Consider the following 121896-nt stretch of genomic DNA (forward strand, 5'->3'; position numbering starts at 1 on the left):
AAATTTAAAAGATGGAAGGGGTGGAAGGATAATGAATTGGGGGGGGGGCATATTGAGTTGGAGCTGCCTAGAAGATATCCCATTGGTGATGCAAGACTTTAACTCAGGAGGGAAACCAATGCTAGGAACCATTTGTTTAGATGATAATCTGAATTCATTGGAGCTGATGAGATCACCAAATGAAATAGTATAGATAGAGCAGAGAAGACAGTCCAGGACTGAATCCTATGGTTTCCTACCATTAAAGGATGTCATCTGGACGAGGATCTAGCAAAAGAGATTGAGGACGAGGAATAAGATAGATAGAAGGATAGCCAGGAGAGAGTGGAACTCTGAAACCTTAAAGAAAAGAATATCAAGGAGAAGAGGATAATCAGCAGTACCAGAGGCTCTAGAAAGGTCAAGAAGGGCCAGTATTGAGAACAAGTCATTGGATTTAGCAATTAAGAGATAACTGGTGACTTTGGACAAAGCAGTTTCATTTGAATGATGAAGTTGGAATCCAGACTGGGAAAAGTTTAGGATTGAGTAAAGAGGAGAGAAAGCAGAAGAAATCAGTATAGACAGTTTTCTCAAGGAGTTAAGCCAAGAAGGAGAGAAGATATGTAGAATGACAGCTAGCAGGGATGATAAGATCAAGGGAACAATTTTTTAAGGATGGGGAGACTTTGGCATATTTCTAGGCAGCCAGGCATGAACCAATAGATATTGAGGGATTGAGGACTAGAAAAAGAATGAGGATGCTAGAGGAAGCAACCTTTTGGAGAAGACAGGAAGAGGTGGAATGAAGGATACATGTGGACTGAGGGATTTGTCTTGGAAAGGAAAAAGGGTCTTGAGAGATGGGGGTAAAGGAGGAAATAATGAAGAAAGACAGCTAAGTATGTGAGCTCAAGAGGAAGTAAGAAGAGGAGAGATGTTATTGAATGGCCTTAATTTTTTCAGTGAAGCATGAAGTAAAGTCCTCATCTGAAAGTGTTGGGAGAGTCTTGAGTAAGGGAGCCAAGGAATAAGCACTTCATTTATTTACTTGTTTGTGTGTGTGTGTGTGTGTGAATTTATTTATTCATTCATTCATTCATTTTTGGAACAAGCATCTCTATGGCACTTATTCTGTGTCAGACACTTTCTCATTTGATTCTCATAAACACCCTGGAAGGGAAGTACTTGTATTATCCTCATTTTACACTTGAGAAAACTGAGGCAAATAGCAATTAAGTAACTTGCCCAGGGTCACACCATTAGTAAGTGTCTACTAAGGCCATATTTGAACTCAGGCCTTCCCTACCTGAGGTTTAGTACCCTATTCACCATGTCATGAGCTGCAAAGACTTGTAATAATGACTTTTGGAATTAGAATCTATTAGGAAACTAGAAAATCCTTTGGTCTTATTTGTATTGTTGCCCTCAATGTGTAAATTATCTTTCCGGTTCTGCTTAGTTCCCACTCTTACTTCCCACAGTCATGGCATCCAACTTCAAGCAGTAGTAGTACACAGGAGTTTAAAAACCTAGGCTATTTACCCAGATGGCAAAGAAACAAAACAGAAGCATTATACTGATTGCAAAATAGCCTGACACAATATACGACAATGAATGGAATGGAATATCATTGTGCCCTAGGAAGCGACAAACAAGAGGAATACAGAGAATCATGGATTCTCATGTGAAGCAATACAAAGTTTTTTGGATGTGTTTATTGGGTTTTGCTTAATTTCCTTTTCCTTCTTCCTCTTTTTTGTTTTTTAAAAAAAATCTTAACTTATGAAGGACAGATCCCTGGGACATGGAGGGGAATACAAGAAGAAAAGATGGGTGAAACCAAAACAAAAAGTATCAATAAAAATCCATTTGAAAAAATAGTCAGATGCAAGCAGAAGGAAGTTCAGGAATAGCACAACAAGCAGAGGGTTTATGGAGTCACAGTTGTATTTTAGTACACACCTTCTAAAGTTCATTTTTGTTGATATTTGTCAAGTATAGAAGTTTATGTTTTTTAAAAATGAATTTACAAGAAAACCCTATGCTTTTGAGATTCAAAATTTAGCTAGGGAATACGGATTTATGGGGGCTGGGCCTGGAATCAGGAAGACCTGAGTCCAAATCCAGTCTCAGACACTTACTAGCTGTGTGACCCTGGGCAAGTCATTTAACCTCTGCTTTAATTCACTGGGCAGACCGTTTCAGTATCTTTGGCAAGAAAAACCACATTGACAGTATTGCTCTGCTATAGTCCATGGCATCACCAGAAGTCAGGTATGACTGAACGACAACAAGAAAAATGAAATAATACTCAAAATATCCCAAACCAAGAAGTCATTACTCAAGATCAAGGGTTCTTAAACTTGTTTGTGTCATGGACTACTCTACCAATGTGGTAAAGCCTATCAATAGACTTCTGCTCAGAATCATCTTTTTTAAATGCATAAACAAGATTATGAAGAAAATCATAATTAAAAAGTTCCAAGATCGAATGGCTTAGCAAACTGTGGTATATGTATGTGATGGAACACTATTGTTCTATTAGAACCCAGGAGGGATGGGAATTCAGGGAAGCCTGGAGGGATTTGCATGAACTGATGCTGAGCAAGATGAGCAGAAGCAGAAGAACACTGTACACCCTAACAGCAACATGGGGGTGATGGTCAACCTTACTGGACTTGCTCATACCAACAGGACAACAATCACACAATTTTGGAATATCTGCGATGGAGATTGCCATCTGTATACTAAGAAAGAAATGTGGAATTTGAACAAAGACCAAAGACTGTTACCTTTAATTTTTTTTAAAAAATATTATCTTATTATGAAATTCTGCTATATCTCATACTTTATGTTTCTTCCTTAAGGATATGATTTCCATCTCATCACATTCAACTTAGATCAATGTATACCATGGAAACAATGTAAAGACTAACAGTGGAGTGTGAGGGGAGGGAAGCAAGATTAGGGGAAAAATCGTAAAATTCAAAATAAATAAAATCTTTCCAAAAAATTAAAAATAAAAAGTTCCAAGATCCAGACTCGCAAAAATCTATTCCCCAGGTTAAGAACCTGTATTCTAATGAGAGATTCCATTTCCTGGGGGCCCTGCCCTCTGTCTGATTACAGCAGCAGCTTGTCCCCTTTGACTTTGAGGCAACTGAGTAGTTCAGAATCTCAAAGGCTATGGAGAAGAAACCATGGCAACTCATTATGAACACCAGCATCAAGATCTCATCGCCTCTGTCCTATCATGCAGCTGCTCACCCACTGTGAGCTCTCATTTGTTGAGTTTCCCAGGCTCTTTCTCTCCAGATCATCATAAAACCATAAGACACAGATACAGTTTACCTTGAGCTGACCTTATCTTTTCCCTCAAATCCTCTTTCTTTCCAAACTTATCTGTTATTCTTTGTTGACTGGAAACTAGAAACAAGTGAAGATACAAAGGTAGGAAATGCTAGGATATTGTTCCAGCATACTTTGCATCAATTGTCATTCCTTCCTTCCTTCCTTCCTTCCTTCCTTCCTTCCTTCCTTCCTTCCTTCCTTCCTTTCTCTTTCTTTCCTTCTTCCTTCCTCCCCTCCTTCCTTCCTTCCTTCACTTCATTCCTTCTTTTTCTTTCTTTCTCTTTCTTTCTTTCCTTCTTCCTTACTTTCTTCCTTCCCTTATTTCTTTTTCTTTCTATTTTCTTTCTCTGTGACTTTCTAAGTGACTTGCCCAGGGTCACACAGGTCCTCCTGACACCACTCTATCCACTGCACCACTTAGCTGCCCCCCAATTGCCATTTCTGTATCTGTGTCTTATGGTTTTATGATGATCTGAAAAGAAAGAGCCTGGGAAACTCAACAAGTGAGAGCTCACAGTGAGTGAGCAGCCGCATGATAGGACAGATGTGGTGAGCTCTTTATGTGTAAAGAGATTCTAGTTCTACACAAAAGAGTACTAAGGCAATGTATGGGGGATACAGGATAGAGGTGTTTTCATGAGAAAGCTGACAACAGTTTTGCTTTTTTTCAAAGGCTGAAACCTTGGTAATTAGCTGTGATCAGAATTAGAGGAAGAAATTAGCAGACAGGATGGTATATTAAAAACTGTACTCCATTTTCAACAATTCCAATTTATTTCCTATCACAAAACTTAACATTGAAAAAGTTTTATTTTATACTGACATCACTGGCATTTGTAAAAACCACCACTACCCTGGAATGTTCTCTCTCTTATGGGAGAGAGAATAGTCACAAGCAAAAGAAACTTTGTGATCCTAAAAGAGAGTTTAAAAGGAGGTAAGAAGTGAAAAGAACTAGAACAAGGGGAGGGGGTCTTTAATGATCCCTAGAACAACTAGGTAATGGCTGAACAAAGTGTGGCATGTGAATGTGATAGAATATTTTTGTGCCATAACAAAATTATGAAAGAGTCAAGAATTTCAGAAAATCCTGGATTGTATGAACTTGTACAGAGTGAAGTGAGAAGAACCAGGAGAATGTTTTATACGAGATAAGCAATGTTAGGACTTTGAAAGACTTGAGAATTCTGATCCAGGCAATGCCAACCATGATTTCAGAAGATAAATGAGGAAGTATGTGGCCAATCTCCTGATAGAGAGATGATGGATATAAGATAAAGAAAGAAATATACAACCCTATAACAAGATAAGCTCAAAATGGGTACAGGATTTAGACATAAAATAGAATATTATAAGCAAACTAGGAGATCAAGGAGTAGTTTACCTGCCAGATCAATGGAAAGGGAAGCAGTTTATGACCAGGGAAGAGATGAAGAACATCATTAAAAACAAATTATATAATTTTGATTACATTAAATTAAAAAGTTTTTTCACTGATAAAACCACTGTAAAAGATGAAAAGAAATGTAGTAAATTGGGAAACAATTTTTACAACTAGTATTTCTGACTAAGGACTCATTTCTAAAATATACAGAGAACTGAGTCAAATTGTTAAAAAAAAAAAAGTCACTCCTCAATTGACAAATGGTCAAAGGATATGCAAAGGCAATTTACAGATGAGATCAAAGAGATCCATAGTCATATGAAAAAATTGGTCTGAATCATTACTTATTAGAGAAATTCAAATTAAAACATCTCTGAGGTACCACTTCACACCTCTCAGACTGGCCAATGTGACCAGAAAGGACAATGATCAATGTTGGAAGGGAAACATCTGCTTCACCAGGACTGGGAGTTGGAAAAAAAGCTGCAGCACAGCCCAGCACAGCCCAGAGATCACCGGCAACAGCTTGAAGGGGTGGTGAGAGAACTCTGTTGCAGCTGGGTAAGTATGGAGTAAGGAGCATGGCCACAGAATCTGCACCCCCAGAGACGGTAAGGGAAGTCTGCAGAGATTTCTCTGCTCTCCCTGGGGTAGTACTCTGCTGTATGCCTACACTCAGATATTGCAGTTTGGGCCTCTATACTAAGATAGTAGGATCCTCCTTATAGCCCCAGCACAGAGGGAAGTACTGGGCCATCTACATATCAAAGCATAGGCTAGAGAGCATAAGACCTTGGAGGAATAAAAGTCCCCCCAAAAAAAACAACCCCAAAGCCTTGGAAGTGCTAAAAATTAGTTGTGGGCTGAGGAAATGAGTAAACAACAGAAAAAGAAGACTCTGACCATAGAGAATTACTTTAGTCCCATGGTAGATCAAAACACATACTCAAATGATGACAAAAATCGAAGCTTCCATATCCAAAACCTCCAAGATAAATAGAAAATGGGCTCAGACTATGGATGAGCTCAAAAAAGACTTTGAAAAGCAATTAAAGGAGATGGAGGAAAAATTGGGAGGAGAAATGAGAGCAATGCAGAAAAATCATGAAAACCAAAACAAAAGCTTGGTGAAAGATATACAAAAAATACTGAAGAAAATAATATGTTAAAATCCAGTGTAGGCCTAATGGAACAAGCAAAACAAAAGGCAAATGAGGAGAAGAATGCCTTAAAAAGCAGAATTGGCCATCTGGAAAAGGAGATAAAAAAGCTCTCTGAAGAAAATAACTCCTTCAAATGCAGAATGAAACTACAGGAAGCTAATGACTTTGCAAGAAATCAGGAAGAAATAAAACTCTCCCAAAAAAGCCAAAAATTAGAAGAAAATGTGAAATATCTCATTGAAAAAACAACCGACCTCAAAAACAAATCCAGAAGAAATAATTTTAAAATTTTTGGACTATCTGAAAGCCATGGCCAGGAGAAGAGCTTAGACTTCACTTTTCAAGAAGTAATATGGGGCAGCTAGGTGGTGCAGTGAATAAAGCACTGGCCCTGGAGTCAGGAGTACCTGGGTTCAAATCCAGTCTCAGACACTTAATAATTACCTAGCTATGTGGACTTGGGCAAGCCACTTAACCCCATTTGCATTGCAAAAAAACCTAAAAAAAAAAGGAAATAATACAGCAAAATTGCCCTGAGATCCTAGAAGCTGAGAGTAAAATAGAAATCAACAGAATTCACCAGTCACCCTCTGAAAGGGATCCCAAAAGAAAAACTTCAAGGAATATTATACCCAAATTCCCAAATTCCCAAATCAAAGAGAAAATTCTAAAAGCTTCCAGAAACAGACAATTCAACTACCGAGGCTCCATAGTCAGGATTACACAGGATCTGGCAGCATCTCTATTAAGGGCTCGTGGGGATTGGAATATGATATTCCAGAAGGCAAAAGATCTTGGTTTACAACTGAGAATCAACTACCCAGCAAAAATGAGCATCCTCTTTCAGGGGAAAAAGGTGGACTTTCAATGAAACAGGAGACTTTCAAACTTTCCTACTGAAAGAACCAGAGCTGAACAGAAAGTTTGATCTCCAAGTACAGGACTCTGATGAACCACAGAGTGGGTGGAAGAGAGGGACTAGCTATGAGGAACTTGATGATGTTGAACTGTTTGTACAGGAAGAAGATATTGATAACTCATGAACTTTCTCATTTATACGAGCTGTTAGAAGGAGCATATATAGACAGGACATAGGAAGGAGCAGAATATAATGCTATGATGTGGTAAAGGGATGGACTCAATGGACAATGGGGGAAAGTACTGGGAGGAAGGAAAAGGAGATGAAGAAGCTGAGAGATTTCCAATGAGAGTCAAGAAAATCTTTTTCAATGGAGGGGAGGGGGAAGACAAGGGGGAATGAGTGAGCCTTCATTCTCATCAGAAATGCCTCAGGGAGGAAATGACATACACTCTTAATAGGGGGAGTAAATCTGTCTTGCCCTGGAGAAGGATGGGAGAAAAGGGATGGGATGAAGGGGAATGGGGGGAGGGAAGGGGGGGGGAATAGGTGATAGAAGAGAGGGAAGATTGAGGGAGAGGGTACTCAAAAGCAACCCACTTTTGGACAGGGCCAGGATGAAAGGAGAGAGATAATAGAATAAATGAGAGTGGAGAGAAATAGAGTTGAGGGACAGCTAGTAATAGCAACTGAGGGGAAAATATTGAAGCAACTTCTCTGGAGGACTTATGATAGGGAAAGCAACTCACCCCAGAGACAGAGCCATTGGAACCTGAACACAGACTGAAGTACAATTTTTTCTCTCTCTCTCTCTGTTCTTTAGGTTTCTCATCTTCTTGTGGGAGGGGGGAGGGGGGTTATGTTTACTCTTATAACACATTCAATTTACATCAGTTTATGGCATGGAAACAAAGTAGAGACTGTCAGACAGCCTTCGGCAGAGAGAGAAGGGGGGAAATATTATAGAATTCAGAGCCTTGGAAAAAATGATGGGTACATATTACTATTGTATATAATTGTAAAACAAATAAATTGTTAAAATGCTTAAAAAATAAATGTTTATAAATTGATTGAATATATATAAAGTATATTTTAAAATAAAAAAGGTATCTTACTATGTAATTTTGCTATCTCTTATATTTCATTTTTTTTCCTTAAGGATATGATTTCTCTCTCAAACCATTCAATTTTGATCAATGTATAGCACAGAAACAATGCTATCAGACTATCAGACTGCCTTCAGTGGGGGTGGAGGAAGGGAAATGAAATTGGGGGAAAAATTGTAAAATTCAAAAAGCAATAAAAAAAGAAGATACATACATTTTTGGGACATGATTACTATGTAGATTTATTTTTCTTGACTGTGCTTATTTTTTACAAGATTTATCTCCTTTTCTCTGATTTTTAATGGGGAGGTTGGGCAGCAATAGTGGTCTCCAAAGAAAGGTCACTTTAACACTTTTAAAAATGCATATAAGAAAATAAAAGGTCAGAAAGAAGTAAAGACAACTGGAACAATTTTGAAAGTAATTAGCAGAATTTATTAAATACTTTTTAAGCCAGTGGTGTGAAATGAAATACACAGTTTCATGTAGAATCCTCTTTTTGAGTTCTTCCATGTGTATGGAAATACCTTGTTCTTTCTTTTTTGGTGATTAAGTTGTGAATAAATTTATGAAATATTAGAAATGCAAAGGAAGGTGGCCTAACTGCACCAGACCTAAAACTACATTATAAAGTCGTAGTCATCAAAACTGTCTGATACTAGCTAAGGAATAGAGAAATGGATTGGTGCAATACATTAGATACAAAAGAAACAGTAGTAAATGACCATAGTAATCCACTGTTTGTAACCCCAAAGACTCCAGCTTCTGGGATAAGAAATCACTGACAAAAAAATGATGAGAAAACTGGAGTAGTATGGCAGAAATGAGGCACAAACTCACATCTCACATCATAAACCAAAATAAGATAGAAATGAGTATGGGATTTAGGCATAAAAGATGATACCATAGACCAATTACAAGAACAAGAAATACTCTATCTGTCAGATCTATGGAGAGAAGAGAAGTTTATGATCAAATAAGAGAAAGAACATTATGAACTGCAAAATGAATGTCTTGACTACATTAAATTAAATAGGGTTTGCACAAATAAAAATCAATGCAGTCAAAATTAGAAAGAATACAGAAATCTTGGAAACAATTTTTACAGCTAGTGTTTCTGATAAAGATTCATTTCTGAAATATATAGAGAACTGAGTCAAATTTATAAGAATATGTCATTTTCCAATTGATAAATGGTAAAAATAGCTTACAGATAAAGAAATTAATATTATCAATAGTCATATGAAAAAATGCTCCAAATCATTGTTGATAAAAGAAATACAGATTAAAACAACTGAGGTATGTCACACCTATCAGATTGGCTAAGATGACAAAAAAGGAAAGTGATCAATGTTGGAGGGGATGTAGGGAAACTGGGACACTAGCACATTGATCCAACCTTTCTGGAGATCAATTTGGAAGGAACTATGCTCAAAAGGCAATAAAACTGCGTATATACTTTGATCCAGCAATACCAGTACTAGGTATATATCCCAAAGAAATCATAAAAAGAGGGAAAAGACCCACCTGTACAAAAGTATTTATAGCAGCTCTTTTTGTAGTGCCAAAGAACTGGAAATTAAGGGAATGTCCATCAATTGGGTCATGGTCAAACAAGTTACAGTATGTGAATGTTATGGAGTACAATTGTTCTGTAAGAAATCTTAACTGGGGGCGGCTAGGTGGCGCAGTGGATAGAGTACTGGCCTTTGAGTCAGGAGTACCTGAGTTCAAATCCGGCCTCAGACACTTAATAATTACCTAGCCGTGTGGCCTTGGGCAAGCCACTTAACCCCATTGCCATAGAAAATAAAAAAAAAAAAAAGAAAGAAAGAAAAGAAATCATAAGTGGCTGGATTTTTCAGGCTGAAAAAGCCTGGAAAGACTTGCATGAACCAATGCTAAATAAAGTGAACAAAACCAAGAGGAAATTGTACATATTAACAGCAATGTTGTGAGTTGGATCAACTATATTGGATGCAGTTCCTCTCAACAATTCAGTGATCAAAGACATCCCTGAGGGATATGTTATGTAAAATGATATCCACATCCATAAAAAAATAAACACAAACAACTACAGTTTGAATGCATAACAAAGCATACTATGTTCATTTTAGAAAATTTCTTTTTCATGGTTTTTTTCCCCTTAGTTCTAATTCCTCTTTCACAACATGTCTAATATGTAAATATGTTAAACATGATTGTACATGTACAACTTTTGCCAGATTCTTTGTTGTCATAGAGAGAGGGAAGGGGAGGGAGGGTAGTAGAAAAATATGGAACTCATAAACTTGCAAATGGATGAATGTTGAAATCTACCTTTGCATGTAATGGAAAATAAAATAAAATAGAAAAACTTTTTAAGGGGCAGCTAGGTGGAGCAGTGGATAGAGCACCGGCCCTGGAGTCAGGAGTACCTGGGGTCAAATCCAGTCTCAGACACTTAATAATTACCTGGCTGTGTGGCCTTGGGCAAGCCACTTAACCCCATTTACCTTGCAAAAACCTAAAAAAAAAAAAACCTTTTAAAAATTATAACAAAGAAAATAGTAAGTAATGAGAAGGAAAAGATAGGGCTTCATTATTTTTATGAGACCATTAATTTTTTTTCCTTTTTTTTAAGGTTTTTGCAAGGCAAATGGGGTTAAGTGGCTTGCCCAAAGCCACACAGCCAGGTAATTATTAAGTGTCTGAAGCCAGATTTGAACCCAGGTACTCCTGACTCCAGGGCCGGTGCTCTATCCACTGCGCCACCTAGCCGCCCCAAGAGACCATTAATTTTAAATAAATTTTTATTTATACCTTTTTTGTATCACCAGTATTTCCTTTGTATTGCTCTCCTCATTTCTCTGAGAAAGCTATCCTTTTTAAGTGGGGATGGTAAACTACTGCCAGTAGCCCACTTCCTATTTTTGTTCAGCCTAGAGGAACTGAGAATTGTTGCTACATTTCAAAATGCAAGATAACTTTATTTTAAAATAACAAAAAAATTCTTAGCTTGCCAACAGAAAAATTGAAATTTTCATAAAAGTAACTAAAAGATATCAAAAAAGTTGATATCATATGCAATCTCTCATATTCATATTTCTCCAGATAAGCAAAAGAGTGTGTATATGGATGGGGGATGTATTTTCATATCACTTCTTTGGGGTCAAACTGTCATCATAATTTCACAGCATACAGTTTCAATTGTTTTTTCTTTCTTTCCATTTACATTGTATAGTCAATGTATATATTGTTTTCTTGGCACTATTTATTTCCCTTTACATCAGTTCATATAACTCTTCCCATACATCTCTGCATTAATCATGTTCATTATTTATATAGCACAGTACTATTCAGTTGAATTCATGTACCACAATTTGTTTAGTCATTCTTCAATCAAGGGACATTTAATTCCTTTCTAGTTATCACAAAAAGTTGTGTGTATGGAACTTTTCCATTTCATCAATAACCTCCTTGGAGTATAGCAATGGAATCTCTGAATCAAAGAATATGAACTTTTTAACCAATTTGTTTGCATAATTTCTTATTGTTTTCCAGAATAATTTTACTAATTCACAGTTTCACTGGCAATGCATTAGTGTGCTTCTCTTTCTATAAAGTCTCTAACAATGACTGCCTGTCCTAAGCCATTTTTACCAATTTGTTGAATTTGAGTTGAGACCTCAGGGTTGTTTTGATTTGCATTTCTCTTTTCATTAGTGATTTGGAACATTCTTTCTTGTGATTATTAATAGTTTTGTGGACTCTTTTGAAAACTATTCGACTACTAGGGGGTGGAGCTAAGATGGCAACAGGAGAAGAGCCTCTCCTAGGTGTTCTCTCCAAAATATTTCAAAAATCTTAAAATTAGGACTCTAACTAATTTTTCCAGAAATAGAGCCCACAGAAAGATCCAGTGAGGCAATTCTCCAGCCCAAAGTAACCTAGGAAAGTAGAAAAACTGCACTCCATAGGGTTAGGGGGTTGGCCCTCCAGAGTGAAGGAACTTCAGACTCCCAGAAACAACCCCAGGACGCCTGGGAGCTCTGGCTCTAGCAGCAGCAGCAGCAGTTTCCTGACCTGCACCCAGCAGAGCACTGGGCACAACTTGGAGGATCAGCAGGGAGACCTCTGCCAGAGCCAGCCTGAAGCCCAGGCCCTCAGGGCAGTTGCTGAGACTCCAAGGCAGGAGCCACTGCAGCCCCGATCCAGGAAACAGAAGCAGGCACCTCCAGGTAGATGCTCCTTGAATGCCCAACCCACCAAAGGTAAGGGAGTAGAGGGAGACTGCCAAGGTCTGTCCTCTGTCTCTGGAACAGGACTCTGGGGCTCTGACCACACTCACATACTAATAGCAGTCTAGGCCTCCGACAGATCAGGAACACCCCCCTCTTCAGCCCCATGGCAGAGGGGTGCGCTAGTGGTCATTCACAGACCAGGAGAGCAGTCAGAGCCTCACACACTGAGGTCTTTGTGGGGGTGTCCCAATTAAAACTCAAAAGCTCAGGAAGTACCCCAAAACCAGGCACAGGCTGGGGAAATGAGTAAACAGAGAAAAAAGAGGAAGACCATTGACAAATACTTTGCCTATGATCCCAAGAAGGATCAAAACACTCAATATAAAGATGAGGAAGTACAAGCTTCTGAATCTAAAGACTACAAGAAAAACAGAAGTTGGGCTCAGGCTATAACAGAGTTCAAAAAAGATTTTCAAAATCAAGTGAAGGAGAAAGAAGAAAAACTGGGGAAAAAAATGAAAAAAAATAGAGAGATACAGGAGAAACATGAAAAAGAAGTCAGCAGCTTAGTCAAGGAGATCCAAAAAAAATGCTGAAGAAAAATAACATGTTAAAAACCAGCATAAGTCAAATGGATAAAACAGTTCAAAAAGTTGAGGAGAAGAATGCTTTAAAAAGCAAAATTGGCCAGATGGAAAAGGAGATAAGAAAGCTCTCTGAAGAAAACACACCCTTCAGATGAAGAATGGAGCTAAAGGAAGCTGATGACTTTATGAGAAGTCAAGATACAATACTTTAACACCAAAAGAATGAAAAATTAGAAGAAAATGTGAAACATGTCATTGAAAAAAACAACTGATCTGGAAAACATATTCAGGAAAGATAATTTAAAAATTATTGGGATAACTGAAAGTCATGATCAGGAAAAGAGCCTTAACCTCATTTTTAAAGAATCCCTACAGGAAAATTGCCCTGATATCCTGGAAGCAGAGGGCAAAATAGAAACTGAAAGAATCCACCAATCTCCCCAGAAAGAGATCCACAAAAACCAACCCCCAGGAATATTATAGCCAAGTTTCAGAACTCCCAAGTCAAAGAGAAAATATTACAAGCAGTCAGAAAAACACAATTCAAATATCGTGGAGCTGCAGTCAGGATCACATAGGACTTAGCAGCAACTACATTAAAGGCTCATAGGGCTTGGAATATAATATTCCAGAAGGCAAAAGAGCTTGGAATGCAACTGGAAATCAACTACCCAGAAAAATTGAACATCCTTTTCCAGGGGAAAAGATGGACTTCCAACAAACCAGGAGAATTTCAAATGTTCTTGGTAAAATGACCAGAGCCAGGGGCAGCTAGGTGGTGTTGGGGCAGCTAGATGGCACAGTGGATAGAGCACTGGTCCTGGAGTCAGGAGTACCTGGGTTCGAATCTGGCCTCAGACACTTAATAATTACCTAGCTGTGTGGCCTTGGGCAAGCCACTTAACCCCATTGCCTTGCAAAAACCTAAGAAAAATAAAATTAAAAAAATAAAATGACCAGAGCTGAATAGAAAGTTTGACCTTCAAATACAGGACTCAGGTGAAGCATATAGTATAGAGAAGGATAAAATATGAGGGACTTAATGATGATGAACTGCATGTATTCCTGCACAGAAAAATGATACTGATAATACTCATATGAACCCTCTCATTTAATAGAGCAGGTAGAAGGAGCTTTTGTAGATGAAACACAGGAGAGAGCTGAATTTGAAGATATAACATATTGTAAAAATGGAGTCAATGGCTAAAAGGGAAATGTACTGAGAGAAAGAGAAAGGAGAGGTGGAATAGGCTAAGATATTTCATATAAAAGATTTTTTTTTGCAATGAGCTTTTGCAAGGATATGGAAGGGGGGAATGAGGGAGCCTTCACTCTCATCAGAAATGGCTCAGAGAGGAAACAGAATACACACTCAATAGGGTATAGACAACTACAGTAAAAAGGAGAGAAGAGGGAAAGGGGGAAGGGGTGATGTGGGTGATAGAGGAGAGGGTAGATCATCGAAGAGAATAGTCAGATATAATACATTTTCTTTTTTACTTCTTGTAAGGGGCTTGGATTGGGTGGCCTGTCCGGAACCACAGGGTCAGGTGGTTGCTGGGTCTCAGAGGTGGTATGTGGCCTCAGGGCCTCTTGGCCCCAGGGCTGGAGCTCCGTCAGCTATGCCACTCAGCTACCCTACAGCACATTTGGGAAGAGGGACAGAGTGAAAGGAGAGAGAAAATATATGATACTGGGGAGGAATGGATGGAGGGAATTACAATCAGCAACACCAACTGTGGATAAATATGGAAGTAACTTCTGTGATGGATTTAGTATAAAGAATGTGATCCACCTGAGATAGAGCTGATGGTATCAGAACACAGACTGAAACCCATTTTTTTCTCTCTCTTACTTTATTTCTCATGAGGGTCTATATTTTGGGGGGAGGGAGTATTATGCTTACTCTTAAAGAAGAATATTTTAATCATGTATATTTAAAAAAATATCACTTGTACAAAAATATTCATAGCAGCTCTGTGTTGGCAAAAAAGGAAAAAAGAAAACTGTTTGTTCTCAGGCCACTAGGTGGAGCAGTGGATAGAGAGTTGGACCTGGGAATCAGAAGACTGCTTTCAAATCCCACTTCAGTTGCTCACTGACTGTATGACCTTAAACAAGTCACCTAACTTCTGTCTGCCTCACTTTTCTCATTTAGAGACAGTAACAGCCCCTACATCTCAGGATTAGTGTGAGAATAAAATGAAATTATATAAAATATATATGTACCTATCAAATCTAAGGCCCTATATAAATATTAGCTTTGACAATCTTTTATTTAGGAATGAATATATGTTAGGTTCTAAAACTATTTACACTTCTCTTTTTATGCCATTAAAAATGCTCAACGTCGGGGAGGCTAGGTGGCACAGTTGGATAGAGCACAGGCCCCTGAGTCAGGAGGACCTGAGTTCAAATTTGGCCTCAGACACTTAATAATTACCTAGCTATGTGGCCTAGGGTAAATCACTTAACCCCATTGTATTCCAAAAAACTTAAAAAATGCTCAGAGTTGAGAAATAGAATGTTTTAGGTGAGGAGCAGCAAAGTAGTCAGTGTCACCCAACCCAGTATTGGGTGAGAATATAGGAAGTATAAAGTATAAAGTGAAAGAAGGCTGGAAGGAGAGAGGGCAATTTTGAAGGGCTTGTAATGTCAAACATTTGATCTTGTAGGTGATAATGAGCCACTGGAGTTCATCTAGTAAGGAAGTGACATGATCATATCTATCCTTTAGGGAAGATCACTTTGGTAACTGAAAAGAGGATGAATTGGAGTAAGGAAGAGACAGATCAACAACAGGTTAGGGCAATAATCCGAGCAAGAAATGAGGAGGGTTTGAAACCTGGGTAATGGACATGTGAGAGCAAAGAAGGAAACATATCAGAAAAGTCATGAAGGTAAAATCAATAAGCCTTGGCAATAGATTGGATATGGGGGAGAGAAAGTGAGGAGTCCAGGATGTCTTGGGAGCCAATGAGGTTGTGAGCCTGGAAGACTGGGAGAACAATACTAATCTTAACAGTGATAGGGAAATTAGGAAAAGGAAAGGGTTCTGTGGAAAAAAATAACAAATTCCATTATGGATATATTGAGTTTAAAATGTCTACAAGACAGGGGCAGCTAGATGGCTCAGCACTGGCCCTGGAGTCAGGAGTACCTGAGTTCAAATCCAGCCTCAGACACTTAAATAATTACCTAGCTGCACCCATTCCTACTAATAAACACTAGAGAGTGTAAGAATAAATGGGCTGCTGTTCATTAGAATAATTAGCAGTATCTATCTGAAACCATCAACAAGCATTATATTCAATGGGAGAGGCTAGAGGCATTCCCAATAAGATCAGGGGTGAAACAAAGATGCCCATTATCACCACTACTATTCAATATCATATCAGAAATGTTAGCTTCAACAATTAGAGAAGAAAAAGAAATTGAAGGAATTAGAATTGGGAAGGAAGAGACAAAATTCTCACTCTGTTTTTTTTTCTAAATTAAAGGGAATAGTCCTTGCACCTTGTTGAAACTCCACAGCTCCTTATTTGGATACAGATGGTACTCTCCTTTGCAGACAGCCCAAAATTGTTCCTGATTGTTGCACTGATGGAATAAGCAAGTCCATCAAGGATGAACATCCCTCTCATGTTGCTGTGAGGGTATACAGTGTTTTTCTGGTTCTGCTCATCTCACTCAGCATCAGTTCATGCAAATTCCTCCAGGTTTCCCTGATATCCTGTCCCTCCTGGTTTCTAATAGAACAATAGTGTTCCATGACATACATATACCACAGTGTGCTAAGCCATTCCCCAATTGAAGGACATTTACTGGATTTCCAGTTCTTTGCCACCACAAACAGGGCTGCTATAAATATTTTTGTACAAGTAATGTTTTTACACTTTTTCATCATCTCTTCAGGGTATAGACCCAGTAGTGGTATTGCTGGGTCAAAGGGTATGCACATTTTTGTTGCCCTTTGGGCATAGTTCCAAATAGCTCTCCAGAAGTGTTGGATGAGTTCACAGCTCCACCAACAGTGTAATAGTGTCCCAGATTTCCCACATCCCTTACAACAATGATCATTATCCTTCCTGGTCATACTGGCCAATCTGAGAGGTGTGAGGTGGTACCTCAGAGAAGCTTTAATTTGCATTTCTCTAATAATTAATGATTTAGAGCATTTTTTCATATGGCTATGGATTACTTTGATCTCCTCATCTGTAAATTGCCTTTGCATATCCTTTGACCATTTGTCAATTGGAGAATGGCTTTTTGATTTAAAAATATGACTCAGTTCTCTGTATATTTTAGAAATGATGGACATGTTGATTTTGAGAATGTAGGAGAAGGAGTAGGAGATGTGTGTGTAGAGCTCAGGAGAGAAAAACAGAACTGAATATCAACATAGATATAGGTCTGGTAATCATTTACATAGTGATAATCATTGATTCCCTCAGAGCCAATGAGATGAACAAGAAAGATAGCATGGAGGGGTGAAGCCAAGTTGGCAGTGTAAAGGCAGCATCTCCCAGGAACTCCTTCCTCCCAAAACTCCAAAGGCCAACAAATGATGACTCTAGCCAAGATTTAGAGGGTCAGAACCCACAGCAAGACTGAGTGATACATTTTTCCCAGTCCAAATAAACTTAGAAGTTCCACAGGAAAGGTTTGTTTCACCAGAACCCAGAATTGAAAAAAGCCCCAGTTACAGTGCAGCCCTGGAACAGCTTGAAGGGGTTGGGAGAGAATTCTGCTACACCAGAATGAGTGTGGAGTGAGGAAGCACAAGCTGCAGAACCTGCAGCGAGAATCTGGAGGAACCAGCCTGCACACCCAGAGCACAGCCCACAGACAGTAAGGGGGTCAGGGAAGACTGTAGAGATTTCTCTGCTCTCCCTGGGGCAGGTCTCTACTGTTTGCCCACACTCAGTTCCAGGTTGCTGTTTGGGCTTCCATACTAAGATAGCCAAACAGGAACCCTCCTTATAGCTCCAGGGCAGAGGTATATACCACGGCCATCTACATATCAAAGCACAGGCAAGAGAGCATAAGACCTTGGAGGAATAAAGGTTCCAGTGGTGTGTCCCCCCCCCAAAAAAAATCCAAAGCCTTGAAAGTGCTGTGGATTTGTCTTGGGCTGAGGAAATGAATAAACAACAGAAAAAGAAGAATCTGACCTTAGAGAATTACTTTAGTCCCATGGAAGATCAAAACACATACTCAGATGATAACAAAATTGAAGGTTCCATATCCAAAACCTCCAAGAGAAACAGAAAATTGGCACAGACTATGGATGAGCTCAAAAAAAAAAAGTCTTTGAAAAGCAATTAAGGGAGGTGGAGGAAAAATTGGGAGAAGAAATGAGAGCAATGCAGAAAAATCATGAAAACCAGATCAGCAACTTGATGAAAGACATACAAAAAATACTGAAGAAAATAATATGTTTGTCTAGCAAGAAACAGCAGGAAGAGCTAGAAAGAGAAATCCCATTCAAAGTAATCTCAGACAATGTAAAACACCTGGGAGACTATTTGCTAAGTAAGACTCAGAAATTTTTTGAATACAATTAAAAAACACTTCTCACACAAATTAAATCAGATTTAAATAACTGGGCAAATATCAACAGCTCATGGATATGTAGAGCTAATATAATAAAAATGACAATTCTACCAAAACTAAACTACTTGTTTAGTGCCCTATCAATCAAAATTCCAAAAAATTACTTTAATGAGTTAGAAAAAGTTGTAAGTAAATTCATATGGAGGAATAAAAATTCAAAGATCTCCAGGAATTTAGTGAAAAAAAGTACAAAAGAAGGGGGCTTAGCCCTACCTGATCTAAAATTATATTATCAAGCATCAGTCATCAAAACTCTTTGGTATTGGCTAAGAAATAGAGTGGTGGACCAGTGGAATAGACTAGGTGCAATAGCAGGAAACGATTATAGTAATCTGCTGTTTGATAAACCCAAAGAGTCCAGTTATTGGGATAAAAACTCTCTGATAAAAACTCCTGGGAAAATTGGAAGTTAGTATGGAAGAAACTTAGATTAGACCAACACTTCACACCCTATACCAAGATAAGGATTTACACAAGAAACAATACTATAAGAAAATTAGAAGACCAAGGACTAGTTTACCTGTCAGATCTATGGACAGGGGAGCAGTTTATGACTAAGAAAGAGATTGAGAACACCACCAAAAACAAATTACATGATTTTGATTACATTAAATTAAAAAGCTTTTGCACAGATAAAACCACAGTAACCAAGATCAAAAGAAATGTAGTAAACTGGGAAACAATCTTTACAACTAATGATTCTGACAAAGAACTCATTTCTAAACTATACAGGGAACTGAGTCATATTTTAAAAAAAAGTCATTCCCCAATTGACAAATGGTCAAACGATATGCAAAGCAATCCATAGCCATATAAAAAATTGCTCTAAATCATTAATTATAAGAGAAATACAAAGTAAAGCTTCTCTGAGGTACCACTTCACACCTCTGAGACTGGCCAATATGACCAGAAAGGATAAAGAGCATTGTTGGAAGGGTTGTGGGAAATCTGGGACACTATGACCCTGGTGATGGAGCTGTGAACTCATCCAACCTTTCCGGAGAGAAATTTGGAACTACGCCCAAAGGGAAACAAAAATGTGCATACCCTTTGATCCAGAAAAACCACTACTAGGCATATACACTGAAGAGATGATGAAAAAGGGTAAAAACATCACTTGTACAAAAATATTCATAGCAGCCCGGTTTGTGGCGGCAAAGATTTAAGAATCAAGTAAATGTCCTTCAACTGGGGAATGGCTTAGCAAACTGTGTTATATATGTATGTCATGGAACACTACTGCTCTATTAGAAACCAGGAGGGACAGGAATTCAGGGAAGCCTGGAGGGATTTCCATGAAGTGATGCTGAGTGAGATGAGCAGAACCAAAAAAACACTGTACACCCTAACAGCAACATGGGGGTGATTTTCAATCTTGATGGACTTGCTTGTTCCATCAGTGCAACAAGGAAGGACAATTTGGGGCTGTTGACAATGGAGAGTACCCTCTATATCCCGATAAAAAGCCATGGAGTTTGAACAAAGTTCAAGGACTATTCCCCTTAATTTAGAAAAAAAACCAGATATCTTCTTGTCTGATCTTGTTATCTCTTATATATTTTTGTTTCTTCCTTAAGGATGTGATTCCCTCTCATCACACTCAATTTGGATCAATGTAAATCATGGAAACAAAATAAAGACTGACAGATTGCTTTCTGGGGGGGGGGGTAGGGGGAGGGAAGTAAGATTTGGAGAAAAATTGTAAAACTCAAATAAAATATTTAATGAAATAAAAGTGACAAAAAGAAAAAAGAACAGTTTAAGCCTAATGGAAAAAGCAAAAAAAAAAAAAAAAAAGGCAAATGAGCAAAAGAATGCCTTAAAAAGCAAAATTAGCCAGCTGGAAAAGGACATTAAAAAGCTCTCTGAAGAAAATAACTCCTTCAAATGCAGAATGAACCACAGGAAGCTGATGACTTTGCCAGAATCAGGAAGAAATACCACTCTTCCAAAAAAGCCAAAAATTAGAAGAAAATGTGAAATATCTCATTGGAAAAACAACTGACCTCGCAAACAGATCCAGAAGAAATAATTTAAAAATTATTGGGTTATCTGAAAGCCATGACCAGGAGAAGAGCCTAGACTTCAGTTTTCAAGAAATAATACAGCAAAATTGCCCTGAGATCCTAGAAGCTGAGGGTAAAATAGAAATTGAGGGAATTCACCAGTCACCTCCTGAAAGAGATCCCAAAAGAAAAACTTCCAGGACTATTATAGCCAAATTCTGAAACTCCCAAATGAAAGAGAAAATTGTAAAAGCTGCCAGAAACAGACAATTCAACTACCGAGGCTCCATAATCAGAATTACACAGGATCTGGAAGCATCTACATTAAGGGCTCGTAGGGATTGGAATATGGTATTCTGAAAGGCCAAACATGTTGGGTTGGCTTGCAACTGAGAATCAACTACCCAGCAAAACTGAATATCCTCTTTCAGGGGAAAAGATGGATTTTCAATGAAACAGGGAACTTTCAAACTTTCCTGTTGGAGTCAGCACCTGGGTTCAAATCTGGTCTCAGACACTTAATAATTGCCTAGTTGTGTGGCCCTTGGGCAAACCACTTAACCCCATTTGCCTTGCAAAAAAAAAAAAAAAAAACCTAAAAAAAAAAAAACTTTCTTATTGAAACAACCAGAGCTGCAGTGAAAGTGTGATCTCCAAGTACAGGAGTCAGATGAACCATAGAGGAAGTGGACAGAAAGGACTAAGTATGAGGAAATTAATGATGTTGAACTGTTTGTATTCCTGCACAGGAAGAAGATATTGATACCTCATATGAACTTTCTCATTTATAAGAGCTGTTAGAAGGAGCATACATAGAGAGGGCACAGGAAGGAGAGGAATATAATGGTAATATAATACAGTAAAAAGATGCAATCAATGGGTGATAAAGGAAAGTACTGGGAGGAATGCAAAGGAGATGAAGGTAAGAAATTTCTCATAAGAGTGAAGAAAAAGTTTTTTCAATGGAGTGAAAGGGGAGAAGGCAAGGGGGGGTGAGTGAGCCTTCATTCTCATTGGAAATGGCTCAGAGAGGAAATAACATACACACTTAATAGGGTATAGAAATCATTCTTATCCTTGAGAAAAATGAGAAGAAAGTGATGGGATGAGGGGGAATGGGGGGAGGGAAGGGGGAAATAGGTGATAGAAGAGAGGGAAGATTGAGGGAGAGGGTACTCAGATTCAACACACTTTTGAACAGGGCCAGGATAAAAGGAGAGAGAACAGAATAATCGAGAGTGGGGAGGAATAGAGTGGAGGTAAAACTAGTAATAGCAACTGTGGGAAAATTATTGAAGCAACTTCACTGGTGGACACATGAAAAAAAAAAGCAACTTACCCCAGAGACAGAGTCACTGAAATCTGAACACAGATTTTTCTCTCTCTCATTCACTTTTCTTGAGGTTTCTTATTTTCTGTGGGAGGAATGGGGTTTATGTTTACTTTTATAACAAAATTATTATAATAGTAACAATAAATTAAAATTCATTTGTAAAAATACCAGGAGGGATGGGAATTCAGGGAAGCCTGGAGGGATTTCCATGAAGTGATGCTGAGTGAGATGAGCAGAACCAAAAAAACACTGTACACCCTAACAGCAACATGGGGGTGATTTTCAACCTTGATGGACTTGCTTGTTCCATCAGTGCAACAAGGAAGGACAATTTGGGGCTGTTGACAATGGAGAGTACCCTCTGTATCCCGATAAAAAGCCATGGAGTTTGAACAAAGTTCAAGGACTATTCCCCTTAATTTAGGAAAAAAACCAGATATCTTCTTGTCTGATCTTGTTATCTCTTATATATTTTTGTTTCTTCCTTAAGGATGTGATTCCCTCTCATCACACTCAATTTGGATCAATGTAAATCATGGAAACAAAATAAAGACTGACAGATTGCTTTCTGGGGGGGGGGGGTAGGGGGAGGGAAGTAAGATTTGGAGAAAAATTGTAAAACTCAAAATAAAATATTTAATGAAATAAAAGTGACAAAAAGAAAAAAGAACAGTTTTAAGCCTAATGGAAAAAGCAAAAAAAAAAAAAAAAAAGGCAAATGAGCAAAAGAATGCCTTAAAAAGCAAAATTAGCCAGCTGGAAAAGGAAATTAAAAAGCTCTCTGAAGAAAATAACTCCTTCAAATGCAGAATGAAACCACAGGAAGCTGATGACTTTGCCAGAATCAGGAAGAAATACCACTCTTCCAAAAAAGCCAAAAATTAGAAGAAAAATGTGAAATATCTCATTGGAAAAACAACTGACCTCGCAAACAGATCCAGAAGAAATAATTTAAAAATTATTGGGTTATCTGAAAGCCATGACCAGGAGAAGAGCCTAGACTTCAGTTTTCAAGAAATAATACAGCAAAATTGCCCTGAGATCCTAGAAGCTGAGGGTAAAATAGAAATTGAGGGAATTCACCAGTCACCTCCTGAAAGAGATCCCAAAAGAAAAACTTCCAGGACTATTATAGCCAAATTCTGAAACTCCCAAATGAAAGAGAAAATTGTAAAAGCTGCCAGAAACAGACAATTCAACTACCGAGGCTCCATAATCAGAATTACACAGGATCTGGAAGCATCTACATTAAGGGCTCGTAGGGATTGGAATATGGTATTCTGAAAGGCCAAACATGTTGGGTTGGCTTGCAACTGAGAATCAACTACCCAGCAAAACTGAATATCCTCTTTCAGGGGAAAAGATGGATTTTCAATGAAACAGGGAACTTTCAAACTTTCCTGTTGGAGGTCAGCACCTGGGTTCAAATCTGGTCTCAGACACTTAATAATTGCCTAGTTGTGTGGCCTTGGGCAAACCACTTAACCCCATTTAAAAAAAAAAAAAAAAAACCTAAAAAAAAAAAAAAACTTTCTTATTCAAACAACCAGAGCTGCAGTGAAAGTGTGATCTCCAAGTACAGGAGTCAGATGAACCATAGAGGAAGTGGACAGAAAGGACTAAGTATGAGGAAATTAATGATGTTGAACTGTTTGTATTCCTGCACAGGAAGAAGATATTGATACCTCATATGAACTTTCTCATTTATAAGTGCTGTTAGAAGGAGCATATATAGAGAGGGCACAGGAAGGAGAGGAATATAATGGTAATATAATACAGTAAAAAGATGCAATCAATGGGTGATAAAGGAAAGTACTGGGAAGAATGTAAAGGAGATGAAGGTAAGAAATTTCTCATAAGAGTGAAGAAAAAGTTTTTTCAATGGAGTGAAAGGGGAGAAGGCAAGGGGGGGTGTGAGTGAGCCTTCATTCTCATTGGAAATGGCTCAGAGAGGAAATAACATACACACTTAATAGGGTATAGAAATCATTCTTATCCTTGAGAAAAATGAGAAGAAAGTGATGGGATGAGGGGGAATGGGGGGAGGGAAGGGGGAAATAGGTGATAGAAGAGAGGGAAGATTGAGGGAGAGGGTACTCAGATTCAACACACTTTTGAACAGGGCCAGGATAAAAGGAGAGAGAACAGAATAATCGAGAGTGGGGAGGAATAGAGTGGAGGTAAACTAGTAATAGCAACTGTGGGAAAATTATTGAAGCAACTTCTCTGGTGGACATATGAAAAAAAAAAAGCAACTTACCCCAGAGACAGAGTCACTGAAATCTGAACACAGATTTTTCTCTCTCTCATTCAATTTTCTTGAGGTTTCTTATTTTCTGTGGGAGGAATGGGGTTTATGTTTACTTTTATAACAAAATTATTATAATAGTAACAATAAATTAAAATTCACTTGCAAAAAAACCAGGAGGGATGGGAATTCAGGGAAGCCTGGAGGGATTTCCATGAAGTGATGCTGAGTGAGATGAGCAGAACCAAAAAAACACTGTACACCCTAACAGCAACATGGGGGTGATTTTCAACCTTGATGGACTTGCTTGTTCCATCAGTGCAACAAGGAAGGACAATTTGGGGCTGTTGACAATGGAGAGTACCCTCTGTATCCCGATAAAAAGCCATGGAGTTTGAACAAAGTTCAAGGACTATTCCCCTTAATTTAGAAAAAAAACCAGATATCTTCTTGTCTGATCTTGTTATCTCTTATATATTTTTGTTTCTTCCTTAAGGATGTGATTCCCTCTCATCACACTCAATTTGGATCAATGTAAATCATGGAAACAAAATAAAGACTGACAGATTGCTTTCTGGGGGGGGGGGGGTAGGGGGAGGGAAGTAAGATTTGGAGAAAAATTGTAAAACTCAAATAAAATATTTAATGAAATAAAAGTGACAAAAAGAAAAAAGAACAGTTTAAGCCTAATGGAAAAAGCAAAAAAAAAAAAAAAAAAGGCAAATGAGCAAAAGAATGCCTTAAAAAGCAAAATTAGCCAGCTGGAAAAGGAAATTAAAAAGCTCTCTGAAGAAAATAACTCCTTCAAATGCAGAATGAAACCACAGGAAGCTGATGACTTTGCCAGAATCAGGAAGAAATACCACTCTTCCAAAAAAGCCAAAAATTAGAAGAAAATGTGAAATATCTCATTGGAAAAACAACTGACCTCGCAAACAGATCCAGAAGAAATAATTTAAAAATTATTGGGTTATCTGAAAGCCATGACCAGGAGAAGAGCCTAGACTTCAGTTTTCAAGAAATAATACAGCAAAATTGCCCTGAGATCCTAGAAGCTGAGGGTAAAATAGAAATTGAGGGAATTCACCAGTCACCTCCTGAAAGAGATCCCAAAAGAAAAACTTCCAGGACTATTATAGCCAAATTCTGAAACTCCCAAATGAAAGAGAAAATTGTAAAAGCTGCCAGAAACAGACAATTCAACTACCGAGGCTCCATAATCAGAATTACACAGGATCTGGAAGCATCTACATTAAGGGCTCGTAGGGATTGGAATATGGTATTCTGAAAGGCCAAACATGTTGGGTTGGCTTGCAACTGAGAATCAACTACCCAGCAAAACTGAATATCCTCTTTCAGGGGAAAAGATGGATTTTCAATGAAACAGGGAACTTTCAAACTTTCCTGTTGGAGTCAGCACCTGGGTTCAAATCTGGTCTCAGACACTTAATAATTGCCTAGTTGTGTGGCCTTGGGCAAACCACTTAACCCCATTTGCCTTGCAAAAAAAAAAAAAAACCTAAAAAAAAAAAACTTTCTTATTGAAACAACCAGAGCTGCAGTGAAAGTGTGATCTCCAAGTACAGGAGTCAGATGAACCATAGAGGAAGTGGACAGAAAGGACTAAGTATGAGGAAATTAATGATGTTGAACTGTTTGTATTCCTGCACAGGAAGAAGATATTGATACCTCATATGAACTTTCTCATTTATAAGAGCTGTTAGAAGGAGCATACATAGAGAGGGCACAGGAAGGAGAGGAATATAATGGTAATATAATACAGTAAAAAGATGCAATCAATGGGTGATAAAGGAAAGTACTGGGAGGAATGCAAAGGAGATGAAGGTAAGAAATTTCTCATAAGAGTGAAGAAAAAGTTTTTTCAATGGAGTGAAAGGGGAGAAGGCAAGGGGGGGGTGAGTGAGCCTTCATTCTCATTGGAAATGGCTCAGAGAGGAAATAACATACACACTTAATAGGGTATAGAAATCATTCTTATCCTTGAGAAAAATGAGAAGAAAGTGATGGGATGAGGGGGAATGGGGGGAGGGAAGGGGGAAATAGGTGATAGAAGAGAGGGAAGATTGAGGGAGAGGGTACTCAGATTCAACACACTTTTGAACAGGGCCAGGATAAAAGGAGAGAGAACAGAATAATCGAGAGTGGGGAGGAATAGAGTGGAGGTAAAACTAGTAATAGCAACTGTGGGAAAATTATTGAAGCAACTTCACTGGTGGACACATGAAAAAAAAAAGCAACTTACCCCAGAGACAGAGTCACTGAAATCTGAACACAGATTTTTCTCTCTCTCATTCACTTTTCTTGAGGTTTCTTATTTTCTGTGGGAGGAATGGGGTTTATGTTTACTTTTATAACAAAATTATTATAATAGTAACAATAAATTAAAATTCATTTGTAAAAATACCAGGAGGGATGGGAATTCAGGGAAGCCTGGAGGGATTTCCCTGAACTGATGCTGAGTGAGATGAGCAGAACCAGAAAAACCCTAACAGTAACATGCGAGCAATGATCAACCTTGATGGACTTGCTCATTTCAGCAGTACAACAATGACGGACAATTTTGAGGTATCTGAGATGGAGAATATCATCTCTATCCAGAGAAAGAATTGTGGAGTTTGAAAAAAGGCCAAAGACCTTTGGGGTGGCCAGGTCGGACAGTGGATAGAGCACCGACCCTGGAGTCAGAAGTACCTGAGTTCAAATCCCACCTCAGACACTTAATAATTACCTGGCTGTGTGGTCTTGGGCAAGACACTTAACCCCATTGCCTTGGAAAAAACCTAAAAAAAAACAAACAAAAAAAAACAAATCAAAGACTATTACCTTTATTTTAGGGAGGAAAAAACCGCATTACCTTACTATATAATTCTGCTATCTCTTATAGTTTTTCTTCCTTAAGGATATGATTTCTCTCTTATCACATTCCAAGGGAAGGGAAAGGGAGGGGAGGGGGTGGGGAGGGAGGGGGAGGGGAGGGTAGGAGGGGAAGGGAGGTGAGTGGAGGGGGAAGGGGAGGGGGAGGGGAGGGGATGGAAGGGGAGGGTAGGGGAGGGAGGGGGAGGGGAGGGTAGGAGGGGAAGGGGAAGGGGAAGGGAGGGGGAGGGGAGGGGAGCGGAGGGGGAGGGGAGGAGGGGGAGGGGAAGGGAGGGGGAGGGGGAGGGGAAGGGAGGTGAGTGGAGGGGAAAGGGGAGGGGGAGTGGTGGGGGAGGGGTGAGTAGGGGAGGGGAGGGGGAGACAAAGGGAGGTGAGAGGAGGGGGAAGGGAAGGCGAGGGGAGGGGAGGGGGGGGGAAGGGGGAGGGGAGGGGTCGGGAGGGGGAGGGGAGGGGTCGGAAGGGGGAGGGGAGGGGAGGGAATGGAAGGGGAGTGGAGGGAATGGAAGGGGGATGGGAGGGGAGGGGGAGGGGCGGGGAGGGGAGGGGAGGGGAGGAAGCAGAGAGTAAAAAAGAAGGGGGTCCAGGATAGAGTCCAGGCGAGTACTCACCAATGGCGGGGTACACTAACAGTATTGATCAGGATTCCCACTTCCCTTTCAGGAAGGGGAATACAGTCCGTGCTCCCTGCAGGGAGTCGGATGTACTGGCACTCGTGCTCCCTGCAGGAAGTAGGGTATACTTCCGCATATGCCCCCTGCAGGAAGCCGGATGTACTAACACCCCCGCTCCCTGCAGGAAGGAGGATGTACTGACCCGCACACCCCCTGCAGGAAGGCGGATGTAATGACCGGCTCTCTTCTGTGTCTTCTTACCCTGATATCCTCCCTGATATTAGAAATTAATTTCTTGAAAAAAAAATTACAGCTGACCCAAAAAGTAGAAATATGTAGGATGGGTATGATATGTAAATTGAAACATATACAGTGTTCCAAAGTCTTAATCATTTTGAGGTCCGTCTGTATTAGCAATAATAACAGGAATTAATGTAAAATAGTTTCATATACCCAGGTGGTAGATGATCAGAAAAGGAGTTGGATCACTCATGTGTGGGATAAAAATTCACTTAAAAAAATACAGAGAATCCTCTGAGCAAAAAGAAGTTTTTTTTTGGCTTTTCTTGAGAAAAGGGAACACCCCAACTCTCACAAAGGTGTGAAGATCAATGAGATGCCCCAAATTGACAGTCAAGCAAGTTTATATGGCCTAACACGATCCCCTCCTCCCTATGTCTCTGTCAATTTACTGGTTACTCTTCAGAGTTACATTCTACTCACGAAAATCTAGCCCAGCAACAAAGAAAAGAGTGAAAGGTTTTCATAAAATATGACCTCACCATCCAGATGGTGAAAATAACCTGCCGGATTATAACTATCTCATTGAAGTCATGTAACTTGTTTTGGAACACAAGGTCTAGGGACAGTCTACTATCTTCCCAGTTCCTTATTGAGAAAACAAGTAGTATTACAAGTCTCATTTGGAATGCAAGGTCTTTCTTCTAAAAATAATCTTATGCATAATGGAATGGTTTAGGGGGCAACTAGGTGCATACAGTGGATAGACCATCTGCCCTGGAGTCAGGAGGACCTGAGTTCAAATGTGACCTCAAAAAAAAGTGACCTTGAGCAAGGCACTTAACCCCATTGCCTTGCAAAAAAACTAAAAAAAAAATTAAAATTAAATAAAAAATAATAGTTTGAGTTTAATATTTCTTAACCCTGAAAGGACTTCAGTAGGAATATTAATCTTAAGAAGGTTTTATTGGGTAATATTCCACTCACTCACTAAGTGAAAAACAAGAAATGCCAAACCAATTCTTAGACTAGGGTCACATTAATATTTTTTAAAATGAGAGACTACTGAGTCATATTTTAAAACAAAAAGCCATTCCCCAATTGACAAATGGTCAAAGGATATGCAAAGGCAATTTACAGATGAGGAGATCAAAGTAATCCATAGCCATATGAAAAAATGCTCTAAATCATTAATAGTTAGAGGAAATGCAAGTTGAAGCTTCTCTGAGGTACCACCTCACACCTCTCAGATTGGCCAGTATGACCAGGAAGGATAATGATCATTGTTGTAAGGGATGTGGGAAATCTGGGACACTATTACACTGTTGGTGGAGCTGTGAACTCATCCAACCCTTCTGGAGAGCTATTTGGAACTATGCCCAAAGGGCAACAAAAATGTGCATACCCTTTGACCCAGCAATACCACTACTGGGTCTATACCCTGAAGAGATGAGGAAAAAGTATAAAAACATTACTTGTACAAAAATATTTATAGCAGTCCTGGTTGTGGTGGCAAAGAATTGGAAATCCAGTAAATGTCCTTCAATTGGGGAATGGCTTAGCACACTGTGGTATATGTATGTCATGGAACACTATTGTTCTATTATAAACCAGGAGGGACAGGATTTCAGGGAAGCCTGGGGGGATTTGCATGAACTGATGCTGAGTGAGATAGGCAGAACCAGAAAAACACTGTACACCCTCACAGCAACATGAGAGGGATGTTCAACCTTGATGGACTTGCTTATTCCATCAGTGCAACAATCAGGAACAATTTTGGGCTGTCTGCAAAGGAGAGTACCATGTGTATCCAGATAAGGAGCTGTGGAGTTTGAACAAAGTGCAAGGACTATTCCCTTTAATTTAGAAAAAAAAAAACCAGATATCTTATTGTCTGAAGTTGTTACCCTCTTAGACTTATCTTCTCTTCTTTAAGGATATAATTTCTCTCTCATCACACCCAATTTGGATCAAGGTACAACATGGAAACAAATTAAAGACTGACAGAGTGCTTTCTGTTGGGGCGTGGGGGTAGGGAAGCAAGATTGGGGGAAAATTATAAAACTCAAATAATATCTTTAATAAAAATAAGTTGAAAAAAATGAAAATGAGAGACTATCAAAAGAAGAAACCCTTAAACACTTTGGGCACATCCTCACTGGGTAATTTGTAGAATGACATTTCCCAGGCTAAGGAGGCAGGGGGTAGGTTTCAGTCTTCATGAATGGAGGAAATAGACCCATCACTGAAATTACAAATATCCTGAAGGGTTGAAGTTCAAATACATCATATGGCTCTAAGACTTTTTGAGTGTTGGATGCTGGTGCTTAAAATTACACTGTTCTATGGTTGACAGCCCACATTTCAAGTAGATTAAAGAAGTCTGTTGGCTCTGAAAACAATGATGACATTCCTATGCTCCTATGCATGAAAATGGATCTATAATTAATTTTAGTTTTTCCAGGAAACTATCATCAGTTACATTGTTTCAATAAGATAGTTTAGCCTTCCCTCTGAAGGCTTAAAAAACAAAACAAAGAAAAAATACTAACTCTAAAAGACAAAAGATTGAAACAAAATTCCTAAATAAAACTGAAACAAGAGTTCAGCAATTTTAGAGTGGAAAGGGGCCTCAGAGGAGGAAAATGAGACCCAATGTGGGAAAGTGATTTGTACAAGGTCATATATAAGTTCTAGCGATGGAAGAGAGCCTTCAGAGCCTCTATTGTCTCATTTTACAGATGAAGAGCGAACAAACCTGCCATGCTTTCACAGTATGACTAATAAAAAGGATAGCCAATAGTCTCATTACAGAACTTTGCCTGACCTCAGACTTCACAAACAACATATTAGATTTGACAAGTCTAACAGATGGACCTCTCACAGGTGGACCTGAGCACTTGTTCCCTTTCCTTCTCCATAATCTCCATCCTCAATTTAGAAACATTTTCATCTGACCAAAAAATGGTGAAATTATATTCTAGATTTGGGAGCCCACTACTGATATACTGACAGTAACAATACTTTTCAGAATTTTGGTAATAGTCCTTATTTCAAAACACTGATTGTTGCTCCTATAGACCTTCAAAATAAATGTCTTTAAAATGGCCATAATTTGGTCAATGGAAATTGAATGAAAAAAAGCCAGTAAACCCTCCAATTTGTGTTAGGTATAGGTGAATCATTGTATATACCCACCTGGAATTATATATACTTAGAAATATAGCATAAAATTAAGATTAGACAGTATGGCCAAGAAAATATGGTTACCACAGGTACAGGAGCTTACAAATACCTTTAAGATCTTAAATCTCTAATTTATACTCTCTTATCTCTCCTTCTTCCTTTTAAGCACAATACAGTGCTCTACAGAAAGTAGGGCTTAATAAATGTGATGAATCAGTCCATCAATCAGTGAGAATGTTTTTTTATATATTTGGTTCATATTTATAACCACTTTACTTGCAAAATTGTCACATATACATACACATACATACATGTATGCATATACATATATACATGTATATATTTATTAATAACAAAATTCAATTTCATTATATCTAATCAATATATAAAATTGGGCATAATTAATATAGTTTTTGTTATATGTCCTAGCCAATTCTTTAAGACTACACATTTCAGAGCAGATGTCAATCTGCCTTGTTAAAAGAAATTTCTTCCTGGGGAAGTTTCCTCTACCAATAAAATCCTAGATGCCATTTTAAAAATGGCCTTCATTCTAAGAGTTGTAATTGAGTCATTTGACTTTGTGACTCTTTTGGGGTTTTCTTGGCAAATATTCTGCAGCAGTTGGTCATTTCATTTTCTAGATCATTCAACAGATGAGGAAACTGAGGCAAATAGGTTGAAGTGACTTGCTCAGTGGTACAGTCAGGAAGTTTTTGAGGTTGAATTTGAACTCAGGTCCTCCTGACTTCAGACCCAGCCCTCTGTCCACTGCACCATCTATTCTATCCACGGATTAAGGACAAAACTAAAAGGACAAAAGATAAAAAATGGGAACAAATTGTAAAGCCTTTACAACAAACTCTTTCACCAAAGTTCAGCAAAGTCACCTTTTCTTTTTTTTTCTTTGGTCTCCCAGTCCTGCAAATGCTGTGTTCGAAGGAGTAGAACTGGTAGGCACTGAGGAAAAGGAAGATGAGAATAGCAACTGGACTAGATCTAGTATATATAGAGGAGATTCATGTTGGAAGCAACACAATTTTGAGGACACCGAGAAATTGATTCTCAAGATAAGTAAGGGAAATGTAGAAAACACCAGAGAATGGGAGGGGACTCCAATTTTATTATTACCTAGTGTCTTTCTATGTGTTTTGAAATATATAAGCTGTCTCCCTCATTAGCTCCTTGAAGGCAAGAACTGTTTGGACTTTGTTGTATACCTAGCACCCATTGCTAGTTGATTGTCCCAAGAAAGGCAACTAAAAAATATCAGTAATAACTAGGCTATCTATAAAAAAGTTTGTATAAGAATGGCCTACTGCACAGACATGGAGGGCACCCTTAATGAGATATTAGAAGGAAACAGACTTTCACAAGAGTTAACAGACCGTGAAAGGTTTTATAAATAGATTCAAGGTCTGGGAACCAGCAAGACCTGAATTCAAGGCCTTCCTCTGATACTTCCTGCCTCTGAGCAAACCCCATAACCTCTCAGAACAGCTGTAGGCAACTCCCAGACTATAAATGACTGACAAGATGTCCACCTGCTTTGATAGAGGGAGTTTCCTTATAACAGTGAAATCATAAATTCAGTGACTGTCAGTAGATCAAAAGTTTATAATCATACAATTGAAAGGTGTAAAGAGTGCAAAATTCTCAGTCTTTAATCAACAAGTTTTTATTAATCATCTTACCATGCCAAGACCCAGGCTACCATGAAAAAGCTTAGCCATTTCCAAACAACCCTATAATCCTTCCCAAACCACCCCTTTTCAACTCAAGTTCCCCTGTTTCTATTGTCTTTCTGTGTCAAAACTAAACCAAAGGGATCCTGGGTAGGCACTTAGAACAGGCTGGACCTACAGTAAGCTCTGAAATGTTTTTTCATTCATTCCTCCATTCAGTGCCTACAATTTGCCAAACATTGTACTAAATCTGGAGGCTGCAATATGAAGGGAAAAAAGGTATTTTCTACCCAGATGTCAAAACCATCCAAGATTCCCTGAAAGTTGTAACAACAGCTGTAACCTGCTGCAGATGGCCCTTTGACTATTAGCAGAGTTCCCAACATTAAATACAGACAAGCACTTTCTAATTCAAGAGCAAGTCAACTCTTTTCAATGATTTAGCCCTCTCCCTTCCCGGGGCCCCTACTCTTAATCTCCATTTGTTAAGAAAACATCACCAAACAATAAAGCATCCTGGCAGTCAGCCCCTGGGATATGTAAGTCAATCTAAAAGAGTTTGCTGGAAATCCCAGGCCAGAACCTTTAACCTACTTAGTTCTGTTACTTAGGAGAGCAAATTGAATTCTCTGGGAACTGGAAGCACTTAGAGACCATCTGGATTTATTTTATCCAGAAGAAGTTAAGGTGAAAAGAAGGGAAGAGTGAGTCTGTGAGGCTTGCTCTGGGCCCCAAGGTCAGGTGATGGTGGTGGATTCCAAGTTTCCTGATTCCCTTTTAGCAGTTTGCCCCGAGTGATTTAGTTTCCTCAGATCTCCTAAACACTGGATTATTGATGAGAGTTCTCTTCCAAACATTCCAGAATGAATGGATTTTACCCACAAGCAATCAAATATTTCTTCCCTCCCCTCCTACTCATCAAATAGTTTTCTTTCTATGTGGTTCATTTAATATCACTGACTGGCCTCCACCAAAATGCTGGCAGAACTCTGACCCACCTCCTCCCCATGCAAGAATATTGAAAGTGATCACTAAAGATCCACTCTGCAGCAGAGGAGTCAAGGTGCCTGAGTAACCACTCACTGACCTCCAGGTTCTTTTGGCAGCCCTGTCCTGAGCCTTCCTAGGAGTCTTTGCCAGTCCCTTTAGTATTTCTTTGTTCCTTTTTCCCTAGTGGTCACTGAGTTTGTCCAAAATAAAGCTGCATGGTGCAGTGTGGAAGGAATAAGGGTTTTGAAGGCAGAAGTCTTGGGTTTGAATCCTGCCTTTAAGAGTGGGCTCACTGGGAAAAAAAAAAGTAGGCCCACTGGAGGGATTTGCATGATTTGATGCTAAGCGAGATGAGCAGAACCAGAACATTGTACACCCTAACAGCAACATGGGGGTGATGATCATCAAATTTGATGGGCTTGCTCATTCCATCAGTGCAACAATCAGGGACAATTTTGGGGCATCTGTGATTGACAATGCCATCTGTATCCAGAGAAAGAATTGTGGAGTTCGAAGAAAGACCAAAGACTATTACCATTAATTTAGAAAAAAACCAACCCATTATCTTATTATGTGATTTTGCTCTTTCTTATACTTTATTTTTTCCTTAAGGATATGATTTCTCTCTCATGACATTCAACTTAGATCAATGTATACTGAGGAAACAATGTAAAGAGTGGCACATTGCCTTTTGTGGGGGGGATGGGGAGAGGAAAGTGAGATTAAGGGGAAAATTGTAAAATTCAAAATAAATAAATAATTAAAAAAAAACAAACAGTAGGCCTACCTTTCAAGTCTTCTACACTTAATTTTGACACATTCTACAATCCAGCTATAGTAGCTTAACTGAAACACCTAGTCAATCAACCTTGTCCAAGTCTTTGTACTGGCCTTTCCCCAGCCTGGAATACTTGCCACTTCACCCCGCCCCCCCTTCATTATTTCAATTTCCCAGACTTCTTTTAAGATTCCCTTTGGATTGCTCCTTTCTCTGTGGGAGGCTTCTTTCTCAGATTACAGCCCTGCTGCTAATCCTTTTGTGTTTTGGATTACCAGTAAAGACAGATCATCAATTGACACTTGATATAGCCTTGGTACTTGACACTGCCTGCCCCCAAATCGGTTCCTAATAAATGTTTGATTGATCAGTTAATTAAGTGTTGCCTTTGAATTATCTATATATGTTGCCTTAGATGAGTCTCTTCTCATTTCTGGGCCTAAATTTTCTCATCTGTAAAATGTATATGTAGAGGGACCAGGTCATTGGACTAGAGACCTTTGGAGCTCTCTTGTAATAATCTCTTGCACGACTTTGGATAAGTCATTTCACCTCTCTGGATCTCAGTTTTTGTCTCTGTAAAATAAGTGTTGGACTGAGGTTCCTCCCAGTCAGAGATCTGGGATTCTAGGCAAAAGGTATCTCAGAAGAGGGAACAAAGATAAGAATTATTACAGCTTTAAACTTAATGTAGTTTTTGGGGGGTTAAAATATTTTTAATTCTTTATTTTTAATATTGTTTCTCTTTTTTTAAAATTTTGAGTTCCATATTCTCTGTTTCTCTCTAGGTCCTCCCCCACCCAGTGAGAGGGTAAGCAATATGCTATCCGTTATACATGTGAATTCGTACAAAACCTGTTTTTATAAAACAAAATATGCTTCAACAACCAAATTATAGATAATACATTTACAATGTTGTATATAATCCACCTATTTTGTTCTTCGCATATTGATGGGTTAATCCTTAAACTCATACGGAAAACAATGAAAAAAGACTCTGAGGGATGTTTCTCTTGCTTGCCTGAGAGATAAGATAGTTTCCGAAGGGGCCTGGGTTGGGTTGTTTACTGCTGTTGGATTGTATTTGTCTCCAAGGACAGTGTTGGAGGGGGTGGGTGGGGGTGGGTGGGGGTGGGTGGGGGGGTCCTGGAGCTGAGTGTTCCCAAGGAAGGTCTTGGAGGGGATGGGGGGGGGGGGGGGGGGAGTTGGTCTCTGAGCTTAGGGGAAAGTGACAGCGGAGAAAGAAAAGGGAAAGACGAGATGGTCTCTAAAGTTCTCAAGCCACGGAAGAAAAGACCAGGTTCCCGGGGGGCTCCACGGGGCCGTTTGGGCGCGGCCCCTTTACGTGGGGCTGGCCTTGGTTTGGGAAAGGGCAGAAGGCGCCCTGGGCGGCTATCTGCATCCGGGAATGTTGGGCTGCTGAGCCTCAAGGTCCAAGGAAAGAGCCTTGTGTTAAATGGGCGAAGAGTGCGGGAGGCGCGGGGGCGCCCTGGGGCTGGCCTTTGGCGGGGCCCTCGGCAGGGCGCGGGGCTCCCAGGAGGGCAGTGAAGGCCTCGCGGGGGTGGAGGGGGCGGAATGGGAGCCCAGGCCCCGCCCCGGGCCTCCGCCCCGGCCTTCCGGCCCGCCCGCCGGCTCGGGAGCCTCTGGGCGGCCTCGGCCTGGGTCCCCCGGAGCCGGGCGCCCGGCATGGCCACCTGGCGACGAGACCGGCGCCTGACGGGCGGCCAGCGCCTGCTGTGCGCCGGCCTGGCCGGGGCGCTCAGCCTCAGCCTCACCGCCCCGCTGGAGCTGGCCACGGTCCGGGCCCAGGTGGGCCTGGGCCCCGGGCAGCCGCAGGGCCCGTGGGCCGCCAGCCGCAGCCTGTGGCGAGCCGAGGGGCCCCGGGCCCTGTGGAAGGGCAACGGCGTGTCGTGCCTGCGCCTCTTCCCCTACAGCGTCCTGCAGCTGGCCGCCTACCGCAAGTAAGGGAGGACGGGGCTGGGCCCGGCGGGGAGGCCTGGGAAACCCGGGGGGCCCGGAGGCAGAGCTGGGAGGGACCTGGGGCCCGCCTCACACCTCACCGCTGGGGAAACTGAGGCCCCGCCCGAGGCGCTGGGAGGGGCCGCTTCACAACCTCAGCAATTAGGGATGACTGCGCCAGGCCCCCGCGGAACGCCAGCCCTGGGGCTGCAGAACTGCACACTTTGGCCACTGCAACATCGTCCTCGACAAGTGGGGACACTGAGGCGCAGTGCTGAAGTCACTTGGCCACTGAGCATCAGACATCCTCATGACGCTGGCCAACATCTACAGTGAGGTGATTGCAGGTTTCTAAAACGTGAGGGGGAGCTGTTTCCTCCATCCCTGTGGCTCAGCTGTGTGTACAATTACAAGGAGTTTTTCTAAGTTTCATATTTTCTCTCTTCTTGACAAAGGCACAACTCACCCAAGCACTGACCAAACACATAAAGGGTTTCATTGTAAAGAATTAAACCCCATGGGGATCTGTTTGCATTTTGCTCTTTGGCTAAAAACATATCTAAAACCCACAAGTCTTTTTTTTTTTTTTTTAGGTTTTTGCAAGGTAATGGGGTTAAGTGGTTTGTCGAAGACCACTCGGCTAAGTAATTATTAAGTGTCTCAGACCGGGTTTGAACCCAAGTACTCCTGACTCCAGGGCCGGTGCTCTATCCACTGAGCCACCCAGGCACCCCCACAAGTCTTTTTAAGCACTCTGTATTGGCCCTAGGGCAGCTTCGGTGACTCAGTGGATCTAGCATCATATGTGTATATATCCAAAGATACACAGATTAAATAAAAAATACATACAAGAGAAGGCACTAAAAAATTTTAAGACACCCTAAATCTTTTTTCAAATTTATTTTTATTAAAGATATTATTTCAGTTTTACAATTTCCCCCCAATCTTGCTTCCCTCCTCCCACCCCCCACCCCCCACCCCCATGGAAACTACTCTGTCACTCTTTACTTTGTTTCTATGTTGTACCTTCATACAAATTGGGTGTCATGCAGGGTGGCTAGGTGGTGTAGTGGATAAAGCACCGGCCTTGGAGTCACGAAGACCTGGGTTCAAATCCAGTCTCAGACACTTAATAATGACCTAGCTGTGTGGCCTTGGGCAAACCACTTAACCCCATTTGCCTCGCAAAAAAAAAAAATCTAAAAAACAAAAAAACAAATTGGGTGTGATGAGAGAGAAGGCATATCCTTAAAGAAGAGAATTCTAAGAGGTGATGAGATCAGACAATAAGATACCTGTTTCTTTTTCTAAATTAAAAGGAATAGTCTTTGCACTTTGTTCAAACTCCACAGCTCCTTATCTGGATACAGATGGTACTCTCCTTGGCAGACAGCCCAAAATTGTTCCTGATTGTTGCACTGATGGGAATGAGCGAGTCCTTCAAGGTTGAACATAACTCCCATGTTGCTGTGAGGGTGTGCAGAGTTTTTCTGGTTCTGCTCATCTCACTCAGCATCAGTTCATGCAAATCCCTCTAGGCTTCCCTGAATTCCTGTCCCTCCTGGTTTCTAATAGAACAGCAGTGTTCCATGACATACATATTATAACTCAGTTTGCTAAGCCATTCCCCAATTGAAGGACATTTACTTCATTTTCAATTCTTTGCCACCACAAACAGGCCTGCTATAAATATTTTTGTACAAATAATGTTTTTACCCTTTTTCATCATCTCTTCAGGGTATAGACCCAGTAGTGGTATTGCTGGGTCAAAGGGTATGCACATTTTTGTTGCCCTTTAGAGCATAGTTCCAAATAGCTCTCCAGAAGGGTTGAATGAGTTCACAGCTCCACCAACAGTATAGTAGTGACCCAGATTTCCCACAGCCCTTCCAACAATGATCATTATCCTTCCTGGTCATATTGGCCAACCTGAGAGGTGTGAGGTGGTACCTCAGAGAAGCTTTAATTTGTATTTCTCTAATAATTAATGATTTAGAGCATTTTTTTCATATGGCTATGGATTGCTTTGATCTCATCTGTAAATTGCCTTTGCATATCCTTTGATCATTTGTCAATTGGGGAATGGCTTTTTGTTTTAAAAATATGACTCAGTTCTCTGTATATTTTAGAAATGAGGGGAGTCTAGGTGGCACAGTGGATAAAGCACTGGCCCTGGAGTGAGGAGTACCTGGGTTCAAATCAGGTCTCAGACACTTAATAATTACCTAGCTGTGTGGCCTTGGGCAAGCCACTTAACCCCATTGCCTTGCAAAAAAAAACCCTAAAAAAAAATGAGTCCTTTGTCAGAATCATTAGTTGTAAAGATTATTTCCCAATTTACTACATTTTTTTTTATCTTGGTTACATTGCTTTTATCTGTGCAAAAGCTTTTTAATTTAATGTAATCAAAATCATCTAATTGGTTTTTGGTGATGTTCTCCAACTCTTCCTTAGTCGTAAACTGTTTCCCTTTCCACAGATCTAACAGGTAGACTAGTCCTTGATCTTCTAATTTGCTTATAGTGTAGTTTTTTATGTCTATGTCCTGTAACCATTTGGATCTTATCTTGGCAAAGGGTGTGAGGTATTGGTCTAATCTAAGTTTCTTCCATACTAACTTCCAATTATCCCAGCAATTTTTATCAAAGAGGGAGTTTTTATCCCAATGGCCTGACTCTTTGGGTTTGTCAACCAGCAGATTACTATAAAGATCTCCTGCTTTTACAGCTAGTCTATTCCACTGGTCCACCACTCTATTTCTTAGCCAATACCAAACAGTTTTGATGACTGATACTTTATAATATAATTTTAGATGAGGTAGGGCTAAGCCACCTTCTTTTGCACTTTTTTTCATTAAGCTACTGGCAATTCTTGACATTTTATTTCTCCATATGAATTTACTTACAATTTTTTCTAACTCGTTAAAGTAATTTTTTGAAATTTTGATTGGTAGGGCACTAAACAGATAGTTTAGTTTTGGTAGAATTGTCATTTTTATTATATTAGCTCTACCTATCCATGAGCAGTTGACATTTGCCCAGTTATTTAAATCTGATTTAATTTGTGTGAGAAGTGTTTTATCATTGTTTTCAAAAAGATTCTGAGTCAGTCTTGGCAAATAGACTCCCAAGTATTTTGTATTGTCTGAGTTTACTTTGAATGGGATTTCTCTTTCTAGCTCTTCCTGCTGTTTCTTGCTAGACATATATAGAAAAGTTGAGGATTTATGAGGGTTTATTTTATAACCTGCAACTTTGCTAAAATTACTAATTGTTTCCAGTAGTTTTTTGGATGATTTCTTGGGATTCTCTAGGTAGACCATCATATCATCTACAAAGAGTGAGAGTTTTGTCTCTTCCTTCCCAATTCTAATTCCTTTTCTTTTTCTTCTCTAATTTCTGATGCTAACATTTCTAATACAATATTGAATAGTAGTGGTGATAATGGGCACCCTTGTTTCACCCCTGATCTTATTGGGAATGCCTCTAGCCTCTCCCCATTGAATATAATGCTTGTTGATGGTTTCAAATAGATACTGCTAATTATTTTAAGGAATAGTCCATTTATTCCTACACTCTCTAGTGTTTTTAATAGGAATGGATGCTGTATTTTGTCAAAAGCTTTTTCAACATCTATTGATATGATCATATGGTTTCTGATAGGTTTGTTGTTTGATATAATTGAGTATGCTAACAGTTTTCCTAATATTGAACCAACCCTGCATTCCTGGAATAAATCCTACTTGATCATAATGTATTATCCTAGTGATGACTTGTAATCATTTTGCTACGATTTTATTATGATTTTTGCATCTATATTCATCAGGGAAATAGGTCTATAATTTTCTTTCTCTGTTTTAACTCTTCCTGGTTTAGGTAACAGTACCATATTGGTTTCATAGAAAGAGTTAGGCAGAGTTCCATCTTTCCCTATTTTTTCAAAGAGTTTATATAGAATTGGAAACAATTGTTCCTTAAATGTTTGGTAGAATTCACTTGTGAATCCATCAGGCCCTGGAGATTTTTTTTTAGGGAGTTCAATAATGACTTGTTAATTTCTTTTGTCTGAGATAGGGTTGTTTTGGTATTTAATCTCTTCTTCATTTAACCTGGGCAACTTATATTTTTATAAATATTCACCCATTTCACTTAGATTACCAAATTTATTGGCATAGAGTTGGGCAAAATAATTTCAAATTATTACTTTAATTTCCTCCTTATTGGTGGTGAGTTCACCTTTTTCACTTATGATACTAGCAATTTGGTTTTCTTCTTTCTTTTTTTTAATCAAATTGACCAGAGGTTTATCAATTTTATTGTTTTTTTCATAATACCAACTTTTGGTTTTATTTATTAATTCAATAGTTTTTTTGCTTTCAATTTTATTAATTTCTCCTTTAATTTTTAGAATTTCTAATTTGGTACTTAATTAGGGATTTTTGATTTGTTCTTTCTCTAATTTTTTTAGTTGCATGTTTAGTTCATTGATTTCCTCTTTCTCCAATTTATTCATGTAAGCATTTAGAGCTATAATATATCCCCTGAGAGTCGCTTTGAATGAATCCCATAGGTTTTGGTATGTTGATTCATTATTATCATTATCTAGGATAAAATGGTTAATTCTTTCTATAATTTGTTTTTTGGTCCAGTCATTTTTTAAAATGAGGTTATTCAGTTTCCAATTTATTCTGGGTCTGTATCTCCTTGGCCCAGTATTGCATATGACTTTTATTGCATTGTGATCTGAGAAAAATGTATTCACTATTTCTGCCTTTCTGCAGTTGATCATTAGGTTTTTATGTCTTAGTACATGGTCAGTTTTTGTATAAATTCCATGTACTACAGAGAAAAAAGGTATATTCCTTTCTGTCCCCATTCAGTTTCCTCCATGTCTACCATATCTAATTTTTCTAACAATCTATTTACCTCCTTAACTTCTTTCTTGTTTATTTTATGAATCAATTTATCTAGATCTGATAGCTCGAGGTTGAGGTCTCCCACTAGTAGAGTTTTGCTGTCTATGTCTTCCTGTAGTTCTTTCAGCTTGTCCTCTAAGAATTTGGGTGCTGTCCCACTGGGTGCATATATATTCAGTATTGAAATGACTTTATTATCTATGGTACCTTTTAGGAGGATAAAGTTTCCTTCATTATCTCTTTTAATGCTATCTATTTTTGCTGCTGCTTTGTCTGAGATAAGGATCGCTACCCCTGCTTTTTTTTACTTCAGCTGAAGCAAAATATATTTTGCTCCAACCTTTTACATTTACTCTATATGCATCTCTCTGCTTCAAATGAGTTTCTTGTAAGCAGCATATTGTAGGATTCTGGTTTTTAATCTACTCTGCTATTTGCTTACTTTTTAAGGGAGAGTTCATCCCATTCACATTCAAGGTTATGATTACTAATTCTTTATTGCCCTCTGTGCTATCTTCCCTCTGTTTGTATTTTCCCCCTTTCCCCCTCCTTTATCTATATTCCCCAGTATTTTGTTTCTGAATACCACCCCCTTCAGTGTGTTTGCCCTCCTATATCACACCCTCCCCTTTCTTTCCCCTTTCCCTTCCCTTCCTTTTGTTATTTCCCCTTCCCCCCCCACTCTCCTTCCCTTTCTCTGTCCCCCCCTCCCCTTTTCCCCTTTTAATATTTAAAAGGTTAGATGTTTTATAAGTTAACTGAGTATGTGTAGGTTGACTTTTAGCCAAGTCTGATGAGAAGAAGATTCAGGTGTTTCTCCTCTGCTCCCTTCTTCCCCTCTATTACCATAGGTTTTTTGGTACCTCTTAGTGTAATGAGATTTACCCCATTCAATCCCCTCCCTCCTCCAGTCTCTTTCCTGTCCCCTTTTTAAGGAGGTAGTGTTTTTTAGATCGTTCTAAGTCATAGAAAATTCTGAGTGTCTGTCCCTTCTAGTTCAGTATATTCTATCGAATAGAGTCAAAATTCCTGAGAGTTATTAGAGTCTTTCTCCCAAGTGGGGTTAAAGCCAGTTACATCCCATTAGATAGCAGTCTCATGGATAGGTCATGAATGTCCATCATTTCTGGCTAGGTGTATTCTCTCTGTTAGAGTTACAGTTCTCAAAATTTATGAGAATCTTCCCCCCCCCCCATGCTGGGATATAGCCAGTTTCAACTTCTTGGATTGCGTTTTTTTTCCTTTTACTGCCCCCCCCCTTTTTTTTTTACCTTTTCATGTGTCTCTTGAACCTCCTGTTTGATGTCTAAATTTTCTGTTTAGCTCTGGTCTTTTCATCAGAAAATTTTGGAATTCTTCCAGTTCATTAAATGTCCATCATTTTCCCTGGAAGAGAAGGCTCAAGTTTGCAGGAAAGTAGATTCTTGGCTGCATTCCAAGCTCCCTTGCTCTTCAAAATATCTCATTCCAGGTCCTTCGAAATATCTCGTTCCAGGCCCTTCGATCCCTTAATGTTGATGCAGCCAGGTCCTGAGTGATCTTTACTGTGGCTCCTTGATATTTAAATTGTTTCTTTCTGGCCGCTTGCAGGATTTTCTCTTTTATCTGATAGTTCTGGAGTTTGGCCACAACATTCCTTGGTGTTTTCATTTTATGATCTTTTTCTGGTGGGGATCTATGTACTCTTTCAATAACTACTTTGCCCTCTGATTCCATGATATCAGGGCAGTTTTCCATCACTAGATCCTGTAATATTAAGTCCAGGTTTTTTTTTCTCTTCAATGTTTTCAGGAAGTCCTATAATTTTCAGGTTGCCCCTCCTCAATCTATTCTCTAGGTCAGTGGTTTTGTTGATGAAGTATTTTACATTTTCTTCTATTTTTTTCTATTTTTTGATTTTGTTTAACTGACTCTTGCTGTCTCGTGGAGTCATTAGTTTCTGTAGACTCCATTCTTTTTTGGAGGGGAGGAGTTTTCTTCATTAACCTTTTGCAACTCATTTTCCAATTGGTCACTTTTACTTTTGAAAGAGCTTTCCATTTGACCAATTGAGGTTTTGAGAGAATTAATTTCTTTTTGCATTTGCCTATTTGAGGATCTGAGAGATTTATTCTCATTTTGTATTGGTCCAATTGATTCTGTGAGAGATTTATTCTCATTTTGTAATTGTCCAATTGATGATCTGGGAGATTTATTCTCCTTTTGTATTTGTCCAATTGTACTTTCTAAGGTTTTGTTTTCTTGTTGCAAGGTATTAATTGTCTCTCCCAAATTTTTAAGCTCCTTCCTTATTTCTTCAAGGAAGTCTTTCTGTGTTGGAGACCAGATTGTATTTTCCTCAGAGGTTCCAGGTCTCTCTGAGTTGGGGTCTTTCCCTTCTAGGAATTTTTCTATGGATCCACCAATACACCCTGAATCTTGAAGGAAGTTCTCCCAGCTAGAGGGGAGCAGAGAGTCCACAGATATAGCATTGCCTAGTGAGGAAGGACCAGCCAGAAGGGCAACTTGGCTGGACTAATATATAATAAGCCTGAATCTAAGTACTCAATAGTTTATATTTCATGCTAGTTACAGTAGGAAGGAAGGGGACTTTTTTTTTCAAGTGAAACCAGGGTTAAGTGGCTTGCCCGAGGCCACACAGCTAGGTAATTATTAAGTGTCTGAGACCAGATTTGAACCCAGGTACTCCTGACTCCAGGTCCAGTGCTTTATCCACTGCACCACCTAGCCACCCCCAGGGGACTTTCTTAAGTAGGAGAGTGAAAAGGTCAGATCTATGCTTCAAGAAAAGTCTTTTGGATGGAGTAGGAGCACAGAGAGACTTGAGGCAAGGAAACCATTTAGGAGGTTGTTCAATAGTTCACATGTGAGATGATTATGGTCTGAAGTAGGTTGCTTGCTGGTTCTGTGGGTAGAGAATGTCAAAAGCAGAAGCAGCAATATTTGGCAACTAACTGATGGGATATTCTACTTGTGAATAGGACACTATTTCTCAGAATATAAGCTCCTTGTAGGCAAGCATTCCTTGAGTTTTTTAAGAGGCAGGTACAAGGCCAAATGGAAGAACCTGGACCTGAAGTCAAGGAAAACCTGAGTTCAAATATGGCCTCAGGCACTAGCTGTGTGACTCTGGATAAGTCACTTATCCTATCAGGCTCAGTTTTAATGATCTATAAAATGGGAATGATAAGAGCACCACCCAGGATTACAGGGAGATCAAATAAGATCAAATTTGTAAGGTGATTTGTAAACCTAAAAGCATTTATAAAAGCTGGCTGTTATAATATCCCCTGACTAGGGTCCATGGTGGAAACTTAATGATGATTTATTGAATTGAATTATTCATTGAGCACTTTTATGAAAGGAGAGGCAGGGGGCACTAAACAGTCAGCCCCAGGGATGGAGTTTCACCTCTGACCACTTGACAGAATTTCTTAAATCTTGAAATAACAGACCACGTGCCAGGAACCCTTGATACAGGGAATTCATTATATCTAGGAAATTACAGATCCAAGCTAACTCCCCTCTCCCCCAGTTATTCACAAGGCACTCCACCAACAGAGGTAATGTAAAAGTAAGAAAGATCTAGATAAGATGAAGTGGTATTGGTAGTGATAGTGATGATAGTAATAGTACTAGTAATAGTGGTAGTGGTGTTATTAGTTATATAAGTAGTAGTAGTAGGGGTAGTGGTAGTAGTGGTAATTAACTACTACTAATAATAATTATAATAATATGTACTGCCTTCATATTTGCAAAATACTTTTGAAACATTCTAATAATCTAGGAGGCTTAGGATACACTTAGCTAACTAGAAGATTATCAGAAAAGGGACTCAAAAAAGTCCAACTGGGATTTCAGAGCATTGAAGAATTTACCTCTGATATCTTTCCAAATGGCTTGTTTCCCTGAAGAAGTTACATATGAGCTCGGCCCTGTTTGGATCCAATTTTAAATGTGGAGCTAGCTCCAGGGGAAGGTATTCAGGGTCTGAAAGTATTATGGGAGAATAAGACAAAAAATCAAGGTTGGGAGCCTCTCATCATGGCAGGCTTTGAAAGTCAGGCTAAGGAGAATAGGGGAAGGGAATAAACATTTTTGTATTGCTTACTGTGTCAGCTAGGTAGCCCAATGTATAGAGCTCCAGCATTCCAATCTGACCTCAGACACTTGATACTTACTAGCTTTGTGACCTTGGACGAATCGTTTGTCCCTGGTGTCATAGTCTTCTTCAAAGACAAACGACAACAACTACGTTAGACACCCTGCTTTACAAATATTATCTCATTTAATACAACTTTAGGAGATAGGTGCTTTATACTTATTGTAGACCATTAAAGAAACTAGGGAAAATAGATGAAAAGTGACTTTTCCAGGTGACACACAGCTAGGCAATATCGAAATCTAGGTTGAATTCAGGTCTTCCTGACTGTGGTTCCCCCCCCCCCCCAACTCCCCTACAGCCTTGTAAAATTAAAAAAAAAACTTCATTGAATTGGTAATCTGACCAGGCAGTCCAGTAAACTAGATTATTAGAATAGAGTGTAATGAAGGTCTAAACTAGGGTAATGACATAGGAAAATTTGACTATAGTCCATTCTTTGCTTGCAGAGCTAACATTTTTCAAGAAATTTGTCAGGGCAGAGGGAATGGAGAAGCAGTGTTAGAGTACCCCAGGAAAAACTGGTAGGTAATCTCTCACTCAGCTCCTCTGACACAGCTTCTTAAGGCTCCAGATACTAAAGGCAAAGAGAAATAGCCCCTGCCACAAGGGCCACCCAAGACACTATAGGATAATGACAATTGAGAGCATAGGGGAAGTAGTTTTGGCTTTTCACTCCAAGCTCTGGGGTTTGATCCTTGCTGAGTCAACATTGAATAAACCAGTTCTTTCTTTGGGACTTCCATTTCCTTGGCAAAAACAGAAGATTAGACTTAGATCAGAGATTCTTAACCTCCAGATCATGGACTTGTTTGCTTCTACTTTCAAAATTGTGTTGATTGTATTTCAGTATAACTTATATCCTTGGTAATCCTGTGAATTTTATTTTATTTAGCACCTTATCTGTTGAATTCCTCAGACTACCCAATGTGGATTTAGGAGGCAAAAAAGTATAAGGACCCTAGACCAGATGATTTCTCAGGTCCATTTGAGCTCTGAATTTATAATCCCATGATCCCACTGACCCAGAAGCAATAGGACATTTGATTTGCCATAGCTCTGTCTCTGCCCAAGTTGCAAGGGTACAGTGAAATGGGTGAAAGGAGGAAAGGAATAAGGCAGAGACTGTTCTAAGAACTTTATGATTATCTCATTTGATCTTCACAACAACTCTTTGAATCTCCAAGCTTCTGTCATTATGCCCATTTTACAGTTGAGGAAATTGAGGCAAACTTTAGATGACTTGTTCTAGGATCATATACAAGTAAGTGTCTGAGGTCTAATTTGAATTCAAGTCTTCCTGACTCCAAGCCTTGGACTGAAATTCCATACCCTCAATTCTCCTTTTTCCAGAAGGGTCATAGAATTGTGATGTTTGGGTTAATTGAGAGCAAACATGAGTATCACGTGTGTATCATCAATATTTAAAGGATTAAATTACAAACAGTTTAACAGCATTAATGTTATAGATCCTTGAAGCAATGGCTCTGTAGGCAGATGCTCAGGGTTCAAATTCCACTTCTGCCTTTTATTATATTTCCTGTCTGATGCCAAGCAAGTTAGTTGCTTTTCTCAGTTTCCTCAAATCAACAAGCACTTAGTTTGTGCCCACTCCTGGGGATTCTAAGAAAGACAAAGCTAGTCCAGCCTTCAAGGAGTGGCCAATCCAGTGGGGAAGACAATCTGAAAATAAACATGTACAGATGAGATATTAGTATAAATTGGAAGTGATCACAGACAAAATGCACTAGCATACAAGAGATCAGGAGTGACTTCTTGTAGAAGGTAGAATTTTTCTTTTTAGGTTTTTTGCAAGGCAAACGGGGTTAAGTGGCTTGCCAAAGGCCACACAGCTAGGTAATTATTAAGTGTCTGAGACGGTATTTGAACCCAGGTACTCCTGACTCCAGGGCCGGTGCTTTATCCACTGCGCCACCTAGCCGCCCCAGAAGGTAGAATTTTAACTGAGACTTGAAGGAAGCCGAAAGATGGAGATGAGAAGGGAGAGTTCCAGGCATGGGAGATGGCCAATGAAAATGCCTCTAGTCAGAAGATGGAGTGTCTTGTTCACTGGACCTCAGAGGACATAGATGAGAGGTAAGCTGTAAGAAACCTAGAAAGGTAGGAGGGGGCCAGGCTATGAAGACCTTTAAAAGAGAAAAGGAATTTTTTTTTTATTTGAACCTGAAAATAATAGGGAGCCACTGGAGTTTGTTGAATTGGTGAGGGGAAAGGGGTCTGTGTGGCAGTCAGACTTACACTTTAGGTGGACTGAAGTAAGGAGAAACTTAAAGTTGGGAAGCAAACCAATAGCCTGTTGCAGTGGTCCAAAAATAAAGTGATAAAGGCCTGCACCAAGGTGATGGTAGTATCAGAAGAAAAGAGGAAATATATAGGAAAGATGGTACAAAGGTTAAATCAACAGGCCTTGACAACAGATTGGATATATGGAGATTAAGAATGATGGGTCAAGGATGACACCTAGATTATGAACCTGGGTGACTGGGAGGATAGTAATGTCCTTGACCATACTAGAGAAGCTTGGAAGAATAAAAGCTTAGGGGGAAAAGATTATGAGTTCAGTTTGGACTTGCTGAGTTTCAGATATGTATGAGATGTCCAGCTCAACATGTCCCATAGGCACATTAATGAGACTAGAGGTCAGCAGAGGAGTTAGGGTTGGATAAGTAGATCTAAAAGTCATCTTCAGAAGGATACTTGAATCCATGGGAACTGATAAAATAATCACATGAAATAGTATAGAGCAGAGGTATCTTGAAAGCAAGTGCCTGAACCAGATGAAAATGTCATTGGAAAATATTTAATAAAATAAATAAAAATACAATAGAATGTAGATCATTTTAATATGTGGTTTTCTAAGTTAATATTCAAACTACAGGGATCCTTATGTACATATGGTTTAGTGGCCCCATTTCTATCTGTAGAGATACTCGCTTTAAAATGAGAGTATTGGACTGAATGGTCTCAGAGGCTCTCTTCCAGCTCTATATCTAGGATGTATGACCTTGGTCAAGTTACTTCCTTTCTCTTGGCCTTAGTTTCTTCCTCTGTAAAGTAACAGGATGGGGCTAGATATCTTCTGAAGCCCCTTCCTATGCTATATCTGGCATTCTAAGGCAGTGTTGGACCTGGAATTCAGAAGCTATGAGTTCAAATCTGGTCTCAGACACTTAGTGGTTGTGTGATTCTGGGCAGTCATTTCACTCTACCTCAGTTTCCTCATCTTTAAATAAGCTGGAGAAGAAAATGGCAAACCACTCCTGTATCTTTGGCAAGAAAATCCCACATGGGGTTGCAAAGAGTCAAACACAACTAAATAACAACAAAATGATATAGTGAACACCAATAGTTACATGGGTATTTTTTTCTCTCTCCAATCCAAATGTATGGCACACATCTGTTTTGAATTTTATATATGAATTAGAAATAGAAAAAAATTAAGATGTAGTCAAAGTAAATGTATCATCATGTAAAATGAGAAGGGTCTAGATGACTTCTAAGGTCCATTCCAGCTTTCGATCAGTGGATCTAAATATTAAAGTTAACTTGAATGTCACTCCACTGGATGTAATTTAATTTTCGCCAATTGAGTCAAGGTCTCAGGATCCTCACTGCCAATACTTATTTGAGGTTCCTGATGGCTTGGATTTTTATTGAGCACCTATTATGGAAAAGATCTCAAGACTGCCAGTAGAGGATGAAAAATCAAATGGAACTTGGACCCTGCTCCCCAAGAGTTGATAAGCTAGGGAGAAGGCTAAGGCAATAATACAGTGGAGTAAATTAATCTTAGAACAGTGTCCAGGGAGAGACACAAACAAACTTCAATCTGAGGTCCAAAGAGTGAGATATTTCCAGCTGGAGTGATCAGAGAGGCTTCATGAGCAACTGGGGATTTATTCTTTTGAGAACCAGGGATGATTTTGTTTTGATTTGTTTGATTTTTGCTTTTGCTTTGTGGGAATTAGAAAAGACAGGAGGGTGAATGTGTTTCCAAATACTAAAACTTTCTTTGCCTTCCTCTTCCCCACATCCCTCCCTGTGCTTGGGCATCTCTTACCCTGCCTGGATAAACTGCAGTTTAACAGTGCGCAAAATTTGGAGATGTTTCTTGACCTCTCTGCCTCCGTTTCCTGAGCCCTTGAGGATTTGGAGATGTTTCTTGACCTCTCTGCCTCTGTTTCCTGAGCCCTTCAGGAACCTTGGGTGTTTTTGCTGGGCTCATTACTTTGCTCATTGAGATGGTGGAATTGAAATGTCTGGAGATTTTACGCAAGGGTACCAAGGACCACTCAGTGTACCCAGATCTGTGTGCATGGAAAAAGGAGTCCATCCTTGACCTCTTGTCCTGAAATTGTTCACCACCTCCTATAGGAAACCTCTCAGTCTGAAACACATGTCATTTTGCCTTTCTTTTGTTTCTCTTTATTTATTTATTTATTTATTTTTGTGAGGTAGTGGGGTTAAGTGACTTGCTGAAGGTCACATAACTAGTAAGTATCAAGTGTCTGAGGTAGGATTTGAATTCAGGTTCTTCTGATTCCAAGGGTAGTACTCCAACCATTGTGCCACCCAGCTTCCCCTTGTTTCTTTCTCCATACCCATAGTGCCTGGACTGTAGATACTTTATAAGATGCTTGTCAATTGGTTGACTGATACCCTTAGTCTAGTGCTTTCTCTAAGGTCCTTTAGCATTGGCCTTCATATTCCACTCACCAGAAGTGATTCCAAGTCTTATAACTGGGGGGGGGGGGGGTAATTGATTACCCACATTACACTTTTAACAAAATAAATATAAGAAAAAATGAATTTTTAGGCATTGGAGCAGAGCAGATAGATTTCTGACCTTGGATTCAGGAAGATGTGGGTTCCAGATCCACTTCTGACATTTAACTGTGTGACCAAGGGCAAGGCAAGTCACATCACTTAACCTCTTTGTGACTTAGGCAACAAATTCTAGGTTGTTCTCTGCAGGGTTGGAAGTAAAAGAAGTTCCCACCTGGTTGAAATCTTAAGGCCTTGATTGTGAGGATCTACTCTAAGCCTCACCCAGCAGCTTTCCCTGAGCTGTGCCCCAGACTCCAACCCCGCCCCCACTTCTCCTAAAACCCAAATCAGAATTACCATGCCTTTCAGCCCAAGCCCTCATTCATTCTCTGCCCTTGGGTCCCCAGTGAATTCTGTTGAAAGCAATCTGATTAAATTTTAAGGTGTGAATGAGGGAAAGGGTGGTTACCTTTTAAAAGAGCCAATTCTATAATTGGTGAAATTTGATGCCAACAAAAGTAACCCATTTCCAGCCTTGTGAGAATTATTTTAAAGGCATTAGGAAGTTATTTGGGAGGTAAAGCCTCCTTAAGCCACATTGCCCAGACTTGATATCTATCTATTGTAAGGTGGTCCTGGTAAACATAGAAACCAAGGGAAGAGAAGAATATATCAATTAGCAGAAAGGTAAAGAGGCTTAAGAGCCAAAGAAAACCTTTATTTGAAAGGGGTCAGTCATCTCTGGTTTCAAAATAATTTACTTTGCTCCTGTCTTTTCCCCCTTTTCTTTCTTGAAAATTAAATTAAATATATTTCCAGTAAAGTAATTGCCTATTTTTTTTAGGTTTTTGCAAGGCAAATGGGGTTAAGTGGCTTGCCCAAGGCCACACAGCTAGGTAATTATTAAGTGTCTGAGACCTGATTTGAACCCAGGTACTCCTGACTCCAGGGCCGGTACTTTATCCATTGTGCCACCTAGCTGCCCCCTATTTTTCTAATAGTAGAAAATACTCTGGTGTCTTTTACTCCCCTAGACCCCTTTGGTATGTTTTTTTTAACCTTGTTTACACAAGAGGTATGACTCCCTCCCAGGTTCCTTGGCTAGGGAATGCCTTCCATGGAAGTTTTTGATAAATATTCCTACTTTTCTCCTGGAAGATCCTTATGATGGAGTTTATACAAGGGGAAATTCTTTAAAGCAAAAAATAAATACAGGTCAGAAGTTAATGGGGGTACCTAGATTATATTTCAAGTCAGTTCACTAGTTGGAGGTAGGGATTGAAGATAAGGGATCTTTTCATCAGTGGATAAGAAGAATTCCTATTTACAGTATTAGGATTTGAGCTCTGGATCTAGTCCACCCTAATGATGGAAGAGACCTCAGAGTCATCTAGTTCAACTCCTTCATTTTACAGAGGAGGAAACTAAGACTCCAGGAAGGGAAGTGACTTGCCCAAAGTCACACATAGTTCTAGGGATAGACTTTATTGAACATATGAGGAAGCTGAGAGCCACAAAAATTAAATGACTTTCTAAAGGGTATACAGCATGTAAAAATCTCATAAATGAAGTTTCACACCCAGGTCTTTGCAAATAGAGTGCTATCTTTACTTGCCTCACTCCTCTTAAGTGTCTTCATACTGGACATCATCTAAGACTGAGGTAGTATTATCCTTCTCATTTTGCAGATGAGGCAGCTAAGACTCAGAAAGTGACTTTCTGAAGGTCATAAACATATAGTTGGGATTTGATCCACTCCACCAGTCCCATTCTGAGGTTGCTAGTAGGTGAGAAAGGACCAATAGGCAAGCCAAAAGAGCTTTCCGACTTAAATGAAAAGTAGGAAAGGTTTCACTAGCTAGAATTAAGTGGAACTCATAGTAGATTAGAGAGTCAGCCTGGGAGTCAGGAAAACCTGGGTTCAAATTCTGCCTTTGGTACCAGCAATGTATCCTTGAGCAAGTCCCTTCCCTTGTCTGGGTCTCAGTTTCCCCTGCTGTTAAATGAGAGTGTCAGACTAGATCTAGGCCTTCGAAGGCCCTTCCAGCTCTAGATACAGGATCCAAGTGACCTTGGACAAGTCTTTTCCCCCGCTCAATTCTCAGTTTTCCTTTCTGTAAAATGGAGGAGTTAGACTAGATTTAGGTCTCTTAGGACCCTACCAGCTCCAGATCTGGTAGCCTAGGACCTAAGCCTATGATTCTGTGTTATCAAATGCAGGTTGATACAACTCTTCCTTCAGTGCTCTGAGTGTCTGTAATGTGGTCACTGTGGTCCTTTGGTGCTCCTTGTATCTTGAGAGCTTATATCCCTTTTACATGAAAAGGTTTGCTGGGAGGAGGAATCTGTCACCTTGCAAGCCACCTGTCAGTGAATGTAGGCCAGCATGAACTAAGGTGGACCAAGAGAGACTGATAAAATTTGTCCCCTGCTTTTGAAAATTTCCTGAATCCAGAGTCACCTCTATGCTTACCATATGGCATTGAAAGTAGGTTATTATTGTTGTTGTAGTAATCTTTGTGCCTTTGAGCAAGTCCCTTCGCCTGCCTGGGTCTTAGTTTTCTCATCCTATGTAAAATTTGAGGGGGTGGAACTCAGTGGCCTCCAAAGTCCCTCCCAGGTCTAGATCTAGGATCCTAGGTATGACAAGTTCCTTCCCCCTCCTGAGCCTTAGTTTTCCCCTTTGCAAATGACAAGGTTGAACTCAGTGGCCTTTGAGGGCCCTTCTAGCCCTAGATCTGTGATTTATCAGTAATTCCTAATCCTGGCATCTGTTTATCTTGCCCTCTTATCTGTTCAAAGTTCTTTCCATTGAGGTTCCCAAAGTAGAGAGTGTTTGAACATTGCTTGTCTTGCCATTGTAGGTTCATACTGCTGTTCATGGATGATCTGGGTTATGTTTCCCAGTGGAGTGCAATCATGGCTGGAAGCCTTGCTGGCATGGTGGCCACCACTGTCACCTACCCAACTGATGTCATCAAAACCCGGTTGATTATGCAGAACCTGCTGAAACCATCCTACACAGGAATTTTCCATGCCTTCTGTACTATTTATCACCAGGAAGGCTTTCTGGCCCTTTACCGAGGATTTTCCCTCACTGTTATAGGTAAGCTGGAAGAGAAAATTTTAGACTCATGTTATTATGCAGAAGGCCCATCAGGAAATAGTATTTTATAGAGGAAAGAACACCAGAGCATTGTGTTTTGTTGGGGTTTTTTTTGTTTTTTTAGGTTTTTACAAGGCAAATGGGATTAAGTGGCTTGCCCAAGGCTACACAGCTAGGTGTCTGAGACCGGATTTGAACCCATGTACTCCTGACTCCAGGGCCGGTGCTTTATCCACTGTTCCACCTAGCCACCCCAAGAGCATTGTTTTTTAATCCTAGCTCTACCACTAATTAGTTATGTGACCTTGGGCAGAGAAGGATCTCTAGGTCTCAGTTTCCCATAAACTATAAAAATGATTAAATGATCTGTAAGGTACCTTCTGTCATTCCATAGCATTGTGGAGGTAGCAGGGTGCAGTGGGGGGGGGGGTTAAGACCACTGTCTCTGGAGTCAGGGGGCCTGTGTTCAAATTCTCTTATTACTTGTGTGACCTTAGACAAGTCACATAACCTCCCAAGGCCTCAGTTACCTCATTTGTAAAATGGCCTCTGAGATTCCTTCTCAGTCTAGGATCCTGTGTGGTCCGTTGGTGAAACAGTAGATGGATCACTGGGCTTAGAGTTGGGGACACCACAATTCAAATCCAGTCTCATACAGACTAGCTCTGAGTCAAATCTCTCAACCCGTGTCCCTGTGTGCAAAATGGAATCAATTAATAATACTTCTCCCAAAGGATTGTTGTAAGAGCCAAATAAATATATGTGTAGCACTTGGCAAATCTTAAAGCCCCATATAAAATAGAAATATGAGCTAATACTAATTGACTTCACCTCTGGGGCCTTAGTTTCCCTCTCTGTAAAATGAATGGCTTAGCTTGGATAGCCCCTGAGGTCCCTTCTAGCCCTAGATCCATCATCTGGTGAATTCACTTTCTAATATCAAGATTTAGGCCTCTCTGGGCCATTGTGGAAGCATGTATCCACATCCTCATTTTAAGAGGCTGTAAACTTCAGATGAGACTGATTGTCTGAAGTATGGACAATCCTTAGCTAAAGTAGATTGGTTATTTTTCTCTGTAGTTTTTCAGGGGTCTAATATGAATCCTATTCCACCTTCCTCCCCCAGAGCATTGCTCCTTTACCTTTTTTTTATCTTTAAATCTTTTTTTGTTTGTCCATCAGCTCATCTGCCTCTCTCCCTGACCTTACCATCTAGGTGCTCTGCCATTCTCTGCTGGCTCTTTCCTAGTTTATGTGAACCTGAATAACATCTGGAATGGGCCCCGAGATCGGTTTTCCCCACTCCAGAACTTTGCCAACAGCTGCCTTGCTGCCGGGGTTACTCAAACAGTTTCCTATCCTTTTGATACAGTGAAGAGGAAGATGCAGGTAAAGGGGTTGGGGGTGGGGAGTCTCTTTGGGCAATATTAGGCCCCCTGAAGATGCTGGCTTCTGAGTTCCTCTAAGATCTAGTGTTAATCCTAATGATTTCAAAGCAACTTGGGTCCAAATGGGCTCCTTTCTTTGTGAGGACCTCCTTACATTATTTTTGCAAGGCAATGGGGTTAAGTGGCTTGTCCAAGGCCACACAGCTATGTAATTATTAAGTGTCTGAGGTCGGATTTGAACTCAGGTACTCCTGACTCCAGGGCCGGTGCTGTATCCACTGTGCCACCTAGCCGCCCCTGACCTCCTTACATTTTTAATACATTCTCTGTGCCAAAGTGTTTCTTACTCTGTCATTCTTGAATAGATTTTGAGGGTCTCTGAACTTAGATGGGAAAATATGACATCTTTATTTTCATTAACCTCAAACTGAAATTTAGTGTCCCTTCAAATGTGAACGTAATTATTGGACCCATTGCTAGATTGAGCATGATTGCAATATTCCCAACTGTAGTCTGTACTTTAATTGTGTAAGCCTACATATTTTATGCCTTCAAAAACATTATTCTGAGAAGGATTCTATAGGCATTGCCAGATGGATTCAAGTCTCAAAAAAAGGTGAAGAGCTTCAGGTCTACAAGGGACAGGCTGGCAGAAAGGGTTCTCGATTGAGTCATTGGCCTAAAGTAAAAGAGGTCAGGACAGATCAAAAACATCTTGCCTAAATCACATATAACCATCAGTCTCCCTCCTTCTTGGCCTACTTCACAATCTGAGGTGGGGCCATCAGGAGGCAGGAGGAATAGGCTTCCAGACATCATGAGGTTCATGAGCTGGTGAAGGGGGAGAAGCCAATGGAGATACAGGACTGTTGCTACCACCTAGGGAAGAAGTGCCCTCCAGAATGCAATGGCAGTCCTCAAACTTGTTACCCCATTAACCTCATTGATTGAACTACCTAATGTCATCGTGGCCCCCCAAATTCATCATCCTGTTGTCAACTTTCTGGTGGTGAGGCCTTCCCCACATAGCTAGACTGGGCCTTAGACAACAGACATAGGGTCCTTGTCAGCCTATACCCAAGGATGCAACATATAAAGGAGAAGATTTGAAATCAGATCCTGAGTTTTAATCCTAATTTGGCAGCTTGCTACCTGAGAGACCTTAAACAAATTCCTTCCACTTCCTGAACCTGTTTCAGCTTCTGTAAAATGACAAGGAAAGACTCAGTAACCTCAGAGGGCCCTTCCAGCTCTAGATCAAGTTGCTATTCCCTTCCTTTCCTTGTGTCTCAGTTTCCTCCTCTGTAAAATAGGGAGTATCTTTCAGGTTTAAGTCTAGAACATTATGTATGTGACCTTGGACAAGTCACCTTAATTAATGGAATCGATAGAGTGTTGGACCTGGAGTCAGGAAGTCCTGAGTTTAGATCCTACCTCAGACACTTAGTAGCCATATAAATTTCAGCACATTTCTTAACTTCTCTCAGTTTTCTCATCTATAAGATAGATATAATCATAGATCCTACCTCATGGGGTTATTATCATCACCATAATTATTGTTAAAATTATTTTTCTTCTCTGTAAAATGAGGGGGTTGTGATCACTGACCTCTGAGGGACCTTCCAGCTCTAGGATCCTGTCTATAACCTTGGGTTCCCATGCCCCCCCCCCCCACCCTTCTCATCCAGGTTAGAGTAAGCCACCCTTTCAGCTCTCAAATCTCTGATCCTTCCCAGTTTGGCAAGGCCTAGCATATGTGGCACTCTCTTGATCTAGCCTTGGAGAAGGCCAGTGGACAGCAGAGGATAACTCCAGTAGAGGTCTCCAAAAAGTGTAAACCAAATTAGGAATATGAATCTTCATTTCCTAATGTACTTGCTTTGAAAGTTTGAGTTTCCATAGTGGTCAGAAACAGACTATTGCATTTGCAGATTGGTAAAGTTATTAAGTACTAGCTGAGAGAAATTTAGAACTGGGGTCATGGGAAAGTCCTACCATAGCTACAGATATTTTGCCTCAGTTTCCCGTTGTTGATGTTTACTTTGGGGTCCTGAGGTTGAGCTAAATTAGCTAAATGGGAACTGTTATTATTTGGGAAGGGGAACTGCTGAGCAACGAAACTTCCTTTACAATTCGGGCAATACCAATTTGCAACTTAGGGTCTTAAAGAGTTTTACCAGGACACTGGGAGAGAAGGGGGGTGGGGGAAGTGGGGAGATAGAATACAACCAGTATGTGGCAGACAGGACTCAAATCCAGGCCTTCCTAAAAATGGTTCTCTATCTACTAGCCTTTCTCTCTTACTTTCCTCAAAATCTTTTCTTCGATATGGTCCAACTTCTTATCTCATCATTGAATCAACACTTCCCTCTTTGAAGTTACCTCATCCTTCTTGATTCCTCTACCTATGATCTTGGACACTGTTGATTACCCTCTTATACATGATCCTGTCTTCTCTCTGCGTTTTTGTGGCTTTATTATGCCTTGGTTCTCTTCTTATTTACCTGACCGGTCTCCTCAGTCTCCTTTGCTGAATCTCCATCTAATTCACACCCCAAAACAGTGGGTGTTCCCCAGAGCTCTGTCCTGGGCCCTCTTTTCTTCTCCTTTTATACTGTTTCTCATGGTGATGACATCAGTTTCCTTGGATTCAATTATCATCTCTATGTAGATAGTTTTCAAATCTAATTTTTCATCCTTCTCTGCTGAGTCTGGAATCTCCAGCCACCTGGTTGGATATCTCAGATCTGATGACCCATAAACATCTTAAATTCATCATGTCCAAAAACCAAACACATTGTCTCATCCCTTCCACCAATCTCTCCTACTTCAAACTTCCTATTATTGTCAAGAGTACTGCCATATTCCTGGGCTTTTAACCAAGGTATCACTCCTGATTCCTCACTCTCTCTCACCCCTATATCCAATCTGTTACTAAATCCCATCAATTCTACCTTCACAATATTTTTCTCTTTTCTCCATAGGGCAGGCCTCCCACCTGGACTGTCATCCTCCCCAGCCTGCTCCCATTCCCCACCTTCTCAGTCTCCTATATATTATATTACTCCCCCATTAGAACTCTGCCATTCAGTGACACTGGCCTCCGGACCATTCCTCACACTGGACAGTCCATCTCTTGACTGGGCCTTTCCCCTGACTATTCCCTGGGCTTATAATGTGCTCCCTATTCTTTGGCTTCTGGATTCCCTCAAGTCCCTGCTAAATCCTTCTTTCTGTGGGAAGACTTCCTCAATCTCTCTTAGTTCTATTGCTTTCCTTCTATTGATTATCTTCAATTTGTCATATAGATATCTGTATATTATACAACTATATATGTATAAAATACATATGTATGTATTATATATCTATATCTAGATAGATATAAGGTATCTAATTTATATGTAGTTTGCATGTTTAGAGTGAGTTCCTCTAGAACAGGAACTGTCTTGTGCCTTTCTTTGCATCCCTAGTACGTAGTAGGTTGACTGATAACTAAATGTTGACTAATAACCTCGATACTTCTCTTGATACTTAAAGAAACAAAAATCCACATGGCAAAGTTCTCAGTAATACCATTATTTATTCATTTGTTTTGTGAGTTCTACTTTGTTTGATTGCTTGTTTTTAAAGGCTACAATAGTCCAGGTCTCCATGGATGGCCTCTAAGTCTCTTTAGAGTGGGAAAGGACACACCTGGAACACATTTTCTGAAATCACAACTGAGGTCAGATTATCCTCCACCCAGTAGAAAAGCTAATAGCAAAAGAGAGGAGGCAGTGGGAAGCCAGCAGGTGTCCTCTCTTCTTCCAGATATCCTGGAGGGTCATCTGGATTGGGAATCCCTTTCCATAAGATTATTTCTATCCTTTCCCTTCTTACCCCCCCCCCCCACTTCCACCTGCTCTGTTTCTTCAGCTGTGAGGCCACTTGACTCAGAGAATACCCAGCAGCCTTTGGGGAGTCATTGTCTATGGAAGATAACATCTGCTGGAGTAGACTGTCAACTGATGTGACAAGGTCCAGCTGCTAACTTCCTGGAAGGTGCTTATCTTAGCCCACAGCAGCAAATGGCAGCCTGGAGACCAACCTGCTCCTTTTTCTTTTCTTTTTCTTTTCCTTTTTTAAGAACAAAAGGAAAGTGAGGTATTATATTATTACAGTTTTTGTTCAATCCTGTCAATTCTGTTCCAAATAGTTTTACTATTTGTCTAGTGTGGGCGTTAACTCTCAGGAAATGTTTGTTAAGTGGGGAGAAAATTGCATTTATCCATATAGTCTTTCTGAGGGATTTAACCATTTTGTCATCATCTTCATTCCTAATTAAATTCCCTTCTTTTATTGGAAGCCTTCCCCAACCCCTCTTAATTCTAATTTCTTCCCTCTGCTAATCATTTCCTAGTTATCTTGTCTATAACTTTGTTTAGATTTGTTTGCACATGGTCTTCCCCATTAGATTGTTAACATCTCAAGAGCAAAGATTGTCTTTTGCTTCCTTTTGTATCCCCAGGACTGACCCAGCAGTAGGGGCTTTAGCCAATGTTTATTGATTGACTGAACTCCTTCAGACTGATTGATCCAGGTTGTTATCATTCCCCTTTCCCCTCCCCAGTTTCCTGCATTTGGGGGACAGCAGAATAACACTAAATGAGATGGCTTTCGTTTTCAGATCCATGCAGCCTCACATCAGAAGGGTGAGAGGGCAAAAGAGATCTGAAGCTTTCTAGGGAGCAACAGGGAGATTTCAAGGAGTTATCATCTAATTTCATGGGGGTAATCCTCTTCCCTCTCACGGATAACTATGTCTTATAACAAAAGATAAAAAAGAGAGGGGAAAAAATTGAGTAAAATTAATCAACACATCAAAGATATCTAAACTGTTTCTTACCCATAGCCCTCCACTTCTGCAAAGAAGGGAGAGAAGGGTATTCCCATAAGATTTACAGAACCCAATTTGGTCAATACTATTTCCTAGCATTCAGTTTCACTTGTTTGGTCCTTGTCCTTTCCATTGACATTCTTGTAGTTATTGTGTATATTTCTTTGCTGGTCCTGCTGACTTCACTCTGCATCAGTTTATATAAATCTCTCAATGCTTCTCAATTTTTTATAGTCATTATTTTTTAGAGCTCAATAATAGTTCATTACATTATGGATTATAATTTGTTTAGCCATTCCTCCAAAAGAGTAAGTCTTAACATCCTCTAGGTTACTACCTTATTTATATACACTGTCTTATTGTTGAAATAAAGAAGTACTAGTTTCTAGAGGGTACATTGGATAGAATGCAGAACTTGGAATAAGGAAGACTTGAGTTCAGATCCTGCCTCACACAATTAGCTGTGTTGACCTTGAGCAAGTCACTTAGTCTTTGTTTGCCTGAGTTTCCTCATTTGTAAAATGTAGATAATAAGAGCACTTCCTCCCAGAATAATGTAAGGATACAATGAAATAATATTTATAAAATACTTTGCAAACCTTAAGCTCCTATTTTTCCATTGATTGATTGGGGGAGGGGGGATTTTATTTATTTATATTTCCAGTTTTAAGTAATGATACTTTTCAACAATCATTTTTTTTTAAATATTTTATTTATTTTGAATTTTACAATTTCCCCCTTAATCTTGCTTCCCTCCCCCACCCCCCACAAAAGGCAGTCTGTTAGTTTTTACATTATTTCCATGGCATACATTGATCTAAGTTGACTGTGATGAGAGAGAAATCATATCCTTAAGGAAGAAACATAAAGTATAAGAGATAGCAAAATTACATAATAAGATAACTTTTTTTAAATTAAAGGTAATAGTCTTTGGTCTTTGTTCAAACTCCACAGTTCTTTATCTGGATACAGATGGCATTCTCCATCTCAGATACCCCAAAATTGTGCCTGATTGTTGCACTGATGGAATGAGCAAGTTCATCAAGGTTGATCATCACCCCCATGTTGGTGTTAGGGTGTACAATGTTTTTCTGGTTCTGCTCATCTTGCTCAGCATCAGTTCATGCAAATTCCTCCAGGCTTCCCTGAATTTCTATCCCTCCTGGTTTCTAATTAAACAATAGTGTTCCATGACATACATATACCACAATTTGTTCAGCCATTCCACAACTCATGGACATTCACTCAATTTCCAATTCTTTGCCACCACAGACAGGGCTGCTATGAATATTTTTGTACGTGATGTTTTTACCCTTTTTCATCATCTCTATTGCTGAATCAAAGGGTATACACATTTTTGTTGCCCTTTGGGTGTAATTCCAAGTTGCTGTACAGAAAGGTTGGATGAATTCACAGCTCCACCAACAATGCATTAGTGTCCCAGATTTCCCATACCCCTTCCAAAATTGATCATTGTTCTTTCTGGTCATATTGGCCAATCTGAGAGGTATGAAGTGCTACCTCAAAGATGCTTTAATTTGCATTTCTCTAATATTTAGTGATTTAGACCAATTTTTCATATGACTATGGATTGCTTTGATTTCCTCATCTGTAAATTGCCTCTGCATATCCCTTGACCATTTGTCAATTGGGGAATGGCTTGTCTTTTTAAAAGTTTGACTCAGTTCTCTTTATATTTTAGAAATGAGTCCTTTGTCAGAAACATTAGTTGTAAAGATTGTTTTCCCAATTTACTACATTTCTTTTGATCTTGGTTGCAGTGGTTTTGACTGTGCAAAAGCTTTTTAATTTAATGTAGTCAAAATTATCTAGTTTATTTTTAATGATGTTCTCCATCTCTTCCTTGATCATAAACTGCTTCCCTTTCCATAGATCTGACAGGTAAACTACTCCTTGATCTCCCAGTTTGCTTATAATATTGTTTTTTATGTCTAAATCCTGTATCCATTTTGATCTTACCTTGGTATAGAGTGTGAGGTGTTGGTCTAATCCAAGTTTCTTCCATACTAACTTCCAGTTTTCCCAACAGTTTTTATTGAAGAGAGAGTTTTTATCCCAGTAGCTGGACTCTTTGGGTAACAATCATTTTTTGAGGTTTTGAGTTTTACATTTTTCCCCTTCTTCCCTTCTCCCCCCCTTTCCCCTGACAGAAAGCAATCTAATATAGGTTGTACATGTATAACCATGCTAAACATAGATCCATATCAATCATGTTGTAAAAGAAGAATCAAATCAAAACAGAAAAAATATTAGAGAGAAAAAATAACATAATACCTTAGACAAATTTTAAAAATTGGATATTGTAAACTTTGATCTTCATTCAAACTCCACAGTTCCTTCTTTGGATATGGATGGTATTTTCTGTTATAAATCTTTTAGAATTGTCTTATTATTGTACTACCGAAATGAACAAGTGCATCAAAGCTGATCATCACCTAAAGTTGTTAGTAATATGGATGATGACCTTTTGGCTCTGTTAAGCTCCTATTTTACTGCTAGCATTATTATTATTATTATTTCTTCACTCCTGGGAAGGGGGTTATTTATAAAGAATGTAAAAAAAAGTAAAGATATATTCAAATAAATGCTAAAGTATGATAGTGCTTTAAATCTCTCCATTACAACTTATTTATACCCAAGGAAGAATTCCACTGTACCCACAGAATATGATATCATCAAATATGAATAGGAACAATATATTTTGTTATTTTTAGGGGGTTTTTTGCAAGACAAATGGGGTTAAGTGGCTTGCCCAAGGCCACACAGCTAGGTAATTATTAACTGTCTGAGACCGGATTTGAACCCAGGGCCAGTGCTTTATCCACTACGCCACCTAGCCACCCCTAAATAGGAACAATATAGACCTTGACTCTTATTGAGTCTTGCTAGACTGTTAATCTTGGTATAGTAAATTAGGAGCTGGCCTAGGAATTGGGAGACCTGGATTCAAGTCCCAATTCTTATTCATATTGACCATATGATATTGTGCAAATCATCTTTTTTTAAAATTTATTTAAGGCAATGGAGTTAAGTAACCTGCTAGGCAGTTGTTAAGTGTCTGAAGCAACCTCAGGTCTTCCTGACTCCAGGGCCAGTGCTCTATCCACTGCGCCACCTAGCTGACCACCTAACTTCTTAGTGTCCTAGGTCAATGATGTCCAACTCAGATCGAAATAGGGGCCACTAAACTCAATCTAAGGATTCCTGTGGGCTGCTTCTTGACTTAGAAGACCATGAAAGAATGTTATCTGTGTTTTTTTGTATTTTTATTTATTTGGTTAAATATTGCCCAGTTACATTTTAATCTGGTACTGGATGAACTTGGGAGTGTTCTGATGCCATGAGCTTAACACCTCTGCTCTAGGCAACTAAGACCAGAAGTTGCAGAGAAGATGCCAACCTATCTTGGTAGAAGGAATTCCCTGTCCAGAAAATTGTTTTTGACATAATGAATAGAAATGTCTCCTGTACAGACAAGAGATTTTTAGGACATTAGTCAAGACCTTATTCTAGATGGTTGATGAATCTAATACATTTACATAATAATAGCTTCAAGTTTGGAGGCAAATCTCTGTGACCCCATCACTATCTGTGTGACCTTAGAAAGTATTTTTTTCCTTTTCTTTGTTTTCTTTTTTTTGGGGGGGGAATGGTGTTAAGTGACTTGCCCAAGGTCACACAGATAGTAGGTATCAAGTGTTTGAGTTCAGATTTGAACTCAGGTCCTCTGGACTCCAGAGACAGTCCTCTATCCACTATGCCACCTAGCTACCTCTCAAAAGTATTTTTTTTTCAATTCAGAGCTTTTACTTAAAAATCTTTTAACACATCAATACTAATTCACCAAGTATATATAATAGGTATTCGAGTAAGTATATATAGAAGCATTTCAGAGCAATGCAAAATATTTTTTGGAGGGGGAAAAAAAGCTATAGACATGGGGAATCAGGAAAGATCCTGTGCAGAGGGAAGTCCCCAAGACTGAGGTGAGGAGGAATGTTTTAATCCATGGCAGGAGAATCATAAAGGGTTTAGAGATAGACTATTGTATAGGGGAAACCTAAGAAGCCAGCTTAAGGGAAAGTAATTTAACTTTCCTGGGTCTTACTTTCCTTTACTGACCAGTTTAGGGTTTTGATTAGATAACACCAAAGATCCCTTCTGATTTCAAATCTATGAGTTATGAAGAACCATCCATAAGCTAGAAAGTGCTTTTAAATTTGGGTGAAGCATTGCTCTTTTTGGTCGCTAGATGGCGCTGATGTAAATGCATAAGAAGTAAGGATCAAAATGTGATTTTCTAGAAAGATCTCAACTTGTGATGGGATGGGCCCTTTATAACTAGTTTTCAATAACCCAACAAGCATTTATTACACATACATTATGTGCCATATATCACATAACTTGTTTGAGCTTTCTGTTGAGGAGAGGCTGAGGTGGATAGAGTGCTAGCATCAGATTTAGGAAGAAGAAACCTGGTTCTTCCTCTTGACATCTGTATGACCTTGGCTTTTCTAGGCTATGATTTCCTTATCTGCAAAAGTTGGGCCAGGTTGTTTCTCAAGTCTCTCCCAGCTAGGTGAAAAGCTCTAAAAGAATAAAGGTTGTATGAGGTCTGTGTGAATCTTTTGGCTCTAAAAAGAGCTTTAAAAAAAGAGCAGTATAGTTCAGTGGAATGAGCAATACATTGGGAATCAGAGGCCCTGAGGCCAGCACCTTGACTTACTATGTTTGTGACCTTGAGCAAGTCACTTCCCCTCTATGGGCCTCAGTTTCTCCCTTTATAAAATGCAGGGGTTGGAATAGAGGACTTTTTAGGACCTTTCCCGTCTAGATCTAGGATTCTTTTTTTTTTTTGCTATATCTTTTATTTTGAGTTTTACAAATTTTCCCCTAATCTTACTTCTCTCCCCCCACCCCCCATAGAAGCGATTTGCCATTCTTTACTTTGTTTCCATGGTATACGTTGTAGATCTGGAATTCTAAGTGTGACTCTGCACAAATGACTTCTCCTCCCTGGGCTTTGATTTCCCCCTCTGTAAAATGAGAGTTTGGACTTCAGTATGGTAGTGTTCTGAACTAGGGGCAGTAGTTTTAGGTAGCCTATTTGAGGTGTGCAGTTTTCAGGATCCATCATCCAGGAGCCCCTTAGCTTCTAGCAGCTGACTTTGAAGAGATAGTCACTCTCAATTCTGAAGCTAGAAGTGGCCAGTGTATCTTGGGTAACATGTGAATACTTTCCATCTTCCCCATGCTGTTGTTTCTGTTTCCTAACCACAGTCAGGGAGGAAAGTGGACCCAGGGCCTATCCAGCCCAGCTGGAGATGGTCCAAGCAATCATTACAATAGTCATAGGCCTTGCTTTTGGGATCCCAAGCTTCTTTGTCTTCCTCTTGGCCCCTCCCCAGCCACCTCTGCTGTGGAGGGAAGAGCCTGAGGCTTGAAGTGCGCATGCTCCTGTGCCTGCCTTTGGCAGCCTCTCCGGAAGCTAGGGGAAGAAAACAGTTCAGGGTGGGCCCTGGAGAGAGGAGGAGGAGAATACAGTACCTGCTTGGTAGTTAGTGTCAGAGGCTTCCAAAGGATCGTCCCATCCATACCAACCAACCCCTCCTGGGCCTCTCACCAGTGCCTGGACTTCCTAGGTCCTTTGGTGGATACCTGCTTTTCAAATCAGAACATCTGACCCCTGAGAACCAAGCAACCTCTAGTGGAATTCAGTCTCTAAAGAGGTAGCATTGACATAGTGGAATGTGGAAGGCCTGGGTCCAAAGGATTTCGAGTTGGAAGGGGCCTAGTGTGACCCCTTCATTTGCTAGATAAGGATACTGAGGTCCTGGGAATATAAGTGACTTGCCCAAGGACACACACACATTGGATCCTAGATCTAAAACTGTAAGGGACATCAGAAGCCATTTAACCCAACCCCCACATTTCCAGTTGTCTCTCCCAGAGTCACATAGCTGTAAGTGTCCAAGTAGGAATTTGAAGCCAGGTCTTCATGACTCCAGGTTCAGTGTCCTATCCATGATGCTGTTCTGCTTCTAATCCTAGTTGCGTGGCCTAGGGCAAAAACCTTGGTTTCCTGTCAAATAAAAAGATTGGAATAAAGTAGCCTCTGCCCTCCTTTCCAGGTTTAAATCTTAGAAGTGAGGTCAGTTTGGGGCTGGGGATATTTTTTGGTGGGGAAAGGGTAGCACAAAGGGGGTTAATAGAGTAGAACACCACCCTGGCCCCCATAGAACGCCAAAGGAGATATTCCTGGCAGTTAGCACTAAGTCACTAAGTGTCTGAGCACTGGGAATGCTGGGAGGCAGCAAGAGGTGATGAAAACAGTGGTTGCAGTATGCCAGGACCAGACTTGGCCTGCTCCTAAGGTTTGTCTAAAATCAGCTGTGGTCACCCATATTGGGTCACAGAGTTTCATATGATAAAAGTGAAAGGTGCATCATCTCATTGCTTTACTGACTTAGAGGATATGAAAACTGGGCTAAAAGAGAGTCAAGAGGTCAGTGAGTCTAAGCCCACATTTTACAGAGTGAGAAAATGAGACAGATAGTGTTTTGTTTTTTTAAGTAGCTTGCACAAGGTCACATTGCTAAGAAGTGTCTGAGGTTGAATTTGAACCCAGGCCTTCCTGACTCCAAGTCCAGGGCTCTATCTATTATAACATTAAGATTCACAAGCTAAATGCAGTCAAACTCAATGTTTGAACTGAGGACAAAACATGAAGGCCTGAAGGCACTGTTCCAAGTGGTGCCACTGACTGAATACAAAGCAAATTCTTTGTGAATCAGAAAGGAACAAAGGGCCTAGTGTGTTATGAATGGGGATGCCCAGCCTGGCCCAGTGTAGACTGGATGCAGCTCCTGGCTCAGCTTGCTGAATGAATAATCCCTCTCTTTGGGGTATAGTGTCTTGCCATCTATAAATTGCTTCAAATACACTATCTCATTTTTAACCTTGCCAAAATCCCATGAGGTGGATGGGGAGGAACTCTTCTCCCCAGTTTACAGATGAGTAGGCTGCTACCTAGGACCACTTAACCACTCCTGGTGAATGGCTAATGGAGTTGGGGCTAGAATACAGGCTGCCTCTTTCCCAGCCTGCCCTTCTTTCCTCTCAGTCCTACATTAGCCTCAATGCTTCTGCTCTCAGAGGGACTTAGCCAGCCAGTCATTCCCCTGGAAATGCTTCTTGCAAAGGCAAGGTCTTCCTTGGCCTTCTTTGCCAGCCTCAGAGCTTCTCTCCACTCTGTCTGACTGGCCCTCAGACATCACTCAGGTGACCTACCGTGCTCACACTTCAACTCCTTCCTCCTCTTGATCTTAAGACCAAAGATTTTTGCTTTACCTTTGAAGCCCCAGTACTTGCCACAGTGATTGGCACATAGTAGGCATTTAATAAATGATCCCTGATTGATTGACACCTCATTTCTGTTGATAGCATCACCACAGTCCCAGGTACTCATGGGTAAAACTGTCTCTTTTACCTGCCACCTCTTAGGCTCTGCTGGGTGGCACCTATTTTTCTTTTTTAGTTTTTTGCAAGGCAAATGGGGTTAAGTGGCTTGCCCAAGGCCACACAGCTAGGTAATTATTAAATGTCTGAGACCGGATTTGAATCCAGGTATTCCTGACTCCAAGGCCGGTGCTTTATCCACTACGCCACCTAGCCGCCCCCAGCACCTGACTATCTGAAGCCAGTTTCCCCACCTTTCATCACTTTGTATTTCTGCTGCATAATTGACCAAGTTCAGAAGATCAGAGGATCCTAGATCTCAAGCTGAGAGAAATCTCATAGAACTAAATTGTGTCCAACACCTGCATTTTACAGATTAGGAAACCGAGGCCCAGGGCAGGAAAGTGACTTACCCAAGGTCACACGCATTGGATCCTAGATCTAGAACTGGAAGTTATCTTAGAAGCCAGATGGTCCAGAGAAGGAAACTGAGGCTTGGGGGTGGGAAAGTAACTCACCCAGTGTTACACATAGGCTCCTAGATCTAAAGCTGGAAGGGACCTCAGAGACTGTCAAGTCTAACCCACTCATTTTACAGAGGGGGAAGCCTAGGCCCAGGTAGGGAAAGAGTCCTGCCCAAGGGCACACAGCTGGGGTCCCAAAGCAGGATTTGAAGCCAGTGCCTTCTTTGTTCAGTCCCACAAAGATTACAATCCATGCAGTGACTTTATTAGGCCATTAAAAGGTATTCATTCGTGTTCATTTCTTCATCCATTTCATGAGCATTGGTTATTTTTTAAAAACGCCATCTTTTCAACAACTAGAGTTAAAACATTTACATCTTTTTTTGTCCACTACGCTAAAGCTAGATTTTTTCTTGGGTTTTGGGGGAATAAACCTATGAATTCATTTGTGTGTGGCAACTCTCAGGAAAGTCCATCCCCCAATTCAAATTGGCATTTGCTTGGCCACTTTTCTTAGACCATGTCTCTACAGTTTACAAAGTACCGCATTTGATTTTCCCAGAAACCTTGTCACAGCATCTTCCCCCTATACCCTCTTCCTACCTTCCTCCTGACTTCGGAGGGCACTCCGAAGCAGCCTTTCAGTGACCAAGGCTGCAAACCTAAGTGTCAGCCTTGACTCCTCTCATAGCCAATCAATTGTCAATTCCTGCCTTTTTGAACTCCCTAACCTTTTTCTAATATGCCCCCTTCTCTCCTCTGACTCTACCTCCCTCCTTGTGTAGAACCTCTTCAGGTCTTGCCTAGTCTAATATAATAGCTTGTTGGGGATTGAAGGAAGAGGGGAGTCTTGTCTGCCTCAAATCTCTCCCCACTCTACCCTCCACTCAGCTGTCAAATTAACCTTATAATTCTCAAGTCTAACCAGGTCATCCTCTCTACCTTTAATAAACTTCAGTAGCTCACTATCATTTTAGAAATAAATTTTAAAATCTTATATATAACTTGTAAAGTCCCCCACAACCTAGCCCCCCCCGACATTCCTGCTTTTCCACCTTCTTTCCCTCCATTTATTCAGAGATCCAGAGTCCCTTGTTCCAGCACAACATTCTCCATTTCCTGACTCCAGCCATTTGTCCTGGCCATTGCCCATGCTTGGAACTCTGTTTCCTCATCTTCACTTCTTGGCTTCCTTCAAGCTAGAATCCCAGCTTCTTCAGGAAGCCTTTCCCAGGACTTTCCACCTAGACTACCTCCAGTTTCTTCTGTCTAGAGTTTGTTTTTACATGTGTTTTCCCTATGAAACTGTGAGCTCCTTCAGAGCTGAGACTGTCTTTTGCCTTTTTTGGTTTCTCCAGGAGTTAGCACAATGCCTGATAAATTACTTGGTACTTAATCAGTGCCTATTGACATCAGCATGGCAAGTATTATTTTCTCCATTTGACAGATGAGCAGACTGAGTCTCAGAGAAGTCAACTTGTAGGTCCCTTGATGGTAAAGGTGTGCATTGGAAGTCCTGTGGTGGCTATCTTTTGTCATTCTAATGTTCTACTTTCTAGACTGATACCCTCTTGCCCCCAAATGCCCCATATTTGACCACCTTAGTGCCTTCATTCAATCTGGTTAATGCTTTAACCTGTTGAAATCCTACCAATAGTAGCCTAGATGCCTCTTCCCCCCAGGAAGGTTTCCCTGAATCTCCCATCCCTTCTTTGAATTCCCATCAGAGGGGTTTTTCTTGAACCACTTAGCACATTCTACCTCATGGTAGGCTTGTTTGTATACATTTTTTATTTAGTGCCATTTCTAGACCAATAGTGGTAGTAGAAGACAGGCTCTGATTGTCTGGTGGTGCTCCATTTATCTTGTAAAACTGTTATGACTGGCAAACTACTACCATGTCTGTCATCTCCTGCTCCCAGAGCCCAAAGGAGCCAGCAGGATGTTTCCAGCTGAGCTAACCACAGAAATAGAAAGTGCATTGGGTGGGTGGGGGGAACAATGACCTGAAAGTTCAGAGAATCCTCCTTCTGGAGTTGACTCCAGTTGAGTCCAATCCCCTCCTGTTACAGAGGGAAAAACTAAGGCCTGGAGAGCTAAAGAGCTGGTGTGAGATCACCCATAGGTATGCCTAAGCCTAGAGTTGACAGGGCCCCTCAGAGGCAATGGAGTTCAATCCTTTCCTGTTACGGTGAGAGAAACTGAGACCCCATGGAGGGGAAAGGGACCAAGGTCATGCAAGGATATAGAACAAAGGAAAAAAACCAAGGCCAGGGTGGTAAGGCAGCTTGCTCAGGGGCAGATAAGTGAGTATCACAGGTGGGAATTGAGGGCAGATTGTCTTGATTCTAGAAGCAGGGATATTATGTGGCCTTCCAGAGTGCATGGGTGGGAACTGGCAACTGAGTGCTGGAGGACTTTCCAAATTGAATTCCTCTGCCAGCAGGGGCCTGCTTTTGGCCAGGAGCTAGTTACCAAGACTGTCTAAGTCGAGTTAGAACAGAGCACCATTCTGGGAAGCCCTTGCTGTGTTGGCAGCCACACAGTAGAAGGCTGTGTTGGCAGCTTCAGGATGGGGCCCCCCGGATGGGAGGAGGAGCACAGACCCCCCCCAACCACTGCTTCAGCACCCCAAAGCCTGTGACCAGCAGAGGCCCAGAGTGGAGCCGAGAGGGAGTGACCTCAGCTCAATGAGCCAGAGCAAGTTCCAATTTGGAAGGGCCTTGGCCAGGGGAGGGTAAACAGAGCCCCTAGTTTTCAGCCCCACTGAAACTCTTAGGGCCGCCAAAGACTATTTTTCTTTCTTTAAAAGGAAATAGCTCTATCCATTTTCTTTTCACACAAATCCCAAGTCAAGCCCTAAGCTTGGAGCAAATGGAATGGCTTTTTTTTCTGCCCAATCCTTCTCCTTCTCTTCGGCCACGAAAGCAGCAGTGAAAGCTAGTGATCACATTGATAGATGACCAAGGCGAACACTTCGCAGATGGCAATTCATCCTTTCGTGTTGGACACTTGACTCGAGATAGCCCATCGAATGAGCTTGGCCCAGGAAAGTCCCAGCTGTACAAATTCTCTGAGTTTAGGAATGGGATTTATCATCTGTGGCGTCTTCATTTCTTGCTGGTATTTTCATCTCAGTTCATGTTTGGGCTCCTGGTACGCGACACAATTGTTGAATGAGACATCAGCAACAAGCTCCATAGAAACAACGCCAACGTGGTCCTTCTTCACGTCAGTGTGCTTTTTTAATCCCTAGTCCAACTTCTGTGCAAACTTCCCAGAATTCCAAGGGGGGTAATCTTGTTTCCTTGTCCAGACTCCCTCTTCTTGCTCTGATTTGACATCAAGGAGCTTCTATTCTTATTTAGAACCATGGTTTCAAATTGTGTAGTTGATACTATCTTGCCTCCTTGGAGTCTAGAGAACAGCTTTCAATTTGGTTATGCAGCCCTGTGCTCTCATGAGGGAGAGAGAGAGAGAGACAGAGACGAGACAGAGACAGAGAACAGAAAAATAGAGATATAGAAAGGAGGCAGAGACACTGAAAGAATAGAGACAGCAATAAACAGGAGAGACAAAGAAACATAAACAGGAGAGAGTAGCACTGAGGCACACAGAGACAGAGAGCCATAAGACATAGAGATATAGAACAGATACAGAATCAGAGAGCTACAGTCAGAGAGAGAGAGCGAGAGAGAGAGAGAGAGAGCGAGCAGCTCTGAGACCGGCAGGGTAATGGAGAAACAGGGCAACCTTGAACCCAAAACTGAGTTTCTAAAAGGAAGCCCACACTTCCTTTTCTCTACATAGAAGCTTTGTCATTGGGAAAGAAAGGAAAGGTGCTTTCAGGCAAGCTGTTCCTGAGGGATGGGGGACTGACCTCTTGGCTCAGTAGATCAAGGACAATTGGAACCACAATAGAATACTCCTGTTCATCAGCAAAGCAAATACGCCTTTGTAAAAAAGGAAAAAAATAAACAAGCCTCCAGGCTGGGTCTCCATCATGGCAGAACCACTTCTTCCTTCCTGTAGCCTGAGGATCACAGAATTACTGTAGGAAAGCACGCTCTCATTTTTTGTCCTTGTTTTTCTAGAATTCCTGGGATATAGTAAAGTATGGAGATAGGAGATGGAGGATCATGTGTAAGAAATGGAGAAGGTCAGCATGACTGGATCATAGAGTATATTTTGGAGGTCAGTGATGATGATGATGTCTGTCTTTCCTTCTGGAAGAAGACCATGACATCATGGAGAGGTGATGCTGTGACAAGCACATGAATTGTATTTCAGTGAGGGGGTGCTGTGCTAAGTCCCCAGCCTCACTTTCTCCTCCAGTCATCTGGGTCCAGTGGCCAGATAGGAATCAGGACACTGGAGATGCCCCTGGATGGGAGGCAGTCTGAGTGAAATGACTTGCCAAAGGTCACACAGCTTGTTAGTGTCAAATGTCTGAGGCTGGATTCAGTCTCCCATCCTTTTGACTCCAAGGCCAATGCTCTGTCCACTGTGCCACCTAGATGCCCCCTGGGGGTCAATAAGGCTACAAAGGTAGATTGGGATCAGATTGTGAAGGGTTTTAAAAGCTAAACAGAGGCGATGATGTTTGGTCCTCAAGGAAATAGAAAGTTACTGGAGTTATTAAGTAGGGAGATAAAATGCTGAGATCATTGGCAGCAGAGTGGAGGCAGGGAGACCCATGAGAAATCCAAGAGTAGTCTTGGTAAGAGGTGATGTGGGCCTCTGAAGGGGCACTGACTGGAGGCAGGGGACCTGATTTGAAATCCTAGTTCAGTCATTACTGCTTATGTGACTTTGAGCAAATTACTTCTCTCCAGTCCTCAGTTTTCTCTTATAAAATGAACTAGATGACTTTTTTGAGGTCCTTTCTGGTCATGGATGCTCTGTGACCTTGGGCAATTCCCTTCCCCTTCCTGGGCCTTGGTTTCCACCTCTGTAAAACGAGGGGGCTGGACTAGTGGTCTCCAAGATCTGTTCTGTGAGCCTATGAAGAAGGCATGGTTGCAGTGGGGACACATATGATATCCCCAAAGGAGAAGAAGCAGCATCACATCAAACATGACATTAGTCAGGACCCCTAAAGATCTCTTCTCATAACAACACAAACTTGTCTGCAACAATCTTCCAATCCATGTTGTTTTGGCTTCTCACAGCTTCAGCTGGCCCTCATCAGTAAGCACTGCCAGCAAGGCAACAAGCTGCATCATTTGAAATTTCCCCTAGATGGATGCCATCCTTCCTGTAGGTCTACAGTCACCCCCATTTCTCAGCCCAGGGAAAGGAAGCAACAGGCCAAGATTGAGGGAGATCCCAAGGGTCAAAGTGTTCCCTCAGTTGATTTTTCTCTACGATATTGTATAATGCTAGCTAGCTGAAAAGTTAAAGGGCACCTACTCCAAATGCTGGGGGTGTCAGGATCTCTCTTTACTATTTATCTCTCCCATTCTCTACCTTTTGGGGAGCATGGGACCAGACCTCTGATTTCACAGATCTAAAGAATTCTTGATGAGGAAATGCCACCCACCAATATAGAAAACACCCAGGTTGCTCTGCAACCTACAAGTCTTTGAGAGCATCTAAGGCTCTCTGAAAAGGTTGTTGACTTGCCCAGGGTAACACAGTCAGTCTCTGTCAAAGGCAGGATTTGAACCAAACTTTAAGGACAGATTACTGTCCACTGTGCTTCTGTACTTTCTGTCTACTTGCCACTAAATTATTTTTGCTGGCCAGATTCCTAGAGGATTTAGGATTGGCAGTCATGCCCCTTTCCCTCAGATTTCATCCAAATTGACAGGTGTCAGTGGGGAGCTGGCAGACCCCCTTTACAAGGCAAGTTCACTGTCTTTTCTGCTGTTCCTCCCAAGCCTTTAAATCTACAAATTGGTTGTTCAAGATACAAGCCTGGAAAGCCCCCAAAGACCCCCAATTTTAATAGATAGGACCTGGCAAGGCAAGTCATCGACAGTTCTGTTGGGCCCCATGCAAGCCTCATTCAGAAAACTGAGCATTTTGTATTGTTTCTTCCCTTCTGGGTCTTCTTCTCAATATTTTGGCTACTCAACTCCAAATCGTCCCTGTGCCAAGGTGAAAGTCTGCCAGTAACTGGGAAGCCGCACCTGCTCATTTTGGTGATGCTCCCTCCCCACTGCCAGCAGCCCGAACCCCCTTTGCCCCTACTTCTGGCTGTTGTGGTGGCCAGAAGGCTCTGATACAGAATTTGAACTCGGGTCTTCCTGACTCCAATTCCAGAGCTCTATCTAACCTGCCACCTTGCTGTTCCTAGACTAATAGCTGACATATACACAGTGCTGCCACTCAAACGATTCCAGTAACTCTACCAAGAAAACCCCCACTAGAGTCAGAGAGCTGGACACAACTGAAAAATGACTCCATAACAACAGCAGCTTTAGAATTTGCGAGGGGTTTTACAAACATTCTCTCAATTTATCCTCACATCAAGCCTGCGATCTGATGGCAAGAGTGTGATGGATAAGATTCTTGGCTTGAAATCAGAAAGACCTGGGTTTAAATTCTGCCTCAAGCACTTACTAGCTGTATAACCCTGGAGAACGTCACTTAACCTAGCCTCAGTCTCCTCATCTGAAAAATGGGAGTAATAGTATCATATCTGTCCCAGGGCTATTAAGAAAGCCAAATGAAAGAATCAATGTGCACTTTATAGTGCACTTATAGTGCTTTGCACTATAACAGTATTAGATCTGTTGTGTTCTGCATTGCTCTTATGTGTTCCCCACCCACCCCCATGTCGGAAAGGAGCTTTCTTTCTCTCCTTCATATCCTTCTGCTGTATCCTTCTTGTGCTCTGATCCTATTTCCCCTGTCGGATGATACCAACTCACATTTGTGTTATACTTTGAGTAGTTTCCTCACAATAACCCTGTGAGGCAGGTAGTGCTAAGATTTGCCCTCCTTTGACAGATGAGGAAACTGAAGCATAGGATAGTTAAGTGACTTGCCAGTAGTCCCATAGCCAATTTGTGTCAGCATAGGGATTTGAACCCAGGTCTTCTTTCCACTACACCATGCTGCCTTGCTTCTTTGGATACTATGCCCCCTGAGGGGAGGGACCAAATCTTATCTTTTTATCTCTCCCACTGTCTAGCTTAAAGCTGGCACTTAATAGTTGTTGAATGTTTGGAATATGATCTGTGTTCCCTTTGCATTCCAATCCTCCCATCCCCAAGGAGCAGCAGTTGTATTGGGATATCTGGGGCCCCTCATAGTTCCTAGATGTTGTTGAAGTATGACTAATTCTGGGAAGCATAGCGTGCAGCTGGCGGGAATGCCTCCCCTGCTGAGGAGGGAACCAACACTGCTTACTTAGAGCAACCAAGACAAGTTTTTGCCAGCTGAGAATAACACAATTCTTTGGGGTCTAATTGGAGCCAAAAAAACAAACAAACCAGAGCTCATGTGTTTCACGTGACAAGGGAAAGGCGCCTTTACTCCCAGCTAATAAGTAGGGTTGGCATTGGTGGCTTGATTTTTCAGAATTTGCCTGCAAGTGAAAAGCCTTAATTCCTCATGGGCATTCATCCATACTCACCAGTCAAAGACTCAGTGAATCTGTTTTCTCCTGCATTTGAAGTTCCCTCCAAAGATGGAGATTGCAGCCTATCCATGCTTGCCCATTTATGTGACTCTTGTCTGTGTCTACCAACACATTTGGCAAAGGAAGGCTGCCTAACATTTGGAAGGCCTTCCTCACATTCTCCTGACATGCAGAGGATACAAGTGGACCACCAAAGCTATTAACAGGTCATCCCTTGCCCACATGTAGCCCACTTTTCTTATATATTTTTCTTCAGACATCTCATTCCAGCCTACACACACACATACACATACATCTTTCCATTGCCCTTGTGGGAGATTCATTTTCGCTTCCCAGAATGTCTCACAACCAGATAAGCAGCAATGGTAGATTGTTGGAGCTGTTTGGAAGTGCCCTATTAAACTGCATTTGAACCACGGGTAACCAATAGCACCAGATCTAGAAGAGACCTTACAGTTCATCAATTCCAACCTCTTCATTTTACAGAGGAAGAAAGTGAGGCCTAGGGAAGAATCCTATATCTAGAACTGAAAGAGATCTCATAGTCCATGCAGTCCATTCTCTGATTTTGCAGAGGGGTTAACTGAGGTCCAGAGAAAGGAAGTGACTTGTTCAAGATTACATAGCTAATGATTCCAAAAAGCTTCAAATTCGGGTCTTCCTGACTCTAATTTCAGCATTTTTACCACTGCATTACAGTTTCCAGCAGATGCCAGTAAACATGTGGTCCAAACTAGGTTAAAATATAATTTGAAAACATTTAACCAAAGTAAAAATAAAATACAACATAGTTAAATGTTATTTTGTAGTTTTCTAAGTCAGTATCAGCCCATAGGGATCTGTTTCTATTTGGATTTGATGCCATTGTACTATATAATGCTGCCTTCCTATAGAATGCCTTGATCTTCAAGGTTTGTCCCAACATGAGATTTCTGGTTGAATGCCTAGTGGGGAAGGAGACCTTGCCCTGAAGTGCATAACAGACCAAATAATGATAAAAGATGCAGTAAGGTATAGTAAATTACTTTTTCCACCCCCAAATTGCACAAAAAGACAGCCAAGAGTTCACAGAAATAGGAAAAGCCACCCCACTCCCAGCAAAGTGCCAGTCAGACTAGCGACAGGACATATGCAACCTGCTGAGTTCTGAGTTTGGAGACAGTAGGAATGGAGGGCTTCCCCAAGAACCAGGATAAAGAAATGAACAGCGAACAGCCTTAAAGATCTTGCTCTCTGAACCTCAGAGACCCAAGAGGCAGGGGTTCAGTCAAAAAACCTAGGAGACCCACAAGAAGACCAAGGAAGGCTGATCACCCCCATCCAGAAGTGGAGCTGATCACAACCCATCCAGATGGCAGAGCCTGACCCAGGCTCAAAGTTCTACTTGAAGAACTAAGGTTGGAGAGATGAGTAAATCAAAGACCAATGGGTATAAAAAAATTATTGCAAATCAGGGCAGCTAGGTGGCGCAGTGGATAAAGCACTGGCCCCAGAGTCATGAGGACTAGAGTTCAAATATGTGACCTCAGACGCTTAAAGTTGCCTAGCTGAGTGACCTTGAGCAAGTCACTTAACCCCATTGCTTTAAATAAAAAAAAAAGTATTGCAAATCTAACTCCACACAGCTACAAGTAGAGACAGGAGATTTTCTTTGACTACATTGAATACCTAGAAGAAATAAAGCATGAAATTTAAAAAAAAATAAAAGTAACTGAGGAGAAAATTGGAAGGAGAATGAGTAGCTTAAAAAAAGAGTATGGTAAATCTTAGCCAAGAAATAGATGCCCTGAGAACTAGACTAGACTAAACAGGAATCAATGGCTCTATGAAAACAGTGAGAAATAGAAGAATAAACTAAAGATGGAAAAAACAGTAGAAAATGTAAACTATCTGATACCAAAAACAACTAATTTGGAAACAAATCAGAAAGAGAATTTAAGAATCATTGAACTCATTGAAAACCATGATCCCCCCCCCCAAAAAAAAAAACTGGAAACCATGTTTCAAGAAATCATAAATGAAAACAGCTCAGATTAGTTAGAACAAAAAGTCAAAGTAAAGATAGGAAAAATCTACCAGTCACTTCCTGAAAGGGAAAGTCCCAGGAATATTATAGCCAAAATGCAGAATGTCCATATCAAACAAACATCTAGAAAGAAGCAATTCAAGTACAAAGGAACTAAAACCAGGCTCACACAAGACCTGGCAGCTTCTATTATAAATGAGATCTTGGAATGTAGTATTCTGAAAGGCAAAAAAGAGATGGGCTTGCAATCAAGAATAACTTATCCTACAAAGTGGAGGATAATCCTAAAGGGAGAAAAATTGATGTTAAAGAGAATAGAACTATTGAAAGGAGCTATAGGATAATGTAGTACTATTGGGCAGCTAAGTGGTATTGTAGTGAGTAGTTTTTTCTTCCTCTCCCCCTTCCCTCTCTCCTCCCATGACACTGAGTAATCTGATAGATGAAGTAACAAGAATTCTGATGGGAGTGAAGAAACAAGTGAACTAAAGATATTAAGGAAGTTAAGAAAAACAGAGTCCTAGTGATAGAGTGGGAAGGGAGGGGAAGAGATTCAAAGTGTTTAAAGAGAACAGGAAGGATAAGAGGATAAATACATGAGGATAGAAAAGAAGAAAAAAAGGAGTAGAATTTGCTGTTTCTCATAATTTGGGTATGTGAGAAGGCAAATATACAGATATGAGCAAAATTCAGAGAATGGCTGAAAAACTTGGTATGTGAATGTAAGTGAATATAAGAAATGATTAAAGAGACAATTTGAAAGAGTCCTGAGTAGTTTGAATGGAAAAGAGTGAGATGAGCAGAACCAGGAGGATAGTTTCTACAAAACCATCAACATTATGAAGATAAATAACTTTGACTTAAGAATTGTGATCAATACAATGACCAGCTGTGTCTCTGCAAAATCAGTGATGAAGTGTGTTACCCACCTCCTCACAGACAATGGATAGACATAAAGTGCAGGGACAATACTGTGTTACAAGCAGTTTTTTCTCTTGATTTGTAATTGGGAGGAGGGGTATGACCAGAGTGGAGAGAAAAGGACTACCACTTGTGATGCCATAAAAAGTTATTGTAATATTCTTTAAAACGCACAGAAGTAGGGGCAGCTAGATGGCGCAGTGGATAGAGCACAGGCCCTGAAATCAGGAGGACCTGAGTTCAAATCCAGCCATAGACACTTCAAAGTTACCTAGCTGTGTGACCGTGGGCAAGTCACTTAACCCCACTGCCCTCCAAAAACCAAAAATAAATAAATGCATAGAGGAGAACAGAAGGATGTTCAGAAAGAAATACAGACAAGCAAGAACAGTTTTAAAAGTAGTATGTAGAATTTCTTATATACTTCTTTTAAAAAGGAAAATGATATGAAATAGAGATTCAGTTTCATAAAGAATCCTCTTTTGCATTCTTCTGGGTATGAGAGAGGAATGCCCCTTTTTGGTATTTAAGTTTGGAATTTTGTGCGTGTATAACCTTCTATTTTAAGTAGTATTTTATTTTCTCAATTACATGTAAAGTCAATTTTAAACATTCATTTTAAAAAAATTTTGAATTCTGATTTTTTCTCCCTCCCTCTCTCCTTCCCCTAAATGGTAAGCAATCTGATATAGCTTATATATGTGTAATCATGTAAAACATACTTCCATATTAGTCATGTTATAAAAGAAGAAACAGACCAAAAGGAAAAACTCACTAAAAAATAAAGTAAAAAAGAGTGTGCTTTGATCTGCATTCAGACTCCATGGTTCTTTCTCTGAACGTGGATAGCATTTTCTATCATGGTCTTGTCTTGAATCACTGTATTGAAGAGAAGAACTAAATCATTCATAATAGATCATCACACAATGTTGTTATTAATGTGTATAATGTTCTGGTTCTCCTCATTTCACTTTGCATCAGTTCATGCAAGTTTTTCCAGATTTTTTTGAAATTTGTCAGTTCATCATTTCTTATTACATAATTGTACTCCACGTTCATATACCACAATTTGTTCAGCCATTCCCTAATTAATGGGCATCCTCTCAATTTACAATTCTTTGCCACTCTCGTAGAGCTGTTATAAATATTTCTGAACATGTGGGACTTTCCCCTTTCTCATAATCTCTTTGGGATACAGACCTAGTAGTATCCTTGGATCAAAGGGTATGCACAGTTTGATGGCTCTTTGGCATTGTTCCAAATTGCTCTCCAGAAAGGTTGGATCAGTTCACAACTCCACTAACAATGCATTAGTGTCCCATTTTCCCCATATCCCCTCCAACATCATTGATACTTTTTAGTCATATTGGTCAATCTGACAGTTGTGAGGTAGTAGCTTAGTTGTTTTGATTTGCATTCTCTAATCTAAGCACTTTTTCATATGACTATAAATAACTTTGATTTCTTTATCTGAAAACTGTCTTGGGGGGGGCGAGGAGGTCAGGGGAGACATGCCCTCTACTTACCCTAGTGACGGAAGTCGCTAGTGAGCAACAAATAGAAGGATCAACAAGCATTTATTAAGCACCTATTATGCCCAGGCATCATTCTAGGTACTAGGATAAAAGTACAAAAAAATTTAAAGTGTCCCTACTTAAAAGGAGCCGACATTCCCCTACTATATCTCCTTCCCTAAAATGGTATGGAGTAGGTGTTTGGAAACCAGCCTTGGAGTTGATGATAACCTCAATTCAGCTTTTGTTTGTGAGCCAGATTGGCTGTATGATCCTGGATAAGTCACTTAACTTCTCAGGGTCCCTGGCAGCTCTCTACTACCATAAGTTGCTCAAAAAGTTTAGATCTGCTTTGGTATTTCACCATCTGGAAATCACTGGGTCAGTCCCTATTCCTATGTGTCCTTATTTACTGTAGTCAAGTCAGTCGATGTTGCCTTGAGACTTATGTGAGGAAGAATGAAGAAGCAAAAATGTGTCCGTTTTGGTGTCCTAGCACTGCTTTATCATAGCAATGGCTGACTGTTTGGCTTTTCAGCATTATTGTTCTATCATTAGAATTCCATTGCAGTGCCCTAAGAAGTCAGATTTTTCTTGGAGTTAGGGAATAAAAATCACAGAACCTCAAAAGTGGAAGGGACCTTGGATACTGTCTAGACCACCCCATTCCTTTTTTTTTCCCTCACCATTCTTCAAAGCAGGATATGAGACCTAAAAAGCTGAAGTGATTGGGCCAAGTTCACAAAAAGATCGGTGGCAGAACCTGAGCCAGAACTCTGGGTTCTCAACTCCCCATCCAATTTTTTTTTACTAGCCCTTACTTCCCAATCCAGCACAATCTGAATAAATGGATGGAACAAAAACACTTATTAAATACTGACTTGGACCAAGCACCGTGCTTAGGGCTGAGTATAAAAATAGAAAATGGAGATGATCCTTGTCCTCAAGGGACTTGCATTCTAATAGGAGGAGACAACCCAAATAGGAAATCAAAATGCAAGTTCTGAACCCAACATTGGCAGTTCTAGGACAATAGCCCAACTCCATGCAAAATTTGAAAGTCAGGCCCACCTAGCCAAGAACTGTAGTTGTTTCCAAATTCTAAATGGATTGTGCTGCAGTGATTTCCATCAATCTACACTGTTTGAAATTCAGCATGCATGCCACATTATACTTGATCTGTATCCATCTAAAATGATCATCACATCACAGATAAGCTCTACTCCTAGAGAATCAGTTATTCATGTGTCCCATGGCATCCATGGCCAAGGAATATTTTGTTGTAAAGATAACAAAAACTTATTGATAGTATTGTGCCCTAGTTTCATAAAATCATGATATATTTCTTACCTGATTGTGAAGATTCTACTTGTTCAGTTTAAGTAAAGAATGATTTGATGGTTATAATAGAAACTGTGGCTGAAGAAAGGCAATGTGGTGTAGTGGAAAGTAGGAAATAGCCAGCAGCCTTTGAATCCTGGCTTCAGAAGGCTTCTGTCCTCAATAGTTGAACTAGAAGAATAAGAGCTGTTTGATCTCTTTCCGTGATTAGCTGCGTGACGCTTGTACTTAACTTTCCTGTGCTGATGCTTAGTAAAATGGAATGATTCCTGTCCCCTAAATATCTGCTAACAAAGAAGCAGAAAACCAAAGGTGCCATTTTTGATCTATGTCCTGAATTTCTGATTTGATTCTTAGCTCTCCTGAATCAGCCTCCAAACTCTTTATGTGGGTGCAGTAAACAGACTAAGCTTAGTTGAGAACTTTTCTTCATTAGTAGTGTATGTGTGAGTGTGGGAACAGGGGCATAATCTTGCTTTACACCTTTGAGGTGGGTCATCTGGTAAATTCAAGGGAGCCAGAAAAATGCTGCTGCTACATTTGGGTAAACCCTGTGGTTGATTGGTACCTCCTTGTATATATCTTGGCAGCAAGTATAGCATTCAGAACTCTAACATGATCTCTCATCTCTAATTATTGGTTCTTATGTCTCCTAGTCACTAAACTATCCCTTTCCTCCCTCCCAGGCCCAGAGTAACTACCTCCCTCATTGTGGTAGAGTAGACACCAATTTCTCAGGGGCAGTGGACTGCTTCCGACAGGTAGTGAAGGCCCAAGGTGTGCTGGCCCTCTGGAATGGATTGACTGCCAACTTGCTAAAGGTGAGAACCTTAGGTACCTCATCCTATGTTCCCAGGACTCTGTTCCCTGCCCTCTCTCATTAGGCTTTCAAATCTCAGTCCCATGATGAGGCTTTATGGAAGCACTCACCTAGATTGCTCAAGTTTCCATGGTAAGAACAGTGGTCCCAAAGTATGAGAAGGACTGTGGGAAAAGAAGACTAATTACCTTGCAAAGAGAAAGAATGCCCTCATTAGTTCTGAAGTATTTTGGACAATATGAAAAATCTAGGAGTCAGAAGGCCTGGCTTTGGAGTCCCAGATATAACGCATCCTGGTTGAGTGAACATGAAAGTCACCTAACATCTCTTTTGAGTTTCAGTCTTCTCACCTTATTAATCCATAATGGGGTTAATTATGCCTGCCCTCTACAGGGTTGTTAGAAGGAAAGTTCCTTGGAAGTTAGAGTACTAGACAATCTTGAACCATTATTGAGCCTGAAGAGATTTAAGAAATTGAAGTCTCTCTTGATGAGTAAATGGTCAATGGAACAAACCCCACTGCACACACATCAACAACAGACATGGGTTTTCTGCCACTGGCTTTCTCTCTGTTATGTAGTCCAAATCACTTCTTTCCCCTTTCCTTCCTCTCTGGGCTAGATCCCATGATGCCACTCTCCCAGATCAATCTATCTGTAAACATTTTTTTTTTTGCAAGGCAATGGGGTTAAGTGACTTGCCCAAGGCCACACAGCTAGGTAATTATTAAGTGTCTGAAGTTGGATTTGAACTCAGGTACTCCTGATTCCAGGGCCGATGCTCTATCCACTGTGCCACCTAGCTGCCCCTTATCTGTAAACATTCTTTAAACACCTAATAAATACCAGATATTATACTAGGCCCTAGGGATACAGAGGCAAAAAATGAAACAGTCCTTGCCCTCAAAGAGCTTACGTTGTATAGGGGAGGGGGAGAGAGAATCTATCACTCAATCAGCAAATATTAAGCACCTGCTCTAGGAATACCAGTCCCTGCTCTCAAGGAACTGACATTACAACTGTTGTGGTAGCTGCTGCATTTGTTTCTACTGGAATGCATGTTTGAGTCATAGCTTTCAAAGCATTATTTTACAATTTTTAATTCTTTAACTGGATTTTAACCTGTTTTTTGTGTTTGTTTGTTTTTTTTACAGATAGTTCCATATTTTGGAATTATGTTTAGCACCTTTGAGTTTTGCAAGAGAATCTGCCTTTATCAAAATGGCTACACTGTGTCCCCTTTGAGCTATAAGCTTATCCCAGGCGTAGATCAGAGTTTACAGCCGCAAGAGTTACGGGAATTACAGAAGTTACTCAGAAACAGCAATTTTAAGGCAAGAAAACCCACTCTATAAGAACTACAAGGCTGAAAGTTATGTTAAAAACGTACCTAGATGTACAACCCCATGACCTTGTGTGATCAGAAAAGGTTTCCTCTGAGCACCATCCTGAACCAAATGAGAAGCTTGAAGCTTTCACCATGGGATCTGTGGGCCCCTGCCTAGATTCATGCCTGCACCACTGCAGACTTGGAGGCCTTCTTTGATTAAAGTGCCTGGAGCTTCCATCACTGTCTGGCGAACTACACCTAGTATCCCAGGGATAGGACTGGCCAGTCCCAACTCCAAGCTTTCCAAGGTCAACTTGCCAAAGCAAGAATATCAATTCATATCAATAGTGAGTAGAGGCAAAGACCCAAAGAAACAGGTTTGCTGTGTTAGGAACTTTCTTAAAAGAAAGATAGAGTGTATGTCAGAGTATACATTAGCAGACCAGACATTACACTGACTCTTGCCTTGCTTACCAGTATTTGATGTTTGTACCAACTAGCAATGACTGCAAAATTCCTGCAAACCAACACAGATCCAGTTTGAATAGTGTGGCCCAAACCTTCCCAGTGTAAGAATTCATTGCTTCATCCTAGCCCTTTGTGTTTTTGAAGATAAAAGGATGAAAATGTTTCCAAAATCTTTCATTTCAAGTTGAGGAAGCCTGAGTCATTCATTAAGTAAAGTGCTTTTGTTCATATCCATTTCATGGTGCCACAGAAAACTCCATATTGTCCTTAGCAGCTGCTATGGACGGGTTCATAAAAGGAACTTAACAATCAATGCCTTTGACCTACATAATTTTATTCTTGTCTAGCAAAGTCAGAAATTACCTGGTAATTTCAGTAGTTCCCATTCTTTTTAAATCATGGTGCAGTTGCAAAGAAGAGAAGTAAGAAAGCCTTAGAATGGTCTTAAAAGGTCATCAAGTTTGAGCCTTATATGAAGTATGAAATTCTCTCCAGACAACACACACACACACAAAAACAGAACAAAAAAAGTACTTTGAAGTGATCTCAACCAGCCTTTCAAGAGCAAAATACCTCGGATCTATACATAACCATACCTTTCAAATAATTCTTACTGATGGTTCCAAAAATAACCAATATCTAGTTGTTAAGTTAATAATCATGTCTTTTTGACTGGACTTTTTTTCTTCTTTTTTCAGTTTTTTGAAAGAATATTGTATATTAAACTAATTTCTCATTGAGTTTCTCATACTTATTCCTTTGTTTCTTTATATGATCTCATGAGCATAGTATGAGATAATGTGGATCATTATTATTGAGCTAAGAGGTAAGGCACCAAGGTTATATTATCAGAGAATTCTAGAATCTAGAGCTCAAAGAACCATGGAGGACCACCTTCATTTTACACAGGGGGAAACTGTCGCTCAGGGAGTGAAGTAATTTGTCCAAAGTCCCCAGATCTAGAGCTAGAATGAATTTCAGAGGTGCAACTCATTCATTTTACGGAAAAGGAATCTGAGGTCCAGTGTGATTAAATGACAGGATCACAAAACTACAGCTGGAAGCAATGTTCAGATCACATGGGCAGCACATGCCATAGCTGGAATTAGAGCTCCAATTCTCTAATTAAAAGTCCAGTGATTTTTCTTCTCTAGCTCACTGCCTTTCCACATACTCTCTTAATTCTTAAAGCCAGATCCCCCAGACTAATTCATAAGTACTGAGATACTCCCTGTATTTGGGCCATGGAATTGTCTGTTAATGTAACTATAGCCTAGATTATTGCAATGAGCATCTAGAAGGTTCTCAAAACCTTTCTCAGCGTAAAACATGACTACCATGGCCAAAGGTAGCAATGAGAAACCTTACCAAGCATAGCATCTTGACTTTAAACCTCCTTTTACCATTATCCAAGAAAGGTACACACAGAAGGAGGGTTTTCTGAGCTGCAGGATGGGCTTTTCCTATTGCCTGAGTTATACAAAAGAAATATGGGCTCCTAGATCTAGAGCTGGAAAGGAGCTCAGAGGATCACTAATCCAACCTCTCAGTTTACAGAGGGGGAAATTGAGGCCAAGGAAGCACAGGAAATCGTCCAGGGTTACATTTACATATAGGGCCATAGATCTAAAGCTAGGAGGGCCCTGAGAGGTCATCTAGTTTTATAGATGAGGAAACAGAGGCCCAGACAAGTAAATTAACTCGCCTCATTCTTTCTGAGAATCAGAATAGTCAGCAAGCATTTATTAAAGTATCTGCACTGTTCTAGATACTATGCTAAAGGTGAGGAAAGGCCAAAAAAACCCAGTCCCTCCTCTCAAGGAGATCATAGTCTAAGGGGAGAAAACAGGGAAACAAACTATATTCAGGTCAGACTGGAGATAAGAGGGGGAAGGCACAAGGATGAAGGGAGGGGGAGGAGAAGAAAAAGAAGAAGAGAGAATTCTGGGCTTAGGAGACAGTGAAAATGCTGAACCCAAAGATGGAGTATATTGTTCAAGGAGCAACAAAAAGGTCAGTTCACTGGGACAAAAATAAGGTGTAAGAAGACTGGAAAGGTAGGAAGGAAGCAAGTTCTGAAGGGTTTGATAAATCAAGCAAGGGATTTGATTCTGGAGTTTCCTGGGTAAGGGAATGCCATGGACAGACCTGAGCTTTAGGAATATCACTGGTGGCTGATGGTTGAGGATGAACTGGAGTGGGATGAGCCTTGTGGCATGCAATGCCACCAACAGTTATTGCAGTAATTCATGCATGAGTTGATGAGTAACCTGCAGTGGTAGCAGGCTCAGCAGAGAGAAGGGGGCATATAAGAGATGTTGAATTTAAGATGTCTATAGAACATCCAGTTCAAGATAGCTAAAAGACAGTTGGAGATACCAGAATGGAGGTCAGCAGAGAAACCAAAACTGGATAAGTAGATCTAAGAATCTTTAGCACAAATGTGTTCATTGAATCCATGGGAGTTCATGAGATCACCAAGTGAAATTACATAGAAGGAGAAGAGAAGAGGGCCTAGGACAGAGGCCTGAGAAATCATCATCATTAGTAGCTGTGACATGGATGAAGCCCCAGACTAGGATAGAGTGAACAGACAGGAGAAGAACAAGGAGAGAAGTGGTACCCCGAAACCTAGTATCAAGAAGAGGGTGATCCATTGTATCAGAGACTGCTGAGATGTCAAGCTGGATGAGGATTGAGAAAGGCCACAACTTCCCATTGAATAATGAGGTCAGAAATCAAATTCCAAGAATTAAGAAGAGAATGAGAGTAGAGGAAATGGAGGCACTAATCATAGCTAGCCTACTTAAGGAGTTTAGAGAAATATAGCCAGAAGTGATGAGAGGTTTTTGAGGACAGGGAAAATATGCACATGCTTGTAGGCATCAGAAAAGTAGCCTCTAGAATGGAAGAGATTAAAAATGAGGGACAGAGAGGGGCTATCATAGAGGGCTATCTACAGGAGAAGATGGGAAGGAAACCCTAGTTTTGTTCTTGAATTGGATTCAGCTAATGTTATTTTACTGAAAGCACCCGTTTTCTGTTCCATCCATGGTAACTATGTATTCACCAATATTTTATTGTGTGCTTAATAGTGGTGCCTCACCATACTTTACAATATGGAAAGATTTTATTTTTAAAAAGTAGAATAAACAGTATCTGCCCTTAAGGAACTTAGAAGTTAGGTGGGGAAATGAAACTGAAACGTGTCATAACTAGAACATAACTGAAAAGCACATAAGAGCAAGATGAGACTTATTCAGGAAGAATATATCGTGTAGGTTTACTTGGATGTTGTATTATATTCTCAGATCATTGAGTTTGCTTCCACTAAAACTTCAAGTCTTCCACATGCATTGTGGTCTAACCACCATGTCCCCATCTTGTACTTGAATCAGGTATAATCTTTTATTCTTTTCTCTATGATATGAGTGTCAGGGATAGAATGTTGTCCTTAGAAACAGGAAGTTGCTTCAAATCTTGTCTCAGAAATGAGAAAACTCTGTAATCATGGGCAAGTCATTTCATCTCTTTTAGTCTCAGTTTCCTCTTCTTTAAAATGGATGTGATAATTTGCACTACCTACTTTAGAGTGATTGTGAGGCAAAGACTTTACTGACCTTAAAACAATATAAAAATGAGTTCTTATTAAATTTGGTTTTAATTGAACCAAGTTATCAGTCCAACCCACTGACACTGTTGTTTTTCATCCAATAGTGAATTTCCTTCCTAGATTTGTGTCATCAGAAATATGTGATAAGCATTCCGTGTATGACTTTTTCAAAGTCCTTCACAAATCTGTTTTTTAAAAAGCCATGGATAAATCCCTGCAACACACCACTAGAAACCTTCCTCTAGATCAGGGGGTGGGGAACCTTTTTTTTTCTGCCAAGGGACATTTGGATATTTATAACATCATTCCCCTGCTGTATTTATTTGGTCAAACATTTAATTAATTCACCCCTGAAAAGTTCCTAGATTTATTGAATTTCAAGTCCCACCTGAGGTTGTCCTGGCAGCACCAGATCAACTGATTTCACAGGCTTTCTCCAGCCTGCAGACCAGAACGTTCCCTGCCCCCATTTTAGATGAATACTGATGTAGACAGGCATACCTTGCTTATATTGCATTTTTACAATTTGAAGTTTTGTGGTGATCCTGCACTGAGCAGGTCTACTGCAGTCATTTTTCCAGCATTACGTCCATATGTCATGTCTCTATGTCATATTTTGATAATTCTCACAATATTTCAGATTTTTTATTATCATTTTATCTGTTATAGTGATCTGTGATCAGTGACCTTTAATGTTACTATTGTCATTGTTTTGGGGCGTCATAAATTGCAACCATATAAGAAGTTGAACTTAATCGATAAATGTTGTGTGTTCTGACTGCTCCATAGACCACCCATTTCCTCATCTTTCTCTCTCTCCTCAGGCCTCCCTATTTCCTGAGACACAATATAGAATTTAGACCAATTAATAAACTTACAATGGCCTCTAAGTGTTCAAGTGAAAGGAAGAATCAATCGATGTGGCAAACTTCATTACTGTATTATTTTAAGGAATTGCCACAGTCACTCCAACCTTTAACAATTACCATCCTGATCAGTCAGCAGTCAACAACATCGAGGTGAGGCCCTCTACCAGGAACAAGATTACAGTTCACTGAAGGCTTAGATGATGGTTAGCAATTTTAGCAATGAAAGTATTTTTAAATTAAGGTAGGTACATCTTTGGTATCATACTATTGCACACTTAATAGACTATAGTATAGCGTACATATAACTTTTCTATGCACTGGGAAACCAAAAATTTAATATGGCTTGCTTTATTGCACTATTCACTTTATTGCAGTGGTCTGGAACCAAACCCACAATATCGCTGAGGTATGCCTATACTCTTTGGGTACCATTGTTCTACTAGCTTTAAATCCAAGTAATGATATCTGCCAGGCTTTCCTGACTGACTCTTTATGCACTTCTCTAGTCTACCAGTCCAGCATCCATCACAAAAGTAGAAATGAAGTTCATTTGGCATCACTTGTTTGTAGTGAGTTGTTTCCTTGTCATCATCTTTCCCCTTTCTAAGACCTCATGAACCTGCTGCTTCCTAACTATGCTAGAATTTTGCCAGAGATCAGCATCAAACTCTTCAGCTGGTAGTTTCCTTAATCTACATTTCCTCTCTTTTAAAAAGTTGAACCTAGATTTGTCCATCCCTAAGTCTTTTGAGCACTTATTCCAGTTTTCAAAGAGCACGTGATTCCAGTATCACATCAAGACCAAAAGGCATGAAAGGTGCTCTCTCTCCTTGCCTCGTCTAAACAGGTATTTGATTTCCTCTTAACCATGTTCATTTTGGCTTTTCTAGTTGGCGGCTTATTCATCTAGATAGTGAATATCAAAAATAAAATAGATGTTAATGTCCTACTTTCTCCCTGTGGCCTGTTAATATGGCATTAAGAATATCCATAGCAGGGCAGTTAGGTGGTGCAGTGGATAGAGCACCGGCAATGGAGTCAGGAAGACAGGAGTTTGAATCCAGTCTCAGATATTTGACTCTTTATTAGCTGTGTGACCTTGGGCAAGTCACTTTACCCTGATTGTCTCACATCCAGGGCCATCTCCAGTTGTCCTGATTCCTAAATGGCCACTGGACCCAGGCTGGTGATCTAGCACCCACCCCACCCCACCCCCCACATACTCCAATCCAATTCGTGTGCTAGTCATGGCATCACCTCCCTGATGTCATGGTTTTTGAGAATGAAGGACAAACATCAACATCCATAGCAACAGAAGGCAGGTAGAGGGGCACTGCAGTGGATAGAATATCAGGCCTGGAGTTAGGAAGACTCATCTTCATGAGTTCAAATCCAGCCTCAGACACTAACCACCTGGTGACCCTGGGCAAGTCACTTCACCCTGTTTGCTTCAGTTTCCTCACCTGTAGAATGAGCTGGAGAAGGAAATGGTGAACCACTCCAGTATCTTTGTCAAGAAAACTCCAAAAAGGGTCACAGAGAGTAGGACATGACTAAAAATGACTGAACAGCAACAACAGCAAATAAATTTACTCTTTTTATGTACCTTCTGGCTTTGAACATGCCTACCTACTCTTTTTGTTGCTTTCAGCATTTTTGCGAGTCCCAGCTCATTCCAAGAAAGCTGTTTCCAAGTTTAACCTTGCTTTTCTTATAATTTTATACTACTATTCTGCATTCTTGGAGTTTTGCCCTTCCTTCTATCTTTTATATATGTACTTTTAAAATTCAGACTAATCAGAGAACACTGTTGGGTTTGTTACATTGTCTTCCTCATTTGGATATTACCTTATATGAAAATTATTTTTAAATGTATATTAATATTCATTATATCACAATTATTTTCTTAGATTGTCTTCATACCTAATCCCCAAGGACATTTTCTGTAATAAAATTTATTTATTTATTTTTCCAATTATATGTAAAGATAATTTTCAACATTCATTTTTGTAAAGTTTTCTCCCTCCCATCCTTCCTTCCCCAACCCCATCCTAGGATAGGAGGTAATCTCATAGAGGTTATACATGTATAATCATGTTATACATATTTCCATATTAGTCACACTGTGAAAGAAGACCTAAAACAAAAGGAAAAAACCACGAAGAGGAAAAAAAAAATTTTTAAGGTGAAAATAGGCTGCTTTGATGTACATCCAGATTCCATAGTTCTTTCTCTAGATGTGGATGGCATTTCCCATTACAGGTCTTTTAGAATTGTCTTTGATCACTGTACAGCTGAGAAGAGCCAAGTCTCATAGCTGATCATGGCACAATATTGCTATTACTGTGTACAATGTTCTACTGGTTCTGTTGACCCTAGGTAAGTCCTTTAACTTATCAGTAATCCTCTCCCTCCAAAATTTAAGATTATGAATTGCAAATCTGTATTAATGGAGGTTGTTTCCTCATTGGATGTTCCTTACATTGATAAAATCAAAGGTCTAATTCCTATCCCTATTTTGCATATGAGAAAACTGAGAATCAGAGAGTAATTTGCCAGAGATATGGCTCCATTTGGGGGTTTTCAGCAAAGATACTGGAATATTTTACCATTTCCTTCTTCAGTTCATTTTACAGATTAGAAATCCGAGACAAACAGGGTTAAATGGCAAGCCCAGTACTCCATCCACTGCAGCCCCCACCTAGCTGCCCCATGGTAGGTGTTTAAACAAATGTTGATTTGAAGTCTATTATTTTGTCCACTGCATTTAATCTCCCATAAAGGCCATGAGTATTGTATGCAACGTTTCCCCTTAATTCTCCTTGCAATAATTGGTTCTATGATTAATGTTGGCTAATTCCATTGAATAAATATATATTCTCTTGGGGGCAGCTATGTGGCGCTGTGGATAGAGCACCTGCCCTGGAGTCAGGAGGACCTGAGTTCAAATCCAGCCTCAGACACTTAATAATGACCTAGCTGTGTGGCCTTGGGCAAGTCACTTAACCCATTGCCTTGCAAAAACCTAAATTATATATATATTCTCCTCCTACTACGTGCAAGGTCCTCTTTTATACTTCTTGATCACCATAGTTCCTTTATAGGAAGCTCCTTTATAGGAGTTTGGTGTATTTGACTTTAAAAAAAAGCCCTTGGTGATCTAAGGTAACAGTAGTTTCTCAAGTGTTCTTTACAATAAAGCTCTGGACCTACCTCTGGCAGGGAAAAGAAATCAAATGAAACCAATCTTAAGGTTTGGGAATCATGACATTGCCTTCCCACAGTGATGGACCTTGGGAGCCATTCTTCACCACCACAGCCTTTGGCTCTTGCTATGTTGCTGCTGTGCCCTTCCAGAAGGATTTCTGACTGAGTATTATCTTCTTACAGTGTGATGTTTACTTTGGCATCTCTGACACTATAAAGGGGAGCCTTTCTTTGGGTGCTCCATGATCTCACAAAATAGCATAAAGCATTATACCACTTTGGTGACCCTCTGTAGGAAGAGAGAACTAGCATAGCATGACAGATAGAGGAGTGATTTCAAGGCCAAGAAGAGAAAACCTGAGTTCAAGTCCCACCACTCGGAAGATAAGTCGCTGAAACTCTAAGACTATAATTTTGAAGAAAAAGAGCCAATTTGCCACCTCTCCCTCTATCTGCTATCAAACTGGGATCATCAATCTCTTGACCCCTCAGTTCTCTCCCAGGCCATGATTCCTGTACTAGCCATTCTCTTCTTTCTGCATCTTGGCCCCTTGGTGAACCAATTCAGCTCTACACTGTCCTCTTGAGTCTTTGATCCCCTCTGCTATTTTATCACCAATTGAATTTTGCCAGGCCTTAGCCTTGAACCACTACCACCATTCACCACCTTTTCTTCTACACATAAATTGCTGAATGAAAACAAAGAAAATCCTGCAACCACATTGCCTGGACCATTAAAATATATGTTGTTCAACTTCAGTGGGTCCCTCATAGCTGCTAGACAATTCATCTGCACCTCCCTTATCAACTCATCTCACTCTTCACAGAAGCTCTTCCAAACATGCTTCCTCAAACCTCCCATGGCCCTCTCCACCCTCTCAGCTGAGGTCCTTGCCTCATATTTTATAGAGAAAAGATCTTTCTTTTTTTTCAGTTACACAATTTTTTTCTTTTTTCTTTTTTTTTTCAGTTACACAATTTTTTTCAGTTACACAATTATTTTGGTGTTTGGGGAGATTGATTCCTGTGATTTCTAACCTAAGGTATGCTAGTAAACATTTAACAATTGACTCTCTGCTTTAAAAAAAGTGTTCCAACATATTTTTGAGCTTAATATGCATTTTTAGGATTTTTTCCATAACTTTCTTAATTCTAGACAATCAACAAAGTAAGCCAAGTCTGAATTTATAGTATTTGCCAATTATAATGCAAGTGTTCTTTCTGAAACTTAAATACTCAGCTTTTGGAAGTCCATTTTAACTGCCTCTGCCTCTAACCCTTGTTACTTGTTCTCAAGCTTTGTACAAGATAGTTTTCCATAGCCTGGCATTTAAGCCTGATACTTCAACCATATCTCATACTTTATTGAATCCTTTCCTCCAGCTAGACCAAAGGAGATACTATTCCCTGAGTTCATTTAAAAAAAAATCTTTCCCACGAGTGCCCTCTTTTTTCCTTCCTCCTCATCTCACATTACCCAGATGTAACTTCAATACAAAGAGGTGGCCTCACTTCTTATTATGGTAACCTCTTCTACATTGTAGAAGCAATCCCATTCCAACACATCTCCTCCAACAGTATACTCCCTCTATCATCCCTACTCTATTGCTTATCTTCAATCTCTTCCTGTGGACCAGCTCCTTTCCTTCTACCTCCAAACATGCCCAAGTTTTGCTCATCCTCAAAAACCCCCAAACCATTCAGTCCTTTCATCTTCACTATCATCCTATATCTCTTCTGCTCTTATTGGCTAAACAAAAAGAGACCATCTATAATCAGTGTCTCCACTTTCTCTTTCACTCTCTTCAACCCCTTCCGATTTGGTTTCTGACCTCATTGTTCCACTGAAACTGCTCTCCAAAGTCACCAATGATCTCTTAGTTGCCAAATCCTATGGTCCTTTCCTAAATCTCATTTTCTTTCACCTCTCTGCAGCCTCTGACATTGTTAAAGACCCTCTTCTTGATTCTCTCTTCTCTAGGTTTTCTTGATTACACTCTCTTCCAGATTTTTCTCTGACTCATCTGACTACTCCTTCCAGTCTCCTTTTGCTGTATATTCGTCCAGGTCAAAAGCCCTTAATAGTGAATGTCACACAGCACCCTTTTCTCTATTTTATTTCACTAGGTATTCTCATCAAGTCCCATGGATTCAATTATCATGTCTATCCTGATGATTCTAGAATTTACTTATCCAAACCTAATTGCTCTACTGACTTCTAGCTCGAATGTCCAACTGCCTTTCAGACATCTAGAAATGGATTTCCAATTGACATCTTAAACTCGATTTGTCCAAAGCTTTAGACTTTAGGGAAATTAATGATCTTCTCAATAAATTATTTCCCCACTAAATTATTAAGTTTCATTATCATAATTATCTAATTAAAGATTAATTCTCTTTTCCTACTAAACCAGCCCCACACCAACTACAAAATTCCTTATTACTAATTGAGAATACCACTATCCCCCCTAGTTGGCCACATTTGAAACCTAGATGGCCACCTCAGTTTTTCACTTTCCCTTTCATCCCTCATCTCCAATTTATTTCCAAGACCTGTCAGCTTCCCTTTGCACCATCTTCTGCCCTCCAAATCTGCCCCCACCCTAATGCAGGCCCTCATCACCTCCCATTTGGACTATTGCCATAGCCTGCTGGTGCGTCAGCCTGCCTGGAATCTCTCCCCATTTCAGTCCATCCTCCATTCAACCAGCACAATGATTTCCCTAAAGCCTAAAGAACAGTCCTCCCACTAAGTCAACTCCAGTGGCTCCCTGTCACTTCTAGGATCAAATACAAAACCTTCATAACCCACCCCTTCATTTTTCCAGTCTTCTTATACTTTATGCCCTGGCACATCCCATACCCTTTGCTCCAGTGACACTGGCCTTCCAGCAGGACACATCATCTGGCAGCTCCTGGCCTTGTCCTTGACTGTTCCCCATGCCTGGAATGCTCTCCCTCCTCAACTAAGCCTCCTGGCTTCTCGGTTTTCTTCAAGTCCCAATTAAAACCTTCCCTTTTACAGAAAACTTGTCCTCTCCCCTCTTCATTCTAGTATCTCCCCTCTTTTAATTATTTCCTATTTACCCCATGTCTCGAGCTTACTTGTACATATTTATTGGCTTGTGGACCACCCGTACACACACATCCACACAGATCTTGGAGGGCAGGGACCGTCCTTGGTCTCTTTTTTGGAGCCAGAGCATTTACTTTTGTTGTTGTCCATCCTTCTTTCTCAAAGAGGACCAATGATATCAGAAGGGTGATGTCTTGACTTACTAGTGAATTGAATTAAAGCAAGACAGAGCTGAGCAAAGTCATTGTAGGTGCTTAATAAAGGTTTATTTACTGACTCAGGGAAATCACAGGTTCAACCTCTATCCTTCCAGGAATCATAGCCTCAAAACTCTCTCTCTCTCTCTCTCTCTCTCTCTCTCTCTCTCTCTCTCTCTATATATATATATATATATATATATATATATATATATATATATACATATCTATATGCTTCTTTTTCCCCTTGTATACATTTCTTAGATTATTATGTTCTTTTTCAGTTATCAAGCATTTATTTTTCCCCCACCTTACTAGAAAAAAATATATAAAACCATAGCAATACTTTAAAAGCATCATCTAGCTCAACCCTAATTTTTAATAGACAATAGTGAATAAGAATAACAAATATTTAGATAGTGCAGGTATTTTGCTAAGCACTTAACAAATATTAGCTTGGGGGGGGGGGGCTTGAGATCACTTCCCATTTTTGTTTGGGGTTTTGCCTATAGGTTTTTTTTGGTTTTTTGCAAGGCAATGGGGTTAAGTGACTTGCCCAAGGTCACACACACACACACACAGACAACTACATCATTATTAAGTGTCTGAGGCTGGATTTGAACTCCAAGACTGGTGCTCTAACCACTGTACCACCTAGCTGCCCAACAAATATTTACTTATTTGATCCTCATAACAACCCTATGAGGTAAAGTGCTATTATCCCCACTTTTCAGAAGGAAAAACTAAGGCACTCAGAAGTTAAGAGATTCACTCAGGGTCATAAATTTGGTGTCTGAGGCCATATCTGAACTCAAATCTTCCTGACTCCAGACCTGGAGCTCTCTCTATTTACTCTCTCATCTTACTACCCCAAATGAGGGAAAGTCTTTACTAGGCTAGGCTAAAAACCAATAGAGCAGGGAGGCTAGGTGGCATAGTGGATAGAGCACTGGCCCTGGAGTCAGGAGTACCTGGGTTCAAATCCAGCCTCAGGCACTTAATAATTACCTAGCTGTGTGGTCTTGGGCAAGCCACTTAACCTCGTTTGCCTTGAAAAACCTAAAAACAAAAACAGAAAAAAAAACCCCAATAGAACTTTTAAAAAGAGAGAGACAAAGATGGAGACATAGAGACAGGGGATGGGGGTGTGGAGGGGGGGGGGGTTGCCTTTCTCATTCTCTGGAGTGCTTCCAGATTCTAAAAGTATATATGTCATTGTCAGCTGGATGCTTGTCAGGCTGTTACTGCTGTTGCTAGTTTGACCACCTATCCATTTGAAACTGTCCATCATATGATAATATAATCAAGAGACATCAAAGCACCATTTTTTCATTCTCTCATGGTTTTTAAAAACCCTTAAGATTTTGGCTGTGCGAGAGATGATGGAAGGGTTTTTTGTTGTTTTGGGGGGAGAGGGATGCCTTTTGTCCCTCTAGATTTGGGTCCAATAGCATTTCATATCAATAGTTACTGTTACCTAAAACATTTTGTTGTTCTCTTTTGTACAATGGTTTTATTATTATCTTGGTTAATATGAGTAAATTACCAATAATAAGAGAAATTAAAATCAAAACAACCCCAAGTTTTTACTTCATACCCTGTAAATCAGCAAAAATGATAAAAAATGGCAACAAATCAATGTTGGAGGGAATGTGACTTTGTGGATTATGTATATTTTTAAAATGGTAACAGCTTTAGAGAGAGACAGAACTGTGAGACAATAACTCTCATGTCGTTTACCAGCCTTTAGCCATCAACTTCCCATCTCTTCCCTTTGCAGGTGATATCAAAATATAGGTACAATTGACCTCAGGGGGAAGATCGCTCATAATAAAGACTCTGAGGCTTATTTGAGGGATTTGGGCAAGGCAATGGGGTTAAGTGACTTGCCCAAGATCACACAGCTAACTAAGTGCCTGAGGTCAGATTTGAACTGAGGTACTCCTGACTCCAGGGCCAGTGCTCTAGCCACTGCACTACCTAGCTGCCCCTCTGAGGATTTTTTTCAAGGGCACATGGTTCAGTGTTCTCAGAGGCGTGGATGGTGCTTTTGGGTTCATTTGATATGACAAAATTAGAAAGATCCCAAGGAGCTATTTCCAAGCTGTTTTTCATTCTTTTGTTTAGTTTCCTATGAACTGGTACATTTTATGCAATATCAATGTTCAAAATGGATGCTTGAGCAACTCAAATTGCAACTAGAATCTACCAGTTGGAAATAGAAAGTAGTAATATTTATCTGCCACTTTTCTTTGAAACCATTCCTATTAGAGGATTCTAGATTTTAGAATTCAGTTTATTTTTACAGTTTTACTCATTAAATAATTCTAAAAATAAAATTTAAAAATGTGTTTGGTTGGTACTTTAAAAATTGTTCTAACCTTAGTAAATCTTACAGGTATAGACTTCTGAGATGAAGATAACTTCATAATTTCAGTTTTCAAAAAATGTTGAGACAATGTTAGACAAGGGATACCTTGGTTATATAATGATCTTGCCATTATTTTATGCTTGAACCAGAAGAGCGAATTTTTTTTTGGATTTTTCAAGGCAAATGGAGTTAAGTGGCTTGCCCAAGGCCACACAGCTAGGTAATTATTAAGTGTCTGAGGTTAGATTTGAACTCAGGTACTCCTGACTCCAGGGCCGATGCTCTATCCACTGTGCCACCTAGCCACCCCAGAAGAGAGATTTTTCAAATATGTTCTTATTGATTTTTTTACATCATCCCAATTATCTCCAGGATTCATCTTCCTCCTCCCAGACATATAACAAATAGTACTTTTTAAAGAGAAAAAAAAGTCATCAGAAAAGTCTGACGTGTAAAATGTATCATATCTGTGGACTTCTCAAAAATGGGTGAGTTGGAGGATCTTCTCATAATTTATTACATTTATGGCTTTATTTTTTGACATGTGGTTATTCCTTCCATTATATTGTTGTAGTCACCATGTAAATTGTATTTTTTTTTTATTCTACTCACTTCACTCTGCATCAGTTTATGTAGATTTTTCTAGTCTTCTCTGCATTTATCACACATTCATGTCTTATAGTGAAGTAATATTACTTTACAAATTGTTGAGTCATTCCCAATGAATGGGAATCTCTTTTGTTTCCAAGTCTTTGCTATCCCAGAAAGTGCTGCTATAAATATTTTGGTGTATGTATTTCGGTTCTTTTTTCTTATCAATGATATCCATGAGGTATAAGCACAGTTTTGGAGTCTCCAGTTCCAAAGATAAGAACATACTTTGCATGATTCCAAATCATTTTTTCCAAAACCATTGTACTATTGCAAAGCTCCACCAACAATGTATAAGTATGCCTATCTTCCCACAAACCCTCCAACACTGATTTGTTGCCATTTTTTATCATTTTTGCTGATTTACAGGGTATGAGGTGAGCACTTTTTTAAAAATTGTTTTAGGGTTTTTGCAAGGCAAGTTGGGTTAAGTGGCTTGCACAAGGCCACACAGCTAGGTAATTATTAAGTGACTGAGGTACTCCTGACTCCAAGGCCGGTGCTCTTTCCACTGCACCACCTAGCTGCCCCTTTGAAGCATTTTTAAGAATTTTTATTTATTTTGAATTTTACAATTTTCCCCCTAACCTCACTTCCCATCCCCCACCCCCCCACCCAGAAAGCAATCTGTTAGTCTCTATGTTGTTTCCATGGTATACATTGGTCTTAATTGAATGTGATGAGAGAGAGAGATCATATCCTTAAGAAAAAAAATAAAATAAAAGAGATAGCAAAATTACACACTAAGTTTTTTTTAATTATTATTAAAGGTCTTTGGTCTTTCTTCAAACTTCACAATTCTTTCTCTGGAGACAGATGGTACTCTCCATCGCAGATACCTCAAAATTGTCCCTGATGGTGGAATGAGCAAGTCCATTAAGATTGATCATCAACCCCATGTTGCTGTTAGGGTGTACAATGTCCTTCTGATTCTGCTCATCTCACTCATCATCAATTCATGCAAATCCCTCCAGGCTTCCCTGAATTCCCATCCCTGGTTTCTAATAGAACAATAGTTTTCCATGATATACATATATCACAGTTTGCTAAGCCATTCCCCAATGGAAGGACATTGACTTGATTTCCAATTCTTTGCCACCACAAACAGGGCTGCTATAAACATTTTTGTACAAGTGAGGTTTTTACCCTTTTTCCTCATCTCTTCAGGGTATAGACCCAGTAGTGGTATTGCTGGATCAAAGGATATGCACAGTTTTGTTGCTCTTTGGGCATTATTCAAAATTGCTCTCCAGAAAGGCTGAATGAGTTCACAGCTCCACCAACAGTGTAATTAGTGTCCCAGATTTCCCACATCCCTTCCAACATTGATCACTGCCTTTCTGGTCGTATTGGCCAGTCTGAGAAGTGTGAGGTGATACCTCAGAGATGCTTTAATTTGCATTTCTCTAATGAGTAATGATTTAGAGCCATTTTTCATATGACTGTGGATTGCTTTGATTTCCTCATCTGTAAATTGCCTTTGCATATCCTTTGGCCATTTGTCAGTTGGGGAATGGATTGGTTTTTTTGTTGTTGTTGTTTTGGGTTGTTTTTTTTTTTTTTTAGTTTTTGCAAGGCAATGGTGTTAAGTGGCTTGCCCAAGGCCACACAGCTAGGTAATTATTAAGTATTTGAGGCCAGATTTGAACAGGGCCGGTACTCTATCCACTGTGCCACCTAGTCGCCCCCATAAAAGCTTTTTCATTTAATGTAATCGATATTATCTAGTTTGTTTTTAACGTTATTCTTCATCTCTTCCTTGGTCATAAAATGCTTCCCTTTCCATAGAACTGACAGGTAAACTATTCCTTTATCTCCTAGTTTGATTATAATATTTTTTTATATCTAAATCCTGTATCCATTTGGATCTTATCTTGGTATAGGGTGTCAGGTGTTGGTCTAATCCAAGTTTCTTTCATACTAACTTCCAATTTTCCCAGCGGTTTTTAGCGGAGAGAGTTTTTATCCCAATAGCTAGACTCTTTGGGTTTATCAAACAGCAGATTACTATAATCATTTCCTGCTATTGCATCTAGTCCATTCCACTGATCCACCACTCTATTCCTTAGCCAATATCAGACAGTTTGAAGTATTTTTTCATGTGATTTTGAAACTTCTTTTGAGAACTGTTTTAGATCCTTTCACCACTTATCTATTGGGGAAAGGTATTTGTCTTATATTTATTAATCATTTATGTCTTGATATTCAAACCTTTATCAGAGAAATTTGACACAAAGATTTTTCTCCCATTCAAGAAAATTTTTTATCTTTTTTTGTTGCAAGGCAAATGGGGTTGAGTGACTTGCCCAAGGCCACACAGCTAGGTCATTATGAAGTGTCTGAGACCAGATTTGAACCCTGACTCCAGGGCCAGTGCTCTATCCACTGTACCACCTAGCCACCCCTCAAGAAGATTTTTTAAAGAAAAATTTAAGCTTCCTACAGGAATAAGTCTGAAAAAATGAATTGTATGAGAGTTATGCCACCTATAAACTTTCTACCAAAAATATAGTACAATCTGCCTCCCTTCTAATCACTTTTTAATTGACTTAAAAAAAATAAAGTCACTGGAGTGTGACCACACTAAATCAGTGAAAGTACTATAATAAGCACTAATGAGTTATATTAGAGGGAAAAGACAGCACTTTGGATATCTCCATAGCTTTTGACTCAGAGATCCACTAATGGGTATATCCCCCAAAGAGGTCAAAGTCAGAAGGAAAGGTGTCATAAATATCAAAATATTTGTTGCAATACTTTTTGGGGAAGCAAAAATTCAGAAATAGCATCAATGCCCATCAGTTGGGAAATGACTAGATAAAATGATGGTACATGAAAATAATCAAATGTTATTATATCATAAGAAATAATGAACATGAAAATTCAGAGAAGTGTAGGAAAACATATGAAGTGATGCCTAGAAGAATAAACAGAAAGAGGGAAATAGTGTACACAATGACTACAACAATTTAAACAGAAAGAACAAAACTGAATGCTATGTAATTATAGCAACCAAGCTTGGACAAGGAGAAGAATAGAAAAAAATAAAACATTTCTCTCTACTCTTTGTGGGGGTGGAGTGAAGTTTGCCAGACTATGGGTGAGGAATGTTCCTTTTACTAGCAGACATGATTGAAATGTCTACTGGTTTTGCTAAATTGCTCTTTTTTTCTCCTTTTAAAAATCTTTTAAAAAAGTTAAAAGGGTAACTGAGGTCAAGTAAATAGGGGCAGGAGAAGGTAAGGTTTATGGGATCAAAGAGAGATATACAATCCCAAGAGTCTTAGTGTACATTTACTCTTTAAAAGCTTAAGATTGCACTAAAACATTTAGAATATTCAGTATTTGAAAATATATAAAAATAAAAGATAGCAACTAAAATTAGATTTTTTAAAAAAAAAGTAAATTTAAGTTTCCTTTTCTTTCAAAAAGGCTACAACTTACATATCATCTAAATTCTAGAATCATGGGTTCTAGATCTAGAAAAGACCCCAAAGCCTAATCTAATACTCATTTGGATAGAGGAGGGAACTTAAAGCTCAGATAAAGGAAATGACTTTCCCAATGTCAACACAGGTAGTAAGTGACTGAACCAATACTGGAACCCTCTCTTCCATATCTAACGTTCTTTTCTCACAATGCACTGTGATAGCTGAACACTGCTTTTTTTCTTGGCAGTGTCCATGGTCTATGACTCATTTTTCATCCTTCCCAACACCCCTTCTGGAGAGAAATGGAACCATTCATAGGATTAGCACAACCATTACCATATCCCAAAGCTACTTTCTCTTCTTTTGCATATGGACTCTAGAGTGGTTGTTTTACCTTTTGGGGTAAATGGGAAGGGGAATTCCTCTTGTTTTTAGTTTGTTCTGGCGTCTTTTTGTTTTGCTTTAGGATGCTCTAGTCTGACATTTGACAGGAACACAAAATACTAAGTGTTGAGTTCTAGCAAATAGAAAAGGGGAAATAAAACAACTCTTGAAATTTTTTATTTTATAATAATGGTTTGATTTTTTTTTAATTTAGAAGCAGCTAATGGAGTGATGAATAGAAGACTAGAACTGGAGACAGAAAGACCAGAATTCAAATCCAACCTCAGTATCTTATTAGCTCTATGATCCTGGGCAAGTCATTTAGCTTATGTTTGTCTTGGTTTTCTTAGCTCACTTGGTTGCCAGGAGGATCAAATGATAATATTTGTAAAGTCGTAGGCAATATAGAAATGTTCATTCACTTCCCCATCTTTGGAGGGAATCTTTTTTTTTTTTTTTGCAAGGTAAACAACGGGGTTAAGTGGCTTGCCCAAGGCCACACAGCTAGGTCATTATTAAGTGTCTGAGACCGGATTTGAACCCAGGTACTCCTGACTCCAGGGCGGGTGCTTTATCCACTAGGCCACCTAGCCGCCCAGGGAATCTTTTTTTTTCAAAGTCTGTCACCCTCTTTTGTCCAGTTACCTTATCACTGGTTGTGTATTTTTTTTTTTTTTGCTTTGATGCAAATGATGTTGTAAATCTATTTCATCAGATTAAATTGAAGATTATTTAAAAAGTAAAAAGGAGGGAGGGTGGGGCAGCTACGTAGTACAGTAGATAAAGCACCAACCCTGGAGACAGGAGGACCTGAGTTCAAATCCGGTCTCAGGCACTTCATAAATACCTAGCTGTTGTGACTTTGGGCAAGTCACTTAACCCCAATGCCTTGCAAAAACAGAAAGAAAGAAAGAAAGAAAGAAAGAAAGAAAGAAAGAAAGAAAGAAAGAAAGAAAGAAAGAAAGAAAGAAAGAAAGGAAGGAAGGAAGGAAGGAAGGAAGGAAGGAAGGAAGGAAGGAAGGAAGGAAGGAAGGAAGGAAGGAAGGAAGAAAGAAAAAGGAGGGAAAAGAATAAGTCTTGCTCCTGAAATGTGAAAAAGAAGCATCAAACCTAGAACTCAAGATGCAAGAATGCTTTGGTCCATCTATGGTCTGCTCAACTGCCATTGAAATGACCTAGGATTAGCTAATGAAGGTCACAACATAGAACTAGGGTCCCTCTTCTAAAAGTGAAAGCCCCTTAAATATTTTACTATTGTGCTAGGCACTGTGTATGAAAGAAGAAAATATATTCATTAAAAATAATTTGGTTTTTTTAAAAAGTAAACTTTTTTTTGTTCTTGAAAGGCTTTATCTTCTATTTTGTCTAAAACATACGGAGCCAGTTGAAATGAACTTGCAGTGTGAGACATAGGTGGAAGGCATGTGCAGCTGATCTAATAACCTGATTCTAGAGAAGAAATAAGATACCCATCAGAATCTTTTATTTAGTAACATGGAGAGGCAATGGGATATAGTGGATTGGGTACTGGATTCAGGAACTAGATTCAAATCCTACCTCTGACACCTCTCAGCTATGTGACTGAGCAAATTATTTCATGTCTAAGCCTCAGTTTTCTCATCTGTAAAATGGGGATAATGCCTGTAGTCTCTAACTTCTGGAGTTGTCATGAGGCTCAAATGAGATAATATAATAGAAAATATTTGGCAAACTTTCAAATTCTCTAAAAATGGCAGTTACTATCATCAAGGTCTCTAAGGCCCACCCAGTTATCCAGTCACTGGACCTGGTTTTGACAGCCCTTTAGAGGCTGGCATAATGATATTGATTAGTGTTATATGAATTCTATGCTGACCACTTGGCATTAGATTAAAACTGCAATATGCTCCAGTTTTGTAAAGCCTGATGCTTTGATATCCTTTTGGGAATGCTTTCCAAAAACCTCAGCCAATGTTATCCTTTTAAGTTGTGATTCTGTCTCTGACCTTGATGCACCTCTCTTAGGAGCCTTAATATTCTTCCCTGTAAAATGAGGAAGTTGAACTGGAAGGTCCCTTCCAAATCTTACACTCTGTTAGTCTTCTATGCAAATGGATCTGGAATTACATCTATATTGGTACTTCATCCAATGACATCAATGTCAGCTCATCCATATCTGGCCCATCCTGTGCCTCTGTTGCCCAAAGTTCAACACAGGGAATCAATCAAATGGTTCAGGGGCTTTACTCAATGACACCAGTAGAGTACCTGAGTTCAAAACCGGCCTCAGACACTTAATAATTACCTAGCTGTGTGGCCTTGGCCAAGCCACTTAACCCCATTGCCTTGAAAAACCAAAAAAAAAGTTGCAATGAGAGCAACTAGGTAGAGCAGTGGATAGAGCACTGGCCCTGGAGTCAGGAGAACCTGAGTTCAAATCAGATCTCAAACATTTAATAATTTTCTAGCTGTGTGATCTTGAGCAAGGCACATTGTGCCGCATTGTCTTAAATAAATAATAATTCATATAATAATTATATATATAATTTATATATAATAAATAATAAAACCTCATTGTCTTAAATAAATAATAGTTTTTAAAAGTTGCAGTGAGATCTGTTTTAGAGAATACCATCTGTATCCAGAGAAATAACTGTGAAGTTTAAATGAAAATCAAAGATTATTATCTTCAATTTTTAAAAAGTTGTCTTAAAGGGGCGGCTAGGTGGAGGAGTGGATATAGCATCGGCCCTGGAGTCAGGAGAACCTGAGTTCAAATTCAACCTCAGACACTTAATAATTGCCTAGCTGTGTGGCCTTGGGCAAGCACTTAACCCCATTGTCTTGCAAAAAAAAAGTTGTTTTATGTATTATATAACTTTGCTATCTCTAATGTTTTCTTTTTTCCTTTTTTAATGAATTAATTTATTTTGGAATTTTACAATTTCCCCCCTAATTTCGCTTCCCTCCCCCTACCCCCACAGAAGAAGGCAATATTTACATTGTTTCCACAGTATACACTGATCTAAGTTGAATATGTTGAGAGAGAAATCATATCTTTAAAGAAAGAAAGAAAATATAAGAGATAGCAAAATTACATAATAAGATAACAGGTTTTTTAAAATTAAAGGTAATAGTCTTGGATCTTTGTTCAAACTCCACAATTCTTTCTCTGGATACAGATGGTATTCTCCATTGCAGACAGCCCCAAAATTGTCCCTGATTGTTGCAGTGATGGAATGAGCAAGTCCATTAGGGTTGATCATCACTGCCATGTTGCTGTTAGGGTGTACAGTGTTCTGATTCTACTCATCTCACTCAACATCAGTTCATGCAAATCCCTTCAGGCTTTTCTGAATTCCCATCCCTCCTGGTTTCTAATAGAACAATAGTGTTCTATGACATACATATACCACAGTTTGCTAAGCCACTCCCCAATTGAAGGACATTCACTCAATTTCCAACTCTGCCACCACAAACAGGGCTGCTATGAATATTTTTGTACAAGAGATATTTTTACCCTTTTTCACGATCTCTTCAGGGTACAGACCCAGTAGTGGTGTTGCTGGATCAAAAGGTATGCACATTTTTATTGCCCTTTGGGTGTAATTCCAAATTGCTCTCCAGAAAGGTTGGATGAGTTCACAGCTCCTAATATTTTCTCTCTTCATTAAGGAACACATTCAGTTTTGATCTATGCATATCATAGAAACAATGTAAAGACTATCAGATTACCTTCTGTTGAGGGGAGGGGGGAAATTATAAAATTCTAAACCTTGCAAAAATGATTGGTAGAAACTATTAGTGTATATAATTGCAAAAGAAATCAAATATTTATATAATTTTTTAAAGGTTGCAATGACAGGTGCAGCTAGGAGGCACAATGGATAGAGCACCGGCCCTGGAGTCAGGAAGGCCTGAGTTCAAATCAGACCTCAGACACTTCATAATTACCTAGGATGTGACCTTGGGTAAGTCACTTAACTCCATTACCTAAAATAAATAAAAAACATTTTAAAAAAAGAAAGTAACATTTACAACTTATTGTATATGTATTTTTAAAAGCATGTGGAATAGGATGAAAATTCACAATTTCAGGATGAATCTTTTTGTGTTCTGCTGAGTGTATGGAAATGTCATTTTTGTTGTTCAAGTTCAGAACTTTAAATACAAATTAGAAAAGGAAAGAAAAAATAAAATAATGGCTGATCTTATTTGACTTTTATGTAATTAGCCTAGAAAGTAATAGAAATGTGCCTGGTGGGTATGAGAAGAAGAAGGCATGTTGGCAATCAATAACAGAGAAAGAAGAAGAACTTTGACGATTATCATCAGAAATATATATATATATATATAACCAGACAAAGCAGTAAACTAGTTATGTAGCCAGAGTCAGGGATAACTAATAGCCAATTCATAAGCTCCATTGGTACTTGAACAATGTTGAGAGGTCCAAAGGAAGGCTCTTAGCAAATTGAACTGCCTATGGAGGCTGGCCCAGAGGACATTTGTGCAAGGAATTGCACAGGATGAGAAGGTATAGATGTGTTACAGTCTATACCATTGGGGGAAAAACAACACTTTTGAATAGCTTCATTAAAATATCAGAATCATTCGCCCACTTTCTCATCTCCATATATCTGATCAAACATGTACATAGATTGTGGACTGGGTGAAAACATACCTTCTGGGTGTATTACCACTGATCTTTTTCTCTCTCTTTCAGATAGGAAGGAAGCAAATATTATTTTGTGTCAGGCCCTGTGTGGAGTGCTTTAGAAATATTATCTCATTTGATCCTCACATCAACCTTGGGAGGTAGTGTTATTACTATCTCCATTTTATAGTTAAGAGAACTGCAGCAATAGAGGCTAAATGATCTGCATAAGTCACAGAGCTAGTGAAGTATCTTTTGGCATATTCAAACTCAGTTCCTCCTGACTCAGGGTTCATGGTTCTATTCACTGCCTCAGGGCAAGGGCCATCTCTAGGGTGTTCCCACATACCCAGCCCATGCTCTAGGCACACCTCTGTGTATGATATGTGCATAAAAATATGTACACAAATATTGAAGAATGGCCAAACCAATTGTGGTCCATGGATATACTGGAATATTGTTGTGCTATGAGAAATCATGATTGTGAAGAATACAGAGACCATGAGCAGACTTTTGTAAACTGATGCAGAGTGAAGTTATCAAAACCATAAATACAACATATATAATGAGTACAATATTCATGAAAAGAAAAGCAACAAAACAAATGAAATTTGCTGCTACAAGATTAAAATGCCCAATCTTAGTCCCAAAAAAGAGAGGAGAAAATACTTTTCTTCTTTCTTGACAAAAGTGGAGAACTATGTGTATATAATGTGTAAATAACATCATTTTTTCGACATATTGGTTTGCTCTGAGCGACTTTTTTTCCCTCTTATTCTTTGGTAGAAGGGGTAATTTTGTAGGAAAGAGAGGTGATTAGGAATCCATTACAAAATGAAACTAATGTAAAAACAAAGAATATCAATAAAAAAAAATTTAGAGTGTGGCTAGTAGTGCAGTGGATAGAGCACCAGCCCTAGAATCAGGAGGACTTGAGTTCAAATTCAGTCTCAGACACTTAATAATTACCTAGATGTGTGACCTTGGACAAGTCACTTAACCCCAATGCCTTGCAAAACCCAAAAAATTTAGTTGGATTTCTACCTCATATTTTATTTCAAAATAAAATACTATGTAAATGTACTTGAATGCAATTTGCTCCTCTTTGCTTTCTGGAAAGATAGGAAAACAGGGCCCAGTTAATAGTTCTTTCTTACCCAAAAGGGTAAATGAATACTCTTTTCAGAGACCCAGCAACAAATGCCAATAATATTCAAGAAACAGGTTGCGAAGTTCCTTTCATTGCATCTCCCTTTGAGATCAAACAGTGCATTAAATCAAAGCTATCAACTCATTCTTTGGCTTCTTTCCTGGACTGTCAGAAAGGGAGTCGGTAGATGAGCTATTTCCTTTTTAGGGTACACACTAGTCTCAGGAGTCTCATTCCTTCAGATAACTTTCCCAATGTAGAAATTTAATCCTGGCAGGATTTAAGAGAAAACTCCAAGTATGCTCACCTGCCACTGTTCCAAATGTTATAATAGAGGAGGGGGGTAGGATTAGGGGATGGGATAGTAATATCTAGCTAAAGTGTAACCACTGCAAATCCAAAAACTGGTGGTGGCTAAAATTGGAAGCAAACCAACCTTATTGGGTGGGCTCTCATGAGAGACCTGACAATTGCATTCACTATTTGAGAAAGCCACATATTGAAAAGGCAATAAGGTCTTCCCAATTCTGCCGTCCCATCTCTACAAGGCAATGAGCAATGACACAAGGGTGAAGGTTGGTTCTTGTCCTTCCCTTCTTAAAACTTTCCAAAGAAGTTGACTACCAGATTTCCTGATAATATAAATTAGTAGTCAAGATAACATATGTAAAATGTTTTATAAACAATAAAACATTATAAAAATGCTTACTAATTAACTCTTCTCCTGATATTCTTATAGGCTATCCTTTTTACAAAACTGAATCTGTCATAGGCTCTTAGATCTAGGGCTGGAAGGGATCTCAGAAGCCATGGGGTCCAATCATCTCATTTTAAAGAGAATGAAAATGAGGCCTGCAGAAGGGAAGGGACCTGTCCAAGGTTACAGAGGGGATCATACAATGGGAAAAGACCTCAGAGGCCATCTAGGCCAATCCTTTACCTTTCAGAAGAGGAAATTGAGACCTAGAGAAGGGAATGAACCTGCCCAAAATCAAACAGGAAGAGGCAGAAGCAGAAGAACACAAAAAGATTCATCCTGAAATTGTGAATTTTCATTCTATTCTACATGCTTTTAAAAATACATACACAATAAATTCTAAACTCTTCCTGCTATACCATGATTTCTGTATAGTCCTTTAAGGATTATTATACAGGAGGGCTAGGTGACACAGTGGATAGAGCACTGGCCTTGGAGTCCAGACCAGAGTTTGAATCTGGTCTCAGACAACTAACACATTCTAGCTATATGACCTTGACCAAGTCACTTCAGCCTGATTGCATCTCATCCAGAACAATCTCCAGTTATCCCGATCCATATCTGGTCACTGGACCCAGATGGCTCTGGAGGAGAAAGTGAGCCTAGTGACTTAGCACAGCCCCGCCCCCCAATCCAATTCATGTCCTAGTGATGACATCACCTACCTGATGGTATGATCTTTGAGAATGAAGGACAAACATTATTATTACTCTGTTATAACATACAGAGCTAGAGATAAACATGAACTCCAAATTATGAAGCTAAATTAAAAAAAATTAAAAAGATCAAGGCCAAGTTGATTCCTGTCCATAGCAGGACCCATTGTCACCCTGATGATACACTAACTTAGGAGGAACCCTGATGCATGTAGCAGCCAATATTAGTCCTGGCTTTTGTTTTTCTTAGATTGAGCCTATATGACCTTCTTTAAAGAAAAGTTCAGAAGATATTTCTTGGCCTTTTCCCTTCTACTCATTGAATACAATGGTAGAGAAGTACTATCAAGGAGGTTACAAGACCCAACTAAGGGGAACATTGGACAGAGTGAAAAATGTGGACTTAGAAAGAACTGAGTTCAAATTCTATCTCAGAACATTTACTATCTGCATAACCTTGGGGCAAGCCACCTCACTTCTGCCTCAGTTTGCTCACCTGTAAAATGAAGATAATAGTAATAATAGAACTTAACCTCCTGGTATTGTTGTGAGGATCAAATGAGAAAACTTTTTAAAGGGCTTTGAAAACCTTCAAGCCTATATAAATCCTAGCTATTAGTTATTAATTTGGATGACCAGTTCTGTGTCTCTACTGCCAGAGGACAAAAAATGACTAGAAAGAAACCAATAAGAAGCCAAGTTTTCATTTATATTTTTTTCTCAGAGAAGTCAATGCAACAATGCCTATATTGGGGTCAAGGCAGTTTTATGCAGAAATGTAGGAACACAGGCTATTATAATGGCCCCGCCACCTGGATACAGTCTCAGGAGCTGGCATGCTGCCCTGAGAGATAAGGTGCGCTGGAGTCCTTGGGAGCTGATCTTTCCACCCCACAGCCCAAGGGCACAGGACACAGCTGTGTTTTACCACCTCCCCCCTAACATACCCCCTTATCCTGTAACACAAGTGCTGCACGTAGACCTGCTTGCATTCCCCATTCCCTCATTTTTCTTTGTTCTACCCTGGAAGACCTAACAGTATATATGTAGAAGCTAAGCAGTAATAAAATTGAGCTTGAGGCATAAGGCAGTGTGTTTTGACTCCTTATTCTCAGCTCCCCTCCAGGAGGGAGGTCGTCGCTGATAGGACCCCAAGATGAAGCAAGCCGCAACACAGAAACAAAGAAAAGGATTCACAATATTCCATAACTAATTCAGCCCAACAAAGAAAGGACTCATAGTGGGCTTCTGCCTCTTCAATGAGTGGCCCTTTCAACAAGGTCATATAGCAGACCCCTAAATTCTTTGGGTTCCCCTTGGAAGGAAAGGAATTTTTGACTTTCAGATAAGAGAAATTATGTGAGGGCTTGTACTCCCCCAGAAGGAAAGCAATTTGGGGCAAACATACTGAAGGTGGTGGAATTCAGAAACAAAACAATGGGGAAAAGGGGGGGGAATACAAACAGGGAAGATAACATGGAAAGCAATAAAGAGTTAGTAATTATAATTTTGAATGTGAATGGGATGAACTCTCCCTCAAAATATAAGCGAATAACAGAGTGGATTAAAAACCAGAATCCTAATATTCTGTTTACAAGAAACTCATCTGAGAGATACACATAGAATTAAAGGTAAAAGGTTGAAGCAAAATATATTTTGCTTCAGCTGAAGTGAAAAAAGCAGGGGTAGCAATCCTTATCTCAGACAAAGCAGCTGCAAAAAGAGATATTATTTAAAGAGATAAGGAAGGAAACTACATCCTCCTAAAAGGTACCATAGACAATAAAGTTATTTCAATACTAAATATATATGCACCCAGTTGTATAGCATCCAAATTCTTAGAGGAGAAGTTGAAGGAGTTACAGGAAGAGAAAGACAACAAAACTCTACTAGTGGGAGACAACCTCCCACTCTCAGATTTAGATAAATCTAACTATAAAATAAACAAGAAGGAAGTTAAGGAGGTAAATAGATTGTTAGAAAATCTAGACATGATAGACTTATGGAGGAAATTGAATGTGGATAAAAAGGAATATACTTTCTTTTCTGTGGGACATGGCACTTACACAAAAATTGACCATGTACTAGAGCATAAAAACCTAATAATCAATTGCAGAAAGGCAGAAATAGTGAATACATCTTTCTCAGATCACAATTCAATAAAATCATTTGCAATATTGGGCCAGGGAGATAAAGACCCAAAACTAATTGGAAACTGAATAACCTCATTTTAAAGAATGAGTGGATCAAAAACAAAATAGGGGAAGATGGAACTCTGCCTAACTCTTTCTATGACACCAATATGGTGCTGATACCTAAACCAGGAAGAGTTAAAACAGAGAAAGAAAATTATAGACCTATCTCCTTGATGAATATAGATGCAAAAATCTTAAAATCTTAGCAAAATGATTACAAGTTATCACTAGGATAATACATTAAGACCTAGTAGGATTTATCCCAGGAATGCAGTGTTGGTTCGTTATTAGGAAAACTGTCAGTATAATTAATTATATCAATAGCAAACCTATCAGAAATCACATGATTGTATCAATAGATGCTGAAAAAGCTTTTGATAAGATACAGCACCGATTCCTACTAAAAACACTAGAGAGTATAGGAATAAATGGACTATTCTTTAGAATAATAAGCAGTATCCACTGTACATCCTAACAGCAACATGCAGGTGATGATCATCCTTGATGGACTTGCTCATTCCATCAGTGCAACTATCAGGGACAATTTTTGGCTGTCTGAAATAGAGAATACCATCTGTATCCAGATAAAGACTCATGGAGTTTGAACAAAGTTCAAGGACTATTCCCTTTAATTTAGGAAATTTAGGAAAAATTTAGGAAAAAACTGATATCTTATTGTCTAATCTTGTTATCTCATACTTTTTGTTTCTTCCTTAAGGATATGATTTCTCTCTCATCACACTCAATTTGGATCAATGTACAACATGGAAACAATGTAAAGACTGACAAATTGCTTTCTGGGGGGGGGGGTTGCAGCTTGCTTCACCTTGGGGCCCTAACAGTGACGACCTCCCTCCCAGAGGGGAGCTGAGAATAAGGAGTCAAGCCACACTGCCTTAAGCCTCAAGCTCAATTTTATTACTCATTAGCTTCTACATATATACTGTTAGGTCTATGGGGTAGAACAAAGAAAATGAGGGAATGGGGGGATGTGCCAAGCAGGGTCTGCATGTAGCACTTGCGTTACAGGATAAGGGGGTACATTAAGGGGGCAGTAGTAAAACACAGCTGTGTCCTATGCCCTTGGACCATGCAGCAGAATGACCAGCTCCCAAGGACTCCGGCGCACCTTATCTCTCAGGGCAGCATGCCAGCTCCTGCCAGGTGGCGGTCCATTAGAATAGCCTGTGTTTGGGGTGGCTAGGTGGCGTAGTGGATAAAGCACCGGCCTTGGAGTCAGGAGTACCTGGGTTCAAATACAGTCTCAGACACTTAATAATGACCTAGCTGTGTGGCCTTGGGCAACCTTAAAAAAAAAAAAAGAATAGCCTGTGTTCCCACAGGGGTGGGGGGAGGGAAGTAAGATGGGGGAAAAATTGTAAAACTCAAAATAAATAAAATCTTTAATTAAAAAAATGAGAAACTTAGTGATACTAACTGTTTGTATTCCTGCATGGGAAGAAGATATTGATAACTCATATGAACTTTCCCATTTATAAGAGCAGCTAGAAGGAGCATATATAGACAGGGCACAGGAAGGAGCAGAATGTAATGGTATAATATAGTAAAAAGATAGAGTCAATGGGTGATAAAGGAAAGTACTGGGAGGAAGGAAAAGGATTTGAAGAAGAAGCTAAGAAATTTCACATAAGAATCAAGAAAAAGCTTTTTCAATGGAGTGGAAAGGGGGAAGGCAAGGGGGAATGAGTGAGCCTTCATTCTCATCAGAAATGGATCAGAAATGCTGTATCTTATCAAAAGCTTTTTCAGCATCTATACACCCTTAATAGGGTGAGGAAATCTATCTTACCCTAGAGGAAAAATGAGAAGAAAGGGACAGGATGAGGGGGGATGGGGGGAGGGAAGGGGGGGGAATAGGTGATAGAAGAGAGGAAAGATCAAGGGAAAGGGTACTCAGATACAGCACACTTTTGGACAGGACCCGGATGAAAGGCAAGACAGAACAGAATAAATGAGAGTGGGGAGAAATAGAGTGGAGGAACAGCTAGTAATAGCAACTGAGGGAAAAATATTGAAGCAACTTCTCTGGTTGACTTATGATAAAGAAAGCAACTCATCCCAGAGACAGAGCCACTGGAATCTGAACACAGACTGAAGTACAATTTTTTTTTCTCTTTCTCTATTCTTGAGGTTTCTCATTTTATTGGGGGGGGGTTATGTATACTCTTATGTTTACTCTTATAGCACATTCAATTTACATCAATGTATGGCATGGAAACAATGTAGAGACTGTCAGATAGCGTTCTGTGGGGGGGGAGTAAAAATTGAGGAATTCAGAGCCTTGTAAAAAATGATGGGTACATAGTACTATTGTATATAATTGGAAAACAAATAAAATGTTAAAAAAAAACAAAGTAACCTCAGACAATATAAAATACCTGGGAGTCTACTTGCCAAGGCAGACTAGAAACTTTTTGAAAACAATTCCAAAACACTTCTCACACAAATAAAATCAGATTTAAATAACTAGGCAAATGTCAACTGTTCATGGATAGGTAGAGCTAATATAATAAAAATGACAATTCTACCCAAATTAAACTACTTGTGTAGTGACCTACCAATCAAAATTCCAAAAAATTACTTTAAGGAGTTATAACTAATTGTAAGTAAATTCATATGGAGAAATAAAAACACGGGAATCTCTGGAGATTTAATGGAAAAAAATGCAAAAAGAAGGTGGCTTAGCCCTACCAGATCTAAAATTATATTATAAAACATCAGTCACCAAAACTGTCTGGGATTGGCTAAGGAATAGAGTGGTACAGTGGAATAGACTAGGTTCAATAGCAGGAAATGATTATAGTAAACTACTGTTTGATAAACCTAAAGAGTTTTGCTATTGGGATAAAAACTCTCTCTTTGATAAAAACTGTTGGGAAAATTGGAAGTTAGCATGGAAGAAATTTAGATTAGACCAGTACCTCACCCTATACCAAGATAAGATCCAAATGAATACATGATTTAGACATAAAAAACAATATTATAAGCAAACTAGAAGATCAACGAATAGTTTACCTGTCAGTTCTATGGAAAAGGAAGCAGTTTATGACCAAGGAAGAGATGGAGAGCATCACTAAAAACAAACTAGATGATTTCGCTTACATTAAATTAAAAAGCTTTTGCACAGACAAATCCACTGTAACCAAGATCAAAAGAAATGTAGTAAACTGGGAAACAATCTTTACAACTAGTATTTCTGACAAAGGACTCATCTCTAAAATATGCAGAGAACTGAGTCAATTTTTTTTAAAAAAAGTAATTCTCCAATTGATAAATGGTCAAAGGATATGCAAAGGCAAATTACAGATGAGGAAATCAAAGCAATCCATAGTCATATGAAAAATTGCTCCAAATCATTACTTATTGGAGAAATGCAAATTAAAGCATCTCTGATGTACCTCCTCACACCTCTCAGACTGACCAATATGACCAGAAAGGACAATGATCAATGTTGGAAGGGATGTGGGAAATCTGGGACATTAATACATTGTTGGTGGAGCTGTGAACTCATCCAACCTTTCTGGAGAGCAATTTGTAATAACGTCTAAAGGACAACAAAACAGTGCATACCATTTGCTCCAGCATTACCACTACTGGGTCTATACACCAAAGAGATGATGAAAAAGGGTAAAAACATCACCGGTACAAAAATATTCATAGCAACCCTGTTTGTGGTGGCAAAGAATTGAACATCAAGTAAATGCCCATCAGTTGGGAAATGGCTTAATAAACTGTGGTGTATGTGAAACACATATGGAACACATGTGGAACACATGGAATGCTACTGATCCATTAGAATTCAGGAAGGATGGGAATTCAGGGAAGCCTGGAGGGATTTGCATGAACTGGTGCTGAGCAAGATGAGAAGAATCAGAAAAAACATTGTGCACCCTAACAGCATCATGGGGGTGATGATCAACCTTGATGGACTTGCTCATTCCATCAGTGCAACAATCAAGGACAATTTGGGGCTATCTGCAACAGAGAATACCATCTGTATCCAGAGAAAGAATTGTAGAGTTTGAACAAAGGACTATTACCTTTAATTTAGAAAAAAAACTGACATCTTATTATGTAATTTTGCTATCTACTTTATTTGTCTTCCTTAAGGATATGATTTTTCTCTCATCACATTCAATTCGGATCAATGTATACCATGGAAACAATGATGTAAAGACTGGCAAAATGCCTTCTGTGGGGGGTGGGGAGAGAGAAGCAAAATTAGGTGAAAAATTGTAAAACTTAAAATAAATAAAATCCTTAAAAGGGGAAAAAAAATAAAGTGTCTCTGGATTTCCCAGGGGACTCCAGACCTCATTGGAGAAACACTATTCTAGAATAATCTAGGACTTTGATTTAAAAAAAAATAAACTAGATGGGGTGGCTAGGTGGCGTAGTGGATAAAGCACTGGCTTTGGAGTCAGGAGTACCTGGGTTCAAATCCGGTCTCAGACACTTAATAATTACTTAGCTGTGTGGCCTTGGGCAAGCCACTTAACCCCGTTTGCCTTGCAAAAACCTAAAAAAAAATAAAAAACTAGATAATTTTGCTTACATTTAATTAAAAAGCATTTGCACAGACCAAGCATATGATTTCTCTTTCATCACATTCAACTTAGATCAATGCATACTATGGGAATGATGTAAAGACTACCAAACTGCCTTCTGTGGGGGGTGGGGGGAGGGAAGCAAGATGGGGGGGGGGATTGTAAAACTCAAAATAAATAAAACATTTCTAAAATTAAAGAAAGGAAAGAGATTTAAAGCTACTAGATAGTATAGCCCCTTCCCATAATGGAGCAAAATCCAAGGTTCCTCAGTCTCCCATATTGTAGTTTTAGTCCCTTGTCACTGTTCCTTCCTCAGTGTGGAGCCACATCTACAATTCTTTCCCTAAACAAAAAGAAATTCCCTTTCTTTCAATAGAAGAACAGATACCCAAACTCCCAGATTTGGAGTTAAGCACAAGGCAAACTCCAGGGTTGCCAATAGGAAGTCAAGATTCCAAGATACACTGCCATGAACTCTTCTTTCTGTGATATAAGGCTGGGGGTTCTGGAATTCTCTACACATTTGCTTTCTCTCTCCACACTTGCCAAGTGGTTGAGAGCACTGTGTCTCTAGGACTGTGTCCAGGAATTCTGGACACATATATGGTCCCACTTATGGTCATCTTTGCTCCAAAGGTTCTCATCTCTGGAGTACTTGGTCACTGTTTCTTCTCCATAGTTTCTACATGGTTGGTAATATTACCTTTCATTTTCTACTTCAGGGTAGACATTAATGACTGGAACAGGGACACAGGGTGTGGGAGGCAATGTACACAAGCCTTTCCCTCTCAACTTTAGTCTAATCCTAGCTCCAAACAAAAAAGACAAAAAAACCATAAGGGACTTTAAAAAAAATCTATTAGCTCCTCTCCCCAAATTCCAGTCCATTGTAGTGAAATAATCCATTTATCTTGGGAGAAGCCCCCCTTAAGTGAAACCCACCTGTAAAAGGCAGCATAGTAGATGGAACGTTGGACTTGGAGTCCCTTCTGGGGCATGCTACACTACACATTTCCTGACAGGCAATGGATTTAAGATGAAGAATGAATACAGACACACACACACTGTATATATATATGTGTGTGTGTGTGTGTGTGTGTGTGTGTGTGTGTGTGTGTTATATATATATATATATATATATATATATATATATATATATATTTGGACAAGATCAATGTAAGAATTTATTTGAAATTTGTTACAAGAGCTTTGTAATTTTTCCCTTCTTACAAAGGGAGTAAGGTTGGAATAAAGGCGGAAGGGAGGAAAAAATGCTTGTTTATTTCAAAAACTAAAATAAAGTCTCAGTTTTGATACTAACTAGCTTTGTGATGATCACTTCATTCTCCTGGACCTCAGTTTCTTCATCTGTAAAATGAATAGGTCAAACTAGATGACCTCAAAAAGCCCTTCCAGCTCTAGATCCAGAATTCTCTGATCCATCCTCCATGGAAGTGAAATCAAGGTGGTAAAGGAGGTTCTTCAGGTCATCAGGAAATTCCTTTGATCAACTCCCTGCATTTTAATGGTAACAATACCTGTAGTCAAGGTCAAACAGAGAACAAACTTAATGCTTGGGCTTCTGAGGACAGTGGTGTCATTTCTGGATCAGGGCTGAAAACTGAGCTTTTGGTTTGTTTATCCTATAGAACTATATATATTCCCATCTCAACCTCCATGCCTCTCTGTTCATTTGCATTATAGTCCTTACTGGTTTGCTTGGTGCATCAGGTAAAAAAGGAAAGATGACCTTCTGCTTGCTTGAATTTCAACATTATTTTATGAGTTTGGTGCAGTTGTGGTTGCTTTTTTTTTTCAAACTGGAAACTGCTGCTATGGAGCACCAAGGGATTCAAGTTGATTTTGTAAACGTCAGAGTTCTCTATGTTCATGGCTATCCAGGAATGTTGAACACCCTCCTTGGTTACAAGCCTAGGGACAGAGAGGATTTGGAAAAAATTATTACAAAGGTCCCTTCTAACTAAGATTATAGGACTATGTCTTTGAGCAGTACTAGTGGTGGTGTGGCTAGGAAGGGGTGCACTGAAGTGAGGGCAGGACCTCCCTGTCAACTGAACCTGTCTTCCCAGAAGTAGGCTTTTATGAATGTCTAGGTTTAAAAAAAGTATTGATCTTTTGGTTTTACATCACCTTCATATCTAAATATATCTCTCCCCACTCCTTATTAGAAGGCTAGATTCCAGGATTTCACTGCCCATGAACTCCTTTCCTTACTATATTTAGGAGCTCTTCCTAGTAGGCCATCTATGTATAGTTTTGATAGCTGGGTCAAGCCAGGAAGAAGTGGGTTCCATCTCTGATACATTTTGGCTGTCATCCTTGGAGGGCCATATATACCTCAGGCAATAAATTTGGGAGAATTTGCTTATCTCTACTGGTAGAAGTTTCCTTCATCCAGGAATTTCCTAGAGTAATGAAATCACATGGCCAGGACCCACTCCCTTCCCAACCCTATAAGTCATTCCTTGTTAAAATAAATCAAAAAATAAATGAATGAATGAATAAATCAATAAAATGCAAAAGAAAGACAAAAAGCCAAAGCCAAAGTACTCAAACACATCAATTGTTTCTGACAGTTTATTCAAAGTTCTCCATCCGTAGTCCCTCATGTCTGCAGAGACATGTATGTATGTATGTATTTCATCATCTTTCTTTAAGGTCAAGTTTGATCATTATAATTACCCAACATTCAGTTTCAGGTTCTTTACTATTCTTTTCATTCGCACTAATGGAGACATTGTCTGTTTCCAAACCCTCCTCTCGGTATCATTTCACAGAAATCTTCCATGCTTCATTGAATTCCTTAAGTTCATTGTTTCTTTTAATTTTTCATTTTTATTGCTATCTTTTGTACTTACATCACCTTCCTTTCCAAACACATCACTCCCCCCTCCTACCCCAAGGGTCGCCTTTTGAAACCAAATAAAAGGAAAAAACAGAAAAGAACCATAGTTCAGCAAAACTGACCAAGATAGCTAATGAATTTGACCATATCTGCAATGTCACACATGCCCAGTCTCTCACTAATGCAGAGAATAAGGGAGAGAAATTCACATTCTCATTTCTTCCTTGGGGTCTACTTTGGCCCTCATGAATACAAAGTTCATTTTCATTTTCATCTTGTTTTTATTTGTTTTGTTTACATTGCTGTAATCATGGTTTATACTATTCTGACTCTAGTCCCTCCAGTTTGCATCAGGTCATATAAATCTTCTCACATGGGCGGCTAGGTGACGCAGTGGATAAAGCACCGGCCCTGGAGTCAGGAGTACCTGGGTTCAAATCCGTTCTCAGACACTAAATAATTACCTAGCTGTGTGGCCTTGGGCAAGCCACTTAACCCCATTTGCCTCACAAAAACCTAAAAAAAAAAATCTTCTCACACTTCTCTATTCTTCCTATTTGACATTTCTTCAGTTCAATATTCCTTATGATGTTCATGTGTCACGAGTTGCTTAGCCATTCCCCAATACATGGGCAATTGTTTTATTTCTATTTCTTTACCAACACAAAGAGTGCTTCTATGAATATTTTCGTGTATATGAGGCCATTCTTTCTATCTTTGACTCTCTTGGTATATATACGCCTAAGAATGGGATATTTTAGTCAAAGAGAATAGATATTTTCCTTACTTTCTTTCTTCATGTTGTAGACCTGGAATCATGAAAAAATGAGTTCAAATTTAACTTTAAGTCACTTTAACTCTCTCGATCTTAGTTTCCTCAACTGTAAAATGGAGACAATAACCCCTCCTTCCTAGGGTTGATGTGATGATCAAATAAGTTAATAATTATAAAGCACTTAGCGAAGTGCTTGGCATATCTGCATATAGTACACACTATATAAATGATAGCTATTATCATTGATGATGATGATGTTTGTCCTTCATTCTCAAAGAAGACCATGACATCAGGGAGGGGATGCCATGACAAGCACGTGAATCGGAGAGAGGAGGGGCTGTGTCGTCACCAGCCTCACTTTTTCCTCCAGAGCCTTCTGAATCCAGTGACCAGATATGGATCAGGATGACTGGAGATGGCCCTGGATGTGGGGCAATCAGGGTTAAGTGACTTGCCTAAGATCACACAGCTAGTAAGTGGCAAGTGGCTGAGGCTAGATTTGAACTCAGGTCCTCTTGACTCCAAGGTCAGTGGTTTATCCACTGCGCCACCTAGTTATTCTTAGCTATTATTATTTCTTAGTGGAGTTTCAAATTGCTTTCCAGCACACTTAAACCAATCCACAGCCCCATCAACAGTGAAGTTGTATGTTTGTCTTTCCACAACCCCTCTAACATCGACCATTTCTATCTTTTATCGTATGTGTATTGGTTGGTTGATTGGTTGGTTGGTTGTTGTCCTTCATTATCGAAGAGGACCAAAATGACATCACTATATTTGAGACAAATTACAGTATGTCCGACTGTGATTAATCAGATCAATATGAACCCAGAATGCTCTACCACAGATTGGGCAAAAATAGTTCATGTGAACCCCTGGGGTGGATACTCTAAACTTACAGATGCCATGTTTCCTCAAAGCTGCTTTAATTCTGCCATGCTCATAGAGCACAGCCTCCCTCTCTGATGAGGGTATGCCATGATGGGTGATCCTATGCCAGGGTCTCCCATGCTGTACAGTCAGTTCTAAAGTTCTTCAATGAGACCTTCAGGGTATCTCGATATCGCTTCTTCTGACCCCCTTGTGAGCTCTTGCCCTGTGTGAATTCTCTATAAAATAGTTTTTAGGGCAAATGTACATCTGGCATTCTAACAATGTGTCCAGCCCATCGCAGTTGCACTCTCTGTAGTAATGTTGGAATGCTAGGCCATTTAGCTTGAGAAAGACCTCAGTGTCTGGTATCTTCTCCTGCCAGGTGATCTTCAGAATCTTCATAAGACAATTTAAATGGAAGTGATTCAGTTTCCTGTCATGGCACTGGTAGACTGTCCAGGTTTCACAGGCATAAGCAATGATATCAGCACAGTGACTCTGTAGACCTTCAGTTTATAGTCAGTTTAATACCTATTCTCTCCCACACTTTCTTTTGGAACCTCCCAAATGCTGAACTAGCTCTGATGATGCAAGTGTCAACCACATTGTCAATGTGGACCTCCTTGGAAAGGATACTACTGAGGGAAGAGAACTTATCCACAATATTCAAAACTTCCTCTTTTGCTGTAATCGATGGCCCCACACATGGATGGTGTGGTGCTGGCTGATGGAGCACCTGGGTTTTCTTGGTGTTCATTGTTAGGCCAAAATGAGCTCAAGCAGCAGAGAATCGATCCATACTTTGTTTTATCTCAGCTTCAGAGATTGCAGTGAGTGTGCAATCATCTGCAAACAGAAGATCATGAACCAATGCTCCCTACACTTTGGTCTTGGCTTATAGCCTTTTCAAGTTAAAGAATTAGCTTGTAGCCTTTTCAAGTGGAAGAAGGTATGTGATAACATGGCTGAAAACATCATGCTAAAAAGCCCGGGAGCAAGGACACATCCTTGTTTCACTCCATTAGAGACTATGAAATCTCGAGAGCATCGTCCACTATCCAGAACCCAGGCATGCGCACCATCATGAAAGTGATATACAATACTGATAAACTTCTCTGGGCAACCAAATTTTGACATAATTTTCCATAAACCCTTATGACTGATGGTATCAAAAGCCTTGGTCAGATATACAAATGTTGTACACAGATCTCTGTTCTGTTACTGGCATTTTTCCTGGAGTTTTCAAGCAGCAAACACCACATTGAATGTTCTCAACCCTTTCTGAAGCCACACTGGCTCTCAGGGAGGTGACTGTCTTCCAAGTGAAGAATCGACCTATTGAAAAGGACTCTGGTAAGAATCTTACCAGCAATGACTAAAAGAGAAAAACACCTGTGATTGTCACAGGACAATCTATTCCCTTTCCCTTTATAAAGATGGAAAATGAAGGCATCCTTGAATTCTTGGGGGATAACCTCTTCATGCTATATAACCTGGAAAATCTGAGTGAGTTTTTGGATGAGCAATGGACCCCTCACCTTGTAAATCTCAGTTGGAATAGAATCAGCACCAAGTGCTTTGCCACTTGAAAGGAGTCTAATGGCATTCAAAATCTCTTCTTCAGCTGGAACTTTAGCTAAGGTAAACAGTCAATGTATATATGTATACATTTAATTAATATGCAATTATATTTCTAATATAGTATTTGTATATTAGGAATAATATTATATATGCATATATTATGTGTAATATAAGATATATTGTAGATATGATCAAAGGTAGAATATATATATATAAAATAAAGAGAGGTATTCTCTATAAGTGTTCAGCCCCTAAATAGGAGCACTATGGGGCAAAGTTATGTTATATGGAAAGAAAGGAGAAGGAAAATTAGCCCCCCCCCTTTATGAATGCTCCACAGTACAATTAATGAATTCTTGCTAAGATGAGCAAGAGTTGTGTACCAATTTTGTCCACGTTCACTCAACAAAGTCCAATGGTGAAAGTTCAACAGGACTGGAGGTAGTTGGTGAGTTTAATGACCTTCAGAAGACTTGAGGCCAGCTGAATGTCTTGAAGTCATTGCTTCTTCGGAGCACTCCCTCCCCATGACTCACCAGATCAATGATTTGATTACTCTCTGCCAAGGGAGAAGAGATAATTCTGAGTTTTCATTGGCCTGGCCCTGAGGTCAGGAGATGTGCCAAACTCACGCAGTATGAGCTCAC

General features: G+C 39.7%; 1 protein-coding gene across 2 annotated transcripts; it reads left to right on the forward strand.

The window, feature by feature from the left end:
- Nucleotides 1–35903: 35903 nt before the first annotated feature.
- SLC25A43 (solute carrier family 25 member 43) lies at nucleotides 35904–105518 on the forward strand. 2 transcript variants are annotated; one of them, XM_074208435.1, is made up of 5 exons: nucleotides 35904–36204; nucleotides 52932–53173; nucleotides 54390–54562; nucleotides 81460–81594; nucleotides 105021–105518. In XM_074208435.1, the coding sequence occupies exons 1-5, from the start codon at nucleotides 35930–35932 to the stop codon at nucleotides 105057–105059; spliced, it is 864 nt and encodes a 287-aa protein (XP_074064536.1). In that variant the 5' UTR covers nucleotides 35904–35929; the 3' UTR covers nucleotides 105060–105518. The 2 variants fall into 2 exon arrangements, with proteins under 2 accessions (XP_074064536.1, XP_074064535.1); XM_074208434.1 differs by lacking the exon at nucleotides 105021–105518 and adding an exon at nucleotides 82747–89686 and having other exon boundaries at nucleotides 35909–36204.
- Nucleotides 105519–121896: the final 16378 nt, after the last annotated feature.

This window comes from Macrotis lagotis, chromosome X, assembly GCF_037893015.1.
Source record: "Macrotis lagotis isolate mMagLag1 chromosome X, bilby.v1.9.chrom.fasta, whole genome shotgun sequence".
NCBI classification, from domain to species: domain Eukaryota; kingdom Metazoa; phylum Chordata; class Mammalia; order Peramelemorphia; family Peramelidae; genus Macrotis; species Macrotis lagotis.

Coding starts and splice junctions, on each gene's coding strand:
- SLC25A43 (XM_074208434.1), top strand. CDS start 35,930: ATGGCCACCTGGCGACGAGACCGGCGCCTGACGGGCGGCCAGCGCCTG. Junction 54,563..81,459: donor CAGTGAAGAGGAAGATGCAG/GTAAAGGGGTTG, acceptor CCTCCCTCCCAG/GCCCAGAGTAACTACCTCCC. Junction 81,595..82,746: donor TGACTGCCAACTTGCTAAAG/GTGAGAACCTTA, acceptor TTTTTTTTACAG/ATAGTTCCATATTTTGGAAT.